This window comes from Hakea prostrata, chromosome 8, assembly GCF_041222555.1.
Source record: "Hakea prostrata isolate BN-2017 chromosome 8, UWA_Hpros_2, whole genome shotgun sequence".
Taxonomy (NCBI): Eukaryota; Viridiplantae; Streptophyta; class Magnoliopsida; order Proteales; family Proteaceae; genus Hakea; species Hakea prostrata.
This window is the reverse complement of record NC_142607.1, coordinates 1,803,403-1,917,938: the sequence shown is the minus strand read 5'-3', so window position 1 is coordinate 1,917,938 and position 114,536 is coordinate 1,803,403. Positions and strand designations below refer to the sequence as shown.

The 114,536-nt window shown below is 38.4% G+C and overlaps 6 protein-coding genes across 10 annotated transcripts in view; all 6 read left to right on the top strand.

Annotated features, from left to right (window-relative positions):
* The first annotated feature begins 4,283 nt into the window (after positions 1-4,283).
* Positions 4,284-9,224, top strand: LOC149006191 (receptor-like cytoplasmic kinase 176). Its single transcript, XM_089167271.1, has 8 exons — positions 4,284-5,151; positions 5,898-6,118; positions 6,244-6,482; positions 6,930-7,056; positions 7,334-7,405; positions 7,620-7,806; positions 8,160-8,292; positions 8,620-9,224. The coding sequence occupies exons 2-8, from the start codon at positions 5,965-5,967 to the stop codon at positions 8,881-8,883; spliced, it is 1,176 nt and encodes a 391-aa protein (XP_089023397.1). The 5' UTR covers positions 4,284-5,151; positions 5,898-5,964; the 3' UTR covers positions 8,884-9,224.
* Positions 9,225-11,220: 1,996 nt separating this feature from the next.
* Positions 11,221-14,714, top strand: SDHAF2 (succinate dehydrogenase assembly factor). The gene is made up of 5 exons (XM_089166888.1): positions 11,221-11,593; positions 11,697-11,792; positions 11,937-12,063; positions 14,110-14,178; positions 14,272-14,714. The coding sequence occupies exons 1-5, from the start codon at positions 11,493-11,495 to the stop codon at positions 14,416-14,418; spliced, it is 540 nt and encodes a 179-aa protein (XP_089023014.1). The 5' UTR covers positions 11,221-11,492; the 3' UTR covers positions 14,419-14,714.
* Positions 14,715-18,671: 3,957 nt separating this feature from the next.
* On the top strand, positions 18,672-66,874 carry LOC149006189 (uncharacterized). 3 transcript variants are annotated; one of them, XM_089167152.1, is made up of 10 exons: positions 18,672-19,474; positions 19,610-19,756; positions 21,762-22,076; positions 23,115-23,288; positions 24,976-25,371; positions 52,398-52,490; positions 52,594-52,737; positions 56,618-56,725; positions 66,166-66,217; positions 66,293-66,874. In XM_089167152.1, exons 2-10 carry the CDS (start codon positions 19,634-19,636, stop codon positions 66,322-66,324), a joined length of 1,437 nt encoding a protein of 478 aa, XP_089023278.1. In that variant the 5' UTR covers positions 18,672-19,474; positions 19,610-19,633; the 3' UTR covers positions 66,325-66,874. The 3 variants fall into 3 exon arrangements, with proteins under 3 accessions (XP_089023278.1, XP_089023277.1, XP_089023276.1); XM_089167151.1 differs by having other exon boundaries at positions 18,672-19,328; positions 52,362-52,490; positions 66,293-66,873; XM_089167150.1 differs by having other exon boundaries at positions 52,362-52,490; positions 66,293-66,873.
* Positions 66,875-69,202: 2,328 nt separating this feature from the next.
* LOC149006188 (calcium-dependent mitochondrial ATP-magnesium/phosphate carrier protein 2-like) lies at positions 69,203-80,259 on the top strand. The gene is made up of 4 exons (XM_089165195.1): positions 69,203-70,492; positions 78,264-79,049; positions 79,162-79,252; positions 79,364-80,259. The coding sequence occupies exons 1-4, from the start codon at positions 70,030-70,032 to the stop codon at positions 79,554-79,556; spliced, it is 1,533 nt and encodes a 510-aa protein (XP_089021321.1). The 5' UTR covers positions 69,203-70,029; the 3' UTR covers positions 79,557-80,259.
* Positions 80,260-86,759: 6,500 nt separating this feature from the next.
* Positions 86,760-87,725, top strand: LOC149006187 (small ribosomal subunit protein eS27y-like). The gene is made up of 4 exons (XM_089166893.1): positions 86,760-86,862; positions 87,029-87,130; positions 87,236-87,264; positions 87,392-87,725. The coding sequence occupies exons 1-4, from the start codon at positions 86,860-86,862 to the stop codon at positions 87,516-87,518; spliced, it is 261 nt and encodes an 86-aa protein (XP_089023019.1). The 5' UTR covers positions 86,760-86,859; the 3' UTR covers positions 87,519-87,725.
* A 6,172-nt stretch (positions 87,726-93,897) lies between these two features.
* LOC149006186 (DEAD/DEAH box helicase) overlaps positions 93,898-114,536 on the top strand; it is a 93,149-nt gene continuing 72,510 nt past the window's right edge. For 2 of the 3 annotated variants that reach the window (XM_089166220.1, XM_089166219.1), the window contains exons 1-4: positions 93,898-94,667; positions 97,267-97,492; positions 97,826-98,071; positions 114,410-114,536. The exon at positions 114,410-114,536 is cut by the window's right edge and continues 8 nt beyond it. In XM_089166220.1, coding sequence (XP_089022346.1) covers positions 94,051-94,667; positions 97,267-97,492; positions 97,826-98,071; positions 114,410-114,536 — 1,216 coding nt within the window. In that variant the 5' untranslated portion in view covers positions 93,898-94,050. The remainder of the gene's footprint in view (positions 94,668-97,266; positions 97,493-97,825; positions 98,072-114,409) is intronic. The other variant, XM_089166221.1, reaches the window with a different exon arrangement.

Below are 114,536 nucleotides of genomic sequence, written 5' to 3'. Positions count from 1 at the left end.
ATAATCAGGGCTCATTAAACCACGACATCTTCTCTAATGGTTTCTCACATTTTAAATGAAGTTCTCTATTTAGTGTATCCTTGTGGTATGGTTAAATTTGCTTTAACTTAGTCATGTTACATGTATTCCGGGTTTGGCAAGAATTTACTGAAACAATAAGAAGATTGATTTGTGAATTGGTTATGCTTCTTGCAATCCAGGGTAAATCCATGATTCATCTGAGACAAGACTGGTAGATCTAACATTGTAACCAACGACCCAACTAGACTATAGGTACCTTAACCATCAACGAAAGGGTTTGGCAGGACTTTATTTGCAACAATAAGAAGATTGACACCCTTGATTTGTCTGCGACGATAGGTACCTTTAAGTATGAAAGAAAGAAAATATAGGGACATTACTTAATTCCTTCCTCTCTAATTATGTTTATATAGGGTCAAATCCAACATATTTTCCGGTAATCAAGGCTGTTCCATCGCATGATTCTTGACCGAAACACAAAAATGGAAAACCTGCAGTTAGTTGATTCGCTTCCACAAGAGACGATCTCTTGCTACTATTCATGTTTAGTATCTACTGGCAAGCACTTCAAAGCAAATAATCTAAGAATGTTACATGGATCCAAGTTCAAGACCAATTCGATCCGAATTCAAATTGGTTAAGACCTTCAGATGAATTCAAATGAGTTAATTTCTTGCTTTGCAATGCAAGCAAGAAATTGGTAGGAGTCATTCCCAAGGGACTCGCTACTTTACTTGGCAAAGACCACAGCCTCAAGTCAGATCAAATTTAAAAGGATATAAAATTTGACATCTGAACATGTGTCGCCTCGCCATGCATAAGGAAATGAACATAATGAAAATCCAGAGGTAATTTCCCTATATACTCTATTTTTTTAAAACTTTTGGTTGAAAACCTCACCCAATTTTTGAGGGGGTACTTCTTATTTAGGATCTCTAAATCCGTGATTAAATGTTCCATAAATGACCAGTTAATTGACTTATTAAATATAAGAACTTTTAATAATCAAACTTGACTCTAGTTTGGTACTGAATCTGCTAGGATCTGTTCACATAAAAGAAAGTAAGTGTCGGCCGATTCTTAGGTGGGTTAGCTACCTCTGAAGATTAATTGAGGCTCAAAACAAACAAGGTCCCAATAAAGGCTTGGTTTACCCGAGCAAAGAAGCTTGTGGATATGTTTGAGAGTTAATGAGCATTACTAGATTTCTTTGTTGTTGAGACTATTCATGGTTGAACCTGAATGATGTGGGTCGTTGGATCAATGCAGGCAAAATGATCATGCTTTCCAAGTGGTTGACTACTTGAGTCGTCAGTAGGGTTTATCAACTGTTCTGATGAGGACCGAACCTAATACTAGAAAAGCTAACGACTGATGTGATTGGTATCCACCTGAACTCCCAACAAGGCGAAGGGAAGCATGGTCCTTGCTAATACGCTCAAGGTCAACATATCCTCCAATACGTACATATCATTAAATGAGGAGATATGCAAGTCTTTAAGTAAGACAGAAGAGGGATCCTCACAAGGTTTTCACTAGTAGGCGGATCCTCCCAGACAACCATGATTGACATGCAATGGTATAAGGCTCTTTCCTAGACCTAGGTCTTCAGAAATCTCATTTGGTTATTTGGTAGGCCACTCTAACCAGTTGACCCAAAACGGTTCATCCCTGAGCCGAGAAACTTGGTGCAATTTGGCACAACAAAGATAACTAGTAAAGAAGAGTAGCATTATCAATATCGTGATTTTAAGCCAAGCTACTCTACTGTTGCAACAAATCACCCCAAAGAAGAAAAGAAGAAAAAAAGAAAAAAGAAAAAAGTGAAGCCTACCTTAAAAATGCCAGCATAGTTGCGTCATGTATGAGATTAGCAATAGGGAGATAATTGGTCGAGAGATGCTGGTCATTGCTTAGCATGTTATGGTTGTACGATACCCAAGAGAATCCAAAGCCTTCCATCACTTATTAATTAAAGGGAAGACAAAATGCACACATGAATGAACAGATGAACTCAACTCACAGCCGAAAGCAAGGCATGGTAGATAGCTAGCTAGCAAGCTAGGTAGTCCCTCCCTTGGTTCGTGTTTTTTCATTTCTTTCTTTTCTTGTATTCTATATTTCTATATATCTTCATGGTACGTTGAAATCTTTTCAACATGTCCTTTGGTATGGTAAATTGGTAATTAAGATTTAAGAGTTCCTTTTCGTGACCCAACAAATGCAATGTGACAGGTCAAAAGTGGTCAATTTTTTAGTGGATTGATGGATCCTTGGATACTCAATTCATGTAGTCAGCAAACATAGATTTTATATTCTCAGGTTGATGATGGGGGTGTCAAGGATGATATCATATTCACGTCATCATTTCGTAACACGCAATCAATCTTCAACAAATTATTATGGGATTCAACTCATTTTTTATTTTTAATTATTTTTATAAAAATAAAAATGAGAAAAAAATATCCTTTTTTTTTTTTTTTCAAAGAATAAAAATTTCCTTTAATTTATGCAAAAGAACAAAATTTTCCTTTATCTTATACAAATTTTGACTAGAAATTATTAATAATTAGAATAAACTTCTAACTAAATATATTACAAGTAAAAAAAAGGAAATACAAAATTTATAAAGATATTTTGATCATATAGGTCTTAAATTGGTTTTTTTTTTATTCCATATAGAAAACAAATGCATGATGTCATTTTTTTGAACTGAAAATGACTTGAACCAAACTTCAAGCTGTCTAAATGAAAAGTACTCAATTATTATATCATTGTCAAGGTCAAGTTATATTTACAACAAATCTCAACCTTGTGGATGATCTGCCTTTTCTTCTTCCATTTTTATTTTCCAAAACTATGAAGTCATCATAGAATAATCTACAAGAAAGTAAGGCAGGTTAATCCACCAAGTTCTACACATTTTGAGTTAGAAGCGATCTTTTGCTAGAAAACCAGTACGAGCATGGTAATTCAAAAACCTGTACGAAATTACTAACCCTCATCGTATGTATTGGTCAAAAGGTTGATCCATTGTGCAATTATGCCAAAATGCATTGTAGTCCAATTGGACTAAATCTAACGGACTTGGATCAATATATATCAACCAAATAACAAATATACCACACCCACCGTTATGATGCCATTATTTTTGGGGTCACACAGACGAGGCTAGTACTTGTGTTGGTAGTTCACATGACTAAGGGTGTCAATTGTGTACTGAAACCGTTTAATTATACTAAACCACGCCGTTTAAAACCACATCGTACCGTACCGTTCAAAATTTGACACAGTAAGTGCCAAAACCGAATTTCTTTGGTACGATTTCGGTTTTAGGTACTTATACTGTCGGTATGTACTGAAATCGTACCGAATTGGTACCATACCAAATTAAGGAATATAAATGTAATTTTACAATTAAAACACTTTACCTTTACTCTATCCCTAATTCTCTATTTCAAATTTTCATTTCATCATTCACTCCTCTTCTTAGATTTACTTGTTTTGTCTCTATTAATATCAGATTCTATCCATTGTTTGTTCTGGTTTTCGGTATTCAAAATTGATACCATATCGAATTATCGAAATTGTACCTTTAGTTATAAAGTCATTATTTAAGAAAATATTCTTATATCCAGAGTGTCATTACCAATTTCTATAGACTATACTAGGCATCTGGTGGGGTCATATTGACTGGACCAATATTTACGTTTATAGTTCACATGACTAATACTTGCATAAGTCAAATTCGAAAGTCTGAATATTAGGTAGCACGGGCGCAATATACCACTATTGCAATCCCCTAATTTTCTATAGAAAAAGAAAAGAATAGGGAAATTCTTTCATCGGCGGTATAATTTATTTTCCTGAACAAGAAAGAATTATTATGAGGGAAAATGTCAAAAATGGATGCGAGATGCCTGGTGGGGAATCTCTTTTGTTTTCCCCGGAGTTGATTCCATTTTCTATTAATTCGATTCCTTCCATTATTCATGTTTCTATCTCTCACATTCTCACTCTTACCAATTTCCACACAGCCCTGGGCCCCTGGGCCCGTGGGCCCGTGTCTCTTTCTGCTTTGCTGCAGTTAGTCTGTTACAGTGAGAGATGCCCTGGACAAACCCACAAAATTGAATAAAATAATAAGTTTAATTAATTAATTAAAATTAATTAATTAATTAGTTGTTTAGTTACGTTAATTCAATCAATGAGAAACCCAGCCCTCCTTTTCAAGTTGCACTACCGGACAAACATGAAACGAAACTGCTTTACAGCCCACAAATACCATTTTTATTTTTCGCTTCCAGCCTTCCTTCTCGTCGATTCCCTTTCCTCTTCTCTTCTCTCCACTCTGTATTCCTCTTCCCTTCGTTTTCTTTTCTTCTTTCTTCCTTTAAATTATTTATTGGGTTTGGATAATTTCTTTTTTTCTCATTATCCTTTCCAAGTTAGTTCAGTCCATCTTCTGTTTCGATTTTTTTTTTTCCTTTCATTGTTGATGATTGATGATTGTTTCGAATTTTTTTTCTTGATTCCCGGAGTTTCAGTTCTGGTGAAATGTTGAATTGAGATTGGATTGAATTGAATTGAATTGAATAGATGTGAAGTGGATTGGTTGGCTATTCTGTATTTCAGTAGAGTGTGGTAAACCCTGATTGTCTGTGTCGGCGCGAGGTCATTATCTGTCGGCATTGTCGGTATTCGGCGATGATGATACACACAAGGCATTTCATTTAAATAAGAACTAGTATAGTAGTGACTAGTGATGCTTCAGGTACAAGGGGGTTAGTTACAGAATTAGTGTAGCAACCCCAACAAGTAGTTGCAGGATCGATTTGGACACGGCAACTCGAGTGGTGATTTCGAATTGGAAGAAGGTCCATGCTTGGTCGTAATCACTGATCACTATTTGTTCTTTACTCTTCACTCATTTTCTCAATCTGGGATTGTTTAGTTTTTAGTTACGCCTCACCTTCTCTCGATTTGCCCAAGGCGATTCAACATGGGAATGTGCATCAATCCCGGTCTCGCTCATGACGGCATTTGGAAAATTGATTGAATCTTCAGCAGCGGATGAAGAAAGGCTGCTTAAAGATCGCTTTGCCTACTTTGCCCGGGAAGATATTGCAGGTATCAGGTGTCTAATTAATGTGAAATTGAAGAATCTCAATCCTGTTCAGGTTGAGCAAATGCATATGATATGAAACAGTTTGCAAAATTCGCTATTTTACCCCTTCCTTTTTGCTCTTTTATTTATTTATTTATTTATTTTTTTAGTTTTTTTTTTTTTTTTAATTTTATTCTGCCTTGTATTCGAAAGGATAGATGGAAAACCTTTCGACATCAAACATCATTAGAGATTATCTCCACTGATAAAAAATTAGCTTTTCAGAGCACTGTGTAGATCTCATTTGAGTATTCCACTGTCACTTGCCATGTAACTGTGCCCAAGACCTAGTTAACTAAATAAACAAGTATGATCCATTGAGATTTTATAGCGAGAGACCTACTTGATGGCGTTGTAATTCTAAGATTTTCTTGGTCCTTCCGTGAGTTTCTGCATTGCAGTCCACTGGCTTATGAAATCTGCAGATTTCACGCTTGAATATTTTAGTGGTTTGCATAAGCATGCCAATGTTACAGGCCTCTGAGCCATGTCTGCCTTGCTTTTCATTGCTTGAACCAATGCAGGATATTTGTATCTGCTGCTCTGTATTAGTTTTGTTTCTGGCAACAGAAAGAAAGTAGGGTTGGAAAGATCAACCAAAATGTTGTTATTTATCATCCTGCAAAACCCTAATAGCTTGAATTGCTGTTTACTGCTTCTGTATGGTTATTTCCGTTCTGCTTATACAGGGAATTCTTCTATATTTCAGGTTCAATGTATAGGGATACGAACTCTAAGAATATCATTGTGCGTAGCTGAAGTGGTTCCCATACCAAATGTCAAGGACTCTTGTTGCAGCATTAATTGGAGGTGCTGCAGGAGCCGTGGCTTTGGTGGGAATGGTAATAATATTTCTATGGTTCTGCCTGTCCCAAAACAGGAGCGTTTCGAGAACATCTGAAACAGGTTCATCTGATCCTTCTGTTCAAGGTAATGTGGCAACATTTGTTTAAAAGAGGATATGGTGGATTCAAGTGCACTTAATGTCTCTGAGGCTAAACATCTGTTTCGTCCTCTTTCAGACCACGTTTATATTCTTTGATTGTGATTGACAGTGGGAAGAAGCGCAGGAGTTGAGCTGTCTTTAGCAGGGGGTATACGTCCTCCACCTGAATCACGTGAAGCTAGGAGCTTTCCAATGGAAGATTTGGCTTTGGCTACGAAGAACTTTAGTGATATTAATTTGATTGGAGAAGGAAAATTTGGGAAGGTTTATAAAGGTCTACTTAATGATGGAATGATTGTGGCCATTAAAAAACGACCTGGGGTGCCAACTAGGGAATTTTTTGAGGAGGTAATAACCATACTTTTTCTACTACTACCTGTTGAATTGAGTTTATGTTTCCCAATTTGCATATAATTGTTCTATCTGTCCAAGAATAACTTGAACTAATCTGAGGCTTGTGATCCTTTTCTCATCTTTTGATTAGTTTTGCATTTGTATGTGATTGATTCAATATTCAGCCTGTATCATCTTGTGTCTTTCTTTTCTTCCAGTTAGAGTGTCCATTGATTTGTTCTCAAGCTTAGAATTGTCAAGAGACTTGGTAATGATACTGATGATTAGTCAGCCTGTTTAGGATTAAAGTCTTTGACAATGTAAATACTAATTTGAAATGTTTAAATAGGTGATTAGTTAACTATGTGCCTTTCTCTGTTCCTTCCTCTACTATATTTTGGGGCTCTGTTTATATTTCTGTTATGGCCTGAAACATTGAGAACAGATTGTGTTCTGTACCAGGTGCGCTATCTGGCATCTATTCAGCATCGAAATATTGTCAGCCTTCTTGGATACTGCCAGGAAAATGGTCAGCAAATGCTTATCTACGAGTATATACCCAATGGGAGTGTTTCCAGTCACTTATATGGTAACTTTTTAACCTATGCATTCTCAAAATTCACCTAAAAATATCTGACATATCAATTTGTAGCACATAGAACTGCAGATCATGGTAATTAGCTAAAAGTAGCACATACTGTAGATTGACATTAAAGATGACAATACCTCACACTTGACTCCATATGGAGCCATGATCTGCATTCTGTTCATTATATGACCTATGCTCTGCTTCTTTTAAATACTTGCATCTCCAATGGTCAATCCTATATATAACTTGAGGAGTTTTGTCGTTTCCCTTTTTGTAGGTATGGCTCAGGTTTCACATGAGAAGCTAGAATTCAAGCATAGACTTTCAATAGCTCTAGGGGCCGCAAAAGGTGATCCTCTGCAAAATCAGTGAGCATTGATGGCTTTCCCGGTATTTGTTATTTATTTTTCTCTTAGTAACTGAAGATCTAAAATGGGTCAGTGAAATGCTTATATAAACTTTGCTTTTTCTAAGAGTTGTTACTTCCAAAATACCTTTTTAGTGGATCATAGATATCTTGAAGTTATTCTCATGTTGTTCGACTTATTTACACTTTCATGCAGGTTTGGCACACCTTCACTCGTTGAGCCCCCGTTTGATACACAAGGATTTCAAAACCGCCAATGTTCTGGTAGATGAAAATTTCATTGCTAAGGTTGCAGATGCTGGGCTCCGCAATTTACTTGGTGGAGTAGATGTTGCAGGTCCATCTTCTCAAATGATGGCTGATGATATATTCCTTGCTCCAGAGTACTGTTTTTACCTCCTTGCTACTATTTTTATTATATTTTTGTTTTGGATACCCAGTATATAGGTAGTTGAGATATTAGTAAAATACATGAATTAGTTGGCATACAATTACATGGAGTTGGGTTGGGTTTAGTTTAGTTCATATTGATGCAGTTTGGGCTGCTGGTTTATACCTTTATGTTAGTATAGATTTATAGTGATATGATTTTATGATTTTTAAGAAACCTCATTCACGTCCTGGTCAAATCAGATCAATGACGGGGTTATTAAAATGTATACTTGAATTTTACAAAGGTTTTGGTTGTTCCCTTTATTGGATAATCAGTAGTTGCTCGTACTCTTGTCATATGTAGGGTTAGAGAGTTTGGAAGATTTTCAGAAAAAAGTGATGTGTACAGCTTTGGGGTATTCATGCTGGAACTGGTGAGCGGGCACGAAGCAGATCAATCTGTGTCTTCTGAACCTGATCAAAACTTGGTTGAATGGGTAATTCACACTCTGCATAACTTGCTGATGATAAGAATTTCCTTAACATTCCAATAGACCCTTCTTATAGTGGTGGTGGAAGTATGGTTTCTTGACTCTCTTCTTGGTCTGATACTGGTAGTAATTGTTCTTGTATGGAAAAATAGGTATTCATCTTCTTTATTTAAACTGGTAGATGGCATCTCCTACCAAAAAAGAAAAGAAAAATCTTAACTATTGTTATAGAACTGCTTAGAAATGCCATAGCCACTTACATGGGAAAACATTTTCAGGTCTCAGCTTAGTTCTAAGTCATCTGATAGTTGTCATTTGTCTGGCTTCTTGAAGGCACAAAATTATCAAGACTCGAGCAACGTATCCTCAATTATTGATAACAAATTGGGCGGCAATTTCACTACTGAAGGCATGAGAGAGTTCATACAGCTATCCATCCAATGTGTGGAATTCTCTAGCGAGAGGAGGCCCAACATGAACCATGTGGCTATGGAACTCGATAGGATACTTGATAAAGAAATGAACATGACAACAGTCATGGGTGAAGGCACCCCAATTGTTACACTTGGGAGCCAGTTATTTACTGCTTCAAGATGAGAGAGTTTTTTTAAGCTTCGAGGTTTTATTTGATCTTTGTGAATTATTCTTTGAGATTTGTCATTTAGAGTATTGTTTTATGTGAGCTTTATTTATGTGATATTTGTGAATTATTCTTTGGGATCTAGAGTAGAAAATGCAGCTGTTTGCTAAGTGTATAAAAGAATGGCTGTAATTTTCTTTTTTCTCTTTTTGGGGATTTCTTTTTACCCATAAATGTATGAGAATTCATATTGTAAAACATTAAATTTTTGAAGTATCAGTTTGCAGCTTGTGCGTCTCGTTTCCATTCATGTACAACCATGATGATTCCCTGTAGTTGATTCGATTCGTCTATTGTCATGCTTTTCTAAACCGCATTACCGTGTGAGGGTGTCTTTTAAGCCTGATTCGATTCACCCGAATGGTATCAGTATCGAATCAGTAATTCAGTATTGGGCTTTGGTAACACCATTGTGCCAAACCTAGAACAACCATGGCAGCACCACGGAAGAATGTATAGGTGGTAACCAATGGATTCTCAGCATCCACATTCACTTGGAGGAGTTCTACACTAGGCTCTACTTCAATGGTGGATTGGAATTCTTGGAAGCTCCTCGTGGCCGAAGCATCTTAGGAAGGTGAGAAGAGTTGCAGCCTTATTTCTTTCATTGCTTGGACACTGGAGAGGTCGAAATGAGGGGGCGAAAGGCAAATAAAAGTGGACAGCAATGGAGGTGCTTCGTGAGGCTACAAATGAACATGCTGAGTTTTGGACAAATGGAAGAACACCAAAAAGATCTAGTGCTGGGCAAGAGGTAAATTGAAGCATCCCTTGGTCCCCACCCCAAGAGAGGAGGGCTGGGTATTATTGTCAGAAAAGACGATGGCTGCCTTAGTAGAGCAAAATCTGTCCCTGCTTTGTTTGGTTCAGTGTTGTAAGGGGAAGCTCTAGCATTAAGAGCTGGACTTTGGAAGTTTTGGCTAACTGTGATGAGTTTGTTCATGCAGAATCAAACAACTAACAATTGGTGAAGTGCATCCAGGAGTACCCCTGAACAAATTGCCACTTTGAGGTTAGGCCGATGGTGCAAGATATCTTGGAGAGAGCAGCAAGTTCAATGGTTTTATAATTTCTTTTGTACCTGGGACAACTAATGATTTAGCAGATGTTCTAAGCTAGGAAGGTCGTACAGTTTTGATTGAATCATTGAATGGTTGTGTTCAAGATTCATTTGGAGTTCTGATATCCATCAATCAATGTCAGGGTCCAGATTGCTAATGATTCATTTGGAGTTTTGTTGTCCATCAGTCAATGAAAGAGTCCCATTGTTTGCCAAGAAAAAGGGAAGAAATAAAAAACAAAAAAACTTGAAGGAGCATCCTTTATTATATTATTAAGAACAAAAAAGTTCAATTGAAGAAACAGAAGGAAAGATATTGCAAAACAAACGGTAGGAATGTTTTTTCAAAGTCGGTGTGAGGAAAGGGGAGAAAAATTGTAAAAGAAGATTAGTGTTTTTTTTTTTGGGTAAATGATAAGATTAGTGTTTTCTGGTATAAAGACAGAGGCGTTTTTCTATATATAGAGATGCAAAGAATATGTATGCATCATCAGGGCAGAGTTAGGATTAAATATTGGGGGAGGAGGCGAATAATAAGTTCAGATCACTTTTCCAGCAGACAAGCATTAAGTCACTATACATATTGTATGGGCTCATATGGGATTTACTGTTAGATGATTTTATTATGTTTTAATTCAATTATTTCTTTTTTTTTTTTTTTTCTAATAAAAATTGTACTCCAATATTTAGTTCAATAAAACTGTACAAATATATAATGTTAGAAAAAAATATTTAATTTAATTAATTCAATAACTAAATTAAAAAAATCAATTAGGTCATTGTTTAAAAAAAAACAGAAAAAAATAGAAAGAATATCTATTATTTAAATAATTAATTCAATATAATGTTAAAAAAAACAAGTAGTTCAGTAATTAAATTGTTCGTGCTTTTGTGGTTTTTTAAGAAAAATTTAGAGAGTGTATTGATAATTGTGAAGATGATTTAGGAAAACTCCAATGTGTGTCAGTATTTCTAAATTTTTTGTAACTACTCAAGCCATTGGTGAGACGTGTGAAAAAAAAAAAAAAAAAAAAAGACTCAAATGAAAATAAATAAGAATAGAAATATAAGAAAATAACTCGGAAGAATTTAACATTTTGTTCCTTAAAGTTTAATGGTAACAATTAGGTAATAATTAAATAATGATAATTCACATTAGAGTGAGGAAAAAAAGAAAGAAAAAAAAATGAGGACCAGGCACTATATGCTCTGGCACTGTACATTACGCGAACATACGGCCTCCTCATAGTTGTGGTGCTGAGGTTGCCGACGTACCCATTTGTAAATTCATCGCGTGTCGACGTCGGCATCGGGTTAGCTTAATCGTGGAGGCTGTTTTGCCCCAATTCGAGTTCCTGCTTTCCTGGCGAGCAGTTAGCCCTACGTTGTGGTCTGAATTAGGTAGTTCGGTCGCTCTAAAAGAACTCAAGCCAAATTTCTTCTCTCAAATTCTTGATTGATTGACAGACTTCGAGAGAATCAGCAGCACGAGGCTTCGGTAAGAAAATGGCGCACACCGTGAGGAGGGCTCTGTTTTGCCTTCGCCAGACCCTAAACTCGGCTGCTCTTCCTTGCTCCAGGACTGCAAATGCCGTCACTCCTCTTAGGTTTAAATTTTTCAATTTTGCTTATGTATAGATTCGGCCATCAACCTCCCCCTCCTAATTTTATGTCATCCTCTTAATCCTTCCCTTTTCTCTCTTATTACAGGTCTTACTTGGGTTCGGTTTCTCGCTTTTCTTCTGATGCCCAGTCGTTCGATATTGATCTGTCCAACGAAGAAAACAAAAGACGTCTCTGCAACAGGTTTTCCTGTCACTTTACCTATTGCCATAATGCAGTTATTGAATTTTCATTTGGTTTCGTCTCATAAGCAATGGCCTGTACGCCTTCGCTTAAAGGCGTAATATATGTTATTTTCTTTTTAACTCTTTCTTTTATTAAACATAGATTGTTGTATCGAAGCAAACAACGTGGCTTTCTTGAATTGGATTTGGTTTTGGGGCGCTGGGTGGAGCAGCATATCTCTTCCATGGACAAGACTCGTGTCGAAGACCTCGTGGTTGTTCTCGACCTGGTAAATTTGCGTTACTCGTTTTTACGTCTTGTGATTTGTACTTCATTTGGGCTTTTGGTTGGTTTTGATCGGTAAAAGCAACTCCATGTTTCTGCATCCTCGCGAACAGACAGCTTTGAGTTGCCGATCATTGATCACCGTAAAGTCTCTGTGTTATGGTGGATTCTTTTAGGAGTTTCATTTTAACGGGTTGTAGCCATTCTGAGGATATCGTACGCGAATTAACCTAAGAATGGAACATATTTCAGTGCTATAAATCTTGAATGCCATGCGGAACGGTACTTGTTTTGAGCCTTCTCATGCACTTTCTTAGCGGACCAGGTTTAATTTCTATTCTCTCATTTTCTAGTGGTACCAAAGATTAGTAATAGAGTGGGAGGCTGGATGGCCATCCATTTGATGGTTGTAATTTCATAGTCCATCCTCCATCAGTAATTGTCAATCTTGCAATCTGAGTTTGTTTATGACTGTTAATATATTTGCATTATTAGGAAGAATTGGCCTGAAATATTTATTGCAAAAGTGAGTATAGAGCTGGAATTGTTGCCAATTTTAAACCTTAACTGCTTTAGAAGGAACTTGTGATAATATAGGTTGCATTGAGATTTTTCATAAGTTTCTAACATCTTTGGGCATTGTTGTGAAGGGCTTATTTATCCCAGTATATAGTATACAATATTAAAGTGTTGAGGGTGATGCAGATTCATCTTCAAATTGTGCCTTTTCTCTTTGGAATATACCTAGGTTGGATTGTATATTTGTGTGGCCTTTGATCCCATATCTCTGCTTTGTCTAGGCACTTATATGGGGTGTAATTACTGAGACAATCTTACCCAAAAAAAAATTAGGCTGGGAAATACCTTGATTTTTTCAAATTTTTAAGTAGTTTAGTTTAGTCAATTGAACCGATTGACTCAGTGTTTCAACTTGAATTAGCATGTGACTAATGAGTAGAATGGGAGGTTCATAGGTAGGATTTGCGTGTAATAAACGCTTTGTCTGTCAGTGAGAAGCCTGGTAGGTTCTAGTTAGCTGCCTTTCGACCAGTTGAAGATTACTTCCATTAACAAAGCTCTAGTTCAAGTTTCAGACTCAACCAAGCTGCTGGTCTTAAAGGACCACAACTACTGTCTAAGAACAGTTTCAAGAATCAAGGTTTAGTTTTGAGTCTTCATCACATTCATCCATTAACAAGCTGCTGCCACAAGCTAATTCAGCACATCAATCAACTATCATCCTCTGCCTGTATGCTGAGCCTTCCCCAGTTTCTGTCCTTTGACTTGGAGCTATCTGTTCAGTTCATTCTGGGTAACAGTGAGTTATTTGCAATTTTGCATTACCGTAGTCCCCAATTCAGTTTCTAACCTTACTTTGAACTCTACCATTCCATTTACATATTTTCATTTTTGGAATCATAGCTTAATAGTGTCTGTCTCAGGCTTAATTCACAACAATAATCTCTCAAAATTCAGCCCACATCCCCATAGATCAGCCTCTATATTTGACCCCTTTTGCTGTCTGAAATCTCAATTAAACCCTAACATCCACCGATCTAATTTTATTCAAGTTTGAAGCTCAAACAAGCTGCCGCTTTGAAGGTAGATTTCTTGATGGGCCTGGTTTATTGCTTTATATGGCTAGGCTCATCTGTTCCATTGATCATGATACATGTCTGGGAAGTATCTTGGGGTTTGCAATAAACTAGCTGTGTCTTGTTGGCTGTTTTTCATGCCTGTCAGTCTATTCGGGCTTCTAACCTCTGATCTCTGTCCTGAATTCATCCAGAGAAAAAAAAAGGAAAATGCTTCTTAGTGAAAATTCGAGATTCAAGTTAAAATATTGTGTCCTTGTGACTTCTCTGAGTTTGTTTTGCTGGGAAACTGGTTTATTTGTAATGCTAATAAACCTTACAGTGTAAAGAACTTCTCGAAATTCTTCAGGAGAGCTATCTTAGCTGCTTGGACTTTTCTTGCATTTGAGTGTTAATGTTCGCTGGAAAGCTTTAATGCTTTATATATACTTTTCCATTTTGATGTATTTCCTCAGGAAAACCCTGATCTATGGAAGTGGCTCACTGGACAGGAGCAACCACCTGAAGCAGTGAACTGCAATTCGGTAAAAAAAATATGATGAATGACATTGCCACAATTGGACGTTAGTGTTTGCTTTGGACTTTATTTCTTATATATCATTCAATTGTTAATGCAGGTGTTCTCAGCCATCCGTGACCAGGTTATGAACGAGCTCAATAGCCATTCTGACCCTGAGACAAGGGCACTGCCAGGGCAACCGTGGGTGAGAGGATGGGATGACTCAAAGAAAAGCCGGGACAGTCCCATTGCTGGAAACCAGTAAATGGTTAGATATAATCGTTGTGGAAGCCTGGAGGAGTAAGGAATTTCCTTGTGCAATTACAAACGAAAGAATGTCTTAAGTAAACAAATAATTAAATCTGGTGGGAACATATTAAGATATTTGTGTAAGAGGCTATAGCTGAACTGGAACCTTTGGTTGAGAGTCTGACAGACGGTGTCAAAGGTGGTTATATAAAATAGTAAGTTTTAAGCTGTTTTACATGTTGAAATTGAACTTGCTGACAAGAAATGTATTTATGTTTTCTAATAAAAAGAATGTACAAGACTGGTGTGATTTCTTTTTCTGAGTTTTTTTTTTTTTTTTTTGGTCACTTAAGTGGCTAATATTTCAGTTTGTTCATTGAACTTGAAATATTACAAAAACCTAACGTTAATTTTTTAACATATACTGCTAAGTTTTCATGTGTTAAGAAATGAATACTCTCACCTTCTTAATTGTTAATGTACAAGATACGGCCTTTTATCCATATGAATGACTAAAATGTCCGTCTTATTCACTGTATATCCAACCCTAAGGCTGTTTTTGTTGTTTACTGGAATAAAAGTGGGGGTGGAAAATTCTTGAAAAAAGTGTAAATTTCTTACTTTTCCCTTAAATTTTAAAATGGTAGATTGTTTGGTTGTTTGGAGTGGGAAAGTGGGAAACATTTTTCTTGATTCAAGGAAATGTCTAGTAATGTGGCAGTCCAACTTTCCTACCCTAAGTCATTTTAAAATCTCACATATTTGGTGAGACTTTGTGGGAAAGTTGAGAAAAGTAAAAAGTGAGACCTACATTATTGTCACTTTTCCACAAAATTATTTCATTTTCTTTCCTTCTCCCTCACCCACTACACATGAAACCCACATATTTTTCCCCCACCTACCTTTGCAAACAAACACGGACTAAGGTGCCATCTTCTTCCTACACTTTTGCTAGAAGTCCTGCTGGAAATCCTACCACTATCAACGACTACCTTCCCCACCTTCACTGGTTCATCTTCACTCTAAGAACCATGGGCATGGCCCCCTCCCCAGATTTTTTGAATTTGTAAATATCTTTGTTGTTTTTCCCCTTATGTCTCTATCTTTAAATGTGAATACCACTATTTGGCCCCCTCCAAAATTAAAATAAAAATTTCCGTAAAATGTAGGTACAAATGTTATTCATAATCTTTATCTAAAGGTTATCATTAAATCCCTTGTCTTTAAGGTAAATGTTAGAATTCTAATTAAAAGCTAGCTTAAAAAGAACTCATAATCTATGAATTTCTCCTTTTATCTCTCTTATTTTCATTTCTATTATTCTCTCATGAAGCTCCTTTATTCCTAAGGGCCTTTTTTTGTTTCTCTGACGTCTCATAAAATATTGAAGTAGTTAGCAGACTTTGAAATTTTCCTAAATCTTCTCCACATCGTCTAGGTCACCTGCTCTTTCTCAAATTATTCCTTTCTCTCTCTAGTTAGTTTGAATTTTCTTGAATTTCGAAATTTCTAGATGTAAACTCCTATTAAAATATAATAATATATTGATATGGGACCTATGGTGGGTCAAATCTTTCACATACACTTTGCCATAGTTCATGGGTCGACCCCTCTGGGTTCATCTTCACTCTAAGACCCCATAAATCTGGCTATTACAGATCTTCCTTGTTGTCCCCTTTCAACCCATATTAAATATAGTAATAAATCGTGATGGGACCTCTAGATTTCATGAATCCTGGCAGCATCTTCACCTAAGAACCACGGGAAGTCATGGCAAATATTACAGATCTTCCTTGTTGTTCCCCTTTCTGTCTCAAATTTTTCCGGATGGAGTGATTTTTTACTCCCCTGTTTAAAGACCTTGTCCTTGTTTTAGAATTTATGGGAGTGGAAAAAGCGCATACAGATTTCGGAAGTTGTTAAGACTTAAGAGAGGGGTCAAAGATATAGAAGAGAAAATGCTTGCCTCGTGAGAAAAGGGACGAAGAGAGAGGAGAGAAGGAGAGAAATACAACTCGAGGAGGATGGTTCTCAGAGTCTCAACAATCTTACGCTCTAGGTTCCAAATGAAATGGTAAGATTGCTTCCATTTTCTGATCTTTAATTTCTAATGTTTGAGGAGAGTATTTATTCTTATCGGATCCACTGATCTCCGTTGTTGATCTATAAATGTAAATGAAATGGCGGAAATGCTGGTGTTTATGAATACATTTTATGGGTTTGGGATTTAAAGTGGTGGCTTTTATTTGTTCGTTAGCTGTATGTTGTCTTGATGGGAAAGTTTCCCTCCTAAAATGGTTGATAATGTAGCAGACAGTTTTAACCAAATGACTTTTAAGCTTGTTGACGGGTTTCTACTTTCTATTCACATAATTTCTTTGTTTATAATTCGCACATGTTGCCTCTTGCTGTCAATTCGGTGATATGTTTTCTTTTTTCTCCCTTTCTTTTCTTTCCTCCTTTTTTTCAAGGCCGAATATGGGGGGGGGTAGGTGGGGCTGTAGTTGTTGGCAAGGGAAGGGGAGGTGGTCGCCAAGGGTGGTGGGATTTTCTCCCTTCACTTACCTAAGGTTGCGTTTGTTTGTTGGAATAAGGGTGGGGTGGGAAAAAATTGGTGGAAAAATTCTTTAAAAAAAGGTTTTTTTTTTTTTTAATTTTTACTTTTCCTAGAAGTGTATATTGTTTGATTGTTTGCGGTGGGAAAGTGATAGACAACTTGATTATTGATGAGGTGGCAGCCCAACTTTTCCACTCCTAAGGCTTTTTAAAATCCTACAAATTTGGTGGAATTTTGTGAAAAAACTAGGAAAAGTAAAAAGTAGGACCCACCACTATCACTTTTCCACAAAACCCTTTCCTTTCCTTTCATTCTCTCTCACCCCACTACACATGGGGCCCACATGGTTTTTTTTTCCACCTCACCTTTGCAAACAAATGCAGCCTAAAGGATTGGGTAAATAGCCAGTTAGAGGGGCATTTGGTCAAACTATTGCCTATATTAAACTTTCAACTAGTAAACAATGTCATATGATTAGGGACATTGCCAAGCATTGACGAATCTTGATAACGTGTATAGCTATAAAGTGTATAGCCAATGCTAAGTTGTTGCCAACAATAGTGGGATTTTCTCCCTTCACCCACCTAAGGGGTAGGGTATATAACCAGTTAGAGGGGTATTTTGGTCAAACTATTGCGTATATTAAACTTTCAAACTCGTCAAAAATGTCATATAATTGGGGACATTGCCATAGCATTGACAAATCCTGAATAAAGTGCACTGTCAATCCTAAGTTATTTTTTTGGGTTGAACAATTCTAAGTTTTTTCAATACTAAGTTAAAGGGGAAGAAGACCTTGCTATTCTTTTAAAGTAGACAAATCGAATACAAGTGTCTTATTTTTAGTGATGTTTTTTTTGAAGCAGGAGAGTTTTTATATATGGGGGATGAATGTATTATATATATGCTATCCACATAAGTCGAACAAAAAATCTCTTCACTAAGAAGTATGAGTCTTTATCATTCTATCAACTCTGCATTGACACTTAATTTAGTGATCGTTTACACCTAAACGTAAAAATTCAAACTAATATTTTAATATGATCATACACCACCACTCCAAGGTTAAAATATCAACGAAGGGAAATAAAGTTATAAATCTACTTATGAGGAGTCTTTGGTATTGTTTACGTTTAAGTATTTTATCCAAGTAAATATTTTTGGTAGCGTTTGGTGTAATTTCTACACTTTTAATTATATAATTTTAAAGGGTTTGAAAAAAAATATAAAACTAAAAACGTGTTCGAATGAATTTTTTATTTTTCAATAAAAATCTATGTTAGTTGTTTTTGGCATGACTTTAAAATGCATGTGTCTAAAGTTCTAAGAGGTTTGTAGTTTGATTCTCGGATCCTCTATTCCCTCCACGCTTTTGTTTTCCATTAGCGGAAAGTAAAAAAAGGAAGAAGAGGTAAACCCTTTCTAAATGTGTGGTAGTTGGGTGTAATGAAATTCAATTCGGACTCCTTGCATGAAATCTAGAATCAGATCGGACCGGACCGGACCACGCTGACATGTCTCACCATTGTTTTACAGTTCGGCCCAATTGTGATTGAACCAACTGCCAATGACCCCAATCCCGGTTCAGCCGTATACGCAACCGAATCGAGAATCCGAATCGATCCCTATTAATCCGAATGTCATATTTTCATGTTTCCCTCCGCAAATCTGATTACATTTGATAATTTAAAATAGTGACTTTTGGACGAGAATCTACGATTCTACAGTACGAAATGTTTCTTTTCTTTTGCTTTCTTCCTGAGATGACTGTATGGGAGAGTACGAATGTTCTTTACTGGATAACCCACATGTCATGTTTTGACGATCAAAGCTTCCTAAAAGGAAAAAGAGAGAGCTCGCTGAAGAAGATTTTGCGCAGAAAGGGGATAAAAGGAAAAAGTTGTCGAGGAGGGTACAGATGTTCATTGATCTACATGTTGTGACGATCTTGCTTGCTAAGGAATTGTACAAGGGAAAAAGAAAAGAAAAAAAAAAAAAAAAAAACACGGAGGAGCTTGTTGGGGAAGATTCACTGGGATTTGCGCAGAAAGGTTGAGAAATCTCAAGAGAAACATGCTCTAAACTGTTAAGAGTAGTAGGTTTGAGCCGCAGCTCGCTTTTCATGACATCCGTTATCTTAAAATTTGGCCGATCAATGTTAATGGAAGCATAGAATGCAATCGCGAGTGTCGCAGCGGTAAAAGCAGACCCAGACGACGAAAGGAGGGAAGCAAGAAGGGACGGTGAGAACTGAGAAGAAGACGTCAACTTCTACGTCTCTTTGGTGACGCGCTTCTCTGAAAGTTTTAAGTTGCATTGGTTAACCTTCTCCGACCTCTGGTCTCCAACTCTTCGCAAACCGAGCGCCGGTAGGGGAGCGCATTAGTGGAGTTTCTCTTGATCGCTAAAACCTTTCACTTTCCCTGCCTTGGGACTTTAGTCTTTTAACGCCTACCTTGGTTTTAACTTTTCTTAAACTGTTCTCTCCGCCATTCTGGGGTTTCACTATTCTCAGGTAAACGTCAATCGACTTTTTTTTTTTCTACTACTTTTTCTTCTTTCCCCTTTCCTTCTTCTTCTTCTCTCTTCCCTTGGGAGTTAGAATTGAAAAAGAAAAATTTTCAAACAATGCATGAAACTGTCCATGTAGTTGAAATCTGTTGGAGCCGGACGGATGGAGACACGCCATAGTTGCCCGGATGTGCAGATCACTTGCGGTACTGGAGATTGCATGGAACCGACATCATGGACTGAGAGAAATCCTGATAAGAAACTCTATGGCGGCCCTGCCATGCCAGTGAGTTGTAGATTTCTAATTTGCTCCCTTGTTGTTTTTCGTTCACGAAGCTAAGTTGTCGTTCTAACTTCTGTGGCTATCGGGAATTGAATATTCCTTCTTGGTAAATTGCATTGCATGTGTCCCTTGAATTGCTATACCTGGTTATTGCCCTGACAACCCAGAAAAGGAAGTAGATTATTTTAGGATTACTAGGTGAGGAAATCGAGTGAATAGCTTCCCAAATGTTTGTCCATGGACTCAAAAAATCCTACCTACTCAACCGGACGACTCGGGCTGCACGTTCCCTGTTGCCTACTTGCCTTGCTAATCCTTGAGATTGTCTATTTTGCCCTTTATTTTAAGGGAAGTATTAAATGTATATATCTTCCACAGGGGAAAAAATGGATTTTCTTATTGACATACTTCGTGTGTCCACTTAATAGAACAATTAATACTTTCTTTTCTTCCTTTAGCGATGGTAAAATTTAGTCATTTGTACTCAAAGAAAGAAGTATGAGATAATGATGACTCTTGACCGTGATGTTATGTTAAGGACATTTTAAATTTGTTTCTACACCTTGGGTGTTTTGCTTGGGAGGGTATATATGTTAGCAATCCGCTGATTTGTTCTCTCTTATGGCTTCTATTGGCTTCATAAATGAACTGTTTAACAATTAGAGGTGCAATACCCTCTGCTCCACGGCTGAAGCCAAGCCTGGAAATTTTGACTTCCCTTAATGGTTGACAAGTGGATTTAGGAAGTTGAAATGGAGCTGCTAACATACATCCTCACAGTGTAACTTACCACAACCTACTTTCACCGTCCCTCCAAAAGTTAAAGTAATAAAAGAAGGGGACCAAATTCATATCCAGTAAAGTTCCTGGGCAAACTCCCCTGGAGTGAGCAACATGCTTATCAGTTTCTTGCAACTCTGTTATATACTTTACCAAGAATTTATGCACTTCTGTCTTTTATATTGACATTGATTTCTCTAGAATTAGCCATGTCAACATAATTAATGGACAACCTGCAACATAGGAGAGGCTTTTGTAACCGTGGTCACCACTTTGAATTCATCTGAGCTGCATAGGTTGTGGCTTTTGGAATAGCAATTGTTTTTTTGGGTGTGGGTTCTGCTTTTCATCCTTTGATTGATAGAATTCCCTAAGTTTTGTGTTCCTTCACTGGAAGGGTATATGTTTCAGTAATTGCCCCATCTCTCAATTTGAAAAAGGATGGGGGGGGGGGGGAATCTAGAGCCATAGGTTGGGGATTGGGTGGCATTTTAGGGTAATGCCATGGTGTAGGGTGACAGCGGTGTCGAGGGGGCTGGGGAGAAAGGAAAGTGGGCTCATGGTTGTAAGTATTGGGTTTGTATCGGGTATATGTATTGGTTGTTGCTCCTTGCCAGTACCAATACCAAGCTGATATTGTATCAGTTGTATGGGATGGACAAGGAGTGAGTTAGTTAAAAATCCACTTTTTACAAATCTGTCTGGTATTGCCGATCCCAATCTAGACTGAATTTGATACTAATAGGTTTCCATGTTGACAACACCCTTTTTCTAGAACTGTGCACTAAAACCATGGTTGGGAGCAGGGTTGTTAGTAGATCAAGAACCGAAGATGTAGTTAGTCTCTGATTTGACTTGGCAACTGTTTAAACATGAAGTTGTTTTCTGATTGTTTCTTGGTGCCTTCTTTTATTTCTTATATGGATTCAGTTGCTGATATCTCTCTACTTTGTGGTGTTTTTTAACAATGCAGATTCCTAGTTAGAGAGACTTGTCAACTTTTTCTAACCTTGAATGATTTAGAAGGAAGAATAACCTGTTTACACCCTCTGCAACAACTCCCTTCCTCCCCAAAAGAGGAAGATAAATAAAAAGATAGAAGATCTCTTTCTTTTGCTTTGGAGTTATAATAAATAGTCATCTGACCTTTACAACCAAACATTTGTTTACGGGTGGCATAATTCTAAATATGTATGTTTTTGTATTTATTGTTTCATTGACTGTACAGGTGGTTCTTCAGCCTGAGATTGTTCAGCGAAGCATGGTCCAGCCAACGGTAAACCCATTTCTGGGGCCACTGGGTGATTGCTCAAATAATCCTTTGAGTAATCAATCTCCTCAGACAGTAGAGAAGGATGTTTGTTTTAGATGTAACAAAGTTGGTCACTGGGCTAGAGTCTGCCCTGAGAAAGTCAAGACCAAGAAAGAGTTACCGGCTGTTGACGAGATGGAGTGCCCTTGTGGTGCTGGAACTTGCCTCCTATTGACTTCCAAAACTCAAAGAAATCCTGGGAGAAAATTTTACAAGTGTCCTGGTAAAGATGTGAGCAAACTACACTGCTTCTCTCTTTCTGTGAATCTGTTGATAACCAATGGAAAAAATCTATTCACAAGAGATAGGAATGTTGAAGAACCATTTGAATCATGGTTTTTTATTTTTTTAACACGATAGAGGGACAGGGCTTATTTAATGCTTTAATTATTAGTTTCTTGTTTATGCTTTGGCCTTAACCAGACAAGAGCTATATTCATTATGTAATTTTATTTTGCCTTGATTGTTAGAGTTATGAAAAAGATGATGTAAACTTAAATGATCTTGTATTTCAAGTAGTGACCTAATTCTCTATTAGCTGAGGGTATTTCAAGTAGTGACCTAATTCTCTATTAGCTGAGGGACCTGAGGCTGTATTTCAAGAAGTCTCTTAGTATGCTAAGATGAGAAGAACTGATACTACAGATGATACTAGAGGGAAGGAAATAGAAGTTACCGTTTGTCGAAAGGTGGCCTGTACTCTTGAGGAGAGACATTGAGACTAAAGATAATAGAAGGGACCTTGCATGTCAAGAAAGGATCGAATGAGGCATTGAGACCAAAGGTCAAAGTAGTAAATAAAATGATTGTGTATGTCAAGAATTGACACAGTGAAGCATTGGGACTTTCAGAAAGGCTGCATATGTCAGGAAATTACTCACTGGGGGCATTGAGACTTCAGATCAGAATGACTGTGTATGTCATGAAATGACCTAGTGAGGCATTGAGGCTAGTGGTCAAAGGAATGATAAGAGGGACTGTGAACGTCAAGAAACGAACCAATGAGGCATTTAGACAACTAGGCAAAAAGAGACTGAATATGAAGAGAAAGAAGAAAGAATGCAGTAGAAAAAGCAACGATGAGACAGAAATGAAAGTTAAGGTGGGGTATAATGGAAAAATGAAAATGAAAATAGAAAACTGAGTCATAATTGCAGAGTGTTCCAATGTAATTTGTTATGTCTTCTTAACTTTCCATCTTGTATCATTTGACATTTTCTTGTGTTATAGAGTTTCGAGGTTGATCGTTTTATCCTTTGAATCCTACAGGATGAAAATTGTCACTTTTTCTTGTGGTGTGACATGAGGAAAGCTGATCATAATCGTGATGTTTCGCAACCTTCAAAGCCTAGGTGCCCTTGTGGTGCTGGAATTTGCCGTATAGAAATAAAAAGAGATGGGAATGCTGTAGGTCAGAAGGTCTTTGTTTGCCCAATAAAAAAGGTACAGCTGCCACCGTCAAGTCTTTGTAATTTACGTAAATGAATCTTGCTGCTCGAAGCTACTTAAACTTATAACTTGCGGTATTCTTTGTTTAGACATATTTCTGGATTCTTGATATGCTCATTCATGGTAACCGTATAACTTCCATTCTTAGTTGTCATGGTGTGTAGGCAACCCAAGGCAGTTGAAAGGTGCCCAAGGATTTAAGTATACTCAATATTGGGTATCATATAGAAGGGTGATTTTAAGAGACACATCGTATTGTATCTGAGAGATGGAAGATATGCTAAAGATACCCATAGAAATGGTTTAGAAAGATGTGGAAATGCAGAAGATATATGAGAAATACAGTTTACGAATATAAAATAATTAAAATTTTCATCAACTCAGCCTTGTCCCAACTAAATGTGGTCAGCTACATGGATCCCTTAAAACAAAGTAGAGAAAACTGAAATCCTAGCAAATGAAAAGGGGCAAAGCATTTTGTCTTTTTTTCTTTTCTTTTGTGGGGGGGGGGGGGTGGTTTGGGATATCTGTGAAGAAATGAACGAATTGGAAAATGAAAGTAGGCAGAAAGAGGATGCACCCTTTACTTACTCCGCCCAAGAATTTGAAGGAAGACAAAAATGAAAAGAGAGAGGTGAAAAAAAATAGAGAAAATGCACAAATGGAGAGTTTGAAAATAAATTGTGAGGACCAATAAGAAAATAAGGGAATTCTAAGCTACATGGTGTCAACCACATAAATATACCATGTAAGATAGAGAATTTGTGAACAAAAGGCTGGTTTGGGACTAACCTCGAATTTCCACACTATAGGATGGCATATAAAGCTAATGGTGGTGACATTAAACAACAAAACAACCAACACTGTGGTCAAGGGTTTTTAAAAGCAACCTGAAGTCAGCAACTCCAACCAATCTTCCAATTGGATTGCACGTGCAAAAATATACTGAACTCTGAATCCATCAATAAGCACCTCTTCCCTCATTAACCACCTATTGGAGAAAAATGTGTTTGTGGATCAGGAAGCTGGCTTTATTTGAGAGATGCGTATTTGGGAAAATACTTGTTAGCAATTGACAAATGCTGGAACTGATAATACCTAACTATGGATTTGAAAAAATTTGTCTTACTTTGGGGCTTGTGTGTCACCAATTTGTCCCCAGGGCGATTGATTGTCCACTTATCAAGAGATAATGAGATCTCAAATGGGCTTCTAAAATTCCAAATGATTTTGATGTAGTTATTCTCTGTGTTTCCACATTTATTTCTCATGTTTTGCAATTAAAATATGCAAAATCGCATGACGTAGATCAAAGCAACATGTTGAGTTTCAAGTTCTGGGAAGAGATACTGAAAGCAAAAGGTTTTTGTAAGTCTCCCATCTAGAGATTTAGAAATGTTAAGAGTTTTCGTGTGTAGTAAATTGTTTGTACATTGTATGGCAGTATTGGACCTTGATTTATGGATTTTGAATTATGAGACCATTCATTTTTGTGGATCTAAGGTCGCTAATCCATATTTTATTGTTGACTTTGCTCCTCTATAGCTGCAATTACAGTTTTGTTTCACCATTTAATGCTTCTTGATATCATTATTAATTGAAGTTAGTTTTTGTGTATTCTGTTAAGTTTTTCTTTCAACTTGTTCCGATTAAGTATACCGATGTGACCACTTTTTATCAGGGGGAGGGTGCTTGCAGTTTCTACCAAGTGCTAGATTCTCCTCAAAAGCCTGTACTCTCTATCTGTTTAGAGCAAACCAATGGTCGGCAAGTAGGGTCAAATGCTCGAGAAGATAATGAAATCGATGTTGTGAGGAGCAGTAAACTAGAGGGAATGTTACCCTCTGAGTTGCCGAAGAAGCTTTTCCCCAAAGAAAGTGATGTGACAGCGGACACAAATGAATTGACTTCTGGGGTTCTCATTGCATCTTTTCTGCCGGTGGAACATCTGAGGTTAAATAAAGGTGGCAGTGCTGAATCTGATATGGATCTTGACGAAAGTACTCAGTCTAGAAAAGTGAAGCACTGTTTGACGGATTCCACTGGATCACCTGGGGCTATCTTCAAATTGGTAAAGGTAAGTTATTTTATATTTCGTTGTTTTGAGTGCCATCATTGTCACTCAACATGGTTTTGACATTATTATCTCTGAGTTCTAAAGTATTGCTTACTGATAACATACCGGCGTGTTGATTTTAAGATGTTTGTTTTGTATTGCATTGCATTGTATCACAATACGTATCAATGGGTGCAGAAATGCATGGACTTGGTCAAATGTGATTGAAAAAACAATAGATATAGCCAATACATAGTGTTGGTTGAGTTCTAGTAGGACTTCAACTCTATTAGTGTTTTTGTTCATGTAAGTTTCTATTTATTGTTACCCAAGTAAGGGTATTTATGTAATAGTGTTCTTTCCACTTTATTATAAATAGAGGGCTTGAGATCATACTGATCAATAAGCCATTCCACCAAAATCGTGTTTCTCAACATGGCATCAGGCCTAAGTCCGATTAGGGAAGAGAAAGAAGAAAAAGAAAAGGAGAAAAATAGCCGCTGCAACTGCTCCGTCACTGAAACGGAAACCTCCCGCTGCAACCTAACATCACCGCCTAATCCTAGAACCCATCGCAGAAACCTTCTGCCTTCTTCTTCTTCTGATTTCATATTCTGCCTTCTTCTTCTGGTTTTCTTCTCTGAATTTCTGAAACGGGAATTCTTCTCTGAATTTCTGAAACGAGAATTCTTCTCTGAATTTCTGAAACTAGACTCCATCTCCATTGCAGTTCTGATTTCTGAAACAATATTCTGAATTTCTGAAATAGACTCCATCTCCATCGCCTCCATCGCAGTTTTGATTTCTGAAATGATATTCTGCCTTCTTCTGTTTTTTCTTCTCCTTCTTATTTCTGAAACCTTCTACTGATTTCATAACGATAGCTTCTACTGATTTTGTAATGATAGCTTCCTGCATATTTTTCTTCTTCTGATTTTGTTACAGCCTCTTACATCATCTTCTTCTTAGTTTTGAAACGATTACTCCTCAAAAGCATACACAACCCTTGAACCAAAATTATGGACCAAATCAGTCCAGGGACCTACTTGTAAATTCATATAAATGAAGGGGTTTCTTTTGAGAATTCACAGTTCTATAGGGACGTATATGCAAGGAATGAAATCTCGGTGGGTTCATCTGGTTCGCCGCCCGGCGAACCAGGCGAACCGGCGAAATCTGCCGCCGACGCCGTAGCAACAAGCCAGCACTAGCAGCCTTGCAGGTAACTACTTGTCTTCGGTTTCTTTCTCTCTTTCTTTCTTTCTTCTTCTTCTTCTTCTCCTTCAACGATCCGGCGATGTCACCGCTGCTACTACCTCCATTTCTTTCTCTGTCTTGTCTGTCTTTCTTTCGCTGCTACTACCTCCTTCCAGTTCTCCGCCGCTTCTGTTTCTTCCTCTTCCAGCAGCGGCGGTGCTACTGCTACTGCTTCTCTTTTCTTTCTCTTTCTTTCTTTCTTCTTTTTCTCCTTCAACCATTTTTGTTTGATATATTACTTGCTTAGTTTATTTTCCTCAAAAGCATACTATCTCTATTTTTTTTTGCTCCGGCGATTTTAACTGATTCGCCGGATTGACGATTTTTCCGGCAAGATTTACAGATTTTTGTTTCGATTAGGTTTTTGTTTCGTTGGTCAGCAAAATTACCGAAAATCGGCGAAATTTCACCGATTTTCGGTGAAATAATGTTCCTTGCGTATAAGAAATTATTCATCTTTATAGGGGCCTATATGTGATTATTCATATTTATAGGGATCTATATGCAATTATCCATGTTTTTAGGGGTTTATTTGTAATTATCTATGTTTATAGGGTTTTTTATGTAACTATCCATATTTGCAAGGGCTTTTTTGCAATTTTGCATATTTTGAAAAAAAATATGGTGTTCCTTATATGCACTTTTGAATCGTGGTTAGGGCATTTTGTGACGTTTCAGTTATTTTTGAAAGGGTGAAGACTGAAGAATTGCAGACAATTTTTTTAATATGGCAACTACCAATGGTACTACTGCTCCCACTTCCGAACATTACCCCACTCTTCGTCCTCTTTCGGTAAGATTTGATGGCACAAATTATTTGATCTAGTCTTGATTTGCTTACCTGCCTATTGCTGGAAGAGGACTAGTTGGACACATTACAGGCACCAAGGTAAAAAATTCGATCGAAATGAACATTTCGACTTGGAAAAGGTCGAAATTTCGAGGTTTCGGTTGAAATTTCGACCGAAACTGGATACTTTTTTCCTGATTCTTGAAAACTCAATTTCGAGCCTCAAATGCACTCAAATTGATTTGGATTTTTGCATATTAGCTATTTCAAGCATAATAAACACTATAATAACTACTAGTTTACTAAAAAACTACTGAAAATGTAACATCCAACATTCCAAGTATATATTACATGAATCAGAGAAGAAGCTGTATTGTTATTACTTACAAGTTACAACTTACAAGTCTATTCTATTCAAGCCTCAAGGTCTCCCTCTTCCGTCTGCACCCCATACAAATGACAATATAACTCCCATGATGTTTGCCCCCGCCCCATATAGTTTTGGACATAGTCAAGAACTGCACCTCTGTATGTGGCCTCATCCACATGCATATGATTCCCTAACGGTGGGAAGTTGTGAATCTCCAAAGGAACTGTTGGTGGTGGGCCTTGTGGCTGTGGAATAGTGTGGAAAATCTGCTCAACAAATGAAAGACCACCCTGCCCTTGGCTCTCAGGACTAGGAGAAGGATAAGGATACTGATAAGGTCGCAGTGGCCGACTCCGATAATCGACACGTGGGAGGGACACCATAAGCTCCATAGGCCGCTCCATAACCATAAGGCTCCAGTCGTGGTTGGCGGCCCGACCACGAATACGATAGCCGGGAGGGACACCATATGGTCCATAACCATAAGGACCATAACCATAAGTCGACTCGGTAGAACCAATACTCTCCACAAGAGTATCATATGAGGACTCTGCAGCCTATGCCATCCGGATCCTCCGGAGGTGGAGGAGTCTCTAGCATCATCAATGCTCATCGATCTCATAGATCCCACCAAGCTCTCGGCATCGGATGGACGGTAGGACCCATATGATGGCGTGTCCTCTGTGCTTAAGCCATGCTGTCTCCCCTTCCCCTTCCTCGAATATGTAGAGGACACATTTTTGCCTCGAGATGCAGCTCCAGTATGGTCCGAATCCCGTGTCGCGTGGGTGAACCGACTCTCTCCCGTGAATCTCGGTGGTCGTCCCTCCCTCCCCTCGACTCTCACGTCCAACGGGTGGTGGTCTCTCCCAGGATCAGCTGAATCCTGATCACGAGGTCCCACACCCTCCTCATCCCCTCCATCATCATCATCACCGTCATCATCACCACCATCGTCGTCATCGCCGGAGGCCTGAGTCACCTCATCCTCAGTGTCGGACCAGAAAATCAAATCCTCACTGCGGGTGGATGCATTAGGGTGTGGCACGAAGGGACGGGCGGGCTCGCATGTGGCCTCCCCTCCGGGCCATGAAGTCCCCCACATCAGCCCCCATCTCCTCTCGCAATCCGACTATTGGGAAGACCTCCATCCTCATCCAACAATCCGTCTCCACTATCCCTGATCCAGTCAACTACTGGGTTATCATCATCATCCATCTCAAATATGTCGGCCAACTCGATATTGGTGCTCTCTCTATCCATCCCTGTCTAATATGATCCTCTCTCGGCTCTCATATTATAGTGTAGGTAGACAAGGTCCTTTGGACGCTTCACACCCAATCGGTTGTGCCTCTTCGAGTGAATGAGGCTGAAGGTGCTCCAATTTCGCTCACAACCAGTGGCAGAACATGTTTGGGAGAGCACTTTGCTTGCAATCCTACTCAAGTTGTGTGAATCACGTCCAAATTGCAACCACCACTCACTGCAACAAACATAGACTCCAAGTCATTTTAATACTTAAATAACTAAATTAAAGATATAATATAATAATTAAATGTATAATGAAATAAATGAATGAACATACCTGCAGGGGCGGTTTCCCGTCCCGATACGGCCACAGCACGATCGAAGCTCTCAGTGGCATCCCTAAAAGCCTTTTATCTAATATATAAAGAGAAAAAACAATAACTAGTTACTAGGTTAATGACTTAGTATAAAACTACGAATTGTGAATATCAAATAATTCTAATCACTATCTCACCTCCATAAGGATGACTGCTTGTTTAGCTGTATCCGGTTCGAACTTCTCCACTACAGTTTGGATAGCATCCATCAAATCTTGCCTCATCCCAAGATTGTCCTTGTAATGGTACTTGGGATTTAAATGGTATGTTGTGTAAGAAAAAGTATGTCATAAAAGGGAATAGTTAATGCTTAAGCCTTAATAGTGTGATAACATAATGAAAATTAAATTAAATACTAGACTTAAGTACTTAACAACTTAACAACTCACCAGCCTTATGCAGTGGATGCTGCAACATAGACTCCCATCTACTGTTGATGATTTGAAGGACTTTCTTGTTGCCGCGTGGGTGGACCTGAGCAACTTGCTGCTTCATCCTATCTACTGCAGCAAATATGTGTGCTAGAGTAGGTTTTCTTTGCTGATCTACCATCCTCAACACATTCACCACAAGCTCAAGCATCTTCACTACTATCCTCACATTGTGCCGTAAACTCTCATCAAGGATAGTCAATCGAGCTCTCCTTCCTCCCACCGATGAAGAACCCTCCCAGTTAAACCACTCCTCCGATGCAAACATACTCCTAAGGCCGGTCTTCCTACTCTCAAAGCTCTGCAAGTGCTATCCAATTAGTAGCAAATCTGGTTATGCCCGGCCTCACTAACTCACCCCGACACTTGTCCCTCATCATCCTTAATGCATAGGTGTGGTTATATATGAAGGTGCTAACATGTCGAGCTTGGTCCACCGTATTCTTCACAAGCTTGACCTTTCCAATCTCCTTCAACATTAAGTCAATGCAGTGAGTAGCACAAGGAGTCCAAAAGAGCCTATATCTGTCCATCCATCAAGGCATCAAGCCATCAATACAAAGTTATAAAGTGTACATGTATATGTGTAATGTAAATATATGTATTTACAAATGAAAATTAATACTATATGTTTAGACTTTAGATACCTGGAGTTCTCTTGCATCTTCAACCCAGCTTTCTTGTAGTTGGAGCCATTATCAGTCACAATTTGAACTACATTTTCCACTCCAACCTCCTTCACCACTTGCTTCAGTAATTTATAAATGTATTTTGCATCCTTCTTCTCACCGGATGCATCTACTGACTTGAAGAACACTGTCCTCCCATCACAATTCAACATGAAATTGATGATGGACTGTCTAGTGGGACCAGTCCAACCATCAGCCATCAGAGTCACTACATAATGATTCCACATGGGCTTTAATCCCTTAATGCACTCATTTATGTCCTCTTTATGCTTAGGCAAATACACATTATATATCTCATATGGAGTGGGGCCCTGTACACCACTCCCAAACCCCTATCTCGCTCAATCATATCTCTGTAGTAGGGCCCCTGAGCTGTATGTGCTGGAACACTATGGTAATGCGCCCATTTGGAGAAATCCATCCCCACTTTCTCCTTCACACTCCCCCATAAGTGCTTCAACTTTCTCTGTTTATGCTCAGGCCTCGCAAATAGGGCCGGATCATTGCGAAGAATCTCAAGATCCGGATTTGTAGGATGTGCTGAGGAAGCTCGACCCTTTGTAGGGGCCCGTGGGATAAGAGCCTCCTGCCTCACACTCTGAGACCTCCTCATAGGGACTTGGGAGCCACCTATGCCTCCCATACCTACTGGCTCTAGAGGACCCACAACCTAGACCCCTCTGTTGCCTCCTGATGTCATCAATCCTCTGTTGCTCCCTACTCATCATCATCGCCCTCCTCAGCTGATTGGCCTCTGTATTAGGGTCACTGTCTCTCTGGCTCATCCCTACCATAACCCTCAGGATCTGGAAGGTCATCTAAGCAGGCATCCTCGAACTCATCCCTCTGTGTTCTCTTCTCTTTCCTCTTTTGCTTTCCACCACTAATATATGAGGCCATTGCCCTCTTGACCTCTACAGGCACCTTTGGGCACCCTGTTACATCCCTGTTGCCACCAGCTAGATGCACCTTCAATCTAGTGGCCCCACCTCCTCCTATTTGTTTCTTGCAGTAATTACACTCACTCTTCCTTTTATCAGCTGTCAGTGGCCTCCCATGATCCCAAGCTATGTCTGACATCTTTAAAATAGAGTGCTTGATACAAGAAACACACACTAAATATCTTGAAAAGCTCCACAATATGCTCCAAAAATGACATACATGCTTCTAATAAAAAAAATATGTATAACTATATAAGTATTTTTTAATATATAAATAATTTTAAAATATATAAAATACACACTAACTATCTTAAAAATATCCACAACATGCTCAAAAAATTGCATACATGCTTCCACTAATACTCTCCTATTTTTAAATTTAAAACAGAAATTAATTATTTTTTTAATATTTAAATATATATTTTTTAATTATTTAAATATATATTAAATACAGTAAAATTACATAATTAACAGAAAAAAAAATTAATTCAACACCATCACAGCAATATGGTGTCTCAACTCTCACATACATCCATTTGAAGCTTATACATGTACTATACATAAACATTTTTAACAATATACATAATTTAGTAAATAACTTTTAATAACAGAAAAATAAAAAAATAGTAGGAAGAATCAAAAAATAATTTTGACACTACAAATTCATAGATCATCACTCTAAAGTAAACATATATAAATTTGGAAGCAATCTAACATGATTTAAGGCACAAATGAAACAAAAATAAAAAAATGAGGAAGTTGGTTACTCACCTTGCAAGATTTGAGAAAATGCACAAATGGAGGAGCAAATCAAGTGTTTGAAGGAAATGGAATACTAGAAATTAGGTGTAGAATGGGATGAAAGCAAGAGAAATCAGCAAAAATTGCAAAATGAGGTCGAAATAGCTATGGCGATATGGCTCGAAATCTAGAAACAACGTCATAATGGCGAAACAAGGTCGATTTTGGGTATTTTATAAGCTGCGCAAGTGTCGATTCGGCCCGATATGGTATCGGGTCGAAATATCAACTCGTATCGACCGAAATTTCGGTCGATATGAAACGATATGGATACTTTTTGTGCCTACTACTATATTTCGTTTCGAGTTGGATTTTTGCAGGCATTTCGATCGAAATTTCGACCATTTCGATCGAATTTTCTTCCATGACAGGCACTACTATCAAACCTACTACCGCAGGTGTTTTATAGGATAAATGGATATCAAATGAGTCTCTTATTATGTCATTCCTTTTGAACTCCATGCATCTAAATATTGTCCGGGGTTACCTATTACTTGATACTATAGCCCAAATCTGGAAGGCTACTAGTGAAACCTATGGACAATTGGGGAATGATGCTCAGGTTTATAAGCTTCAAAGAAGCTTCATGAGACTACCCAATAGGAACTGACTGTGGCCCAATATTATGTTGAGTTGTGATCTCTTTGGCTAGGAGTTGGATCATTCTGGGGATTATCACCCCACTAATCCAGATGATGTGACTACTTATATGAAGCCCGTTGATAAGATTCGGGTATATGACTTCTTGGTAGGTTTGAATGTGGGGTACGATCAGATTAGAGTGCAAGTATTAAGTCATTCTCCCTTTCCTACACTCGAACAGTCTTATGCCCTTGTTTAGTGTGAGGAAAGCTGTCGATTAACCATGCTTCATGTTCCTATTATGGAGAAATCAACCTTACAGTTTGTTAGCTCTAAATTTGATTCGACTAATGAGATTATCAAGTGTGAGCACTGTCACAAACTATACCATACCAAGGCCAATTGTTGGAAGCTCCATGGGAAGCTTGCTGATTTTGAGCAAAAATAAGCATAAAGAAGGGGAAAACCGAAACCTAATATTTCTGAGACAGTTTCCACAACACCCTCTGCAGACATTGGTTTTTCACAGGAGGAGTTAGCTACTTTGCGATGTATTCTACAGTCTTCTACTGCCGGTACAGCCTCTACCACTGTTTCCTCTACTACCCATACCAATTCCATCCTTGCTACTTCAGGTAAACCCTTATAGGCTACCATGTTTCTTCAGTTTCTACTCTTTGGATCATTGATACAGGAGCCATAGATCATATGACAGGTTCTTTTTTCTTTCTTTCTTGCATTATGCTCCAACTTCCGGAAAATATAAAGTTCGAATTGCTAATGGCTCCTATTCTTCTATTGCTGGAAAAGGGACCATTCAACATTCTCAATCATTTTCTTTGTTTAAAGTTTTTTACGTTCTCTCTTTCTCTACTAACTTGCTCTCTATCAGTAGTCTTGCACATGACTTGAATTGTAAATTGACTTTTTCCCATCTTACTGTATCTTCTAGGATTCGGTAACGGGGAAGGAGATTGGACATGATAAATTAGACAATGAACTTTATCTGTTGGAGCCAAGTGGAGGATCTACTTCTGCTTTGATTGCATCTCCTACTCAGGTCCATTCGGTAATATTAGACCTTCAGCAGTGGCACCATAGGCTAGGTCACCCCCCTCTTGGAACTCTTAAGAAAATATATCCCGATTTAGTTTCTTCTTGTGCAGTCTCTTTGAAGATCCTTCCAGGACGCCATCCAATCGAAGTCTCTGCTTAGGTGTTTACCACCCAAGATCGAGAGAAGGGGGAAAGAATGCAACAAGCGATAGGAATAGGAATTGATTGGCACTTTAGTGCCCTCAGTATGAAGGATGAGACTCATTAGTTTTATTCTATGTGAAGCCTGCATTTTTGCAAAGCAGACTTGTTCTACTTATTTACCTTCTCTTCATTATAGAAAATCTATTTCTTTTGGACTAATTCATATTGATGTGTGGGGCCTTTGCCAATGTGTGTATTACTGGCCATAGGTACTTTGTTACTTTTATTGATTGTCACTCTCGTTCTATATGGATTTATCTTTTAAAACAAATAAAATGACGTTTTTGGATGTTTTCATGATTTTTATAATATAATTAAGACTCAAGTTAATGCCATTGTGAAGATCCTTCGCAGTGACAATGGCATAGAGTATATTGATGGTGAATTTCAGAGATATCTCTTTGACTCTGGCATAATACACTAGACCAATTGTGTTGATATAGCTGCCCAAAATGGGGTTGCCGAAAGGAAGAATCAGCATCTTTTTAGAAATAGCCCGTTCACTAATGATTGCTATGAATGTCCCTGACCAATACTAGAGTGATGCTATCCTCACTGCCTCTTACCTTATGAATAGGATGCCTAATAGGATACTTGGTTTTAAATGTTCTAATGAGCTTCTCTAGGGAACCTCTACTTTTATTATTCCCCCAAAGGTTTTTGGATGTTTCTGTTATGCTAGAATCATCGCCCGTTAAAGTAAGCTGGCTTCCCATGGCCTATGTTGCATTTTCCTAGGGTATTTTGCTACGCAGAAAGGGTACAAATGTTATCATCCTCTTTCTAGGAAAACCATTGTCTTAATGGATGTCATTTTTAATAAGTTTTGCGTTTACTATACACCTCTCCAGGGGGAGAATCCTAGAGGAGAGTGCTTTTTCCTTAGACCTTTCTATCACACCGCCACAACACGACTTAGGAGTTTAAGAAGTGTTTCTTGACTAGGTGGAGACTTCAGCTAATATACCTGAGGACTTGAATTCTCCCCTTCCGTTTTCTGAACCATGTGAAGAACTTGGTCAGGGGGAGACCACTCTTGTGAGGCACACTATTGAGGTCTTTCAAAACAAGATTGATCAGAATAAAGGGGTGCAGACTTATCAGAGGAAGAATTACAACCGGCTAAAGCATGTGGAGAAAGGTGACTCGTTACCATTTCAATCTCCTGCTCCAGAATTAGATTCTATTGTTTCCCTTGAGGTATCTTCTTTTGATCTTCTTATTGCTGTTAGAAAAGGTGTCGGATCTTGTCCTCAGCATCCTATAGCTAAATATGTTTCTTATGACTCTTTGTCTGACTCTTACCATGCGCAAAGGGCAAAACGAAAATAAGAAAGAAAGAAATACAACAAAGTACCACCAGGTGGGAGACGGGATACCGCCAGAAGGCGGCGGACTCGGGAGAGCGGAGGACGGAGAGCCCACTGGCGAGACGCAACGGGGATTTGCGCAGGGGCTTAAAGCCCCTCTCTCCCATCCGGGAAGCCCATATTTGGGGAATTTGGGGAATTTGTGGGGATTCAACAAGCAACATCATCAACTCACACAACAACAAATGAAGCATATTTGTAGTGATCAAGCATATTTCAAGGGACTTCAAGAAATGTAAGATTTTCCCCAAATTTGATTTTCAAATACAATGCTACAATGATTGTATGAGTGTGATATAAATATATGTTGATGTTCAGCTAGACTACACTCAGGAAAAAATTTAATTTTTTTGAATTCGTATTTAAAAATATATTATCTAAAAATTAAAATTAAAGATTATAAATAAATACATGATATGAATGTGATTATTATTTATGTTAAACACATTTAGAGGGCACAACTCAGATTAATATTTTGATTATCATGCTTGTGTATTTTTTATTTAAATAATTAAATAAAATAATTATGAAAAATAATATTTTATTAAAAAGTATCTGTTTTTTTTTTAAATGATGCTTATATTATGTAGTTTATTTTAAAAATACAAACATGTCTTATGAGCATTGTATATATGTTATCTTAGAACAAAGTGTGTGTTTTGTTGTTTTATAAATTATTTTTACATAAAATAATTATAAAAAATAATATGTTATTAAAAATTTATCTGTTTTTTAAATGATGCCATATTATGTAGTTTATTTTAAAAATACAACATGTTTGTTTGAGAGGTATATATGTTATCTTAGAACAAAGGTGTGTTTTGTTGTTTTATAATTTGTTTTTACATGTTTTTATGTATCTAAAAATTATCTAATGATTATTGGGAATATTCAGATTCATGTATGTATTTCAGACTTAGGTTGTACATTGAATCTTAAATGGCAACTAGTGGGAGTGGCGGACGGTAGTGGGACTCGGGACATGCTGGCAACAGGGGATCCACGAGGACAGAAGAAACCGATGCAAGTATGCCTCAAGACTTTGAATCGGTGGTTAACGATTAAAGCAACATTTGGCTGGTGGTTATAAAGATGTATCCAAGTGTCCGGGTTCCTTTGAAGTCCAAAAACAAGAGAACTTTAAGGGGAGGGAAACAAAAAGGAAGAGATGGCCAAAAGCAAAGGGAATTGAGGATATGGCATCGACCACCGATGTTGAGAGGAACAGCGATGATGAAGAGAGGAGGAGGGAGGGGGAGTCACGAGCCGAATGGAGACAGATGAAGGGAATGGAAGCAGCGACAGCCACAGCGATAGATGAGGCAAAGAACAAACAAGGGGAGCAAGTGGTTCGGGGTCGGGGGCATCCATGCCACCTGACATAGTTCGAGGGAACCGAGACCGAGAGGATCGAAAGGAGGAGGAGGAAGACTACACATTATGATTCCACCGACAAGACCCTCCTCTTCAACCAACAAGACATCTATCAAAGAAGCATTCCATATGTTCGGAGGTAGAGAAGGCGGTAGGGAGGAGGAAGCTAGGTTATCAATCAGCAAATTCATGCTCTATAATGCTCTATAACAACATGCACCCAAGTAGCCAAAACACCATACTATCGGGGGATGATCATGCGGTTGCTAGGGCGGTGTAGGGGTTAAAGGCCCAACAGCTTGGGAAGTAATGAATAAATATTTACCCAAGGTAAAGCGGGAGGTGGATGAATACATGAATCATTAAAAGAACAATGGAGTACATATGGTGTTACCGTGATGGGATGGATGGACTGGTCCTACTAGACACCATCATTAATTTCATGGTGAGCTACAATGGAAAGACATCTTTCCTCAAGTCGGTGGATGCCTCGGATAAGATCAAAGATGCGACTACCTTTACAAGCTTCTTAGGGAGGTGGTACTCGAGGTAGGGCCAAAGAATGTTGTCCAAATTGTCACGAGATAATGGTGCAAACTTCTAAAAAGCTGGTGAAATGTTGATGAGGAAGAAGAGCAGCAGGATCCACCTCTTTTGGACACCAGTGCTGCTCATTCGATTGATCTTATGTTGAAGGACTTGGGAAAAGAAAGTCAATCGATCTGTGGTTGAGAGGGCTGAAGGGTAAGTAATTTTATTTATAACCATGGTTATGTCTGAAGATGATGAGGAACCACTGTAAGGGTGATCTAGTCGAGACTGGATTGACTAGATTCGCCACCAACTATGTAGCTCGAAAAGCTTCCGAAGAAAGTGGTGGATCTTCGGCACATGTTTGCAAGTGAGGAGTGGTTTGGTTGGCGTGGATCTAGCCATCCTAATGCAGTACTAGCCCAACAAACCATTGCTGATGATTCTTTTTGGAGGCAGCTGAATATGACACTGGGCATTATAGAGCCTATTATGTTTGTTTTAAGGATGGTGGATTCGGAGAAGAAGCCCACAATGCCCCACATATATGCTGCCCTCAAGCAAATGAAAGAGTTGGTTAGAGCTGCGCCCTAGCACCTTCAAATCCTACGAGAGGATCATCGATAATAGATGGGAGATGCACTTGATGCATCCTTTGCACTTGGCTGGTGAGTCACTTTTATGTCTTTAAGTTTTTGTTGTATACTTTAATTTAAATTCTTTATTTGTTATAACTTATAACTTATAATTTATAAACAAGTAAGTTAGTAAACAACCAAATCACTAAGTCACTAACCAAATTTTTTATTTCCACAATGCAAGCTTACTACCTCAACCCAAAGTACCATTACAAGAATGATCGGGGCTTGATGTAAAGTTGATGATCGGTGCAAGAGGTGGTAGAGAAGCTTGTGTCAAATCCCATCATGCAAGGGACAATTAATGGAGAGGTGAGAACTTATTCAATTGTTTCTTCAACTTCGCATTAGTGCATTAGCCATTAAGCATATACATAATACAATAATTGAAGAATTGGTGTACAGATCGAGAGTTCAGGGTGGGATGCCTCGGGAGTTTTGGAAAGCCTTTCAGCAGTTGCAACTAGGAAAAAACCGATCCCGGTAAATAGTTCACTACTCTATAAGTCATTAAGTCTATAACTCTATAGACTATAAGTCTATAACTTTATAAATGATAACCGATAAGTTATATAAATATATAGATTTGCTTGCCTAATGCATTCTTATTTTTGGTTATGCACGATTGATGGTGGTTTCTATATGGAATTAGTGCGCCAAATCTCGTGGACATAGCAATTAAAGTACTCTCACGGACTTGCTCATCCTCGGTTGCGAGAGGAAGGCGGAGCACCTTCTCGCTCATCCATAGTAAGGTACGGAACATATTGGGGAGTAAGAGGCTCGAGAACTTGGTGTATGTGCATTACAACATGAGATCGAGAGTAGGGCACATACAAGATAATATAGATGACGACAATCGTGAACCGATTGAGCTGATCGATATATTCCACGAGCCCCCGCAGAAGATGAGGAAGATGATGTCATATATCGGTGGGTTAGGGATCGAGGTGGCCCAGGGCTGGATGGGCCAGAAGGGCAGCCTGATCCTACCATTGCTGCTGCTGTGGGCCCCAGATGCTGTGGCTGAGCACCTATCTTCTGATGAGGGTTAGGCTGCTGTAGCGGCATCAGAAGGATCAGGTGTACCATTTGTGGAGCCACCGGTCGACTTCAAACAACTGAGGTGACAACTAGTAGTGGGGATTCAGATGATGATGCCGATGATACCACTCATACCAGACGGCCAAGTGGCCCAAATCAGACATCAAGTTCGAGTCATGGAGGCAGGCAGGCTGGTCGTGTTTCTGGTGGAAGTCAACGTCAACAAAGGGAGTCACCCGACTCACCTCCACCAGGTCCGAGTCATCCGACACATGTGAGCCACGGTCCCTATCTCTCGGACTTATAGTAGGAGCTCGGAAGAGCAGATCAAAGCAAGGGCAGGGGCAACCGAATGATGATGCGAGCATGCACGATCTTGAATTGAACATGGGAAGCACGAGCCTAGATCAGAGTGATTCACAACAGCAAAGCCTGTCATCGGGGTACCAATACGGGGATCACAGCACCGGGTCAGATTACAGTGGGTATTCTTCTTATGGAGGTCATACTATTCCTCAAGACCTCTCACCTGGAGAGTATGCATATGGGAGTGAAGGTGGGTTGTTAAATGAGTGGTTTAGAAACCCGTACCCAAATACTCAACAACTATATGAACAACAACAACAACAATGGCTCTTTCACCCACCCACGATTGACGGTTATCCCAGACTGCTATTCCTCCAGTATTCTCACATGCAAACATATAATGATCATATAAACCGATATGTGACATACTTCAGTGATCAATTGACTTGGGAGTCATATGTGGCCACCGTTCAGAATCAATTGATGCGGAATGGTGAGTGATACTCTTAGTCTTGTAACTTGTAAGTTGTAACTTGTAATCTTCTTAATTCTTATGGAGTTATGGTTGTAAAATTTTGAAGACATTTAAGTGTTTAACAGTTTATTACTTTGAATCTTTGATAGTTTGAAGTTTGAACTTTGATCACTTGTTGACTTGATTCTTGAATACTTGATGTGTAATGTTATTGTATATTTGTATTTGATACTTGATGGTTGATAAATGATAACTCATTAACTTGAAGTCTTGAATTACTTGATATCTTTACATAATTACATTACATGTTGTCTCTAACCTCAAGACTCTAACTCTATATCTATAATCTCTATTCTCTAAGACTCTAACTGCATTTCAGAATTCGGTTTTACACATAGGGTCGACGTAGGAGACATAGTTAGCGTATTTCTCACAAATCTAAGGCCACCAATGTGTTCAAAAGGCCTTAAATAGGCTAAATACCAAGTTCAGCCCAACAGAGCCCTAAAACTCACCGAGATGGCTACCGAGACACCGCCAATTCCGCATATTCGACCGAGATCTCGCCATCTCGGCCGAGATCCGATCGAGTGGCGAGATCTCGCCGAGAGCGAAACTCTCACCAGGTACCTACCTCTCACCCGCAACAATAGTTGCCCCCAATACACCCTCCTCACTAGTTCCTACTCATAATCGACAACAACTAAGTCATCAAACGAAATGTAGGACGCCTAAATGCATCCAAATCAAGATCTTTAAGAAAAGCCATAACAATAGTTACATAGCAAAGACTATCCTCTCCTAATGGGAGGCTCGATGCACCGTGGATACCGCAAAGCGCATCTACCCAATCCTCGCTATAAAACCTTACGACTACTTTCCCGCGTGAGCCTCTTCGGACCACCAGGTTTCCGACGAGGAGAACCTTCAGCCCGACCGAATAGACGAAGACAAAAGAGGAAGAACTACTTCAATTGCAAAGTTTCATCATTGGCCGAACCCACGGCCGACCGACGCCCCACAATAGTCCAAATCATCCTCCGTAGTTCCTTCAATGGCTGAACTTCTAATAATATTGCAACCAGGTCCCACCAATGAACACTCCAAAGAAGGGTTTCCAATTTGCATAGAACTCTACCCGCAACAAGCACTTTTGAAATTCAAAAGGAGTGGCCGAACCACTCGAGCTACCGAGGTCCCACAGTGAACTCCCCAAAGGAAGTTTACCAATTGGATTAAAACACTTCCGCATCAAGGAATTTTGAATTTCAAAACTAGAGTCCACGCCAAAGAAGCGCCAAAATTATTAAAAGTTGGCCCCCATGACCCCACTGAAGCTCCAAACTAGAGTTCACGCCAATGCTTCTCCAATCTAATCGAATTTGTCGTAGAAAAGTCTTCCACATAAACCGAAGTCCGTAGAAGAGTCTTTCACTCTAACCGAATTCAGCAGGGCCCCACAAGGCCTCTCATGAAGCTTTTCAAACCGTTCAAAAGAGCCAATATCCTTAGTGGCCGAATTAGGTGGAAGTTGGTTAGTCGTGGGACCAACAGAGGTAACTACGTTCTTTGAAATATTACCAACCAACATCGAACTCTTACCATGCTTTTATATCCTCTTTATCATCTATATCTGTTCCTAAAAGTTGGCAGGAAGCCTATGCTAATAAGAGATGGAAGGCAACCAGTGGCGGAGCCACGTTGGGACCGGAGGGGGCCATGCCCCCCCCCCCCGGATTTTTTAAAATTGTAAATATTCTTGTTTTTTTTCCTTATTTCTCTATCTTTAAATGTGAAATACCACTATTTGGCCCCCTCCAAAATTAAAAATAAAAATTTAAGATAAAGATGATGGGTACAAAAGTCATTCATAATCTTTATCTAATGGTTATCATTAAATCCCTACTTTTAAGGAATAAAAGGTTAAATTCTAATTAAAAACTAACTCACGATCCATGAATTTCTCCTTATATATTCTCTATTATTTTCATTTTTATTTATTCTCTCATGAATCTCCTCTTTTATTCCTATTTTTTCTCTTTTTTTTTCTTTTTCTCACACGTCTAAAAAAATATTGAAGTAGTTAGAAAACTTTGGAATTTTCCTAAATCTTCTCCACATCAGGTATTCACTCTCTCTTTCTCAAATTATTCCTTTCTCTCTCTCACACTCACGAATTTTCTATTAATTTACCTAATTTTTAATGTAGACTCCACATTAAAATATAATAATATATTCTGAGATGGGACCTACAGTGGATCCCACATCGGCCCACATACATTTGCCCCCCCCCCAATGTTCAATCCTGGCTCCGCCCCTGAAGGCAACTATGGTAGAGGAAATGCAGGCAATGAAAAAAATGATACTTGAGAGTTGGTTACACTTCCTCTAGGAAAAAAACTAGTGGGCTGCAAATGGGTGTTTGTGGTTAAACAAAATATGGATGGATTAGTCAACAAGTTGAAGGCTAAACTAGTTGCAAAGGGGTTTACCTAGACCTATGGGATTGATTATTAGGAGATTTTTGCCCCTGTTGTGAAACTGAACACTGTTAGAGTTATGTTGTCTGTAGCTGTGAACAAAGACTGGAACTTGCATAGACGTAAAGAATGCCTTCTTACATGGTGAGTTAGAGGAAGAAGTCTATATGGATATCCCACATGGTTTCTCTGATGACAATACTGCAAGGAAAGTTTGTCGGTTGAAGAGGTCAATTTATTGGTTAAAACAGTCTCCTAGATGCTGATTTGGTCGCCTCCTGAAGGCAATGACTTCTATTGGGTACAAGCAAAACGATGTTGATTATACACTATTTGTCAAGAATTCAGGTACTAACATCACACTTCTCATTGTTTATGTGGATGGCATTGTCATCATAGGGAATGATAGTGAAGAAATTCAAAGGTTGAAGGACTTTCTTGGCAGAGAGTTTGAGATTAAAGATCTAGGGAAGTTACGATACTTCTTAGGGATTGAGGTGGCTCGATCAAAGAATGTTATATTCCTATCCCAAAGAAAGTATGTCCTAGATTTATTATCAGAAGTGGGAATGTTGGGGTGTAAAGCAGTTGATACCCCTATTGAAGCTATAGCTAAACTTAAAGAAAAAGAGAGAACTTGTGGACAAATGAAGATAACAAAGGCTGTTAGGGAAGCTTATTTACTTGTCCCACACCAGGCCAGACATTGCTTATGTCGTGGGGATAATGAGCCAATTCATGCATGATCCATATTTAGCTCATATGAAGGCTGTTACCAGAATATTACAGTATTTGAAGGGAACTCCTGGAAAAGGAATACTTTTGTGACCCATTGATAATCTAAGAGTAGAAGCATATACTGATGCAGACTGGCCTGGATCTCCGGACAGCAAGTCAATTTCAGGTTACTGTACCTTTGTTGGAGGTAATCTAGTTGCTTGGAGAAGTAAGAAACAGAATGTGGTAGCTTTATCCGGTACTGAAGCTGACGATAGAGCTATGGTTTGTGGAGTTTGTGAGCTACTACGGTTGAAAGGCTTGCTACATGATATTGGAGTCCAAGTTCTAAAGCTTATGATGCTATATTGTGACAACAAGGCTGCTATTAGTATTGCTAATAATCATGTGCAACATGATCGCACTAAACACATTGAAATTGACAGGTTTTTTGTCAAAGGAAAGCTGGAATAAGGGCTTATCTGCATGCCTTTTATGAGATCTGGAGACCAAGTAGCAGATGTTTTCACTTAAGGATTTGAAAGGAGGAGATTGCTTTCCTATTGTTGGCTAGTTAGGCATGATTAATATCTATGCCTCAACTTGAAGGGGAGTGTAGGTTGAGTTTTACTAGGAGTTCAACTCTATTAGCGTTTTTGTTCATGTAAGTTTTTATTTTTTGTTTCCCAAATAAGGGTATTTATGTAATATTGTTCTTTCCACTTTATTATAAATTCAGGGCTTGAGAACACACTAATCAATAAGCCATTCCACCAAAATAGTGTTTCTCAACACATAGTCACTCAAACACGTATAAACACTTAATGAGGAATAATATGTATTTAAGACGCGCGTGTTAAATTAAAATTGTTATAAGTTATCAAAGATGGTTAATTAAGGTTTTGATGTATAACGGAAATCCAACTTAATGAATGACTTCTAGAGACATTGAAGAAACTTGCAAGTTCATACTTTGTCTGTAAAACCCCTTCAATTCCTTTATTTATTTATTTTGTTTGATCCATCAAAGGATGATCCACCTCAAGTGTGAAGCCCCAACTAATTTTGAATAGAAATGATGAAGAATCAGGTCAAACTTTGGAGAGAGAGAGAGAGTGCTGGTTTACTACACAGGTCGAGCATTCGGTGAAACATAAGTGAGATTAGAGTTTCCCGTTTTGTTCATGATGCTGTTTAGCAAAAAAAAATTTGATACCCTTTCTGTCTTCTGCTGATCTGTTGGCTGACGTGTTCATTAAGGCCTTTTTTGGTTTTAATTCTTTATCTATTTGTTTCATGTTGGGCATGGAAATTTGTATGATCTACCTTGAGGGGAATGTTAGGTTTAGCAATAACTACTGCTGTAGTTTCTGTTCTTGGATTGAGATTTGGTCCTGGACCTAAAATGGGGTGTAGTTTCTATTTTGAGAAAATCTTCTTTTTGATTGTTGGTTAAGTTCTATTAGAATTTTAATTTTATTAGGAGTTAAGGTTCATGTAATATTTATTTCTTGTTGCGTAGGAGTATTTATGTAATAATGCTCTTTCCAGTTCATTATAAATGAAGGGCTTAGGATCATGGTGGGAGCGAGATCTCGCCACTCAGAAATACCGAGATCTCGACCGAGATGGCGAGATCTCGGTCAAGATATGCCAAAAAATTGGCGGTAGTCTCGGTGGCCCATCTCGGTGGGTTTTAGGGCTCTGGTTGGGCTGAAACTTGGTATTTAGCCTATTTAAGGCCTTTTGAACACATTGGTGGCCTTAGATTTGTGAGAAAATAACCCTAACTACGTCTTCTAAGTCAACCCTATGTGTAAAACCGAAATGTAGAGATACCAAGTAATTCATGTTATCAACTATAAAGTATTAAATACATTATACATCAAACTATCAAAGAACTTAAATGGCTTCAAAATTTTACAACCATAAGAAGTTTTAGACTTTTAGTAAGTCATAAATCATAATCCATAAGTTCACAATCACAATCACAAGAGTATGTGAGTAATAAGATTACAAGACAAGAAAGAGTATTACTCTAGCATTTTGCATCAACTGATTTTGAACGGTGGCCACATATGACTCCCAAGTCAACTCATCACTATAGTATGTCACATATAGGTTTAAATGTCACATTAAATTGGTTTTCATGAAAGTTAGATAAAAGCTTGTGGATCAACATATATTTACACTAAACTCACACACCCATTGTAGAATATTCTATTTGAAAAAATTCAAATTTGGGGGAAATCTTACCTTTGTTGTAGATCTAGTTGAAATAGGCTTGAATGATGATAATTTGATGTTGTAGATGTCTTAAAAATGTTTAGAAGTTGAATCCCCAACAAATTCCGACAAAAAATCAAGTTTTGGCAATTTTTGATGGTTGCAGCGAGATCTTAGCGAGATCTCGGTGAGATGTGGCGTGATCTCCCATCTCGCAGATCTCGCCTCTCCTCTTGTCTCGCTATGTCAAAATAGCGAGATATCTCGCGAGATCTCGCCGAGATCTCCCACCATGCTTAGGATCACACTGATCAATTCAAGCCATTCTATCCTAATTGACTTTCTTAACATGGCATTAAAGCCAAAAGTGGATTAGGGAAGAACAAGAATAAAGAGAAGGAGAAAAAAGTGGAACGCAGGAAAAAAGGTAAATCGATTCTCACCTGTCGTTGACGCTGCAACCACTAAGAGCTCCACCGCCATCAGATACTATGCAACTGCCTAAAATGCCATCGCCTCCACCTGCGACTCACGCTACACCCTAACAAAACCCGTCGCCTCACCTCTAAATACCATCGCCACTACCTGCAACTACCTCTGTCTCCACTTGCGATTTCTGCGGCCAAAGAGTCAAATTGGTCAGGAAGAAAGAGTCTGAGGTCGGGTTGCACGAAATACATCTAGGTTGGTCCCACCACCAATTGATTGAGTCATCCTTCTTTTTCTTTCTTATTATAAATAAAGAAAGGCTTCTTTCGTTATGTTATGAGTCGATCTTCCCAAGTCTGGTTAGGAAAGAACATGAGGCCTCACCGGGCTTTACTAAAAAAGTATCCCTGCAGTATCCCAACTAAAAAACCCGCTGGATATTTCTATCCCCAACCCACACGATCAACTATCTTTCCACTCGGAGACCCACTTTTGCATTAGATCCTGAGCCAGGGTGGAAGCACCACCAGGTAACAGCAGGCACAAGCAACTTGACCGAAGGGGACCAGCGCTTCTACTCCTCCACCGAGGAGCTGTTCGCACCTGCAGCCGAGTGCATAAGCAACCAGAAACGACGCCACCTACGAGACCGAGGTGGGCCAAGATGCGAGTAGGAGCGATATGATGCTCCGCGTAACCGATAAGCAACCTGAAGATTAACTCCAAGGTTAGCGAACGATACAACGATTCCTACCATTATCCCACTTCCCTTGTCTTTACCGCTCTAGCAACTGCCATTCATTCCTTGTCCACTTTTCATGCATTTTTAAGGGCTCTTTCTAAAGAAGAAGAAATCTCCCTTCTTCCCTCACCCTTCTTGCTAACACCGGTTATTGCATCGACTTTCTTCTTGGCAGTCCACCCCGTCCCGTGTAAAGATCCCAGTGAGTAAAAGTAAAGAGAGCTCATTTTCAGGCTTATAAGTCAGTAAGCAAGAGCTAAATAAAGGCCTAAGCCCTTTTATTTTAAGCACCCTGAAAACCCATCGCCTCTCCACATGCGATTCATCCATGATAGAGATTTGTCTTCCCCTTTGTTTAATCACAAGGAACTTGCACCTTGCTCTCGACCCATCGAACCCTGCATTTCTCATCCCTTCATCCTTCTATTTTGTCTTCAGAAACCCATCTAACCTACCCAAAGAAACCCATCGAACCTACGTCCATTGGCAAATTTCTATTTTATTACCTTAGAAGCCCTTCTTCTAACCTATAATGACGTATTAGCTCATTGATTTCTATCTTTTTGCCTTCTAGCCACCACGCCCCCACACCCCCCCCAAAAAAAAAAAAAAAAAAAAAGAAGAGAAAAGTTGTTCCTATTCCTATGAATACCTAGATTTATTTGGTGGTTAGGCTATTCAACTTTGCGATGTTTCAGTTGTTTGAAAAGGGTGAAGACGGAAGAAAAACAAAAAGTTTTTTGCAAACATGGTAACCACCGATGGTACTATTGCTCCCACTGGCTCAGAACATTATCCCACTTTTCCTTCTCTTTCAGTAATATTTGATGGAACAAATTATTTGATTTGGTCTCGATCTGCATACCTTACTATAGCTAGAAGAGGACTTGTTGGACACATTACTACCACGACTATCGAGCCTACCACCATATGTGTTTCTCATGATAAATGGATCTCGAATGACTCTCTTATTAAGTCGTTCCTTTTGAATTTCATGAATCCAAAATATTGCCTGTGAATATCTTTTACTTGATATTACAGCTCAGATTTGAAAGGCTACTACTAAAATATATGGACACTTGGGGAATGATGCACATGTTTATGGGTTGCGGAAGAAGCTTCATAAGACTACCCAAAAGGAATTGATTGTGGCCCAATAATATGTTGAGTTGAGATCTCTTTGATAGGAGTTGGATCATTATTGGAATTATCAACCCACTAATCCACATGATTTGGCTACTTTCAGGAAGCACGTTGATAAGAGTTGGTATGACTTGTTGGCTGGTTTGAATTGGAGTATAATCAGATCAAGGTACAACTTATACTTGCATGTAAATCAGATATGTGTTGCGCAAAAGACTCGGCTGATGGGGAAGTCCTAGAGCTGGACACAACTGGAATAAGGTCTATAGGAGCCTTGGACTGGTATCCTAGACAAACCTCAAAAGGTGATAGATCAGTGGTTCGGTTCTTAGAGTTATTATAGGCAAACTCGGCTTGGGAAAGGACCCGGTCCCAACTGGTAAGGTACTCTCTTATAAGACAACGCAACAAGTTCCTTAGACTTCTATTAACAAATTTGTTTGATGTGTGATGTGTATCTGGATTACTTTGCGAGGCAACTAGAGCATAAACAACTCCTGACTCTTTGCACTTAACTTCAAATTCTTGCTGATTTAGTATGCCAAGTGTGTAGAGCAAGTTTGTTTGATGGTACTGCCTTTATGCTCCACAACCTTAAGCTCTTTTGGGGCGCTAGGGGTCAATCGGATCTTTTTCCCTTTATATTCAAAGATACAGATGTTAGATTTTCCATAGGTAGTGACATCCCTATCATATAACCATGGTCTTCCTAGAATGATGTGAGCAACATCCGTCTCTAGGACATCACACCACACTCTATCCTCATAACCAGCAAAATGTAGGGGAACTAAACACCTAAGGGTTACAGGGATAGTAGACTGATTGACCCAAGCAACCTTGTAACAACATTTTGAGCAACTACATTCATGTAGCTACCACTATCTATGGCTACTCGACAGTTCTTACCTTGATGGCTGGTGTAGGTATTAAAAATATTAGTCCGTCGCCAATCATCAGTAGCTTTGGGTTGTGATACCATACAACGCACAACTCCAAGCTTAGACCCATATGCCATATCAAGATCCTCATCGGATACTTCCTCATCTGGTCTATGGTCTTCATACTCAAGCTCCTGATCATCATCCTGATATAAATCCACATGGTCTTGCCCTCCAACATAAAAGTTTTTGTTGGGGCATTCCCTAGCAACATGTCCAAAACCTTGGCATTTGAAACATTGGAGTTGGCCAACTTTCATGGGGGGAGTTCCCAAAATGCCATTACCCTTGTTATCAATTGGGTGTTGTGGATTAACAAGGGGTCTTTGGAAATTGGTAGCGTTAGGGGTAGACCTTTGGAAACTAGATTCTCCGAGCTGAAAGCTATTCTTTTGAGGAAAAGTCTTCATGGACGTCTCAAGTTCTAGAGCAATCCTAAAGGCTTGAGGGACATCTCACACTAAGTGGGGTGCAAGTCGTGACCGGATATCTGAGTTAAGTCTAGTAATAAACCTAGCAAGTGTTTGCTCAACATCCTCACGAGTACGGCTTCTAATCTTAAGTTCATTGAATTTGGCCATGTACTCAGTCACAGTTAATTTCCCTTGCTTTAGGGTGTTCATTTCGTTGAACAAGTTCAGCCTAGAGGTGATAGGTAAGAACTCCCTTTTAAGCCTTTCTTGCATCTCAACCCAAGTGGTCATTGGCTCAAGTCCTAGATTGTTCTCTTGGTACTCTAATTCTGTCCAAAAATCTTGGGCAGCCCCGGTTAGCTTAATCTTAGCAAACCTAAAGCGAACCTCTTCTAACATATTATAAAAATCAAAGTACCTGTCCATTTGTCTAATCCAATCTAGTAAGACTTTCACATCTATTTGGACATCATAAGATGGGGCCTCTACCTTGACTATCCTCCTTATATTGAACCCTCTATCATGGGTGCCAAGAGCATTGTCATGCTCATAGGTTGCATGATGCATAGGACTAAGATGTCCACGCGCTCCCCGACCTCTACCTCTACCTCATCCATTACCTTAGAAATTATCCCCAATTCTATCAAGATCCTCAAAGTGATGGTCAAAGTTCTGGAGGTCCACTTGGTAGTTTTCATTCCTAGGTCCGTTGGCTTGAGCATTATGTCCATGCTGCTCTTGCTGTCCCTCTATGGCTGTAAGTCGTGTTGCAAGGGTCCGACCATTACATTCTATGGCCTGGATGGTGGTGGCTTGGGCTGCCTGTGCTGCCTTTTGGTTATTTAACTCCTCTTGAGTTGTTGAATGGCCTTTAAGATCTCTCCATTTTGTTGGAGCAGCTGAGTCAATTGGTCAAGGGTCAATTGGGCACTTGATGAACCAATCATATTGGAATATCCGTTTCCACTTCGGGTTACTACCATACACAGCCTGACCTAAAGACACCTAAACTAAAACCAGCAATTCTAACAACTCAAAACCTAAAAGTCCAGCAGTATTGACACTTTAAACTAGGCTCTGATACCAGAATTGATGTAGGAGAAACCCTAGAAACTAGGGGACCTACAAAGTGGGCTACTAGACTCTTAGATTAGACACCTATTCTTGACATATAGTAAAGAAAGGAATTTGCAGCACTTGAATTCGGATTAATCATGCATGTAAGACAGCTAAAGTAGAGAAATAAACACAATAAGTCCTACTAAAGCACAACTAAACAAGAATCAATAGGGAAACAAGGGGATGGGGATCTTGGCACCATAACACTAAATTGAATGCAAGGGTATTAAGAAACTTAAAGAAAATAGAGCTGTCCTAATCAATATTAGATTTCTAATAAGGAATTCAACAATTAACAATGTAAAGGGTGTCTTAGGAAGTTTTTGTTTTAAACAAAACTACTGCCAATGAGAAATATTTAGGGAGAGATAATGTTACCTGCTGATCCTGGCTGCAAAACAGGGGTTAGAAAGCATTTAGGAACAGAAATAAGAGAGAAAAAAAAAAATATTTTGAAGTAGTGATGAATCCTAGGAAAGGAGAAAAAAATATTTTGAAGTAATGGTGTATCCTAGGAAAGAGAGTAGGTGATAAGAGAGAGGGAGAGAAAGAAAAGAAACAAAGAGAAGGAAGGGAGACTGAGAAAAGAAAACTAGACTGCCTGTATTAGGAAAAAAGGAAAAAGAAAAAAAAAAGAAAGAAAATATTTTTTTCTGCAAGAAAAACAAAACAACCGTGGGGTTTGGGGAAGAAGAAGAAGATTTTCAGGAAAGAAACTAGGTCTTTTTTGAAGAAAAAAAGAGTAGATCTTTGTAGAGGAGAGCAAGGGGAATTTTTCTAGTGGGAAACAAGGGTGAAAGGAGGAGGGAGAGATTACCTGGAGAGAGGGGGAAGAGAGAGTAGCGTGAGCTTCTTTTCTAATTCTTTCATTCATTCATTGATTGCCAAAAACGAATTCCATACAAGGTTTAAGTAAAAAAATTGATCCCTCACAACCCTACATGTTTAATTCTCAAAATAATCCCAACTTAAGTTGAAAATATAACCCAAACCCAAAATAATTCAAAATTGGGCCAAAATAGACTCTAGGCCCAGCCCATAAATACTCAAACATGAAATTAAAATATTTCAATAGTAAACTACTACCCAACCCACTAAGACTAAGGAAAATAACATGACAAACTGCCTATGAGCAATGTTTCTCATCGAACCATAGGATCCTAACAATCTGATAACCTCTGAACTCATCATCCATCCACATAGATGCTGTTGTGGGGTGATCTCTACGTCGGCGTAGCCAGTAAACTCGAAACTGCTCACTGATGTCCTCATCACGGGGAGACCAGGATACTTGCCTAGGAGGGTGACAAGAGACAACCTAGTCAAGAGCAGGAGGGAAACAAAGACCGAACCTGTGACTCCAGCAAGGATGTTTTCAGAGTTTAGAAGATTAATGCGGAGGCCATAGAGGGATTTGAATTGATGGGGGAAACATGATTGATGAGATCAAGGACTTATTTGCTTTTTTGAAGATCTTTGGGTCATCTTCAAAAGCAAGGTGAGTGAGATTCAGGCTTCTTGACTTCATATGTTCACTGAAACTCTCTGTTGTTTACTCTTTAAGTAAGACTTCCACTGGATATCTGTTGTAGGAGTTGTTAATTGTACAGCTATGATGGATAATCATTTGACCGGTGTCCATAAGAACAGTGCCGTTTACCTTGTTCAGTTTCAGGTTGTTACAGAATTAAGCAATTTTCACCTGAACCCTTGATGGTCCTATAGTTGTCTAGTTAATCTACTTAAATTTATCGTTTTGAAATTCTAATAAATGCATACTGCATCAAAGTATAAAGAAGTTGTAGAAAATTTTGATTAAAAAGCTTGGAATTTTAATGTTGCATGCATTCTGATGTCTTTTAATCAACCCGAGTTTTTTTTTAACCAACTCTTTCTCCAAATCGCTCTAATGTACAGAGAGATATAGTTTCATATATTTGCATTTGGATATAATGCATAGCAAAATTTGGTTTTATTCCGACATAACTGGACAGGTTTTGTTGTCTCTTTTTGTCATTTTTTAAATTTGTAGATGAGTATTAATTTCGCCAAGTGATGTAGTTGGGGGGGGGGGGACTACATCACCAATAAAATGGGATCTCTAGCATTCTTCTCTCTCTTTTTTTTATATTTTTTTTATATTCATTCAGACATCAGTCATCTATTAGATTATCCTTTGTACAGAGTAAGTTGGTGATTTATGATAACTTACCATTGTTAATTGCATTAAAGTCAATATGGAACTATTTTCCGGAGACATCAGTCTTAAGTGGCTGAAGCTTTTGCTGTATTTGCATTCCATCCATTGAAATTTTTGTAGGACTACAAGACTGACCTCCATGCATATAATGCTCAGCTCTCATGTATTCTTGAGTTTGATGGTGCTTCAAAAGGAAATCCAGGGCAAGCTGGAGCTGGAGCTGTGCTACGAGTTGAGGATGGGAGTATCGTATGTGTTACCTAGGACTTAACTTCTGTTTTTCTCCCAAGAAATATATTTGAAAGTGTCCTCGGGCACCAATTTCAGCTGTCAAACCTTTCATCTTTTGAAGGTATGTCGATTGCGTGAAGGAGTGGGGATTGCTACAAATAACGTTGCTGAGTACCGAGCCTTGATTTTGGGGTTAAAATATGCTCTTAAGAAAGGGTTTACACAAATTCATGCCCGAGGTGACTCCCTATTGGTTTGTAAGCAGGTTTGTCATTTTGAGCTCTTTGATTTTCTTTTTTTTTAAATCACTTCACCGCAAGTTATGTGACTTACGTCTGTGCTGCTGAAAATGCAAACTATTACTTTGGTTCCACCATAAATTTCAGCAATTACATCCAGTACCCTGAGACTTGAGAATTCAAAATTAAACTCTAAAATTGAGTCACTTCAGGATTTTCTTTCTGTGAACCAGCAGTCTTCCAGGGTTGTAATTGAAGAGCTTTTGAGGTTGGCAAACATTAGATTTAGGTCTTGCAGGTTTGGCTGCGGGTTGAAAGAATGTGGTTTTAGAGGTTAATACTATGCTGTAATTGGGTTTCAGATCTGGGAAGTTAGGTATAGGATTAGGATTTTGGGTTTTAAGGCTGAATAGAAGGGTCTTGGGGTTTTATTGGTTGCTGTAGTTTAAATCCAGCATTGAAATTTCAGGTTAGAGGTATAGGGGGTGCCATTATAGGGTTTGGTTAGGCTTAGGAGGTGGCTGTTACTATTTTGTGATTTCAGGTTAAGTCTAGTAAGGTTAGGTCAGTCCTAGATGGATTAGGATGTGTTTAAAAGGTCCTGAAGGGTTTGGGATTCTTATATTTGATTGACACTGGGATATGACTGTAGGAGAAGGGGTGGGGATGGTAATCCTAAAAGGTAGTGATTGGTTGAGTCACTTGAGTGGTTTGGGAGTTATGAGAGTTCCAGTGGAACTAGGGTTAGGGTTAGACTTGGGTTTGTGAGGGTCCATGGCTGAAACTTGGAGGGAAGGTCTCATGGTTAGTGGGATGATGTTCTTAAAGTTTGGGACAGAACTAACGGTTGGATTGCTGTAGATCTGGCCTTGAATTTAGGCCTAGGAAAAGGTTTGAGGTTTGTAGAAAAATTCTGGAAAATTAGAAAGGGGGGGGGGGGAGGGATAAAGGCATTAGGGTCATGGGTTTTGGGCTTGGATGGGTGGCTAAGGGTAGGGGAAGGGGCTGGGATTGTTGTAACTTACTTGGAGTTGCAGGTGGGCTGCTGTTAGGGTTGGACTGCTGCTGGACTTTGAAAATGATTGCTGAAATTGAAGTAGAATGGCTTAGCTTGAAGAAGAACACTCAAATCCGTTGTGACCCTCTCGAGAAGACAATGATCTTCATTGCCTCCAAACTCATAATTTTATTCATCAAATGCAACTTGTCTTACAATAAAGTAGGGTGTGCTATTCATAACCTTACAAGTGGAGGGAAAAGACTTGGACTCTAATAAAGAAACCACTTGACTCATCTAGGCACCGTTTTTTTTGCAAATGTGATGTGGGAAAAAAGGGGTGGAAAAAATAAACACGTGGGACCCACATGTAATGGGGTGGTGGAGACGAAAAGGAAAGGAAGGGATTTTGTTTAAAAGTGTTAAATGTGGGTTTGACTTTGGTGTTTTCCATACTTTTCCACAAAATCTCACTTATTTGTGGGGTTTTGAAAAGGCATGGGGTGCAAAAGTTAGCATGCCACCTCAACAAACATGCTTTCTTAATTTAAGGAAGCTTGTCTGTCAACTTTTCCACCCCGGTGTACCAAACAAGCCACACTTTGGGATTTCATGGAAAAGTTTGCTTTTCCAAACTTTTTCCCACCCCTTTTTTCTCACCCCACCTTTATTCCAACAAATAAATGGTGCCCTAGGGAATCCCTTATTGACTAGGATCCCCTTTGCAACTCAATAAATAACCACCACTGAAAAAAGAAAAAGAAAAAAGAATCCATCTTGGAAAATAACACCTAATTATCCAAAAGGAATCTTAATTTAAAATATATTCCTACTGGGACTCCATCTTTAACTCTAATTTTGACCACCAAAAACTCAATAACTTACTCTACAGGGCTCCAAATCCAAATTCTAGAAGATATGGAGACTTTGCAATTCGGAGATTAAAGTGGACTTAAGTTGTGGGATCCCAACCTAAGTGGGAATCTCACCCATGTGAGGAATCTCAATTAACGTGCAAAATGATAAACTGAAATAGAATAAAAATAGATTTAGGGTGATAGGGTCCAGATAGCATACTGGACTCAATGAGACCTAGACCTGAGACACCTGCACTATGTCAAAATGACCAAAATTCCCTTAGGGCTACAAGCCATTTGGTGCACCAATTGGGCTTGGGTTTTTGGACCCAATTATACACCCGGGGAGGCGCCGGGGGGGGGGGGTGTTCAGCCTTGATCGCATTGCATCGTATCCCAACCATTTCTCTTTTGCTGTTAAGTAATGATCTTTTAAAGCCCATATCCTCCCATGGTTACTTTCGAAAGGTAACAATACATCTTTGCCTCTGCTTGCCACTTTTATGTAGAGGAAATGAAAATGTACGCATTTCATTTTGCACTTTTTATATTTTTTATTTCCTCTTCCTATGTCTTCCTTGTCAACCTGCAACCCTTCCACCCTGTGCTCAGCAACCATATATTTGGTGATGCTTCTTGTAATGTTTAAAATCATTTCATCAGATTCCTAGTCGGCCTAGCTCATTAACGAAGCCAGATTCTGCAATTCTGCTCATTATCCCAGTTCCTCTCTCTTCTTTGTCCTCAACTTATACTTATGATTCTCTTGTGCAAGTGAGGGAGAGGCAACATCTTGCCAGTGTGCTATAGTGTGAGAAATGAGCATATCAATTGGAGATTAGACTTGTATTTTTCTCCTCTTTTATGTAGTGATTAATGAATTAGGACTTGGATAGAGAGCCAAACTTAAGGAAGTAGGTGCTGCTATTATCAATGGGTTTGGACCAGTTTTAGTTAACACCGGAATGACCCCCAAAAAAAAATTCCAGGATGGTGTGATTAAAATGGGCAAGGACATTTGCACTTCTTATTAAATGAAAGTACCTTTTTGTGCAAAACGAAGCATGAAAAATTTAAACGAATTTAAACGAATTGGCCTTGGCGGACATCAAATTTCCTTTTTTATTGGCGCCACTCTGCAAAACTTCTCTCCATAGTCCATAGAATCAATTTATGTGCTTGTTAGATGAGCTCCCCTCGAGCAATTCATGCTTCTGTCAATCTGTGTCAGTGGGGATAGTTGATAGAGTCCTACTGTTTCTACCCATTTTGCCACACCAACTCTGCTCAACCTTTGGCCACATCCCAGAGGCTACCATCATAACACCACACCAGACCAACCCTAACCTGCTATATTGCCAACACCGATCATCCCTGTTAATTTCTGTTGCAACACTTCTTTCACCATCGCCAACCAACACGTCTTGAATTCCATTCAGAAACCTAGGAAACCAGAAGCAGAAGGGATGCTTCAGGGAATGATTCAAATAATTTCACAGTTGGGTAACAGAGCCAACTTTGTTAGCCAAAATCCATTCCTGGTTGAGTCTGTCAAACTGAGGAAGACAGTGGTGTATATTTTCAATCTGATTCATTCATTTAATTTTTTTTAAACCTATGAGATAATTTTTACAGGGTAACGCTATCATTTCCTTGTCAAAACTAATGGTTTTAGGGGTGTTCAATGTAATTATTGAAATTTAAGGTGTAGTAGTAGTAAATGTATTAATTTGCATTCCAGGGGTTGTATATGCAATTTGTTCATCAAATTATTATCCACCTGGCCATCAATGTGATACTATTCAAATATACAGCAGTGTTAGTAGGGTTATGAGCGCCATTTCTTTGGTTATGAATAAAAATACAGGGATAAGGTTTTTCTTGGTAATGTCAGGTTGCACTTTTGCAGTTTGATTTAATATTCTTTCTATTTTAGGTTTTATTATTGGTATGTATGTGTGTGTGTGTAGATGCACTGCTATTTTCTTTTTAGTGGATCCACGTTAGCTGCAAATTTTCAGTTTTTATTGCTGAATTTTCTTTCTGGTACAGGTTGAGGGTCGATGGAAAACCAAGAACCCAAACATGTCCAGGTTGTGTAATGAGACTATAGAGCTAAAGAACAAGTTTTCATCCTTCCATATAAATTATGTGGCCCGGGTAATTAATTCTCTCCCTTTAGTCTCAAAGTCTAATATATTAATTTCTTTGTGACTCTTGAAATCATGATGATTGATTTCCCAGAAATTCATAGTGTCTGTCTATAATGTTGTGGAGAATTTGTGCATATTTTCAAATTTTATTTCATGATCTACTAGATCTGCCATGGAAAATTGATAATGTTCAGGTGCTAGGTGAATCGGATAGCTAGATAGATTTCCTTTTACTTTTCCATTTGGTTAATAATAGTATTTGATGGAAACACTATCTGATCTGATGCCTTCGCATTGTGCAAATTTAACAGCTTCATATGTCCATACGAATGTGATGTTTCTGACTTTGCAGTTTGGACATATAAATGACCTTGAGTGACCTGGCGATCATCTGTCTGGTTGCCTGTGGAGTTTATTCATATTGTAGCTTGCTTTCCTTTTTGTTAGAATTTCAATACCTGCAATCAGCGTAGAGAATGAAAGGATACTTAGGAAGAAGAAGAGACAAAGGGAGGGAGCTTGCATGGGTATTTTGTCTCTCCCTTGGTACTTTATTTATAATGTAAAATCAAGTATTAGTTTTGGAAAGTTTCCTAATTGAGTTATAGCAAAAAAGAATATTGCATATTGCATAGAATCCTCCCAATCTACTAAAAACAAAACTATTCTAAGGAGATTACTTGTCAACCAAACAATAAGACAATTAGAAAGTAACCAAAATAGAAACCTTAATTTTTCAAAACTTGTGCATCGAGACTACATCTCCAAAATAGAAACTTGTGCACCAAGGCTACTGCAATTCTCAACACTCCCCCATCAAGCTGGAATAGACACAAAGAGAACTCTATTTGGACATTAAGAATATACTTGAAAGGCAACTCCAGTCTTGAGCCATGTAGCAATAGCAGACGTCAATAAAAATTGAGAGAACTTAATCCCAGGAGACAATAATCATCTACTTAAATTAAAAAAAAAAACCCTTTAATTATTTATGTGGAATGAACACCCAATAATGAAAGCAATCAACAATGTTGAAGATGAACAAAATCCATAAATATAGCCACATCAAAGGCACTATCCAAATAATGCTAGTTGTAGGGAGGAATCTCCACACTAACAGATAAAATTTGAGCCAAAAGTCGCATATCACAAGTAGGTAAGATGCAGCTCTAGTGTCCACCCAAATAGGTAGGGTTCAACTCTAATGTCCGTATAAGCTCTTTGCAAGAAGGCAAGTAATAGGTAAAATATGGGTAAGTAAAAGGTAGTATTGGTTATTGTAGACCAACCAGGTACGTAAAAGGCTATATTGGTTACGGTGGACCAAGTATGTAAGGTAGTATGTGTTTACCATGGATCAAATAGGTAGATTAAAGTATTATAGGTTGCTACAAACTAGTTAGGTAGTTAAAGGCAATATAAGTTATTGTGGATCACGTAGGAAAGGTATTTTGGGGTTATTACGGACCAAGTAGGTAGATTAAGGTAGTATAGGTTACTACAAACCTAGTAGGTAGGTGAAGGTAGCCAAGTAATTAGTTAGGTGTAGTAGTAGATACCATCTTAGGAGGATAAAAGATTTTTACAAATAATATTCTTCAAAAGACTGCAATAGGTATAGGCCAAGGCTCCAATCTCCCCATCACGTGTAGCATTACACATGTGGACAAATATTGATGGCAAATTACCAATATCTCAAAGTCTGAACTGAGGAACGACTTGGGTACTTGAAGGAACCAAGCTACTTGATGAGTCCAAGTACAAGAACTTTCAATCGTTGTAGTCGAAAATTCTGAACCACTGGCATCAAATTAAACGGGGCAGTAGCAAAAGTAGTAAATTGCTTAGCAGTAAGGGAAGCACCAACCAATATCAGAGGAAGAACCGATAACTAGTAGTATATCACAGAGTTCCAAAAATTAGGCATTAATGGAAAAAAAATACTACAAAACTAATGATCATTAATATAATACTTAATTTACCAAAAGAATAACACAATTGTAGTCGATTCTGATAGACAGAGAAGCAGGAAAAACGGGGCTGCAGTAATGAAACAAACTCATGGCGAATTCCTATTTACCAGAAGAAAAGTGGTTGTGGTTGATTCTGGTAAAAAGGATATTAATTAACAACAGCAGTTATGTCAAACATAGGGCTGTTGTAGCAGTATTTCAAATGTGGAGGCATACAATACATAAACCAACAGAAAAGAGGCATACACAGATGTTGTACTAGCAGTATATTCCATATAAATGTAAGAGACACCTGGAGGCAGGGTACTCAATTGCAGCAGCAATGTAGAATGGCAAAAGAATTCCAGTCATCAGAAAATTCAACCAAAAGAACTTGGTGAATGGGGCTGTTGGCAAGGAATCATACACCCCAAGAAGAAGAATCAACTCAGCAAAGTAGAGAGCACAGGGTTGCTTGCACATGATCATTGAGACATAAAAAGCATAGTATTTACAGGTCTGTTTTGGAGAGGCAGTAGTCACTAATCTGGCCATGTAAATGCCCCGGAACTTGGATTGGGTGTTGCATTAATTGTGCAAGAACAATCCTTAAGAGAAACAGCAACATTAGTTGGGGGAAGCATGTAATTGGCGGGTACCTTAGACTGCAGAAACAGAAAGCAAGGAGCAGCCAGTGTATATATTGCAGTCCATGTAAATTTATAATTCGTCAAAGGAAAAAGGACATCCCAGAGAACCACGATAGTGCAGTAGCAATCACAGAGAATCTAGAACTGAAAGAGATGACTGGCACTGAATCTGGGGCTGTAGCAGATCTTACACTGAAGCAGATAATGGCATAAACAGTGCCACGTCCTCTAGGTCTTCTGTATCTATAGTAGGTAGGTATAGAATCCTTCATCAGTCGTTGAAAGTAAAATAACAGTAGATGGCTGCTCACTAGGGTTGTGGTTTTTTTTTTTCCCCGGGGGGGGGGCTGAGTTATCAAGAGAGAGAAAACAGCCCCTCGGCTTATTAAACCTGGCTCTGATACCATGTTAGAATTTCAGCACCTGCAATCATCTTGCGACTGAAAGGAAACTTTGGAAGAAGAGAAGAGGAGAAGATGGGAGAAAGCTTGCATGTGTATTTTGTCTCTCCCTTTGTACTTTATTTATAATGTAAAATCAAGTCTTAGTTTAGAAAAGTTTCCTAAATTGAGTTACAACAAAAAGAAAAATTACATATTACATAGAATCTTCCAAAGGATCTCCCTTGTTTGTTGGTAAATCCCAAATCTCGTAAAAAGAAAATTATCTTAGGGAGATTACTTGCCAACCAAGTAATAAGAAATTTAGAAAGTAACCTAAATAGAAGTCCTGATTTTTCAAAACTTGTGCACCAAGCTTGCTTCTCCAAGATAGAAACTTGTGCACTGAGGCCACTGCAATTCTCAACACTCTTTCTAACCCCTTAATTGGTAAACCATCAAAAGAAAGGGGACGAAGAACTGCAGTGAATACCATGGAGAAGAGAGTGGGAGTGGGAGAGCCAAGGTGGGAATTACTTCTCTATGATGGACTAGCCCCTAACTTTATATTACACGCTAACCAACTCTTGGTGGGTTTCTTACTAGGAGCAAGTCTAATTGTAATACAAGGAGATTACTAAAAGGAAATAGCATGCTAATTACAGCTCAAATGCTTAGCAATATCTCATACGTGAAAATTTCCATCAGCATTGTTGAAGAACCCTAATCTTGGTGGGGCCAAAATACCAAGATCGGGAGGACCTTCCATCTCCCCAGAATGAACTGGGGCGGCGCCAGCCAGGCCAAAGACAGATGCCAAAGGGAGAAAATATGAATGAAGTCCTTTTGACCAGTGAAAGCATGCAAAAGGGAGAGATGACTTATAGAATGTAAATTATGCATGACTTTTTTCTTTCTTTCTTTTAGATGATTAAACTATCATTACCAAAAGTATAGATAAGGGGAGAAAAGAGCAAACAATGTACAAGAGAAACCTGCGGGTGGGGGGGGGGGGGACCAACCTTCAAAAGGGATCCTAAACCTAGGTAACAACAATGGGCCTATTCATTGGGGCGGTTGTCAAAGCATCTCCCTAGGGCCCTAGGCGCCTAGGCGGCTTTTCAACCGCCTTGTTTTGAACCGCTTTGTTAACATCAAGGTTTAAAGTATCCCACGATACCATACGATACTAGCCGATAGGTATATTTATTTGACCCAACCGATACGATACGTCTCAATACATTTCTCCATTAAATTACGCTAAAATACATTTTTGCCAGAGTGATACAATACTCGATACAGGACGATACGTCTCTTAAAATCACCTAACCGATATGATAGTCGATACCGATACTTTAAGCCTTGGTTAACATGCATTTTTTTTGCTGATTTTATACCTAATTGCTACTACTTTGTTGCCTTGTGCGCCTTATTGCCACTAGATGCCAAAACGATCACATTTTTGACATTTTGTACATGATTATATTTTTTCTTGATTTTTTAAAAATCAAAATTTATTTTACAAAGCTATATACGAACTTAATAGTTAGTCATTTTGGAATTGGGAATCAATGAATCATTAAATGGATAAGGCACTTATTTGGCATCACACTATTATAGAGGTAAATAAAAATGTCAAATTACTACTTTCATTTTCATACATATAATTTGATATAGTTTATAGTCACATTTTATGTTGCTTAATGAGATGAACTTATGTTAGTGGTTTTTTTTCGAATAATCTTTCATAATTATGATTCTAGAATGCTTCTTTTTTTCTTTTTCCTTTTATTTATTTATTTTTAATTATGAATGTGATTCTTGAATGTTTGTTTAGCTTATAATAGAAATTTATCAGTACAAAAGTAGTCGTATTGAAAATTTTTTGACCCAACCGCTTTGGTTGCCTTATTGCTGCCTAGGCACCGTTTTGTCGCCTTATTGCCTAGATAGAGCCCCAACCGCTTTGGTCACCTTACCGCCTTGACAACCTAGGGGAATGGGGGACCTAATGGAGTTTATAGACCTAGAGTTGGAAGCCCATCTCCGAAGGTTATTTTCACCACAACTTACCCACATGGTCCTAGATAGAAGTGCTTGAAAAGAATCTCAAAAGTTAAGGCCAGTCTCAAGCAAAATTGTAGGGTCTTCTGGATTGAGGCCAGATGGAGGTGAAAGCTTTAGTTAAAAGGGGGCAGGGCAAGAGAAAATTAGGTGGTTAATGTCCTTTGACCATTCCAACAATGGATATAGTTAGGGTTTGTAGGGATGCGGTGACTAATGAGAAAAAATTGTGTGGGGAGGCAAGGTTAAGGGCTCTCCAAAGGGTGAGGGAGTGGCGTGAGATGTGACCTTTAAACCAGTAGCGAATATCAAAATAATTCTGCCAAGTCCAAATATATCCTGTGATAGAATTACTCTTACGATGTGGATCACCTCTTTTCTCTTCCCCCTTACTCTAGCCAATTTGCGAGCAAGTTGTTTCTTCTATTTGACCTTGCTTTGGACACTCATTTGGATTGACTCGGAATTGGTTATGGATCTCTAAGAAAACTCTTTTCTATTTAGTCTCATCTTGTCGTAGGGAATTTTTTGTGAGGCTTGTGTTTTTGCTAAACAGACTCGTTCAAGTTATTTGACTTCTAATAATAATAGAAGTTTCATTCCTTTTATGTTAATTCATACTGATGTGTGGGGGCCTTGTCGACACATATTTGTTACTGGCCATGGTTTTTTTGTTACTTTTATTGATTGTGATTTTCGATACACATGGATTTATCTTTTAAAACAAAAAAAATGAAGTTTTCCGATATTTTCAAGATTTTCATAACATGGTTAAAACTCAGTTCAATGCCACTGTAAAGGTCCTTTGCAATGACAATGGAATCGAGTCTAGTGAAAAATAATTTCAAAGATACTTCTCTAATTCTGACATAATACACTAGACTAGTTGGGTTGATATTGTGGCCCAAAATGGAGTGGCCGAACAGAAGAACAGGCATCTCTTAGAGATTGCTCGTTCTCTTCAAATTGCCATGAATGTCCCTAACTAATATTGGAGTGATGTAGTTCTCACTATATTATACCTCATGAATAGGATGCCTAGTAGAATCCTTGACTTCAAATGCCCCAGTGAGGTCTTTCAAGGGACATCTTCCTTTATAGTTCCTCCAAGGATATTTGGTTGTATGTATAATGCTAGAACTTCGACCCATAAGAGTAAATTGGAACCTTATGGCCTCAGCTGCATTTTTATGGGGGTATTCTGCTACTCAAAAGGGTTACAAATGTTACCACCCTCCGTCGAGTAGGGCATTAGTGTCCATGGATGTCATCTTTAATGATTCTACTCATTATACACCTCTCCAAGGGGAGACCCAAGAGCAAAAGTGTTCTTTCCCACTTTGGATGTTCCTGTCACATGTAAAGACCTAACAAACCCAATTCAGCCTCATTTAGAGGTTCAGGAAGAGATTCCTGAACAGGGGGACATTCGGCCAGCATACATGTTACCACTCCAGTCTCCTAATCAAGATTCAGGTCCTTAAAGTATCCTTGAGGTATTTTCTTCTGACCTCCCTATTGTTGTTTGAAAAGGCATCAGATCATGTACTCGACATCCTATAGCTAAATACCTTTCCTATGATTCTTTGTCTGACTCCTACCAAGCCTTCATATTTTCTTTATCTACTACATCTGTTCCAATGACTTGGCAGGAAGCCTATGCTGATAAAAATTGGAAGGCAACAATGGTAGAAGAAATCCAGGCTATGAAGAATAATGGCACTTGGGAGTTGGTTACTTTTCCTCCAAGGAAACAACCGGTAGGTTGAAAGTGGGTGTTCGTGGTGAAACGGAACATGAATGGTTCAGTCAACAGGTTGAAGGGTAGATTGGTTGCAAAAGGGTTCACCCAAACTTATGGAATTGATTATCAAGAGACACTTGCTCCTGTTGCAAAATTGAATACAATCAAGGTCTTGTTATTAGTGGTTGTAAATCAAGATTGAGATTTACATCAATTAGATGTAAAGAATGCATTTTTGGCATGGAGAATTGAAAGAAGAGGTTTGCATCGAAAATTCCACAGGGATTCTCTGATAACAAAACAAAAAGGAAGGTTTTCCAGTTGAAGAGGTCGATTTATGGGTTAAAGCAGCCTCCTCGGTGTTGGTTTGGACGCCTCCAAAAGGTCGTGTCATCGATTGGTTACAAGCAAAGTATTGCTAACCATACTCACCTTGTAAAAAGGTCAAGAACTCACATCACACTTTTCATAGCCTATGTAGATGACATTGTCATCATTGGGAATGATGGGGCAAAATGCAAAGCTAAAGAGCTCCCTCGGCAAGGAATTTGAGGTTAAAGATCTGGGGAAACCCAAATATTTGCTAGGAATTGAGGTCGCTAGGTCGGAAAAGGCATCTATTTGTCCCATTGCAAGTATATACTAGACTTACTTTCGGAAGTGGGAATGTTGGGATGTGAAGCCATGGATACCCCAATTGAAGCAAGTATTGAGCTTAAAAAGAAAGAGGGAGTACCAATAGGTAAAGGGAAATATCAGAGGTTGGTTGGAAAACTGGTTTACTTGTCTCACACCAGACCTGACATTGCTTTTTCAGTAAGCCTAGTGAGGTAGTTTATACATGACCCATACTTGACTCATATGAATGTTGTTACTAGAATACTTCAGTATTTCAAGTCCACATCAGCAAAGAGAATGTTTTTGTCACCCCCAAATAATTTGAAAGTGGAAGCTTAGACACATGCTGATTGGGCTTGTTCACCTAACAGAAAATCAATATCAGGATATTGTACATTTGTTGGGGGCAATCTAGTAACCTAGAGAAGTAAGAAGCAAAATGTGGTGTCATTGTCTAGTACAGAGGCTGAGTATAGATCCATGGTTCGAGGAGCATGTGAACTTTTATGGTTGAAGGGTCTATTAGAAGATATTGGGTTTCCTATTACAAGTCCAATGATGTTGTATTGTGACAACAATGCTGCCATCAGTAGGGTTAATAATCCAACACAACATGATCGTACAAAACATATTGAGATCGATAAACTTTTTGTCAAAGGAAAGTTGGAGCCAGGGTTGATATGCATGCCTTTTGTGAGATCTGGAGATCAAGTAGCTAACATCTTTAGTAAGGGACTAAAGGAATGAGACTTCTACCCTCTTTTGAGCAAGTTGGGCATGATTAACATCTATTCCTCAACTTGAGGGGGAGTGTTGGTTGGTTGGGTTTATTTGTGGGTTGGTTTAATTATAAGTTGTGGTTCAAGTTATTATTATTCAGTTGTATAGTGAGGGTAATTCTGGAACTTTGTATATTTTGCATTATTATAAATAGGAAGCTTAGGGGTCACATTGATCATCTAAGGATTCAATTATTTCCACATATAGTGATAGTGGAGTCAGCATGATTGTTTTTTTCTGAGTAAAATCCACTGATATAGCAAACAGACAACTTCAGCCAGGAAACATAATCAAAACTAGGCCCAAAGCAGGGACAGGCACAATGTTAATTGTGATGAGATAGTCACTAAACACTGTGGGCAAAATTCAGGCGTTTAATGTTAAAACACACCTATCCTAGCAGTTTTGGTTAATTTATGAGAGCAATGCGGGACTTGATTCATCTTCTGTGGAGGATTTTTTGGGGTGACATTTAGTGTGTCTGCGTTTGAATAAGGACTTTTAGGCTCTCTTCATGGGAGCTGTGCAAAATCTAAGTCAAGATTGAGATTGTTGAGGGTTAATGCCTTGTACTTTATAGACTATTAATCTCTTGTATTCTATAGACTATGTTGTGGGCTGCATCTGAGTGGCCATTCGGACATTTTATGGACTGACATGGGGATGATTGAGGAAGTCTCTTTTCTTCCTTTTCTTTTCTTTTATTTTCTTTTATTTTCTTTTATTTTCTTTTATTTTATTTTCTTTCCTTTTTTCCTTTCCAGATTAAACAAAAGAGGGAGTTCTTCCTTTCTTTCTTTAAATTCTTTTATCCCTATGCATTGTTGCGATGGGGTGTTGTTGGTGGTAGTTCTTTATAGACATCCCTTGCTCAAATGTTAATGAAAATTGCTCTATCTTTCCATGCATGTAGGCACCTTGTGAAACCACATAAATCTATGTATTGTAGAGATGTCTGATTGATTGCTAGTTCTGTTTATTGTGTTTTTGGGAGTGTGAATGGGTTACAGTTTTATGCGGTGGTTATTGTCATCAATTTGTTTGCAGTGTATTGGTGATGATCTTTGAGCCCTGTGTCTGTTAAGTGTGACTGCATATGCTTTCTTGTCTGTTATGAGAATATTGATTCATTTGGATTTGAGAGACCCAGTACTGAAGTGTTCTTGTTTCACTGAGATGTTATGATGCAAGCTGGGTTTTGATTCTGCTCTTTTTTTCATGTTCATTTTTTTGTTTTTGTTCTGGGTGTCTTGGTTAAGGATGCTAATTCGGAGGCTGATGCGCAAGCAAACTTGGCTGTGAACCTTGCTGGTGGGCCTCTGAACCTAATGTCTTTAAGTTTTATTATTGACATCCTGAAACACTAAAGCAATTTTACTTGTTCAGATGGTGAAGTTCAAGAGGTTTCTGACTACTAGACGAACTAATGGAAATTGGTGGATGATTTTTAGAACAGATTATGTAAGAGATGCATGTAGTAGGTGGTGAAGTTCTGAGGTGTTTGACCAAAGCTGAAGTAACGAAATGTGTCTGGAGGGAATATCTTGGACGGTTTATGTAATAGAATGGATGTTGCAGGCGCATATGATCATGTATTAATGCTATGAGCCTGAATTTACCTTATTGTAGGATCACTGACAGCCGAAGCCAATGAAATGCTGAATTACCTTGCACTAATGTTTTTTTTTTTGGTAAGACCTTGCACTAATGTTGGTGACTAACATTTGTATCTTGTTAACCTGATGAGCCTGTGGTGGGGCAGGTTTGGCACATGATGAAGAATCTGATTGAAACATTGTAAGAAGTGGCAAGGCATGCAAGGTTCAGGTTAGGATACTCTTCCCAATGTCTGAAAGGAGGCTGCTGATCAAGTATTCTGATTTAGGTTGTGACCTTCCGATCGACCCAACCACTTTCTGCAGCTCTGTTCCTTTCCGTTTTGTAGTTGTGGAATAAACTTTTCAAGTCTCTGCTTGTTCTCAGGTACCTTTTTTGGGTAACTTTACTTTCTTGTGGATGTGCTTCTACCACAGTGGTAGCAGCCTCCAGCCTCCTTTGTAGTTTCTCTACGCAGAAGTTGGCAAGTGAATTGAAGCGGTAAAAAGGGAAACAAGATGGATGGAGCGGTGAGTTCAAAGAATCAAACCTAAAAGATTTGATATATTTTTCGTATGGTAGTATTGGGCTTGGTTTAAGATTGATCACCGGGGGCTTGCGTGGTGTCGGGCAAAATCTTCCTGAAACCATACAATAGCTAGAAAATCTAGCCTCGTCCTCATCTTCAAGCATCAATTTTCAATTTTCTGAACTATCATCTTGAACTCATACCAAAAGAAATATATCATCTTGCATGGTCACTGATGTGTTTTTTTTTCAAGGTTTTTCTAGTCATACGAAAAATCAAGATATTCCCAGCTCCTCTGATCAAAGAAGTGAATTATGCAAAATAAGTTGAGGTAAACTTAATGGATGAGAAATATTTTGTGTGCAAGTGACATTTGCATTTCAAGGAAAGGCCCTCTTGGTTGATGTACTAATGGAATGGCTATGTTCTTTTGAGTGGTTGTTAGAGCAATGTTTGGTCATGTTTTCTCAATAAATCACCTATTTACCCAAAAAATTTGAAAATATGCCAAGTGAGATGGGGATGTGAAAATAAAGCCAATATCGCCACTTATTAGACCAGAGATGACGGATGAGGGCCGAGTGGTGGTGTAGCTTCTACGCCTGGCGAGAGTTCAAAGTAAGTCAGATGTGCATCTACAAAGACCCAGCCTACTGGTGATGTTTCTCTACTCTAATGTCTTTTAGAATTTTTGAGCTTTCTCGGCCGTGAAAAGCTAACTTACTTTCTCTACTCTAATGTCTTTTAGAATTTTTGAGCTTTCAAGCCCATTCGAATCTGAAGATCATTTTTACGAAAAATTATGTGATTAGCTACAATTATGTTTATGTCAACAAAAGTCTAGTCGTTATTTCACTCGACAAAAATAGGGTGTTTTGGGTTTGGATTTACAAAACTAGCCAAAAGGCCCAAAACAGCAACTTCTTTTTTTAGACAATTTTACCCCTTCCTCTTTCTTTTTGGGCTTAGCTCTTCTTCCCGTAGCAAAAATTGGGGCTGCAACCCCTATTTCATATGTGTCATGACGGCATGATGAACAAAGGCACTTTAAAAGTTAAAACTTGGCATGAAGATTCGAACTCATCTCTCTCAGACGGCGTTGAATCTCAAAACTAACAAGGGGTTCTACAGAATGGGCAGGTAGAACCGTAGAGTGGGGTTGGACTCTTATTCTCAAATTTGCCACTGCTTCAGCACTGGAGTTCAGCTGTGATTTGGTGAAAGATACCATGGGCAGAGCCCAGAGGAGAGGAAGTGGTGGTAGTTCACGGTTCTAGAATGGGGAAATTCTTGATTTTAGTGGTTGTGGTTCAACCAATTTAAAACATTAACGTTTTCATATTTAATTTTAACTCTTAACAATGGCTGAAATTATTAACAGCCATCATTGCATTGCAGCCCCTATTTCAGCCGGAGTAAAAGAGGAGTTATACTTATACCGTAGGAAGAGAAGAAAAGAAAAGGAGACAGAACCGTCAAAAATAAACAATGGGTACTGTTTTGACTACTTTTGACTTTTAATTAATGAGTGGTTACTTTTGGTAATTTTCTCATCCTTCTTGGGTCATCTGGATTGAAATTTGAATCGTGTAGCATGCAATATTTTCTTTCATAAGAGTTGCTTCATTGATAACGACCAATGAAGAGTTCATATGCCAAAGCGCGCCGCGGCTAATATAACCCGGCGGTGGCGGTGCCCATCAAAATAAATAAATAAATAAATAAAATAAAAAAATGAAGAGTTCATATGTAAGCATATATATTATTTCGTTTCCAAATATCAAAAGCGCCATTATAGATTATGCTAATAAATTCTTTTAATTTTCCAAAGGGAAATTCGGGAGTTTAGTGCTTTACTTTGAATATTGTTTAATGGGTTGAGTCAGTGCGCGGTGCTCAAATTTACGCTACAATACTGTGTGGAGGAGTCCAGAGAGAATCAAAACATATCGGGACAAGAATATCCGAACCGCGCAGGAATCACTTTTAAGCGGAGAGACTGGAGAGACAGGAATTTCGTCTTTCTTACCAGTAAAGTAATAAAAAAGGAATTTCTTCTTCTTTTGTTTTTCGGTTTCTTTTATTCTTTTTATTTTCATGACTTGTTATTTGTTAAGAAGGGAAAAATAAAAAATAAAAAAATTTAATAAAAGAAATTATATCTTTGCTGTTTTTTCGGTAAATAAATATTGTGTCTCTGTGACTCTGTATTTGTGTCTCACCTGGCAAGGCTGCAACTGCAAGGGTTGATCCATTGATACCGTCCGTCGTCGTGTGTATGAGATATGGACCGGTGTTCATGGTTGTGGTCGTGGATTCTCCGTTCTTCTTCTTCTCTACTTTCGCCACCGGAGATGCTCCGTTAGCCGGCACTGCAACGTCCGGTCTGATTGAACAAACATTATCCGGAATTCGATGTTTTCTGCAACCTTGCTGCGAGCTCTCTGATCACTTCCGATTCTGAAGAGAACTTGAATTTCCTCTTCGACATCACCTAAGCCCACATTCTTTTCCTCCTCTTTTGGTTCTTTCCAATTTTATCGATTGATTTTTTTCATGCGTTTCTCGTTTCTTACACTGACGGATTCCTGAATTGTTAATCTTCACTTAGTTCATCTACAGATCGTTCTTTTTCCTAATTGTGGTTGATAGAGAGGGATTCAGTTGCCCTCCAAATTCTGGCTATTGTGACCCGACGGTAGATCTTCCTCCAATTTTTCTTCGGGAATTTCTACAAAAATTAGGGAAGGTCCGGTTGATTAAGGAATTCAGTTATTTTTTTTTCCGACTAAAGGCGGCTTAGATCTTTGATTTTTCATTATTAGAGAGACACAAGTGGTGCAGCTCATGCTTTTCTTGCTTAGAAGAAATTCTGTGGCCGTTTATGCTTCTCGTTAACGGAACTCTTGTTCGGTTCTAATCTCGATCTGCAAACAACATTGTTGAAGACGTACAAATTGACGGGATCTCTATCTTTATGAGTCGGTTGCTTTAAAGAATGTCCGGTGCGGGACAGGCCATCGCACATGCTGGTCTTCCAAAAATGGAGGCAAAGGACGCCGCTGAGAAAAAAAACCGTTCGGGTAGTTGCAATCCTGTTAAGAAATCCGGGCCGGTAACCATGGATCATGTGCTTCTGGCATCGCAAGAAACTAAAGAAGAAAGGGAGTTGAGGATCCGCAGCTTGTTTAATTTTTTCGACGTCGCCAATGTTGGATATTTGGACTACACGCAGATTGAAGCAGGACTATCAGCACTCCAGATACCAGCTGAATACAAGTACGCTAAGGAGCTCCTAAAGGTGTGTGATGCAAACAGAGATGGTAGGGTGGATTTCCAGGAGTTTCGACGGTACATGGATGACAAGGAGCTTGAACTTTATCGCATCTTTCAAGCTATTGACGTGGAACACAATGGTTGCATTTTACCAGAAGAGCTCTGGGATGCACTTGTGAGGGCAGGTATACAATATTTTCTTTGCTCTACCGATATTCTTTCTTGTTTAGGTTTCAAAAACGGTATTTTACTATATACTGAAGTTGAAAGTTCATAGGAAATTGGGGAGGGGGGAAAAGGCCTTCCAAGGGTTCCCTCAGGTGGTTATCCTTTTTGTCTTAAGATTGTCAATTAGCATTTTTTGAGATAAGATTATGATTTGAGATGGGATATTTTGGTCTGCAATAACATTACTTCACTTACGCTTCTCTAGTTCTCCTTTTTACTTTTTCTTTCCTTTTTTTTTTTTTTTTTTTTTTCACTTTCTTTTGAATTAACTGGGACCAAAGAAAGAAGGGGTGGGGAGAAGAAAAAGAAAAAGAACCTCCAATTTGGAACTCCTCAATTCCTGAAATAGGGTATGGGGGTGTTCAAACTATCTCCGTGACTCTTGTCTCTGTGACACACGAATGCTGCCACCACCTCCCCACCATTTCTACCACAACAACCTCCACCATGGCCACCACCGTTATCACCTCTATCCCATTAAAATTTTAGGTATTCCATATTTTTCTTAGTTCTAGAAATAGGATGTCCTTACGCTAACAAGCATGTTGTGCTTCTTTTATGGCCTTGGAAGTAGAATTTCCCATGCATTATTGAGCCCTTATCAAGAAATTTGGCCCAATAATAGAAAAGCAAGAACTGGATTCTGGAATAGAAACATGACCTAGAAACAGAGTGTTACCGTGCTGACCCTTAGTGCTGTCATGGTGAAATTAGCGAAATTTTCAGTGGAATACTACAAGTTCAGCGAATGAAAGGAAAAGTAAAGAAACTGAAGAGATAAATGGGTAATAAGATTTTCTTTTTTCTTTTTTCTTGAGTGGGCCAAAGATAGGTAATAATTTAGCTTTACTTCAGTCAGAGTTGCTGTGATGTATCTTGGCCTTGGGACTGAGGGAGTGTGCAATTGTATGTTTCCCAGCTGTCAGCTAGATGGATTGTAGATTGTTCTTGCCTAATACCTAGACCTATAAATGGATAGTTGAAATCCGCCTTCGAATTCACATTTGTATTCATTTAAGGGTGTCCGAATCTGGAATTTTTCTTACCAGAAAATATCCATATTTGTCTGTTAAGCACCGAATTTGGATTCGGATAATTGCTTATCTGATCGGATTATATACATTTTTATCCTGTTAGAGTAATGTATTAATCATTTTTTCTCTAAAAGGGCTGATAATTGGATTTGGAAATCGGAAATCAGAAATTGAAAAAATGACAATCAACAATCAATAATCAGATAGTTCATCGGATCGGATTGTTATATTCAATAGCCGATAAAGTTTCATATTCGAATCCAGATACCTTTTGTAAATTTCTGCCGGATGTCAGGATTGGATTCCGATAGCGGTTTTGGTTGTTGGATTCGGATTCGGATAGTGGTGTATTCAAGCTGAATCCGATCCGTTTACAGGTCCACTAATACCAATATGAATCATATTTGGGCCAACCATTACAAGTCTATAACCATGATTGGAGAGAATAAAATTCCAACTGCGGTGAAATAGTGAATGGCTAATCAAGTTGTTCAAGAGAAAAACACATCCCCCATCTTTTCTGTGACTAAATTAGAGACAAGAGATCTGATCAAAAGCTGCATGTAGAAGAGCAATTTTCTATTTCCAAGCTGGGAGAATGTTTGCTCAAACCTATGCCAACTACTGGTCCAACGGATACCTTTCTGCTTTTAAGCTTTCACCATTATTATATAAAAAGCTACACTCTGTAATCCCCGGAATTCTGGTGATTTTGAGGGAGAAAAACTAAGAGATTATGTTGATCAGGTGGTTTAATGTTTGGAAACCAGGTCAACATGGTGTATGGGATTTAGAGATTTGTACATTTAGCGGAGCTTATTTGGGAACTTAAGGAGGTAGAATAGTTACTTAACCTAATGTTTTCTGGGGTTAAGGTTCTTATGGGAAATATTTTTTATGCTATTCTATTTGATGATAAACCAAAGCATTAATGCCTCATGGATAATGAGAGGTATTAAACTTATGATCTATACAATAAAATTATGGGGAATAATTCATTGAAGCTCACATAAGAAGAGAAACTGCTATTTTGAACAACCAATTTGGATTTGTGCCAGGAAGATCAATGACTAAAGCTATTTGTCTTCTGAGGAGGCTTATAGAAATTTTAGGGACTACAAAAGAGGACTCCCATGTGATCTTTATTGACTTGGAAAAAGCATATGTTAGAGTCCCTAGATAGCTAATGATTTAAAGCCAGATTTAGGGTTAAAGGTAACATGGGAATTTCCCTAAATCTAAGGGCTGCCCAGGATTTCCAGCAAAGGGAACTATGTTTATAGGGTATGTAGGGTGAATTCTAGCACTCTAAACCTTTCTCTAACTCAATTTCCTGGTCTTAATTGTAATAAGAAAGGACTGGAAAATAAGGGATTAGGGTTTTGGCTGGAGGGAGGATGGGCTGCACTGCTGTTCTGTAATTTCAGAACTCTTCTCAAGGTTTCAGAGTGTAGAAGAGGGACTAAGTTGGGTTTAGTTCTCAAAAATAGCAGAAAAAAGTACAGAGTTTTCACAAGTTAGGTTTGTATTAGGTTTGTATGCTTTAAGGCTTATAGGGTTGAGTATGGAACAATTCAAGGGTTCGGTTAGGCTAGAACTAACTCTGATTTTTCTGTTTTACAATTTCAGAATTAGTCCTTTAAGGCTGTGGTTCAATACTTCAAACTAGGTTTCTTACTTGGCTTAGGACTCTTAGTTAGGTTAGGGCTTAGTCTGAGTGGGTTGAAATTAGGGTGGACGGTTTATGGGGATGATGTTACTAAAGTTTAGGACAAATCTAACGGTTAGATTGCCGTAGATCTGACCTTGAATCTTAGGTCTAAGAAAAAGTCTGAAAATTGCAGAAAAAAATCTGGAAAATAAAAGTATATGTGGAGGTGAGGAGAAGCTTGCGGTGGTCAAAAAGAGGGAGGGGGTTAGGAAGGGGCTGGTGTTGCTGTTTACTTACTTGGAGTTGAAGGTAGGCTGCTGTGTTGATGAAGAATTCTTCAAAAATCTGATGTCACCCTCCCAAAGAGAACCACAACCTTCTGTCTCACAAAACTCTAATTTTTGTGCATTCCAAAACTGAAGAATTACAAGGAATACTTGGCTATTTGTGACCTTTACAGAGAAGAACTTGACTCAAACTCAACTAAGAAAACACACTCAAATAAGAATTTAAAATGGATGGGGACTATTTCATAACTCACAAAATACTAACCCAAATAAATAAATAAAATAAAGATAGATCCATAACCCTTGGATTGAGGGGTTTCCAACCAGACCCTTCTTGAGCCCTAAAAGAGCTGGAAAAAATACCAAAATACCCCTGAAATGGGGGTTTGGCCAGGGGTGGTCTCTAGACATTAGCTATTTTGGCAGAACCAAAGGAAGAGAGGGAGCTCAAGTAATTATATGGATATAGTTAAGGACATGTACGCGGGGGGGGGGGGGGGGGTAGATGAATGTTAGAATTCAGAAATGCAAAGTAATGAATTCCCAATCACAATTGGGCTACACCAAGGGTCAGTTCTAAGCACTTATTTGTTTGCACTCGAATGGATGATCTTTACTAGCCGCGATGAGATACCTTGGTATATGCTGTCAGTTGATGATATTGTTTGATTGATAAAACAAAGGAAGGGATTAATCCAAAGTTGGAGTTCTGGAGATCAGCTTCAAGATCAAGAGGTTTTAAGATAAATAGAAGGAAGATAGAGTATATCAGGTGTAACTTCAGTCCAATTGTGAGAAGTAGTGAGATTTGAGAATTAAGAAATACAACAAAGTAAATGCTTAAATATGCTATTGTTACTCATCTTGACTCTTTTGTTTAACCATATAGGATCTTGTAGCCGGCCTCATTGAATTGAAGTAAGGTTAAGGTGGTGGTTGTCCCCAAGTAGGGGGTTAGAATCCACTAGGGGAAGAGAAAAGGGTGCAAAAAAATTATGAGACTCGGAGAGGGTAACTCCATTAGACAACAATGAGCATGTTCCTTGGGTATTTAAAACATTACAATGAGGTAGAATGGAAGCTTCAAGCAACATCAACAGAAGGGGCTTTCCAAATTTTGTCAAAAGAATGATACTTGGATATTCCTCTGCAAAAATTACACTCCATCCAATGTGAGAAATAGCAGGTAGTGGCAGCAAAAATGAGCTTCGCTCCATTGTCACAAATCAAGGTCCCTAAGAAGGTCATATCAATCCAAAGCCGTAGAGTGGATTCCTTCCAGAGGGGCCAACAGCTTGCTAAAACCCGGCCAAATGTTGAGAAGAGGCAGGAGAAATAATGATTTTATATGTCTTCTAGGCTATTAAAGCAAAGAACCAAGAGGGCTGGGGGATGCATATGGAGAAAGGGTTCGTTGGGAACCAAAGGAAGGTCAATGTTGGAGTGTCGTAGATGATAGTTCAATGAACACACCATGCTTGGATCTCATTTCCTCAATCTTTACCTATGTGACAATGTTCATATATATATATATATATATATATATATATATGAACCTGTTGACACACATAAATGCTGGCCTTTCTTAAAACAGTTTGAATTTTAGGTTAAAAGATAGCTATCACTGAATCAAAGCGAGGAGCTGAAGTGTTCAATTCCTAGGAAGTGCATCAGAAGAGATTTCCTTACATATCTTCACCCTCAGTGCTAGGTAAGTTCCATGCTCAAGGACCATGAAAGCTTGGCCTGCTAACTGCAAGTGAATCTTAAATATACATTCACGTTGCCTTTCCCTGACAATTTAATCTTGTAGGTAAAATGTAGCCGTAAAACACTCACTATGCCAATGTCTGGGCAATACTAGACGCCCCTGCCCAAAACATTCTTGCACCTCACAAGTAGCTCTACCGGCAAGAGGTGAGCACTTGAAAGCATAATATTAGTGAAACCTAAGGACAAACGTAGTGACTGTCCAACATTTCAATTTACTACATAGCTCAACTAGCTGAAGCAATTGCAAAAAGAAACACTTCTGAGAAGAGCAGACAAAATCTATTCCCTTTGTCAAATGTCAACCATAGGACAATGTTAATGGCATCTGATCCTGTGGGATACAACTATATCTTCACTAGTGAAGAGTGGCAGAGTTCTACTACCGAGTTGCTCGATGCAACCAACATATGGGAAAGAAGGTTTTATTAGGGCCTTGTTATCTGCTAACTTCTGGAAGGTAAACAACTTTATAAAGTAAGCACCATGGGGTGGCCAAACAGGATGATGTGGAATTTTTTCAATTTTTTTGTAATACTGCAAATTGCATTCCGTCCTGCTTTGGAAATCAATCCGGAAACTGACTCTGCTGTCAATATCAAGGCCCATTTGTTTAGAAGGTGGGTGAGAGAAGGGTTGTTGAGACAGTGGCACATGTTATTTTTCCCATGAATGGTAACCAAAGTCTGATGTGGACTCGATTTTGCCACTTGGCCGGAACCCCAAGTGGGACCCACAAGATGCCCTAAGAAACCTCCCTAGGTTGGCTGAACCGTCTAGGAGGGGTGTTTAGGGCATTTTCAGCCCTTTTTTATTGCTGGAATTAATTCTATATTTAGTCCTAAAATCCAATTCGGGTTTCACTTCTTAATTTGAGTGGTGTTTGAGCTGGTTTCCAATTGTTAAGTTATGGATAAGACAAGACTCTTTTACAAGAAGGGGTTCTTATTTTTTAGGAGTTTGCTTTTGATTAAAATTTGTCTTTATTAGTTGTTGAGTTAGTGGTTAGCAGTTGAGTGTCCTAAGGAGTTGTTTTTCAAGTGAACTTCTTTAGAGTTTTATCTAATCTTTTATTTTCAGTATGTGTCTTTTAGATATTTAGATTCTATTTCAAGGGTCAAGATTATGTGGTGGGAAGTTATTAAGTAGGCTATAAATAGCCTATTGTTTGTTTGTAATTCTTCAAATCTGATTATTGAATGAGAAGTTATTAAGGACTGGGGTTTTTGTTGAGGGGGGCCTCGAAAGGAAAAAAAAAAGTAAAGAAAGAAAGAAAGAAATGAAAGAAAGAGAAAAAAGAAAAAGGAAAGAGTCAAGAAAGATTGCCCAAAATCCATTCCCCAAAACCTGGAATCATCCCCTCAATCTACCCTAGACCTTACCTAATCATCCAAATTATTTCATTCTTCTTTCCATCAACCATAGGAATGATTTTGGATATCTCAAAACCCTTAACAAACCTTGGGATCCCAATTGTGTTTCTTTATCTTCCTTCCAGTTCCCATCTATCCTTAGGTTTTCTTAAAATTATTAGATTATTTGCTTAAAGATTCTGGGCAAATCCTGAATTCTAAAGAATCCTCTCAATAAATCCTAACCCTAGAATTGGATTTACATCAATATCCCACCCAATTGGTGAGACTTTGGATAGAATGGGGGTGCAATTTTGAAGTTCTAAATTAACTGACAAAGCAATTAATGATGTTCCCTTAGTTTTTGTAAGTTTGCCCCAAAAAAATCAAAGCTTGGGGTGGCGTTTTTGAAGTACCACATCAGCATTTTCTCACCCCACTTCTCCCACTACACCTTAGTTCCCTTTAAGGAAACAGGATGTAAAGACTTTTATTTAGAGATTTGTCTGATATACTATTAGGGCCCCAGTTATCTGTGCAGCCACTTCAGAAGGGCTTTCTGGATATCCTTATTGTCAATCAAGTGGGGCCCAATATCCCTTAGATGGTGGTTGGCATCGTGAGACCAACTATGGTGGTCTCTATCACCCATTTTGTAAGCCTACTGACAAAAATGTCTTGGAGTGGGCACATTCTTTAAGTTGCATACTTTTCACAGTGTTGAGGACATGGTGGGAGATCTCGCGAGATATCTCGTTTTTTCACCTTGGCAAGACGAGATGGAGGTCGAGATCTACGAGTTGGGATATCTCGCTCGAGATCTCGCCATATCTCGCCCTGGATCTCGCTGGAACTCTCAATTTTTGCCTTTTTTTTTTGTAGATTTTGGCTGAATTTTCACTTACAACTACTCTTAGCACATCTACAACAAGGAAGATCAATCATTCTCTACTTGTCTTATGAATTTATGATTTAATGACTTATATAGAACTTCTAATGGTTGTATAATTATTTTATTCTTGAAAATTGAGATTGTGATACTCATATGGATGGAATTTTGATAACATTTAAGTTAATTGATGCATTTGATATACTTGCTTTTCATTTATATGCTTTAAAGGTTCTATATTACATGTTGTATAACATTGCATTCCCTAATCCTACTACATTTCGGTTTCACACTATGGGTAGACTTAGAAATCATACATAGGGTTGTTTCTGACAAATTCAAGGCCACCAACGTGTTCAAAAGGCCTTAAATAAGCTAAATACCAAGTTTCAACCCAATTGGGACCCTAAAACCCACCGAGATGGGCCACCGAGTTGACGCCAAAAAATTGTATATCTCGACCGAGATCTCACCGAGATGGTCGAGATCTCTCTTTTTCAAGGTGGCGAGATCTCTCTCGAGAGCGAGATCTTCTACCATGGTTGAGGATATAGAGTGCATAGTTTGATTGGGTTTAAGATTCTATTGGGACATTGATATTTGATAGTGATGCATATGTGTAACACGGAGGTCTGCCAGATGATCTCTCATTTTGATAGTCCTTGGCAATAGAATTAGTAGTTATCCGACCTTTTTTTGATTCAGTTGTTTCATCTTATAAGTCATGGCAGTTTCTCTTTTTCAGGGATTGAAATTGATGAAGAGGAACTTGTGCGCTTTGTAGAGCATGTGGATAAGGACAATAATGGAATTATTACTTTTGAAGAATGGAGAGATTTTCTCCTACTTTATCCTCATGAGGCCACTATTGAGAACATTTATCAGTACTGGGAAAGGGTATGTCTTGTAGATATTGGGGAACAAGCTGTTATTCCAGAGGGCATCAGTAAGCATGTCCATGCAAGCAAATACTTGATCGCTGGGGGAGTTGCAGGAGCCGCATCTCGTACAGCAACTGCTCCTCTTGATAGACTGAAGGTGGTTTTACAAGTTCAAACGACTCGTGCCCGTATTTTTCCAGCTTTGAAAGGCATCTGGAAAGAAGGTGGTCTCTTGGGATTTTTCCGAGGGAATGGACTGAATGTCCTGAAGGTTGCACCTGAAAGTGCCATGAGATTTTATACTTATGAAATGCTGAAGAATTTTATCGCCGATGCTAAAGGAGAAGATAAAGGTGATATAGGTACTTCTGGGCGCCTTGTTGCTGGGGGTCTGGCAGGTGCAGTAGCACAGTCTGTTATTTACCCAATGGATCTTGTGAAAACACGATTACAGACTTATGTTTGTGAAGGTGGAAAAGTTCCAAAACTTGGGTCTCTGACAAGGGACATATGGGTTCAGGAGGGTCCTCGAGCCTTCTATAGGGGCATTGTTCCATCTCTTATGGGGATTATACCTTACGCAGGAATAGATCTTGCTGCATATGAGACCTTAAAGGATTTTTCAAGAAGTTATATTCTTCATGACAGTGGTAAGATCATCCATGGATATCTTTTGCTGATATTTGCTTTTACATTCAAAAATTTCCTGTTCTGCCTCTGCATCTGATTCTCCATATATTATTTTTGTGCAATACATAATAGAACCTGGTCCTCTTGTGCAACTGGGGTGTGGCACAGTCTCTGGAGCCCTTGGAGCAACATGCGTATACCCCTTACAGGTTATTAGAACCAGGCAAGTTAGTGAAGTATGAATGATCATCGCATATTTTGTCTATGTTGATGTAGTTCATTTTGTTCTTGTTGACTTCATGCATGGAGGCTAACTCAGCTTTTATTTCCATAGACTGCAAGCTCAGCGTTGTAATACAGATGCTGCTTATAAGGGAATGTCAGATGTGTTTTGGAGGACCCTCCATAATGAAGGTGTTAGGGGATTCTACAGAGGAATTTTTCCAAATCTTCTCAAAGTTGTGCCATCTGCAAGCATTACTTATCTTGTATATGAATCCATGAAAAAGAGTCTAGATCTTGATTAAGATTTCTGTAGCTTTACCATGATTCACAAAGCTGACTGTAAAGGTGACAATTCTGGTAACGACGTTGATGATGATGATGATGGAAAGAATAAGGTCACTAATGGAGTAGTTAATATTATTATTTTGGTCATATGACAGCTGCTGCTTTTCTGGTCAGAATATGAGGTGCATGGTTGTGATAGGAAGCTTTTGCATGACCGTTTGAGGCTTCGAGCTAGTAAAAATGAGAAATATCAAAAGTACATTAATTTATGGCAGCTGATCATCCTATGTTAGATATAATTCTTTTCTTTTCTGATTTTCCCCTTGTGTACTTGCCTAGCACTATAACAAACAGAATGCTGCAGTAGTTTAGTATACTTTTTGAATTTCATTATCTAATTTAAGCATGTCAAGCACTGCCTATGGTTTATTACCAGTAATTGAAGTTAGTGGCTACTAAAGTTGCTCGTTTGCCTTGTTCACCTTTTTCCTTTTTTCTTCTTCTTCTTCTTCTTCTTCTTTTCAAGTTTTCCATGAGCAGGAAGGCAAAAATTCATGCATAAGAACACGTTGACTGAAAAATTGCAGAAATGCATATCTGAAATCCTTTGGTTCAGCCCCATAACCCCAAACCTTCCCTGGCCCCCCTTGGTTTGGTTCAAAGGCTACATCCTCCGCCACTCCCTTACCCTTTAGAGAGCCCTCAACCTTGCTCTCCCCACCCAAGCATTCCTCTCTGACCGCCACATCCCTGTTAACCCAAAATGCATCCTCTGCTGGTCCGCTGTGGAAAACCTTGAACACCTCTTTTTTTGCTGCCCTTTCTCCAGATCTATCTGGGGAAAAGCTCTTTCCTTCATATGGCCCCGTTCGAGACGTTCCTTCGGATTTGGTCAAGATTGGTCTTGGATTTTGAGAAATTTTTCAGGCTCCTCCATTTGCGATCGGATTAGTAAGCTAGTGTTTTGTGCCCTAATCCACCACATTTGGTGGGAGCGCAATCTCCGGAGATGGACCTCCAAATCTCGCTCGTTTGACCAGATTTGGAATGCCATCTTCTTTGATGTTTCTTCTAGATTGGTAGCTATCCCCCACCCCCCGTCGATGATACCCCAAGGAACAGGCTTATTGTTGTCTCCTGGGGTCTTAGTTCTTCCCTTCGGTCTTCTTCTTAAAGACCTTGTATTCCTCTTTGCTTTAATATAATTATTTATTCATCCAAAAAAAAAAAGAAATCCTTTTGTGTTTATTTGCAAAGGTGGGGTGGGAAAAAAAAACACGTGGGTCCCATGTGTAGTGGGGTGAGATAGAAGGAAAGGAAATAAAAGCGTTTTGTGGAAAAGTGATAGTGATGGGTCTCACTTTTTATTTTTTTTCCAGTTTTTTCCACAAAGTCTTACTAAATATGTAAGTTTTAAAATGGCTTAGGGTAGAAAAGTTGGGTTGTCACATCACTAGACAAGTTTTCTTAAATCAATGAAATTTGTTTCTCACTTTTCTACTCCAAGCAATTAAACAATCTACCATTTTGAGATTTAAGGAAAAAGTAAAGAATCTACACTTTTTTTAAGAATTTTCCCACCCCACTTTTATGCCAGCAAACAAACGTAGCCTCAGTAAATGACTAGTTTGCACGCCCACACAGAGAGTTGGAGAAACCAGCTTAAACTAGGTCGCCAGGATTGCGAGTGGGATCTTTCAGGTACTCAAATTGGATCAATGGTATTGTTATTTGCTTGCTGGTTTTTCAATATATTATTTACTCATCCAAGGAGCCGAAAAGGAAAGAGGAATGGGGGGAGGGAGCACAAGCTCAAATTGGATCAGTGGTTTATTTATACGCTTTGTCTTAGAAGTAATTGGTTTCTTCCAAGTTCCAATTACATAAATTCATGGTTCAGTTGCATTTGATTCAAGAACTAATATGTTTAGTTCAAGAACAAGATATTTTAGGATCAAGCAATCAAAGAATATGAGAATGAATGATTGTGGTATCAAGAAGTGAACAGGATAATCCAGAATTGAAGAGGTTCAAAAATAAAAGCACAGCACGATGAAAGTGTTGTATTTGTTTTATCCACTCTTTAAGCACGTTATAGTGGCAGTTATTCCCAGATAAGAAGGTATCTGAGAAAGCCTTTTTCTTGGTGGGGGGTGTGGCAGGCGAATTAATTAAAAAAGCCCTGCATCAAAAATGTAACCTTGACGAAAACCTGGTTTTCCAAATTTTAATTCTTCACCAGTAAGGCATCATGTGATAGGTACATTTTAACTTCTGGTGCCCCGTGTATTTGATTTTACACAAACTATTAAATCATCGATGGTTAAGTATTATTACAAATCAAAAGTCTTTTGACTGATAAGAATATTTTGACTGTTTTTTTTTTTTTTTTTTTTGCTCTAAACTATCAGTAAGGGCTTGAGAGCCAGCATTCTTACCAAAAGAGTTTCGACAATACAATTCTTTTCTGTTCCTTGTCCTCCTGAAGAACCTTGACTGGATTTAAAGGTTGCAAGTGCAGATTTATCTTTCGGTGTAGTAGGATAAGAATTCTTGTAAGCTACACGGAAAACCCATGAAAAAGTGTCAGCTAGAGTGGGAACTCAATCCCCTCCAAGAATCTCTACCTGAACGGAGTCGAATTCCTTTCCTAGACCTCCAAAGAAGCCCATTACTACAAGCTGTTTACTTTGTTGTTGCATTGTTTGTACATCAAGAGAGAGAGCCCAGTATGGAGTTCAACTCTTCATACATCTTCCTGAAATGAAATCAGCAAATTAGTGGGTTTGAAATCTACCTTTCCTATCAACCCTGTAGAACTCTTGCAACAACTCATATATCCTGGACAAATTATTTTGACTAGAGTACAACATATTTATTCCCACAAATCCTTCACTGTGTTTGAATGAGTTACAAAGTTTACAATATTATCAATCATTCTCTCTTGATTCTCTAGGGTACGTGCATTGTTAATTTTCCCAGTTTGCATCACCTTTGGAGCAGTTTGAGTCAAGTGTGCTTGCTGTCAACGTCCAGCTGAGTACAACTTTGCCTATAGTCTTCCACGGGTGAAAATTAGAGGTTCCTTCTAACTTCTTTTCAGTCAAATGGCAGGAGGACAAGGATACTACTTAAGTCATAGAAGTTTTTGGTGCTGATGTTTCTCCGATATTCTAACAGTTTATACAGCCTCAGCTCTCCAATAGACAGAAACAAAAGCGGACAGCAATAAAGTAGAGAGGTAAACAGATTTTAGAACTGACAAACAAAACCATGGAATTAACCAACCAAACCAGGAAAGCTCCTTGCTGCAAAACAGAAACACAGACCCAAAATTCTATTGTGACAGAGAACTGTACTAGACTATTTAAAGGGAGGGTTAGTTTTTTTTAGAGTTATGGGTTGGCTATAAAAGGATCTGCTTTTAGGGTTACAGACTTCAATTTAGGTTTTAAGGTTCTAGGATAGAGATATGATAGTTGTGGAGTTAGGTTTGAAAATCTAGGGTAGGGTTCACAGTTTCAGAATCAGGGTTTTAGGATTAGGGTTTGGGAATTTAGGGCAACAAGGGAATTAGGGTTTTAGAGGGGTGAGGAGGACTACAATTAGGATCAAGTATCAATGGCGGTAGGGGGTTAAGAAATATGAAATGACTTAGTATTCTAATGGAAGTTTATGGATGCTAGGGTATATGGAGAAAAGAAGAATGACTGAATGGAGTAAGTACAGTTTGTAAAAACAACAATTAAAAAAGTATGAAAGGTGAATTGAGTTATCAAGTGCTGACTTGTTACTCATATCTATAATGCAAGTCTGGTAATGGGCTGAGATGGAGATGGGATATTGGAGGCAGGCTGCAAGCACTTCTGATGGAGAATCATTTAAATAAAAACCCTAGGTAGCTTACTTGATCACGTGGAGGTCCCTTACCACTGATGAGAAGATCTACCAACACCTTGCTGCTCTTAGGCAGCGAAACATTCTTTATTTGCTTTTAGGCTGCAAGCACTTCTGATCATTTTAGGATTGTCCCTAGCTCTTTCAACTCATTCAATTAGAAACATATATATTGCTCATCCTCACTAGTTTCTTGTTAAACTGCTGATATACTGGTATGTATATGTGAGTGTGTGTGTGGCTATACCACCTTAAATGACTCTGTTTGAACTTTTCATTGAATGGGCAACTCTCAAGTCCACTTTTATGGCTGTTAAGCATTCTAGTCAAACCCAAACATATAATTGCTAATCCCAGCTCCTTAATATCATGGCATCTTAGCTAGTGACCCAAGGCAGAGGGTCTAGGTGCAAGGCAACACTAACCAGGTGTCCAAGGCAGTGGGACACCTAGGTAACACCTTGACAACTAGGATACCAATTTACTAATTTTATCCACATGTTATGTGCTTACAATTAATGTCAATTACAATGAATTCCAAAAAATATAAAAAGACCTAATATAGGTATCCGGAGACCAATTTCTGCCTTTGGACAAACACCAGCACCTTTTGAACTTGCAAGCTTTGTCATAGGCCTTCGTACTAACAACAAAACTCAAGCCATCTCCCAACTAAATATAGGATTAGCTTCCACTGAAGTAGAAAATGCATGGTGTTTAGAATATCTTGGGCCCATGAAGGGGAGACAGATTCTATCCTAATTCTGCTGTAGTTTCTATTTTTTCAGTTTTTAGAAGGTATATTTACTTTCATAGCAGTAAATCTTTGGTAGATTCCACCTTCAGTTGCTAGAATTTTGTTTTCTTCACTAATAAACTAGGAGTTTCTAATGGCAGCTTGATTTTAATGGAAGTTTCTATTTGGTTGTAAGCTGCATTGTGAAAATAATTTCAGTTTTTGACCATGATTACCATGACAATGTTTTGGTCTACCTTTCCTTCATATTTAAATCTATGTCAAGAGTTTTGCTCTAATACTAATTAATGCAATCTAAAATCCCAAATCATGGATCTCTAATGCAAGTGGGACAAAGGATCAAATCTGCAATCAGACCTGACTAGGACCAATGTTCAAACTTTTGATCAGAGACATACTATATTAGTTTGGTTCTGATGCCAAATAGTACACTTTAACAGGTAGAGGATGCATGTCAAACGCAGAGCCTTGGGTTGGTTTATACATGTTTGGGGCCTTGGTCTAGTGGGTTTACTTTGTAAGGAGCTATTTTTTTTATTTGTAATGCTTACTTTGTAAGGAGCTATGCATTTTTCAGAGTTTAAGTGGCCTGTGGTTTTCAGACTAGTTCGACTGGATTATGGGATTTTGAATATGTGTATTCAAGTGTGTGGCCTACAAAATGTTTTCTTAATTTGAATTATTTCCATAAATTATTTTATGTAGATTCTTTTTCCTAACTATATTTGACACGTTGCCTTTTAAAGTCTAAATCATTAGGATATAATTGCAAAGGTTGCTCATTGATCTTGAAGATTTTACTACAAAATGTCTTTTTAATTTGATTTACTTCCATTAATTATTCTATGTAGATTCTCTTTCCTGATCACATTTGGCACATTGCCTTTTGAGACTTGAATCATTGGAATAGAATTGATAAAATGTCTATTAACCTTGAAGATTCCACTATAAAATTACAAAATAAATTGCTAAAAAAATCCCAAGAAATCATCAAAATATCGTAAAAATCGAGACATTGGTCGATTCGGCAATTTCTTGGGAAATACCGCTAAGATTTCGTCAATCTCAATTTCACCTCGAAAAAAATTTCGATAATCACCAAACCGGCCGAAATTTGATGATATATTTTTCTATGCTCCCAACCATCTGCTAACTAAACCTTCCAAAACTGTGGTCCATATTCATATAATAATGAAACGGTTTGGTTCTACTTCCTTAACTGTTCTATCAAAGTCGCTAACTATGTCATATACAACCTCAATTAAATGTCTTCATATTCTAATTTTTTTTGGTAAAGGAAAGAAAGAAAGAAAAAAACCTCAATTAGTTTTATGATAATTAAGTATAGTAAAATAAAATTCAAAACTTTTCCCCCAAGAAATAAAATAAAATATAAACTACTCGAAACCCTAGTTAATGACAAGAACTCTTACTTTAGAATATAAAAAATAGTAAATGTAGTGATAAGCAATAAGCAAAATCAATGACTAATATATTAAACCCGTAAAAATAATTGGTAGTCATTGTTAATTGCATCAAAAATATATTTAAAACAAAATTTTCATAATTATTAATTTATGTTGTAAAAATATTCAAAAATTAAAATAAATTTATCAAACAATTTTTTGTTTCTCGAAACACCAAAAACTATTTTTTAACAATTATCAAATGGTTCCTAAATCTATTCACACTCATCAAGTTAGAGTTTTGCTAAATTTAAAAAGCCAAATTAGTGAATTAAAGTTGTGATCTGTGATCAAATGGTTAGAATATTAATATAATATTTCACTTGAATTTTATTGATCGTATTTGATTTTAATTTGGTTTTTTTATTTGGTCTTATATGAAAGATATACAGTCACTAGAACACTCTGACATGAGTTTGGTAGAATGGACTAATAACGGCCGCAATATCTTAATGAATAACCTAATGTGTTTGAGGTCTCTCATTTAACCCTAATTATTGTTTTATGAGTAGAGTGCTTGTTTCATCAAAGCAGAAGTTTAGAATAAAAGATCATTGTTGGAGACTGAAGAAGAAATTCAAACATCTCCAATGGCGCAAATTCAAATATCTCCAATGGCGCTAATTCAAACATCTCGAACGCAAATTGCACAAATTCAAACATCTCCACTTGAGCTAGAGGTATAATTTATCATCTTGTAGTGGTATCATTCGAAGTATGTTTAATCAATCTATGTGATGTTAGTAGATCCGATTCTTATGCAATTTTGCTTCTCAATTATCTCCCATTCTCCCAAGTCACAAGACTCACAAGTCACAAGCACGGCCGCTGAAAGAAATCGATTTTTTTTTAGCTTTTAAATATTAAACGTAAAAGGAAGTCGAGTTGTTGGGTTTTTTGTGTTTTTTTTTCTGGGTGGGGAGTTTGAAAAAAGAAGTCGAGTTGTGAAGTCACCACTTAGCCCTCCCGGTTACCCTATACCCTAGAATCGTGAATTAAATTAATTAAAGGCTAAGATGAAACTTCTAATCAATCGGACGGTTTATATTATTATTTTCATCAGCTATATATATTCTTCTTCTCCAACCACACCAGTTCCTCTCGCTTCTTTCTTCCTTCGGCGCCACCTTAGCGCTTTACACAGCAAACGGTTTTCCAGGAATTCTCGAGTTTACGTACATCCGTTTGAGTTTCTGCAAAATGGTTAGCGTTCTATTTTATTTTCTCTTTAGATCTGAGATGTTCTTCTGACATTTTCCACCCTCTGTATTGGTTCCCACTTGTTGCATAAGTAAAATTAAGGTTTATCAATTCGTCTTCTCTGGTCCACAAAACAAAAGTACTTCCTCTAATGGTGAATTTTTGTCAGGTTCTCCCGAATGACATTGATTTGCTCAACCCTCCAGCGGAGCTTGAAAAGAAGAAGCACAAGCTTAAGCGTTTGGTGCAGTCTCCAGATTCATTCTTCATGGTATGTACACCTTCTTCCATTGACATTCTCTTTTTTTTTTCTTTTTCCTGCTTTAATTCTGTGAGACATGTTAGATGGCTAATCACCTTGTTTTTATCTTTGAAGGATGTCAAATGCCAGGGTTGCTTCAATATGTAAGTCTTTAAATTCGTCTCGTTCGTCCTTCCTTTTTGTTTAATCTCGATTATCTTTTACCCAGATCAACTCTATTTGGTCAACATGTGCTTCAATACTGTATTTATACTCAATTTTGCATTTCAGAACTACTGTTTTCAGCCACTCGCAAACTGTTGTGGTTTGTGGGAACTGCCAGACTGTCTTGTGCCAGCCGACCGGTGGAAAAGCTAGGCTCACGGAAGGTTGCTCTTTCAGGAAAAAAGGGGACTAAGTGATGTTCTGTTATTTTTTCTTCAGTTATATCCTAGTTGAGTTGAGATCGAATTAGTATCGGGATGAAAAGATTGCTGAACTTCTGTTTTTTGGTCCTGTTATGGGATTTTGTTCGGAAAATATTTATCGACACTTTTGTCGTGTCTCTCTTGTAGTATTGTTTGGTACGATGAAATTTAATTTCCTTTGAAAGTTTAATTAAATATATTCTGTTGATTCTCTGATTATCTTTGCTCCACATTCGACTTAGTTTCTTTTTATTGTTTCCTCTTTCTGTAATTTTTTAAATCTTACTTACGTGATTGTTTATGCTGAAACTTCGTTGGAGTAACAAAGCATTTCAAATGATTTAAAGGTAAATGCATTGTATGTGAAGCCTGTATTATGTTTCTTATTTGCCTTTTCTCAAAACACTTTTCAGAGTGAAATGCAATGCTGATGCTCTGTTGGTGGCTCCTCCAAGAGAGCTTTGCAGTCAACAAATACTAAGTAAATATAGTAATGGTTATTAAGTCTCCTTGTATCTTTTCAGAGTTAGGAATTGTATTTGTTTTATAAGTTGGAGGACTGGTTCTTCTTCTGCATAGAACTTGAAAGGCTTGAGGTGTTGGAGGGAGCACTTTTTATATTCAAATGCTCTCTTTGAGAGTTTAGGTCCAGCCAAAATTTTGAGGAGTGCATCTTGCTCAAGTTGACCATATGTGGTTGGTTCTCATGAGTCTGGACCTAGGAGAAAGGACATATGAATGACCTTACTAGGCTAGTTACCACTGTATAGTCTATCTAATCATTTGCTCTTTGTACTAGTTCCACTTATCTCCATTCTGTGGTGGTAGGGGTGTGATTATTCTTGTCGATTCGGAAAATGTTGCATCATTTGGCTGTATTCAGAAAATGTTGCATCATTTGGTTTATAGTTACCTGAGACAAATGGTTGCCAATGTCGCCTTGGCCCAGTACAAGCTAGTAGTGAGAGTTCATTCATGGTATGTTGGTTCAGCTTTGGTTGTAATGCACACTGGGGAGTTGTGGACTCTGTATATTGCAATAACATTTCAAAGAGGTAGTTAGGCCCTCAGTTGGGGGATCAGATAACTTCCAACCCCCACCTCCCAACCTCTTCCTCGGTCATCTGTTATGAAGACCTGAAATGAGTAAGACATTCACAAATAGAGCTGATTGGAAGGCAGGGTCAGCTGACCTCATTTAGTTGGGATAAGGCTGCTTGTTGTATTTGTTATGATGACTTGAAATAGAGGTCCAGAACCTAATACCAAATAAACATTTGAACAAATTTAAGATCTCATTTTGATATTAATTATATTTCCATTTATTAGAATGATGACTTTGAATGCACATGTAATTCAACCTTCTATGTTTTGCATTGGTGGCTGTTTCTTTTGTTGGTTATGCCGTTTTTTAGAACCCTCTAATGTGTTTGTTACTGAAGTAATTCCAGTTTTTATTTGATTTGGAATGTGTTGCTTTATAAAAGTTTGTCACTATGTTAAAGCACATGTCGGTTTTAACTCCTAAATGGTTGTTGGAGAACAGATTTATCAAATTTGAGGCAATTTACTTTGTCTCTCTCTCTCCTGTATAGGAACTTCTTGTTCTTGTGCTAGGCTACCCAATTGTGCATTTGCATTGGCCAAGCAAATCTTTTATTTGTGTAGCCTTCGCGCATTATCTTGTAATTGGAAATGATCATCCGACTCTGAACCGGCTCAACAGAGTCATGAGCACATCTCATTGCCTTTTTGTCCTGGTTATCCTAGGTCTGAGCATTTAAACCTCAGCTTTGGTAAACAAACCCCCATCCTCCAAAAAAAAAATGAAGACACAATTTACTTTTGGAGGTATGTTAAATTCTACTTATTTTTATTCTTTTCTAGAGCTCCACTTAGGTTATCAAACTCCATCTTGTTGCTCTGATTATTTCCTGTAGGTTCCAGAAAAAAGAAATTGATCTGCCTGGTTATCTTTAGAGGTTTGAAAGTAATTTCTGGCCATGGAGTCCTCTTTAGGGGGTAAGACAGATTGTTTTGTCTCCAAAAGTCTCTTCTTGAATTTTTTTTTTTCTTTTCTTTTTTGGGGTAAGACTCTTCCTGAATATCTCGAGACTCTCACATCAGCAATTCTGGTGGTACAACATAGGACATTTTCATAGTGTTGTAATTTTGGAATATCTGATTTGTCTTGGTTATTGTGCTTTCCAATTACTTGAATCATCGGTATATAATTTATTCTGTTCATAGGATCTTTAGAGCTTCCCAAGAATCCTAATATGGTATCGAGAGGAAGAAACATACAAGCTTATTTTCTCTCCCTCTGCTTTTAACTGTGCTGTTTGATTTCCACTTCCTGTACAACGGATAGGTCTTTCAGGTTTTTTTTGATTTTATTTTTATTTTTTCGTATAATATAAGTTGTTTTCATGAAGTTTTGCTCATCAAGGGTCGATATTAGGTAGGAGAGGAAGTACAGGGAGTTTGCCAAGCGAGTAATTAGGGCAGACACGTTTGAACCTTAGCCATTGTCTTTTATTCTTGCTACTAAATCTATTAATTAGGAATTTCTTCTTTATCCTGGTTTCATGTTTCTTGTCTAGAATAGATCATTCTTTCTCCACATTGGAAATGGAGATGACACAGGACTAAGTGTGGGTTGGTATAAATGATGCTGCTGATGGGTTTGCCAGGAAGAAGGGGAAATTGTTAGAGTTGGGCAAGCTATATGGTTTGTACACACTTAGAGATCTGATCCAAAGAAGACCATAGAGAGTCAGCCCTGCTGGACCTGGTTTTTTTTTTTTTTTTTTTGGTAAACCTTTAGAATTTAACTTAGTAGACTCCTAATCTGAATTTGAATTTGTTTCCTAGTTGTATTCAAGTTAGTTTCATCATTATAGATAAAACCATTCAGTCTTGACGCCTTCACAATGAAACAATGAAGCCATGGGTCTATCTTGGCCCGTCTTCTTCCCCCTCTGTTTTGCAATTTACACACATCATTCATTTTATGTGATTTTTTGTTTGTGTATATCACCATCATGCATAAGATATTTTTTCCCTGTACAAAACGGAGTTAAACAATCCAAAAGAAAAAACAGAAAATTTAACTTAAACAAGACGTTCTATCCACCATGAGAATTCCTTCCAATTCCTTCCAACACAGTTAGAGGATGATAATGTTTTATTTCAGCATTTGTCTAATTAATGAACAACTACCGTATCGTTGATGGCTTTTGTTAACATAAATTTTAAATGCCAATGTATCCATGAGTAGTTGGTGCAATTGATGGTCCTAACAAAGATGTTATTGTTACTAATATTTTATATTTTTTCTTTTGAATAGATCAGTGTAAATTGCACGCAATGTCTGTTATGAGATTTTAAGATCATTGTCAACAACCTCAAGTATTAATGGCCTAAGGTTGTATCCTTCAGTCAAAATTGTTTGAATGGCATCAGATGATGCACGCGATACATCAACACAAGTAAAGAAAGACAAGGTTAATAGCAATCAAGCTTGACATGAGTAAATCATATGATAGGCTTAAATGGTGTTTTATCGAGGCTAATACTTTAGAAATGGATTTTTTTTTGGGTTAACAAAGGAAATTAAACAAATGGATTCAATGAGTAATGCTTTGCATAACAACACCTTGACTTTCAATTTTATTTGATGGCTACCCTCTATATCCTTCGAACCAACTGGTGGGAGACCTCTATCCACTTATGAATTCAAATTGCAAGAGGGAAAGCATCACTCGTCTATTTTTTACAAATGACCTCATTCTCTTTGGCAAAGACCACGCATAGTGACCAATAAAAAAAGACCACACATAGAGGAGCAACCAAATTTCAAGGATTGATCAGTTAGTAATACTCTTTCTTTGATCAACAGTTGAAGCAATCTAAAATTAGAGCACATTATAGTCCAAGCAACACAACATCATTCAAGAGAGATCTTTTCACCCACTTTCGTATTATCCCAACGTTTAAGTTTTATATATATCTGGGTATTCCTCTCATCTGTGTATATTTTATTTCAACCTTTAGATATGATTGATTTCATTTAGAGGGAAATGATTGGTTCATTTCCTTATCAAAATGGACTTGATAAAATTCTCTCAAATTCACAAGGTGCTTTTCTAACAAAAAAATTTTCATTTTCATTTTCATTTTGCTGATGGCTCTCTTAAGTGGGGTTAAAACTGAAAACACTTCCCTTAAATGTCAAATGTTATTGGTGATTCACTTCAAAATTACTGGTTATCCACACTTACGACTGAAAGTGAAAAAGTTGTGGTACGTCTATCGTTTAAACTAGGAAATGCATTAATTAATTATTAAGAACGCAAAAAATATGATTAAAGAATTAATTGCATTTGAAATCATTATTCGCTTGCCACTTTCTTGCCCTAATTCGTGAAACAACCATCCGGTATTTTTTTTCTTCAACAGTACGCATATACTATCTCTCTTAATTGACTTTTTCATCCAAAATGACCCAAACCCTATACTTGAGCCACCTCTCTCTTTTGTGAAACATCTATGAATCCTCTGATGCTTGGATTGCGGAGTTTTTTGCAAGAAGAAAAAGAAATTGAAGCAAATTCCAACTTCTAAGGCAACTGAGACTAGTGGATGAAAGAAATGCACTTTTGGAGCTCACCACTCTCCCTCCCTTATGTTGGAATATGCTCTTTGAGCATGAGTGAATGTGAATGAAAATCATTCATATGGAGAGTTTGTGGAAATAAATGAATTTGTGGAAATATGTGCATAGAATACCAAAGGACTATTTGGTGATTTATTGCACTAAGAGAGGTCATGAATGAAGGGTTATGGGAATACCTATGGACTATTGGGTGTTTCATCTCCCAAGGAGAATTCATGAATGGAGGTTATGAGACCTTTTATTTCCTAACAACAAACTTCTCATTTCCCTAAGATAATTATGGAGGGTTTTGGGGACTCTTGATTTCCAAGAAACTTCTCGTTTCTAGTTTGGTTATTAATAAAGCTTTTCATTTCCATAACTTAATTCATTAAGTTTGGAGAATAATGACTATGGTTTTTTTATCTTTCAAGCTAGTTAAAGAGACATAGAATTCCTCTATAAATAGGGATCCCCCTTTGGTGAAGATGGTGGTTGTGTTGTGTTTTCTTTTATGATTTAAGAAGAATGTTAAGTGTGATTTAAGAGTCTTCTTAAATCGTTTGTGAGTTTTGTTTTGAGTTTGGCTTCGAGTTTGGTTTGTGTTTGAATCGTGTGGTGATAGAAGGAAGGCACATGTCAAGTTCGTCGTTGCGATATACTTTGTGCTAAGTACATCGTTATTCGTCGTTGTATCTTGGGAGACAGACGTCCGTTGAATCCTCAAGCACACTGTGGAGGGGACAAATCTGTTTTAAGGAAAGCGTCTGATGCGCCTCGACGGTTTTCCTTTATTCTTTTTTCGGTTCAAGTTCTGTCTTTCCGGATCTTCTCTTAATTCTTTGATTCCCCTCATTATATTATCAATTTTGGCTAACACCTTAACCCATCAAACAACAAATTAATTGAAACAAAGAAAAAAACCTTAACTTTTGCAGGGGAAAAACTTTTAAATATGAATTTCATCCAAAAACATAAAGGTAAGAAGCAAAGAAAAGAAGGGTTAAGATGTGAGAAACATATGGTTGGTGATTTCAGGCAACCATAGACGAAAAGGTAGGCACTGTGGTGGCCGATTAGGGGGAGGGGTGTGGTGGTTTTCGATGATAGTGGGCGATTTTCGAGTAAGGTATAGGAAGAAGATGGATGACCTAGGGATTGGGTACGGGAGGATAATTTGGCCACAACACTTAATTTAATGGCATTTTTGTCATTTTAGTTTTAAAATTTGAATTATTTAACATAATCAAAACCAATATCTTAATGTAAATAACAAATAATTTTGAAGTGAGCCACCAACAATAATATTAAGCCGTATAAGGCCTTCAATTTCACCCCTACTTAATAGTTAGAGCAAATTGCACTGGTATTTGAAAATGGAGGCCTTAAAGCACTGACATTCCCTTATGTTTAAAAAATACAAAGACCCAAAAATTGGATTATCATTGGATATATTTGTCCAATTTATCATTGAAAACAGTCCAGATACTGTTTATTATAGTGCGGTGTCAGTGCTCTAAGGCTTCCATTTGGGGGGGGTTCGGTGCAATTTTCTCTAATAGTTAATAAGAGAGCCTCAATTAAAACTCAAAGAACTCAAAGAAAAAAAAAAAGAAAAATACCATTCCCGCGGAAATCACCTCAATTTTGTATTTTGTAAATTATATTATCTATTCGTTGCGGGAATTATCTTGTTAAACCGCCGTGATAAACAACCAGAAAAATAAGGAAAAGAGGGAAATGATGCTTCTCTACCTTTGTCCGTTGAAACTGCAAACAGAGAAATGGGGTTAAGATAATCCCTACACTTTTCTCCGTTCCTTTGGCGTCATCTCTGTCCTCCTCCAGTTCATAGAGTCTCATCAATGGCGCCTGCTATTGCTTCTGCCAGCTCGATATTTGCATCTGAACGCGTGGGTTTTTCTTGGCGCTCTTTGGAATTTATATCGTGTACTGGGGCTTTGCCATTTTTCACTGAGAAGAAGTTCCGGTGCCAAGGCGGGAACAGACGATTATCCCTAACCACTAGTTTTTATACAGAAGGTATTTCAGAGTCGCGAGCTGCGCAAGCAACGAAGTGGAAAGAAAAGGTCGAACCTGAGCAGGACGCCTTATCTGTTCTGAATGCGAGGATTCGTCGTGACGTTGGAAACAGAGAGTCTTCAAGAACTGTTATGGATTCGCAGGAAGCGGAGAAATATATTCAATTAGTGAAAGATCAACAGCAGAGGGGACTGCAGAAACTGAAGGGAGAGGGAGAAGGCAACCCTGAGGGGTTTAGTTACAAGGTGGATCCTTACAAACTTCGTCCGGGAGATTTTGTCGTCCACAAGAAAGTAGGAGTTGGACGATTTGTTGGGATCAAGTATGATGTTTCCAAGGATTCCACGGAGCTGTTTGAGTATGTTTTTATAGACTACGCAGATGGAATGGCGAAGCTTCCCGTTAAGCAAGCATCACGTCTACTCTATCGATATAATCTGTAGGTCTACCCATTATACTCTTTTGAAATTCTACAATGCCTTTCTTAGTTCTGTAGTTTCCTTTGTAATCAAGGTCAACGTTGGGTCCGTGTTGTCAGTACTTTATTGTTAATGGTGTGAAATGTTTCACCATTTTGTTTGAAAGGAAACGATTTTAGTAGATGAGTTGAAGACTTGTTTTCTGGATTTTCTAGACAGAATTTTAAGATACAAGTGATACACCGGAAAAAGATACCGGAGAGTACATGTTTGCATGGTTGAACTAAGGTTTTTGGCAGTTTTAGATTTGTATATGGGGCTGTAGACCGAAGAAATAGAAGATATGAAGATGAATCAAGTTTTTAAGTCACTATGAAACTTTGGTAGAACTGTAGAAGGTTACTGAAGCTTGGTTAAGAAGTCAAACTCTTATTTCGATGAACCAATTTGGCTTTATGCTTGGTAGATCTGAAGCTACCTACATATTGAGGAGGCTGATAGAAAGATTTAGATATAGTTAGAAGGATCTCCATATCGTATTTATTGCTTTGGAAAATGCCCATGACCAAGTCGCTAGAGATTGAACTATACAAATCTTAGTGAGAGAGGAATTTCAAGTAAATATGTGGATATATATATATATATATATATATATATATATATATATATATATATATATATATATCAGGATGTGGTGACTAATGAAAGAACTTTAGGAGGATAGGAAAAGGAGCCTCCAATTACGGTTAGGTTACACCAAGAATCAGCCTTAAGCCGGTATCTATTTGTGCTTATCATGGGTGACCTAATCCAGGGCATTCAAGATGAGGTCCCATAGTGTATATTGTTTGCTGAATGTATTGTTCTGGTGGATGAGATAAAGGAAGGAATTGACAATAAGCTAGAGCTTTGGAGGTCAACATTGGAAATAGGGGGATTTATTATTAGTAGAGCAATTAGATTATATGATGTGTAATTTTAGGTACAAGCTGACAAATAATGATATGGTGCAACTTGAGGAAAGAGAGATACCACTAAGTGACTATGTTAGATATATGCGATGAATCATAAGCAAAAAAAGGTAACATACAGGATTGTGCCTAACCAAGAGTCAAAGTGGGATGGATGAAGTGGAGTGGTGCATCTAGAGTGTTGTGTGACTGACTTATCCTTTTAAAGCTTGAAGGAAAGTTTTATGGTAATATAGTTAGACCGGCTATGATGTATGGTAGGATGTTGGGAAGTTATGAAGTTTCATATTGACAAGCGATGCGTAGCAGAAATGAGGATGTTAAATGGTTGTTTGAGAAAATGAGGAATAAAATACAAAATGACCATATCAAAGCAAACTGGAATCGCCTCATCAATGATAAGCTTTGAGAGAGTTGTTTAAGGGGGTGTTGTCATATTCAGTGGAGTCCTAGAGATGCCCTGGTTAGGGTGAGTGATATGATTTTGATTGAAGGAGCTAAAGGAGCTCCGGACCCAAGGAGAAGTGGTGAGAAGGACATGCATGGTCTTGGATCCATGTAGCCCACCTTTAAGACGGGATAAGGCTCAGTTTGTTGTTGTTGGAAGATGAATTAAGTTTTCGATGTTGTACTACAATCCAAAAGAGGGTTGTAACTCTTTTTTATTTTATTTTGATAGTTAAGGGAGGGGAGAAGGCAACATTGAGAGGTTCATAGTTAGTGTCAAGACCTCTTGGTGAAGATGGTTGATGGGTGCACCGTTCACCAGAGCTCACTAACTATGCTAGGCGGTTGTTACTTATATGGTCATGCTGTAGAGCCTTCTGATGATTGGAGCCATGGCTAAGCTAAAAATCTGTATGCTGGTAAACATTTGCTTGGATAGGTTTCTGTTGAACATGGTTAAATTCTAACTACCATAGGCCTGGATTTGGAAATCAACATAACTCTGAAATTGGACATCAGTTGAGTCCAACAGGGGCTCAAATTGAGTTTCAAATTGGGTTTTCTCTGGGACCATGGTTCTAATATCAAGCCCTAGCTTTTATTCATCCAAAAAAAAAAAATTAAAAAAAATCAAGCCCTAGCTGGATAGCCAATATACTAACTGTCATTATAATTCTCGTACCTCATTAACATGTGAACGTTTGTGCCACTTGCTGGTCTAGAAAATTAAAAGAGCTCTATTTAGTTGTTGTTGCATCAGTTTTGAACCTAAAAGTGAGTGCTGCAATTTCTTTTTTCTTTTTTCTTTGAGTTTGATGTGGCATCTCAAAGAAGAGTGCTCACGTGGAAGTTTTTCCCATCCTGGGGCTACAGTGGTGTTTGGGGGTTCTTCATCTATCCTTGGGCAGTGAGTTTTGGTCTACATGGTTGATGGTTTTTTCTTTTTTAATTCAGGTGAATTTCGATTTGTGGATACTGTAAAATGTTAAAACAGGATCTATATGGCTGGATTTGTAATGGGTCAAGGGTTTTTCAGGTTGACCTTAAAAGTATCGCTGTTGCTTGGTAATATAAATTCTGTATATTATTTTGAAGTATGTGCCTAATTGTTACTCCATTAGGTGACATTGATATGTATCCACATAAAGAATACTGTTTTATATGGCTTAACCACCTGGTCAATATTTCTTCTTCTTTCCAGTCCAAATGAAACAAAAAAGCCAAAGGCATTGAGCAAATTAAATGATACCAGTGCGTGGGAAAGGAGAAGGATAAAAGGGAAGATTGCTGTCCAGAAAATGGTCGTTGACTTGATGGAGCTTTATTTGCATAGGCTGAAACAGAAGAGGCCACCATACCCGAAGAGTCCCGGTGTGGCTGATTTTACTGCTCAATTTCCTTATGAGCCCACTCCTGATCAGAAACAGGTAAACATTTATCCTCCTTTTCCAAAAGCATTTCTAGGTTCCATTGGCTGTCTCTTTCTAATCAGATTCACGACAATTATTTTTCCGACACTTGTAGTTTTACCATTCATTTACACTGATAGTCTCAGAAATCCTCATCCTAAGATGATGTGCAAAATTTTAGCTGTACACCATTTAGGTAATACAAATTGGAGTTTGCATGTTATATTGTCTACTTGTTCTTATAGGTTCTTTCAACCTGTACTTTTAATACTGAATCTGGCTACTTAAAGTTTTCTCTTTTCAATTACTGGATCTTCACCTCCTTGTTACAGTGTTGCAATGTTGTTTCAGGCTTTCATTGATGTTGAGAAGGATTTGACTGAGAGGGAAACTCCAATGGATAGACTGATATGTGGAGATGTTGGCTTTGGCAAAACAGAAGTTGCCCTACGTGCCATTTTTTGTGTTGTCTCAGCGGGAAAGCAAGCTATGGTTCTAGCTCCAACTATTGTTTTGGCAAAACAGCATTTTGATGTCATTTCTGAGCGCTTTTCAAGGTATCCTCACATCAAGGTTGGACTCTTGAGCAGGTTTCAGGTATGAATGGTTCTCTTCATATTAGACTAATCATATTTTTCATGAATTTACTTCCCTTCTGTTAGGAAAGGGCAATTTGGGAAAGACTGATCCATCGAGAGTTAGTGCCTTGCGCTAACTCTCGATAGGAAAAAGATAGTGGTAATTAAGAGTTTTATACCAATTGAAATTGGTTGATGCTTTCCTATATATAATAGACTTGTAAATCAGCCTATATATATTGAAGTTATTTTGAGGTGTGCTCATAAGTTTTCTTAGAGCCTCCACAACTAAGTCGTGGCTTCCATCTTCTCCTCTCCCTCATTCTTCACCTTATTCTTTCTCAAACTAACATGGTATTAGAGCTGTAGGTCATCTTATTCCTTTCGGTTCTAAGAATATCTAGTACAAACAGTTGATTCTATAGAAAGAAAAGAAATCGTACCTGTGAGAGTCGTTTCCAGAAATTAAAGGGATGCAGCACCTTACGCTGCACTTGTTGGTGATTTCTATTTGAAGATTGACGCAGCTTCTTACGCTGCCATTACTTTGATGTCTTCGTTGAAGATCGGTGCAAGGGAATGCCCAAAATTGATATTGGATATGCAATTTTCAGGTACGAATAAACTGTATTGAGATACTTTTCGTTTTATGATAGAGTGTCTCTCGATCTGTTTAGGGTTGAGAGAATAACCACTCTTAGGAGAAGAAGAAGTTGCCGGAGTAGTCGATCTATTTTTTTCTTTCTTTTCTTTCTCGTTTCCGACGCTGTTTGAAACTGGAGAGAGTGAGAGAGAAAGAGAAGAGTGAGGGTTGAGAGAATAACCATTCTTAGGAGAAGAAGTTGCCGGAGTAGTTGCTGGTGCCGCCGGAGTAGTCGATCTGTTTTTTTTCTTTCTTTTCTTTCTCGTTTCCGACGCTGTTTGAAACTGGAGAGAGTGAGCGAGAAAGAGAAGAGTGACTTCGTGACCAAGTTTCCTGATTTTAAGACTGGTTTTGAGTTGGTTTGGTTTGCTCTATTGGTTCAAGTGGTTCAATATCTGGTGGTTTGTTTCTGGAATTAATTCTGATTCTGAGATTAATTTGATTCTGGAATTATTCTGGAATTAATTCTGATTCTGAGATTAATCTGTTTCTGATTTCTGATTCTGGGATAATCTGTTTCTGGTTTCTGATTTCTGATTTCTGATTTCTGATTTTGGGATTAATCAGATTCTGATTTCTGAAACTAATCTGGATCTGATTTCTGAAATTAATCTGATTTGGTTTTAATTGTGTTTGGATATGGGAGAAACTTCAAGTAAAAATACCATGACTGAAATAATTTCTTCATCCTCTCATCGGTTAACTGAGAAGAAATTAGAGGGTGCATCAAATTTCCACCAGTGGAGGGCTATAGTTAGAATTGTTCTTACTGGACGGGGACAAATAGATCATTTGACTAAGACTGTACCTAAAGAGGATGATACTTGGGCGATTGTTGATGCTCGAATACTTGGGCAGATGTTTAATTCCTTGGCCGATAATATTATAGATTTGGTTACTCACTTACAAACTGTGAAGAAATTATGGGAGTATTTGAATGTGTTGTATTCTAGTCAGAATAATTTGGCTACAATCTACGAATTGTCCCAGGAATTTTATCGAGTAGATAGGAAAGGTAGAGATATTACCCAATATTTTGCAGATTTTAAAAGAATGTATGAAGAACTAAACTCTATTCTACCTATCTCCTCTGATGTCAAAACTATGCAAAATCAAAGAGAGCAATTAGCTGTTATGGGTTTCTTGGGAGGTCTTGGAAAGGAGTTTGAGGCAGTTAGAGCACAGATTCTTGGTAGTGATCATGTACCCACGTTAGCTGACACATTTTCAAGAGTTCTTCGTGTTGCAAGGGAGAGTACAATTAACTCTCCAGAAAATTCAGCTTTGGCAACAATTTCTCGAGGCACTTCTGGAGGACAAGCCCCTGGTGGACAGAATATAGGACGAACAAGAGGAAATAAGACTGAAAAATATCCAAGTTCACACAACTCTACTGACAGTACAGGACAAGTTAAGACTTGTCATCATTGTGGTCGTCCAGGACATATTCAACGATATTGTTGGAAGCTTCATGGGAAGCCCCCATACATGGCAAATGCAATCATTACCTCTGAATTAGCGTCTACAACTACAAAGTTCATCCTGAGGTTAAGACTGTAAAGATGACTGAGGAAGATTATATTCGTTTCACTCAGTTTCAGGCCACTCAACCACAATCATCCGCTGCCACCCTTGTTCAGACAGGTAATGCTACTGCTTGCCTTTCAACCACATCTCGCCCATGGATCATTGATTCAGGAGCTTCTGATCATATGACCGGGGCTACAGGTATATTTTCCTCTTTTGTTCCATCATCCTCTTTGGTTACACTTGCTGATGGCTCTCATATCAATGTTAAAGGAGTGGGTACAGTTCAACTCACTCCATCCATTACCCTACCCTCAGTTCTTTACATACCTAATTTGCCATTTAATTTATTATCTGTTCATAAATTTACTTCCACTAATAATTGTTTGGTGCAATTGTTTCCTGGATATTGTTTATTTCAGGATCTTACGACGAAGAAGATGCTTGGTAGAGGCCGTATGTCGGGGGGGTTGTATCTATTCGAGGAGATATCCTCTACTGCTTTTTCTAGTATTTCCATCCCCCATCAAATACATTGTCGGTTGGGGCATCCGTCTTTGGAAACCCTAAAATTGGTAGATAAAAGTTTTCATTCTCTTTCTAAGCTGGACTGTGAGTCTTGTCAATTTGGAAAACTTCATCGTGTGAGTTTTCCTCCTCGTATACATAACAGATCAGACCACCCTTTCTCTCTAGTTCATTCTGATGTGTGGGGACCCTGTCCTGTTAGTTCTACTTCAGGTTACAGATACTTTGTTACATTTGTGGATGACTTTTCAAGAGTCACTTGGCTTTATTTAATGAAAAATCGTTCAGAATTATTTGACATATTTTGCAATTTTGTTATTGAAATTCATACTCAATTTGGTGTTCCTATTCAAACATTTCGTAGTGATAATGCCAAAGAATATTTCTCTGATCCTTTTTGTAAATTTATGGCTTCTAATGGGATTCTTCACCAATCCTCCTGTGTCGATACTCCTCAACAAAATGGGGTTGCAGAAAGAAAAAATAGACACTTATTGGACGTCACCCGTTCTCTCTTATTTGAGATGAAGGTTCCTAAATCCTTTTGGGCTGATGCAGTTTTAATTGCTTGTTATCTTATTAACAGGATGCCTTCATCTGTCTTAAAAGGTGGCATTCCTCATTCTCTTTTATTTCCTTCATCTCCCTTATTTACCTTGCCTCCTCGCGTATTTGGTTGTGTATCTTACATTCGTAATCATCGTTCAGGGATCTTTAAACTTGATCCTCGTGCACTTAAGTGTATTTTTGTGGGGTACTCTCGCACTCAAAAGGGATATCGTTGTTATTCTTTTGACTTACGCAGATATTTTGTTACTGCAGATGTGTCATTTTTTGAGTCCACTCCGTTTTCTGCTGAATCTCATAGTTTAACCGCCCTAAATGATGATTTATGTATTTTTCAAAGTGTGTTTCCATAGGATATAGTTCCTTCACCTCCACCTCCGCCAGACATCACCAAAGTGTACATGCGCCGTCCAAAACCACCGGCTCCCCCTCTTGCACCTACGGTCTCTACCTCTGTGCCGACTTCGTCTATTGATCCTGCGGACGTTCCTACCAAATCTGACCTTGACATTCCCATTGCTCTTCGGAAAGGTACTCGTTCTTGTGTTCAGTATCCCATCTCTAACTTTATTTCATATTCTACTTTATCACTTGGGTTCTCTATTGCTCTATCTACTATAGAGACTTATCTTATTCCTAAGAATGTTCTTGAAGCCTTGTCTAATCCTGGGTGGGTCAGTGTAATGAACGAAGAATTACAAGCCTTAGAAGACAATCAGACTTGGGATCTTGTGCCCTTACCCTCAGGAAAGACAGCTATTGGTTGTAGGTGGATATTCACTGTGAAAGTTAATCCTGATGGTTCTTTAGCTCGCCTGAAAGCTCGTCTCGTTGCCAAGGGCTATGCTCAAGTTTATGGCGTAGATTATGTTGATACTTTTTCCCCTGTTGCCAAGCTTACTTCCATCCGCATTTTAATCTCTCTTGCCGCTACTAACCAATGGCCCTTGTTTCAGTTGGATGTAAAGAATGCCTTCCTTCATGGAGATCTGCATGAGGAAGTGTATATAGAGCAACCACCTGGGTTTGTTGCTCAGGGGGAGAAGAATAAGGTTTGTCGCCTCCGTAAATCATTATATGGTCTTAAGCAGTCACCTCGAGCATGGTTTGGACGATTCACTACTGTTGTAATAGAATTTGGGATGACTCGTTGTGAAAGTGATCACTCTGTATTCTTTAAAAACTCTGATGCATGCAAGATCTTGATGATATCGTCATCACAGGAGATGACACTTCAGGAATTGATAGGTTAAAGACCTATTTACAAGAAAAATTTCAGACCAAAGACTTGGGCAAGTTAAAGTATTTTCTAGGAGTTGAAGTTGCCCAATCAACAAAGGGCATCTTCTTATCTCAACGGAAGTATGTACTGGATTTGCTTTCTGAAACAGGAATGTTGGGATCAAAACCCATAGACACTCCCATGGAATGTAACTTAAAGTTAATGCCAGAAGATGGAACCATTCTTGATGATCCAGAGAAGTACAGAAGGCTTGTTGGGAAGCTGAATTATCTGACTGTGACTAGACCTGACATTGCCTTTCCTGTCAGTGTTGTGAGTCAATTTTTGTCTACCCCACGAACATCACACTGGGATGCAGTTATACGAATTCTAAGGTATCTTAAGAAAGCTCCAGGACGCGGACTTCTTTACACTAATCATGGACATAGAAATGTTGAAGGATTCTCTGATGCTGATTGGGCTGGATCACCTATTGATAGAAGATCGACTACAGGCTACTGCACATTCGTTGGAGGAAATCTTGTATCATGGAAGAGTAAGAAACAAACTGTGGTAGCAAGATCAAGCGCAGAATCTGAGTATCGTGCTATGGCATAGGTAACATGCGAGATGGTATGGATAAAACAATTACTCCAGGAATTAGGAATTATTGATGACACACCAATGAAGTTATGGTGTGATAATCAAGCTGCGGTTCATATAGCATCAAATCCAGTCTTTCATGAACGTACCAAGCATATTGAAGTAGATTGCCACTTTGTTCGTGAGAAGTTACTACAAGGCATAATATCCCCCAAGCATGTGAGGACTGGAGAACAACTCGCAGATTTGTTCACCAAAGCTCTAGGGAATACAAGGGTTACCTATATTTGTAACAAGCTGGGCATGAGTAATATATATGCTCCAGCTTGAGGGGGAGTGTTAGGAAAGGGCAATTTGGGAAAGACTGATCCATCGAGAGTTAGTGCCTTGCGCTAACTCTCGATAGGAAAAAGATAGTGGTAATTAAGAGTTTTATACCAATTGAAATTGGTTGATGCTTTCCTATATAGAATAGACTTGTAAATCAGCCTATATATATTGAAGTTATTTTGAGGTGTGCTCATAAGTTTTCTTAGAGCCTCCACAACTAAGTCGTGGCTTCCATCTTCTCCTCTCCCTCATTCTTCCCCTTATTCTTTCTCAAACTAACACCTTCCTATTAGACTAACCATATTTTTCATGAATATTGCTTGAATCCTAGTTAATCTTTTAAAAAATGGTGTATTTCCTCTCCAAGGGTAACTAGGAAACATGTCAACTTTTATGTTTAAGTGCCTTAGAATTGCTTAATTCAGTGTGACTGTTGGGAACTAAAACCTGTATAATCTACTCATGTTGACTCTTGATTTCTCTTTAGGACCCTTTAAAAGAAAAATAAAATAAAATCTAAGTTTCTACCGATTTTATATCCAAAGCCCCACCGTCAAAGGTGTTAGTTATTTAAGCTACATCATTAAAGGAATCACTTGCAACTTGAACTACTTTTTTCTATCAAAAGTTCCTTAATAAGGTTTCAGAGCACTGTATTAGATGTCAACTGAGGGCGAACAACTTTCGGTGGCATAAAGATATTTGAGGTAGAGCATGCATTCTGCCCTTTAAGCACAATTGATATAAAAAAAACTGTGATCAGTCTGACCTGATGGCCTTGGAGTTTCTGGTAAATCATGAACATTGTCCCTTCTTGAAGTGGCTAAGGTGATACAGGAACCTCCAGTGGCAGCTTGTTGACAGCCCAGTTGGGCCTTGTAGATCATATTCACTGACATGGTAGCTGTTTCCTGAAGCACTACGTCATATGGAAAATCTTAATAGTTTGAATTAAAATGTTGAAAATTCAATTGCCAGTGTTAGTGGCCATGCACATGGACAGAGGATATAAGCATGTGACCTTTCTGGAGGGTCCCCTTTCCTGTGCACTTTCTTGATTAGCTACATTCTTCCTTATCATAGCTGAAATAGGAGGGTTTGCTTGGTGAAGAGATTGTGGTGACACCTTGAACTAAAACAGGATATACAATTTCATGGTGAAACACATTCGGCAAAATTGGCTGCTATGATGACTTTGAAATTTGGCAGCCCAAAAATCCATGTGTTTCTTCACATCTATTCTCATGGCACAGAGATCGGTTAACCCAAACCTTGTTTATGTGAAAAATGGAGGAGTATTTGAGGATATGCATCTCAGCTGCAAGCAAGGTATTAAAATTTCGACGAAACATAGTGAAGATTTGCTCTTTCACTAAGTAGCGAAACGAAATTAGCAATGAAAAATTGGGAAGTTTGAAATCTTGGCAAAAATATCGCCAAGATTTCGCCAACTAGCGAAATATTGACAATAGTTCGACTGTTGGGCTGTATATTGCGAGAAGTTTCAGTCTCACTATATATTCCCAAGATTTCGCCTATAAAAGGGGCAACTGAGTCGAAATTTGGCTCGAATGCATCGAAATTTTGACCTTAATTTCAGAGCTTCTTTCTCCTTTTTCACTTGATTCTTGGTTTACTTTGAGTCGACCTTCGACATCTAGGGTTCTTGCATGATTCTTTCTGGCAAACACATGCATCGCATCAATCAACTAGCGTTTCACTTGAATCGTGGAGATTTTCATCTCAGAGATAACCACACTTCTCCAAACTTTTTTTTTGATGAATAAAAAATATATTAAATGAAAGGAATAGGAACAAGGCCTTTAAGTAGAAGGCCAAAAAGGAGAGTTAAGACCCCAATAGACAACAATAAGTCTGTTCCTTGGGGTATCATCAACAGGGGGATGGGGAATAGCTAACAACCTAGATGAAACATCGAAATAGATGGCATTCCAAATTCTATCCATAGAGCGGGATTTGGAAGTCAATCTCCTAAGATTGCTTTAAGGCACAGAACACTAGCTTACCAATCTGATCGCAAATGGAAGAGCCTGAAAAGTTTCTCAAAATCCAAGATCAATCTTGAAAAAACCCATAGGATCGCCTCGAATGGGGCCAAATGGAAGCTAGGGCTTTTCCTTAGGTAGATTTGGAGAAGGGACAAAAAGAAAATGTGCTCAAGGTTCTCCAAACTTGATTGTTACAAAATGCATGATAGAATATTTTTGGATGGGTATGGACTTAATATATGTTGAACATTGTGGGCCAATCTATGAACTCATGGCGTCAATTTTTTTTCTTTCACAAAAATGATTTATTTATTTATTCTCAAGCATAAAAAAACCTATTTTCTTACACTAAAAATGCAAAAGAAATACATGATATGTACCTTCAATTGGTATGGATTTTTGAACTCTATGGGTCGATCTACGGTCTCACAGAGTCCAAGTATTTTTTCACCTAGTAAATAATTATTTTATTTTTTGAAAATTAATAAAATATTTATAAAAAATATAAATAATTATGAAAAAAAATAGGGAAAAAGGTTTTGAAAATTATAGAAAAATATGGAATGGCTCTCTATGTGTTTTTGAAGCATTGTCCATATGGTTTCGTCGCAGGTTTTGGCATGGGCAGCCTAGTTTCTTGTTGAAAAATGTTAAAAAGTTTTATATATTTTTAAAAATACATGGGCAAGGGAAAAATTACTAGTAGGTACATGAGTGTTTCTTTGTTTGAAGAAAATTATCTTGATGTTGCTTATGCAATCATTTTGTACGTAACAATGACCATTGCTAGGAGTGGGAGTCAGAGGCGAGGTGGACCACATGGGATGTGTGCTTCAGAGGTGAACAAAAGCAGGGGAGGGTGTGAAGCAGCCACATATTTAGGGGGAGGGTGGATAGTAGGCATAAACACAGGGTGGGGACAGTGGGGCGCATGAAGAGGCACAAAGAGCAGGAGGGAGGGTTGACCTTGCATGGCAGTATTGTGTGGTGGTGGACAGAAATAAAACTAGGACACAATGTAATTTCTACGGTAAAAGGTTAATGGGAGGTGGCATCAGCAGGTTGAAGGCACACATCATTGGATGTTTGAAGGATGTGGTCACTTGCATGGAGCATCAACGGAGGTAGTGAAGGCAGTAAAAGAGTTAGAGAGAGGAAAAGGGTAAAAGAAAGCAAATAAGAAGAGAGTGGACAGAGCACTTGATGAGGCGGTGAGGGCGTCTTTGGCAGATAAAGTTGATTTGGATTTTGAGGAGGATATTGATCCAGTTCACGTGCATTGAAAGGAGGAAGCTAGTGAGATGAGGTGTGTGTTGGCCGAGAGCTGGGAGTCGCACCAGCAAGACCAGGGGAAGTTTGGAGCTAGAGCTACAAAAGCTGGTACCTCTAGAGCTTGAGCACCTGGATTTGGGGCTAGAGCATCCAGGTCAAGGGTGGGGGGTGGCATGTTTGGCTTGTTTGGGCAGTCTCAAAGTTAGACGGCGGCTCCTTCTCCATCAGTAACTTATCCACAACATCAAGACTCGATACTAGAGCATGATCCTTACATTTTTAGGATGGGGGGGGGGGGGGCGAAACAGCCCAAGATTACAGGTGCACAAAATAACATGAAGGGGACGGTTAAGAAGTAGTGGCAAAGTGGATGTTGCACCACACCATTCCGGTCAAATAGCACAAGAACCGTACTATAAGAACATGATAGACACCATTGCAGAGGCAAGTCTTGGATATGTTGGCCCCGCCCCTCATAAGGTAATGACCACTTACTTAACACAACAGAAGGAGGAGATAGAGGAATACATTCATGATATGAAGTTCTTTTGGGAGACGTATGGATGCACCATTATATTTGATAGATTGATCGGTCTGACAAAAAAAACCCATCATCAACTTCATAGTATATTGTGATAGGAGGATTGTCTTCTTGAGATTTGTGGATGCTACTAGTAGGGTGAAGACTACATATATATCTTTGGACTCCTATAAGGGGTGGTGGAGGAGGTCGGGCAAGAGAATGTTGTATAGATTTTCATTGATAATGGCTCTAACTTTAAGAAAGCTGGTGAGATGATGATGATGTCAACAAAGTATCATCTATTTTGGACACTCTGTGTGGTCTACCATATTGACCTTATGCTAAAGTACATTGGAAGATTTGCTTTGTCGAGAGCATAGTGGACAAGGCTCGATTAGTGACGAATTTCATATATTTTCATATATTATCATACCTACATTCTTGACATGATGAGGCGAGCATGTGATGATGACTTAGTGCAACTCGGACTACGAGGTTCACGCCAAATTACATCGTCTTGAGCAGTATAATGGAGAATTGGATGGGCCTGAGATCGATGTTTGTATACTAGGAGTGGTTTGATTGAAGTGGATCGAGGTTAGATTAATAAATTTATTCAATTAATTTATTTTACAAATTATTACACTTTTGATTAAGTACTAACTTAATGTATTGTTAGAATCCAAGACCACCAATGGGCCGCCATTGCACAGAGCACCATATCATTGGATGATATTTGGAGACTGGTGGGCATAGTTGTGCAGACTTGGAGCCCATTATAAAGGTCTTGCATATGGTGGACTCTTCTATGAAGGGGCCACTATGCTGCACTTGTATGCAGCCATTCAGCTTATGAAGATTGCTATATAGAAAGAAAATCCAAAAGGCTGCAAGGGTTTCTTAGACTTCATTGATAAACGATAGACAACATATCTTATGCATTCATTGCATATGGCTGGTAAATAAATATCTTGGGTTGCCTTGTTGGTAATTCATTCACTCTTATGTTAATGAAAATCTTAAATCTATTGTGAGTTTGAAAATTGTGCAGCAAATTATCTTTATCTGAACCTCAAATATCAATACAATGACTGTTTGGGGGTTGAACACGGACCTGCTTGACGTTGTAATGGAGGTGGTAGTGAAGTTGGAGCCAGACTCGACACTCAAGTCCCTATGTAGCAATGAGGTGAGATAGTAGTTTTATTTGAATTTTGAAAGACTTGAACTAACCATTATTACAAATGATTGTGGATAAAGAATCTTAAAGATGCGTTCAGGTCCTTTGGTTCAGACAATGCTGTGAAGGCACGAGATGACACCGATTTAGGTTAGATAAATAATTATTGTTACATTTTACAGATTGATAGATTATTTGTTAAGTATTTACTTAATGCTTTTGTGATAATGCAACTGAGTGGTGGGTTCTGTATGGTTCGAGTGCATCGAACCTCGGGAAAGTGGCGGTTCCTCTTGTTGACTTGCTTTGCCTCTGGGTGCAAAAGAAATTTTAGTACATTTAACTTGATCTACTTGAAGAGGAGGAACAAATTGGGGAGCCAACACTTAAATAATCTAGTCTTTGTCCACTACTACCTTAGGTTGAAGATGCAGCACATCAGGGACCAGGCAAAGGGTGGGGGCAGCAGGAGACCATCGACCTCGCCAATATCTGTGGGGTTAAATTATATGATGATGATCCCCTCATTGATTGGGTGAAGGACAAGGGTGAGCTGGTGTCGGACCAGCTTGGAGGGAGGCTTAACCTAAAGATTGCTTGTCAAGCAGGGGTTAATGTTTATGCATTCATGGCATCTGTGAAGGGATAGGAACAAGCATAGGAGGTAGCTGGTATTGTGGGTGAGGATTGGATGATGGCCTTGCCACATGCGACGATGAATTTGTGCCTCCCACACTCGATCTGGAGGATTCAGATGACACCCTCGCTCCTAGTTGGACTCATGATGATGATGATGATGGTGGTGATGATGGGGATGGTGGGTATAACGATGAGATTATAGGTGACAGGGGATGATGGTGATGATGACGACGATGGTCATGGTGGTGGACGACTTTGAGAGTGTGTACTAGTTCCACTACTAGAGACACAACATCCCCCACCCAAGAGATACACCGAGGAGAGTCACTTTATATATGCCACACAAGATGCAGATCATAGTGGGTAAGCATCTTGTGTTCGTCCTACGACCTACAACTGGAAAGGGCAGGGGAAGCATCTTTGACATGGATATGAGGATGACACCTCATCGTACGGGTCTTACCATCCTATGGATGTGGGCAACTTGGCAAACTCGATGGGATCTATGACCTTGGATGAGTCTAGAGACTCCACGTTTACTTATGGGGCTTACAATTATGGACCTTATGGTGCCCCTACTGGTTATGGACATTATGGTATCCCTCCTGATTATGGACGTTATTGTATCCCTTCTAGTTACAGTGATTATGGGTCAGACTCTTGGGCAGAGTCAGTTGTTGAGTACATCTTCGGATGGCAACCAATGAGCCATCTCCTCTTCTATATCCGTATAGCATGTTTACTTAGACATGATCTCTTAGGTATATGGATGACGAGATCTACAAAGTTGCAGTGGCTGACTACATCAACAACATAAGGGGAACATGTCATGGGATTTCAACGTTCAGTGGTTGGACAAGAAGATCATATGGAGACACTTGAGCCCGAATCAGGGGATGGATCCACGGAGGCACTCATCTTGGCATTGAGATGATGGAGCCACCATAGCACAACAGGCAGCATATTAGCTTAGTTTATTTTTTATTTCTTATTTCTTATTCTACACTTGTATAGTTGTACAGTTGTACTTGACTGTGTCTACTTGTATCGTTGTATACATGTAAATAGGACATTAGTTGTCTTTTTTCTTGAATTTTAATGAAGATCTCTGTGTTCTCTTGCATCATTTGCATATTTACATTAGTTAAAATATATATATTCCAGACTTCCAATTTCACCCACATACAGTTGCACGTTTGCCGATCAAGAACATCACTTTGGGTTAGGTTTTAGGCAAAAATAACACTCCCAATGTGATTATTGGCCTGAAATTATGCTAGACAATAGACACCAAAAACCACTCCAAAATGACCCTAAATATGAAGGGTCGAAATCTGGCCAAAACATTGTGAAATTTTGGCGATATTTCTCCAAAATTTTGAACCTTGGCTGCAAGCACACCCGAATGATGAAATAAAAGGGAGTATGGGCATTGTGAAGGGAAGATCTCAAATCAATGGTATGGGAGAGAAGAGAGATGAGATTGATATGCTTAGGGGGAGGGAGAGAGAAGAGAACAAGATATAAGAGATAAGGTATTGGATACAAATCCAATATATACTGCTCAACAATATGGAAACTCTTAAAACAAAATTAACTTTTCTTACTCAAATCATCTCCTGGTGTTTTTAGGATTTTTAAGTAGGAGTATAAAATGGATTTTCTGATACATAATGGTATTGGGATGATAAGAAGCATCATATAGATAAACTCAATGTAGTAGAAATGAGGTTGCTAAGATGGATGAGTGGCAAAACCAAGAAGGATAAGATAAAGAATGACCATATTAGAGCAGGTTTGGGAGTAGCTCCTGTAAGTGATAAGCTATGAGAAAGTCATTTGAGGTGGCATGACCACATTCAATGTAGGCTTGTAAATGCACTTGTACGGAGAAGTGATTTTGTCCAGATTGAAGGAATTAGAAGAGCTAGCGACAAACCTCAGATAATCTTAAGAGAAGTGGTGAGAAAAGGTATGCATTGCTTAGGCATTGTATCTTGTATGGCCTCAAACAAATCTGATTGGAAGGCAAGAGTCCATGTAGCTGACCCCATTTAGTTGGGACAAGGCTTGTTGTTATTGTTGTATATTGGTATTGGTACGTATTGCTATGATATATAGTGATATGGTACTTATTTTTTCTAGAAAAGAATAGACTAATGCCAGACTGACGTGTACTGATACCGTCTGATACAGGATTGATACGTTATTTTTTCAAGAAAACGTACAGACTGATACCGGACTAATGTGGTACTGATTCGGCCTGATATGGGATTGATACAGGTAAATTAGATACACTTGACAAACCTCCTTCAAACCTGCAGAACAAAAACCATAAGTGAGATGTGAAATGGAATATAGGTCCCCAAGGGTGGTTTCTGCATCTCCATCCTGTGCCCCATTTGGTTTCATCTTGAAAGGAATAGTATAGAAAGGGATTTATCATTCATTGTTGTATCTCTTTCTTTCCTTATTTGGGAGTCACCACCTAGATAAGGGTCTATGACCTGTAAAATTCCACAAAGGCCTCCCTGGAGGACAAAGATGGGCTTATAGTGGAGAAGATAATTGGTCTTCCTAGACATCTAGAAAGGTGTCAAGTTATGTGCTGGAAGCTCTTACACATTGATCGTGTCGCTAACCAATCAAAAATAAAATCCTATACTAATCTAGCAAGCAGAAAGTACGGGGTCGAACTATGGGGAACTAAAAGGCTAAGTCACTAAGATTGAATTCAACAAAACTAAATCTGCTAACTAATGTAAAACGTTAACTATGAATATGTGAAGATCTTTGGGATTTCGAATCCCCAATGCTTTTCCCTAACCGATATAATTCTATACTTCAAAGCAAATTAGGGATGGTCTTCCTAGGTATGCCCTATCTTCGCAAGACTATCGTCCTTCGCGGAAGCTTGGCACGCTTAGTTCGCTGAGTTATAGAACATCTTTGGCCAAACTCAAACACAATCAACTAGAAGAGATAGAACAATCAAATTAATGAAATAAGCATGGTTCATCTACATCCCAAAGAAAAGGAACTAGCTACTCATTATCACAAAGTTCATAAGAAAAATAAAGATGAAACATAAGGAGAGAGAGAGAGAGAGAGGTGTGGTCTTCTTCTTCAGCAATGAGAGAGATCAGAGCCGCATTCGCCGTCTTCCTCTCTTCTCTGTGGTTGGCTTCTCTTTTATGTCTCCCGCACACAATGAATCCCTTCTCTTTACCCGTAGATTCGACCTTTATTCTTTCGGAATTTGGAAAAACTCAAAACTGGAAAGTTGTAGATATTTTCAATATTGTTTCATAGCATCTTGAATCATCGAAATCCAACCTCATACGAGAGAGAGATGCCCAAAATACTGAAGGTAGGTCTGTTTACCCGATTTTCAGATTTATTACCAATTTTGTTCCTTAGACCTCCATCTATTTCCAATTTGGCTAAGATCTCACTTTTCATGATTTCTTGAGCAGCAAGATTGAATGCCATGATTTAAAATCCACCAATATCTAATATATTTGCCAACTTTACTCCATATTATCTCTAATATCCAAAATCTCCTTATTCCTGAAAAATACACAAAAATACTCAATTAGATCTCTTTAATTAAATAAGTATGGGGAATTAAATCAAATAAATAATGGTAAATGCATGCTTATCACACATTCAGCCCCACCCAGCAGAAGCCATCTCCTTCTATTTGGAACATTCCTAACATGTCAATTAGTATAACTACCCACCCTATTGACTGCCACTGACACCTTGTGGGTCTTCCAAGCTTGGAGAAAAGCCTCCATGTAAGATTGATGCCAAATGCAATCACACAACATTGCTAATCCAGATGATACTTAGGAAGGTAGTCTAGATCTGCCCACTCAGTCCACCTTTTAGAAACAAGCATGTTAAAACTCTTTTTATAGATGAGGTAATAGAATGTGTTCAGTTGCTATTTCTTGGATAGGTTTTAGTGATGCTGATGTGGGAGCCAGAGGCACTTGAGGCTGCTAAAAACTTGTTTGGACGAAGGACCATTTTGAAATCTGTCCTAGGTCTTGGGAATACTCTAATATAGTTGACCAAATTCTTTAGTGGCTTTTTAATTTTATTTTATTTAGGTTTGGTCCATACTTGTCATGGTGACAAAGCGATCCAAGGTGTTTTAGGGCAATTGGAACATGTAGGTAGCAAGGTGCTTGTCAAGGTGGTGTTGAGTTGAGTATGGCGATTTAAGTATGAATGCTCCCTGTCCTTTCTTTTCTAACATAAATACACTACAGCTAGGGTGTTGACCTTTTTATCTTTGTGGATTTTATTTTTTGAATTGTTTTTATTGCATTAAAATGAGGGGGCATTTTCTTATATTTGAATAATATCTTAAGTAAATGAAATATCAAATATAAAAATAGTTTCTTATATGATATTTGGATAAGTAAATGCCTGATTTTGGTCTGATACTAATTAAACAAATGCAAGGTGCCCTACAATAATGCAACAACTGCCTGGGCCCTGATGAATCAGCCTGGATGTCTAAGCGGTTCCTTGGCGACGCCTTGACAACTATGGTTTCGTCTTTGCTAAAGTGGATGCCTTAGTCTCTAGTAGTTGCAAGCAGTAAAAAACTTCTCTGGAGAAGGTGTCTTTAGGTATTTGTTTTTGAAGGGTCATGAAAGGCAGACCTTAGTGCAATAGTATGGTTTCTCCATTCCAACCTAGTGGCCACTGGTCAGGGGTTCTGAGTTGAAAAACATTCTCTGCAAAATGGGGGTATGGCTGTATACATTATGACCCTCCTTGCAGTGGTGGGAGCCTCATGCACTCGGTATGCCTTTCTGTTTAGGAAGGCTCAGGTAGGATATGTAAAATTCTGAAGTTAGAAAGTTTATTATATTGTATTTCTTTCCTAGAGATTTTGTAGGCTTTATGAGAGCTGGATGTTGGAGTGAGTGGAACAAATGAAATAGTGTTGGATCCAAAGATTATAAAAAGGAACATGCTGGTTACTCTTCCATCTTGGCTGTGCACGAGTTCTCCTCCTGTTAGTTTGCTGTTGCTGCTTGTTGCTACTTTCTTATGCTATTTAATTCTATTTCTTCTTCCTGTCGGCAAAGTTAATGTTTAGTGTCCAATTCCCTGACCCAGCATTTGATCTTTCTTTAATTTCTCTAATTCCATGAAACAGTAAACTGTAACAAGCCTATTCTTGCCATGATTTCCTAGGAAGCTTAACCTATATCTTTGAAGTTCTATATCAGATACTGCTAAATAATCCTACAATGTGACTCTGAAGCTGTTACAAATTTACAATATGCAGACCAAAGCAGAGAAAGAAGAGCACCTGTCAATGATAAAACATGGGCATTTGGACATCATCGTTGGAACTCATGCTCTTCTTGGAAATCGAGTTGTTTATAATAATCTTGGGCTTCTCGTTGTTGACG

What these genes read in the sequence shown, in the direction of transcription:
- LOC149006191 (XM_089167271.1), top strand. Translation starts at nt 5,965, where the DNA reads ATGTCAAGGACTCTTGTTGCAGCATTAATTGGAGGTGCTGCAGGAGCC. An exon ending in ATCTGATCCTTCTGTTCAAG is followed by an intron (nt 6,119 to 6,243) that starts GTAATGTGGCAA and finishes TGTGATTGACAG; the next exon opens with TGGGAAGAAGCGCAGGAGTT. An exon ending in AGCTCTAGGGGCCGCAAAAG is followed by an intron (nt 7,406 to 7,619) that starts GTGATCCTCTGC and finishes ACTTTCATGCAG; the next exon opens with GTTTGGCACACCTTCACTCG.
- SDHAF2 (XM_089166888.1), top strand. Translation starts at nt 11,493, where the DNA reads ATGGCGCACACCGTGAGGAGGGCTCTGTTTTGCCTTCGCCAGACCCTA. An exon ending in AAAAGACGTCTCTGCAACAG is followed by an intron (nt 11,793 to 11,936) that starts GTTTTCCTGTCA and finishes TATTAAACATAG; the next exon opens with ATTGTTGTATCGAAGCAAAC. An exon ending in AAGCAGTGAACTGCAATTCG is followed by an intron (nt 14,179 to 14,271) that starts GTAAAAAAAATA and finishes TTGTTAATGCAG; the next exon opens with GTGTTCTCAGCCATCCGTGA.
- LOC149006189 (XM_089167151.1), top strand. Translation starts at nt 19,634, where the DNA reads ATGGAGACACGCCATAGTTGCCCGGATGTGCAGATCACTTGCGGTACT. An exon ending in CCCTATTGGTTTGTAAGCAG is followed by an intron (nt 52,738 to 56,617) that starts GTTTGTCATTTT and finishes TTTCTGGTACAG; the next exon opens with GTTGAGGGTCGATGGAAAAC. An exon ending in ATATAAATTATGTGGCCCGG is followed by an intron (nt 56,726 to 66,165) that starts GTAATTAATTCT and finishes GTCTTGGTTAAG; the next exon opens with GATGCTAATTCGGAGGCTGA.
- LOC149006188 (XM_089165195.1), top strand. Translation starts at nt 70,030, where the DNA reads ATGTCCGGTGCGGGACAGGCCATCGCACATGCTGGTCTTCCAAAAATG. An exon ending in GGATGCACTTGTGAGGGCAG is followed by an intron (nt 70,493 to 78,263) that starts GTATACAATATT and finishes TCTCTTTTTCAG; the next exon opens with GGATTGAAATTGATGAAGAG. An exon ending in TTATATTCTTCATGACAGTG is followed by an intron (nt 79,050 to 79,161) that starts GTAAGATCATCC and finishes AATACATAATAG; the next exon opens with AACCTGGTCCTCTTGTGCAA.
- LOC149006187 (XM_089166893.1), top strand. An exon ending in CTCCAGATTCATTCTTCATG is followed by an intron (nt 87,131 to 87,235) that starts GTATGTACACCT and finishes TTATCTTTGAAG; the next exon opens with GATGTCAAATGCCAGGGTTG. An exon ending in TGCCAGGGTTGCTTCAATAT is followed by an intron (nt 87,265 to 87,391) that starts GTAAGTCTTTAA and finishes TTTGCATTTCAG; the next exon opens with AACTACTGTTTTCAGCCACT.